General features: G+C 43.9%; 9 protein-coding genes, 1 long non-coding RNA gene and 1 other non-coding gene across 18 annotated transcripts in view; 3 read left to right on the plus strand and 8 right to left on the minus strand.

The window, feature by feature from the left end:
- On the plus strand, nt 16885-23789 carry LOC8055599 (homeobox-leucine zipper protein ROC3). Its single transcript, XM_002464835.2, has 10 exons — nt 16885-17668; nt 17791-18089; nt 18200-18506; nt 18613-19167; nt 19730-19837; nt 19944-20162; nt 20252-20426; nt 20951-21219; nt 21304-21399; nt 22597-23789. Exons 1-10 carry the CDS (start codon nt 17498-17500, stop codon nt 23044-23046), a joined length of 2649 nt encoding a protein of 882 aa, XP_002464880.2. The 5' UTR covers nt 16885-17497; the 3' UTR covers nt 23047-23789.
- LOC110429760 lies at nt 46415-48667 on the minus strand. Its single transcript, XM_021446271.1, has 3 exons — nt 48362-48667; nt 47523-47642; nt 46415-46985 (listed from the first exon to the last, which is right to left on the minus strand). Exons 1-3 carry the CDS (start codon nt 48591-48593, stop codon nt 46723-46725), a joined length of 615 nt encoding a protein of 204 aa, XP_021301946.1. The 5' UTR covers nt 48594-48667; the 3' UTR covers nt 46415-46722.
- LOC110431920 lies at nt 56163-60022 on the minus strand. The gene is made up of 6 exons (XR_002449396.1): nt 59635-60022; nt 59470-59565; nt 57765-58191; nt 57581-57676; nt 57314-57490; nt 56163-56360 (listed from the first exon to the last, which is right to left on the minus strand). It is a non-coding gene; the product is annotated as an uncharacterized LOC110431920 (long non-coding RNA).
- Nucleotides 63973-66592, minus strand: LOC8055600. The gene is made up of 3 exons (XM_002467399.2): nt 66101-66592; nt 64381-66016; nt 63973-64264 (listed from the first exon to the last, which is right to left on the minus strand). Exons 1-2 carry the CDS (start codon nt 66590-66592, stop codon nt 64862-64864), a joined length of 1647 nt encoding a protein of 548 aa, XP_002467444.1. The 3' UTR covers nt 63973-64264; nt 64381-64861.
- LOC8055601 lies at nt 77685-84970 on the minus strand. Its single transcript, XM_002467400.2, has 4 exons — nt 84711-84970; nt 84088-84566; nt 78578-78792; nt 77685-78436 (listed from the first exon to the last, which is right to left on the minus strand). Exons 1-4 carry the CDS (start codon nt 84908-84910, stop codon nt 77876-77878), a joined length of 1455 nt encoding a protein of 484 aa, XP_002467445.2. The 5' UTR covers nt 84911-84970; the 3' UTR covers nt 77685-77875.
- LOC8055602 (formin-like protein 16) lies at nt 86867-106735 on the minus strand. The gene is given in 3 exon segments (XM_021447907.1): nt 86867-87416; nt 87419-88469; nt 102507-106735. Coding segments are annotated over 3 exon segments (1863 nt in total). The 5' UTR covers nt 102914-106735; the 3' UTR covers nt 86867-87011.
- LOC8055141 lies at nt 110586-113537 on the minus strand. 8 transcript variants are annotated; one of them, XM_021458115.1, is made up of 5 exons: nt 112773-113537; nt 112496-112648; nt 111909-111993; nt 111742-111790; nt 110586-111591 (listed from the first exon to the last, which is right to left on the minus strand). In XM_021458115.1, the coding sequence occupies exons 1-3, from the start codon at nt 113142-113144 to the stop codon at nt 111973-111975; spliced, it is 546 nt and encodes a 181-aa protein (XP_021313790.1). In that variant the 5' UTR covers nt 113145-113537; the 3' UTR covers nt 110586-111591; nt 111742-111790; nt 111909-111972. The 8 variants fall into 8 exon arrangements, with proteins under 8 accessions (XP_021313790.1, XP_021313786.1, XP_021313788.1 ...); XM_021458111.1 differs by having other exon boundaries at nt 111708-111790; XM_021458113.1 differs by having other exon boundaries at nt 111703-111790.
- Nucleotides 117547-118695, plus strand: LOC8055604. The gene has a single exon (XM_002464837.2). It carries the CDS (start codon nt 117585-117587, stop codon nt 118335-118337), a length of 753 nt encoding a protein of 250 aa, XP_002464882.1. The 5' UTR covers nt 117547-117584; the 3' UTR covers nt 118338-118695.
- LOC8055142 (dnaJ homolog subfamily C GRV2) lies at nt 122317-139117 on the plus strand. Its single transcript, XM_021451017.1, has 22 exons — nt 122317-123084; nt 123835-124065; nt 124163-124250; nt 124667-124875; nt 125059-125160; nt 125235-125297; nt 126301-128508; nt 128782-129144; nt 129333-129473; nt 130332-130724; nt 130829-131320; nt 131574-131797; nt 131924-132268; nt 132403-132697; nt 133412-133849; nt 133938-134283; nt 134579-134922; nt 135010-135477; nt 136212-136336; nt 136435-136558; nt 138285-138353; nt 138492-139117. The coding sequence occupies exons 1-22, from the start codon at nt 122656-122658 to the stop codon at nt 138717-138719; spliced, it is 7725 nt and encodes a 2574-aa protein (XP_021306692.1). The 5' UTR covers nt 122317-122655; the 3' UTR covers nt 138720-139117.
- Nucleotides 139491-139561, minus strand: TRNAG-GCC. Its single transcript has one exon. It is a non-coding gene; the product is annotated as a tRNA-Gly (tRNA).
- Nucleotides 140946-143560, minus strand: part of LOC8055143 (transcription factor MYC2) — a 2896-nt gene continuing 281 nt past the window's right edge. Inside the window, exon 1 of the mRNA XM_002467403.2 lies at nt 140946-143560. This exon is cut by the window's right edge and continues 281 nt beyond it. Coding sequence (XP_002467448.1) covers nt 141486-143560 — 2075 coding nt within the window. The 3' untranslated portion in view covers nt 140946-141485.

Consider the following 143560-nt stretch of genomic DNA (forward strand, 5'->3'; position numbering starts at 1 on the left):
TACCTCACTTATGGGTAGGTTCTTGTGGTGTCCTAGAGAGGACGAGGTTCGTGCAACACCTCTTAGCCACTGAACCACCAAGTGTTGGTCGACACAATAGGGACGTAGTGTGTCGACAAGCACATGAACCTTGGCAAAAAAATTTGTGTCTCCATTGTGATTGTTTCATTGGATTTCTCCTGATTGGAATTCATATTATTGTAATTAGTTCATCCCCTCTACGCAACGATATAAAGATCAAATACTCTCATTTACTTTCCCGCAAACTAGAGTAGCTTACTTACTTATATAGAAACTTTATGTAGCTTTCTAGTGTAAGTAGAGACATAGCTTTTGTGTGCTTAGTGATAATATCAACTAAAATTGTTGGATAGGTGGCTTGCAAACACTCCATTTGATTTAGAGAAAAAAGCTTTGCTTTGTTATTTACTAACCTCTTGCACTAGTGTGTTTGTAGATTTTTTTAATAGGCTATTCACCCCCCTCTAGCCATATGGGAACCTTTCAGGTGTGCTGCCACATTGTCAATCTCTCTATGAAAGATGGATTGCAAGAAGTGGACCTCTATGTGAAGCGTGTTAGAGCTACTGTTAGATATATAAAGAATGGAACTTCAAGATTGGTCAAGTTTAAAGAAATCGCTAACAAAGAGAAGGCGGGTAGCAATGCATTTTTGAAATTTGATGTTCCAATAAGATGGAATTCCACGTATTTGATATTGAAGGTTGCACTTGTGTATGAGAAGGTGTTCATGAAGTTAGGTGAAGACAACACTAATTATGTTATTGATCTATCAGAGGCAAGAGATAGTGTTAGGCATCCCGATGAAGATGATTGGAACAATGCCAAAAAGTTGGATGCATTTCTACATCATTTCTATGATCTTACTATCTGTATCTCCTCTAGTCTCCATGTCAATTCCAACACTTTCTTTCATGAGATTGGAGAAGTTACTTTGTTGATTCAAGCTTGGTTGAGAAGTGAGGATGAGTTGCAAGTGTTAATGGGTAACAAAATGAAAGACAAATTTGATAAATATTGCGGAATTTGGCACACCAACAAGGAGAAAGACAAAGGGTAGCAATAGGAGCAAGAGAGGGAGAAGGGTAGGAGCAGGGGTAGGGGAAGGAGAAGGAGAACATCAATTTATTGATCTTTGTGGCTGCATGCCTTGATCCAAGGTACAAATTATCTATGTACACAAAGATGGTTGTTGAAGAAATATTTGGTGAAGAAAGAGGACAATTAGTTTGGTTAGCTATTAACACTTGTATGAGAGAGTTGTTTGTAGAATACAAGAATATGTATGGTGCAAGTGAAGAAACAACTGAAGTAACCAATAGCAATCAATGTATAGGAGGTATAGGAGGCATGCTTGCTGAAAAAATCACAAAGAAGATGAGGTTGAGCAATTGTTCTACTAGCAGTGCCAAATCCAAGTGGAGAAATACCTTTGTTGAAGAAATTGAAGCCCCAGAAAAGAATATTGACATTCTTTGTTGGTGGAAAGTCAATGCAAGTAGGTTTCCAATTTTGGCTCACATGGCCTGTGATGTGCTTGCTATACCCATCACAACAGTAGCATCAAAGTCTATTTTTAGCACAAGTGGATGCATCTTAGATGACTTATGTACCTCTCTTACTCCATTCATGCTAGAGGCTTTGGTCTATACACAAGATTGGCCGAGAAGGTCCACTCATATCGATATCAAAGAGAGTGCAGAGGAATTAGCCATAATGGAAAAAGGTACAATATTTGTGTCTTTAGTCTTTCCTATTTATAATGTCTTATATACAATTATTCATAGCTTGTTGCTTGCTTGAATTCCATTGATTCTAGAGTTGATAGAAGAATATGGTGGCAAAGGAAAAAACAAAGGGCAAGAATCTGCTTCTAAGACACAAGGAATACCTACAACTAGCAGCATGTCTCCCTCTAAAGCTTAGAAGGTATGTCAAATACTCAAGTACGACAACCCTTTACTGAATTTATGAATTATTCTTCCTAGTTCCAAGTCACAATCAACATCAAGAATATGTCTATGTATGTTTCCAAAAATCAGGGGCTAAACCATGTCAATTTTTTTGCAGTAAACTAGAAGCCAAAATGTTGAATACTTAAAGCAGGGGTGTTGAATGCAGGTTGTATAGCCATGAGTTGTGGACATGTGAAATCATTGGTGGCAGTCTCTGAACTATGATTTTTGGTGGAAGTGGAAATGTGGATTTGTAGTATTTATTTACTATATCTATATGACAGTCTAAGTCTATTATGACTTATGAACTTGCGTTGTGACTTATGATTGTGAAGCTATGAATCAGTCATTAGTGATTGTGTCTGTCAGTGTTCAGTGATCAGTTGTGATTGTGGAACTTGTGTTAAACTGCTAGTTGGTAATTTAAGTTGATACTTTGGTACTTATAATTCTCTATGAAATGCTGGAAAGAAAACTATGTGTAAGGGTTAAGAATGCTGCTATAGTGCTTTATAGTTTGCTTTGTTTTCTAAATATCAGGTAGATAGGGAATACCCAAACCCAAATTGTTAGGTACCCAAAATCGCGGATACTAAATTTTTTAGGCTGATATCGGGTAATGATTTCTATTACACGAATTTCTAATTGCCTGAATTACCCAACCCGAATATTTTGGGTAACCCAAACACCCAGAGTGAGGAGCATCTAGTGTTTGGACCTTTTGCTGCCTCTGTCCCACTCCATATCTATCTGCATCTATTACTGCTTGTGGGCTATCAGCATACCTAGACAGTAACAATGTCACTGCATGTGAGGATGATTTTGATTTACTTCTCTAGTGGTGTGACCACAAGCTAATCTTTCTAGTTCTTTCTGTGTTTCTATTTCTACTGTTTCTTCATAATCTTGTTTTAGCTTGATAGGCAGGATTATCAAGGAGCAGCACTAAAGACTGCTACCTGAATATGTGGAGATGCTTGCTTACATCAAGGATTGGGAGCTGGGTGATAGCAGACTTCAATATTTTGTTGACAACGAAGACCTGACCGAGGCCTTTAAGAATCTATATCTTGATGTTCCTAAAGATGGGGGGTCTAGGCCTCCCTCTGCTAGCACATTTGCAAGTGCTCTGTGGCTTCTGGTCCTACTAGTACTTGAGATTTGAGACTTGAGAGTGAGCTAAGAGCCTGAGAATGAGACCTATGAGGTTTGAGAGTTGATACTTGAGACTGATATGTATCTGTGATGTGTTGTGAACCTTTGAATAATATTTTTAACTATAAGAGCTATGTTGTACTCTTTTTAACTTTCTAGGGTTTCTTACAAGGGTGAGTTTTACTTAGAAAGATTTTAATGAGGCAACATTGCACACAACTCAATTATCCTTTAAAGTCTTCTCATTTTGCATTAGTTTTTGTTTGATTTGTTGGTTTTTACTTAGGATTTGAAATTTGATGAGATTGTCATAGTGTTTCCTTATCTAGGAATAAGGATGTGAAATTTGATGTGTGTTCACTTAGCTATGTTTTCTCATGTGTGTTGAGGGTAGTGGGTTGTCGGTTGGCACGACACGTCATTTTCGGCATGCTTGTCGAGCTAGCATAGCATGAATTTTGGCTTGCAAGGCCATGCTTGGGCTGAATGCTAGGCACGAGGCATGCATCGGAATAACTTGGTAGGCATGACATGCATACCGGGCCAATGGCTGCGGGCCATGCCTGGCCCGTGCCCTACCATGCCAAATTGGGTTGGCCCGATGGCCAACAACATTCAATGCCCATAGCCCACCTCATTGATCTTTGGTCTTTCTATATGTACACATATTTTGGCCCCTTGTTGGCATTTCTTAGCGTCATTACTATGGATAGACTTTTAAACCTATCCCTAGCAACGACGCCATAAATGCTTGTTAACACCTCTACACCACTTAAGCTAAGTTGTCATCCCCAGCATGATGTAGAGATGCCGGTATTAGATGTATATGCTTTTCTAGATAATAATAAATAAAGGATATGCAAGCGCCTAGATAATACCGATGTAGCATTTGAACTGGGAATAATCTAGGTATCATTATTTATATTTTTACCACTAGGAAGGGACTGCATTGGATAATGAGCAATGAGCACTACATGTGGTCATGGAGAACTTAATCATGTCTTTATTTATCTCTCATGCAGGGTAATTGTCACATAAGATAAATAATATAAATATGAATAATAAGTGACAAAAGATAAATAAGAGCACATAGCCACATATAAATATGATAATCATCTCAATAGAGTACTCTAAGTCTATAACACTAGCATGGACTAGGACGATCTGTAAGAATAAATCCTAAGTATTCTAACTATATTGTCAAAGCATACAATGATTAGTACAATTACACCTAGTATCATCATAAGAAAAGGTTATATCTACGCATAGTGATATTACCAAAAAAGATTATGAACATAGCAATCACTTTCCTATAATAGTGGTGCTCTACAACCCTTATACTCGGGAGGAGGACTATAAAAGACTCAACAGGACTGTCACTCCCGCGATCTACCTCATGATCCGGACTATAAGGGGTAATCGTAGATAAATATAGTCTAGGCACCTCACCTACACAATATCTACCACTCACCCATTGGTCTAGTGAGTAAGCGCTATACGATCCTATGCATAAACATAATTCTAAACTTACGACTAAGCATATAATCAAAGTAGACTAATAACAATATAATTGAGAACATAAGCAAATAGAATAAAGTCAATTCTGATATAATCAAATAGATCAAAGTCATATTCATAATAGCAAGAACTAATATAAATACTACAATGAAGAATAAGAAGTTACCAAGAACGATGATAGATCCAGACTCCAAGCTAGGCTTGACTCCTTATAGATCTATTCCTATATAGCTATGCTAAAGAACTATGGAGCTCTAATTCAGATGGTGGCTCTAGGCTTCTCTGAATTCTCTTGATAATTTCTCTCTATCAATCTATCTTAATCCCTCCTCTAGGGGGTCATGCTTATATTTATAGCCCTCTAGGAAGCACCACAGCCTTTGGATCAAATCGACCTTGATAGATGGCCAAGATTACTCCTCAGAGGCGGTGGAGGCAGGATCCGCGAGGTTGAAGCTGATTGGCTACAGGGGCCGGGTGGCCGCCCCTCACCTTTGGGTAGGTGCCCCTTGGTCTCTGCCAAGTAGGCCCCACTTTGTAGGGTTGCCTTCTCATGTCTTCTAGAGTATTCTTGAGTTACCGATGAGGTCTTCTCTCTATGTAATTCTGACATGTGGACCTCCTTTTGTTCTTATTCTGATAACCCCCTATAGAAATAAATAATCACCAAAACTCGTAGAATTCTATTAGTGGAAACTAAGGCTAGACAAAAAAACTCGTAACTCGTTAGCTCGCTCGACTCACTCGTTAATAGCTCGGCTCGAGCTCGACTCGTTTTATAATGAGCCAGCTCGTTTTATAATGAGTCAGCTCGTGAGCTGCTCGCGAGCCATAACGAGCCAGTCAATTATCATGCTAGCAACTTAAATTGTCTCGGCTACATGCCTAAATATTTCTCAGTAGCTCGACCTAGCCCATTCGTAAATCCCTATCTTTATCCGTCAATGGATGATGCTTAAACTGTATGAGTATGACTATCATATAGCCACGGTCGTGATCGTAGTAGGCTAGCCGGATAAAACTCTAGTTTGTTTATTCAATTGTTAAAGCTATAAGTACTTTGTTTAGTTTATTTTAAGTATGTATGCGATGTATTTGTTGCTCAATTGCTTTTATAAATTTATAGTCTCTCTGTACTATGTTTTTATGATTTGGCTCGCGAGCCAAGAGAGCTGCTCGAGCTCACTAATGAGTCGAGCCGAGCCAGCCTGCTAGCTCATTTGTATAACGAGCTATAACGAGCCGAGACATAACAAGCCGAGCTATAACGAGACGAGCCACTAACGAGCCGAGCTGGCTTGATATCCAGCCCTAGTGTAAACCCCTATAGCTAGATGATATTCTGCTTTTAGTCCTTTCTCATGTGATGTTGATGGTTAAAAAGAGGACTTATCTGCCATCAACAAACTCCCCCAACCTTACGTTTTGCTTGTCCCTAAGCAAAGATAGACTCAGTGATGGATCAAGAGTTGCTACAATGCTTTCATGCCTCACAAGTACACATGCGTTCAAACAAGGACTCCCCTCTGGATTAGAGTGAACTATTCTGTCTCAAGACTCACCCATATTACCTTTCACCATGGGGCTTGTAGCCTTCTCTTAGGTCTTGAGCAGTTGAAAGATAGAATGGTTAAGTCGAGCACTATGTTTCTCGCCCTTTGATCAACTATTATTCTGGAGTTTTTGCAAGATTTTCAAATAAAACTCAGAGTTTCCTTGTATGACCCTTTCAAGTCTCTCATTTGTGTTATTTTTGGATTCTCTCCAAGGGAAGTGTAAAGTTTGTCTTCTCTCTTCACTCAGAATATATGGTATTTGTATAACTAAGGCATAATTGCCTTCTCTCTCTCTCACCCTACTTCTAATTGGCTTATGTGGAGCTTATATTTAGGAGAGACAATTCAAACCTACTTGCATGTATTGCATAGTTAAACTGTGGATCCAGAGAAACTAGTAATACAATCAAGTCATATCTGCATGTGAGTGCAGTGGATGATAAGAATGATGATGAGGGGTGATGACTGATGGTGAAAATCTAATTCTATAATTGCTCCTTTGGGGGTAACATACCTCCCTAATCTGAAAACAAGGACTTCGCTGCCTTTCTTTTCTTTTGGGACTTTTTGTTCTCTTTCTTTTCTTTTATTCTCTTTTTTAGATTAGCCAACCCTTTTAATGCACTAATAGCAGTAGGGAGTATCAACTGAAATAACTAGAGCTTTATTGGATAAGTAGAAAAAGACATAATAGCAATGAATATTTTTGGGTTTCTTCTTCCAGTGTAGGAGTAGAACATTTTCTGAGTGGATGAGGAATATGTATATGTGGATGGATGAATGCGTACTCCCAAGGTAGGAGTAACATAGAGTGTAGTGTGTATATATGGGTGGTACTTTCAGGAACAGAAGTATCACATGGAGAATATATAGTGGATGTAAGTGGTTGCATACTTCTGAGGACAGAAGTAGCTAAGATCAATGGATGGAGAGCATATAATATTGACTTTAACGGTATGACTAGTTCCTTAGGGTCAACACAGCTTAACTACCCTTAATGCTTATAGGATGAAATATAAGTGGGAGGCTTTCCTAATCTAGTAAGCATGAGTATTTGGCTGTAGTAGGAATTTTGAACTCTCATCATAAAGAAACTCATCATGTTACAATTTAAGATTTTCAAATTAAATTCTCTAGAACTCTAGTATCTCTAGGAACAAGATTGATAGCAGCTCAAAACCTTCCCATATCATATTCGTCAACTACCTAGATTTAGATCAAGCATTCGCTACCCACAAGTTTCAAGCTTAGAGCAAAGTACAAGGTTGAAAACTAGGTACTTGCAAGGAATTATGGTAGGGCAACTATTCATCATTTCCATATAAGAGTTTGTTCTAGAGGTTTATTTTAGCAACGGATTCATTAAGAGCTCTCAAGCTAACAAAACTAATTATGAAAGATAAATAAAGAAATTTTTATTGGGTTTATAAGGTTATTCATCTTTTTAGTTTTGTATTATCATAATGCACTAGGAATAAATAGATAAATGAGGAATACTTTAGCTCAGTATACGTAGGGTGCTCTCCCCCAAGCTGGATGTTGACATAAGCTGCTGAGATTGCTGACGAGTAGTGAAGGCGTATTGTTCCTCCTGAAGTGTCATGGGTACTTGCTGTTAGAAACAATGCTTGACTGATGTGGACAACACTCTAGCAGGGGATAGGACGTCCTTCTGCCTGTTAGCTCTTCTTGATCCTTTAAAGCCTGTGAAGCTCAAATAGACAACAAATCTTGTGGAACTAATTAAGCGTTAGTGATAAACCTCTAAGCTTTAGGAGTTTACAACTTCCTTATACCCATTTATGTTTTGGTAGGATCAATATATTTTTATACATTTATATTTATGGTACCCAAGCAGGAAAATAAATATGCTAAAATTTATTTTTATGCCACCATAGAAGATGAGTGTGTGAGGTGTTGTATCACACATTAAATACATGGGGCTTAGAATTTTTCTAGATGCAATGCAAGACATATTTTTCTTTTCTTTTTTCTAATGTAGAAATAATAAAGTAAAGATACAACTAGTAATGCATTTAAGAAAAGTAAAAATGCTAAAGGAAAATGTAGATAAATACCAAGTTACCTCTTGGCGTGGTATTCGGTGATTTTAAGTCCTCCGAACATGACCTTCTTTTTTGCTCAATGATTGAGGGGCGTATCGGACGACGCCACAGATGCTATGTCCTGTGCAGGATTTAATTCTGAATTTATCTTTGGTTTTCATACCTGCCCTATAGGTGATGGTGACTTGGAGGAAAGAGTGTCTAGAATCACTTTCTCTTTTTATGTTGGTACCTCCTCTTTGACGGCATTCTCCTCGTTGGGGTATTGATCTTTGAATCTTGAAACCTCTCCTTCATAGTCAGCCCATCTATCTACAATGATCTTCTTCTTCTGGTGATAGGTACGCTGCCTTCTCCTTGACCTATTCTTCTTAGGTTCTTTATCTATTATATAATTATTGTTGAAATGTTGGCATACCTTTTCCAAGGGGAATTTGAAATAGATCTCCCTTTTTCCAATGTAAATGATGGCCTTGGTGTTGAGGAATGGTCTTCCTAAGTTGATGGGTGGATCACACTCATCTTCACCCATGTCGATGACTAGGAAGTCAGTGGGGACGTAGTGGTCATCAATTTGGACAGGGACGTCTTTGGCTATCCCTTCCACAAAGCGAAAGGACGGGTTCACCATGTGCAGCTGTGCATAGGTGGGGTCCATAGGCATTGTACCATATAAAAATTCAAAGGTTACCTTGGCCATTATGTTGACGCCTGATCTGGTGTCACAAATAATGTTGTAGAAGTAACATGCTAATGGAGCATAGAATAGTCGGGACACCTAGGTCGTCCTTCTTGATCAGATGCGAGAACTTGAGCAGGTGGTCATACTCCCTGTGGACTGCAGTGACCATCCTTGCTGTCTCCATCTTGTGGGCCTTCTTTTTGCCCTTCTTCTTGGTCCTAGCCTTGTTGTAGGTGTTGTTCTTGTTCCTACCGCTGACAGTTTTCTTCTATGCAGGGAATGACAATGCCCTATCCTTGAAAGAAAAGACTTCTCTCTTGTCCTTAATATTGAAAATGATCTTGGAGTGCTAGAGTAGAGTAGATAATGGCTCTAGCAGTGTTCAAGAATGGTCATCCTAGGATAATAGGCGACCTTTCATTAGTACTAGTGTTCACTGCCATGAAGTCTACAGGTATATAGGAATTGCCTACACGCACATAGATCTCTTCCAGGATTCCCATGGGGTAGCAGAGTGACTGGTCTACAAGCTACAAACATATGGTTGTGTATGATAAAGGACAATTGAATAATTTTTCATATATTACCTTATGCATGATGTTGATACTTGCACCAAAGTCACAGAGTGCCTTGTTGAAGTTTGCACTTCTAATGGAGATTGGAACAACCGGTCTCCCTGGATCACCATTCTTGATTGACAGAGTTGAGTCAATCCATGCTCCTCTCACAGGGTTACTCCAGTAGCTTCCTGCATTAAATATGTCTACAATATTTGTTGTTTCTAATTCTCTGGGTTGTCCCGGATTCTTACCTTGATCGTTGGCGGAAGCAAAGTGAGCAAGCTGTGGTAACTAAGAATCTAGCATCTTGTTAAAGCTAAGCTAATTCTTGATAGCATTAGAAAAAACTTTCCATTCTAATGTTAACTGATTCTAAAGTTTTATCATTAGATGCTAATCTCTTAGACATGCTATCCGTTATCTTGCCCTGATTAAGCACTAACTCTCTTAAAGATGGTTTATTAGTATTGTTGTAGGAATTATTACCTTAGTAATTACCTGAGTAGTTAGTCCGTTGTTGCTGGTTCTAGCCTTGGTTCTGCTGAGGATGGTAGTAGTAGTTATTGTTGTTGATGTAGTTCACGTCCTCCGTTAGCTCTAGGCAATTGGTACCTATATGCCCAGTTTCTCCACACTCTTTATATGTCATGCTAGAATTATGAATGTGCATGACTTCCTTCTTTTCAATAGCTCTCTCATTGAGCCTTTTCATCAGTAGGTCCATCTTGGCAGCTAGCATGTCTACCTCCTTGAGCTAGTGCATCCCTCCACCTCACTTACGGGTTTGAGTTCTCTCTTCAGTCCATCCTTGATTGGAGGCCATCTTTTCTACAAGAGCAGTGGTTTGAGTAATGGTAAGTGATAAGAATGTACCTCCAACAGCAGCATCCATGGTTTCACGAGTGTTGTTATTGAACCCATGACAAAATGTCTGCATAAGTAGCCAATTCTCCATCCCATGACGAGGACATTCGAGTATGTAGTCTTGAAAGTGCTCCCAAGATTTTAGGACTATCTCATCATGTTGTTGCTGAAAACTTGATATCTTCCCACAAAGAGCATTTGTCTTGCCTATGGGAAAGAAATTCGCTAGAAAATTGATGGAGCATAGTGCCCATGTAGTATTCTTCTTGTTGGCATAGAACCACTACTTCGCTCTCTCCAAGAGTGAGAATGGGAAGAGGCGAAGTAGTATAGCATCTCTAGGGACATTCTTGATAGTGAAAGTGCTACAGAGCTTTAAAAAGTGTTGGAGATGAGCACTAGTATCTTCATAGGCCTTCCCACAAAACTGGCTTGCTTGCACCATGTTGATCAGCGCAGGCTTGAGCTCAAATGACCCATTAATGTCTGTAGATGGTCCAGTATGGATATTGGCCGTAGTGGGAGCTAAGAACTCATGAAGTGACTTGTCGGCCATGACGTCAAGCTCTGGTGTCAAACTTTGAATAATAGGTTAATCTTTTGACTTAGGAGGATTGGTAAGCTGAGATGATGATGATGTTGATTGGTTCCTCCTCAACTTGGCCTTTGTCTTCCTAATTAATGTTTCTAGATTATCAACGAAATTATCTGGGAGATCAAACCTACTCATACATTACCCTGTTGAAAGCCCTAGTTTGATTTTGGATAATGATGAAACCCTAGTACTAACCTCTATACTAAGTGTGTGTAGACTTAATGAGGTTGGTACGTGCCAAGTGATGGAGCAAGTGATGATCATGGTGATGATGCTGATGACCACAAGATGATCAAGTGCTCAACTTAGAAAAAAAAGAAAGAGAAAAACAAAACCCTATGGAGATCAAGGCAAAGGTATTGCTTAGGGTTTTAGTTTTGGTGATCAAGACACCATAGAGGGTGTGATCACATTTAGGATAGATAGCCGTACTATAAAGAGGGGAATTCTTTGGCTAAGCGATTATTGAGTGCCACTAGGTGTTATTATTCATGTGCATACATTTAGAACCTAGTGAGCTAACTTAACTCCTTCAAGAAAAATGATTGTAAAAATGCTAACACATTTGCACTTGTTGATACACACATGGTGGTGTTGGCACACTTTAAGAAGGAGGTGGAGTTTGAAGGGTAGAGAGAGGTCCTGCGAGGCGAGATTCGACGCTTTTAAGAAAATGAAATGCATATTTTCTATTGTGCTGGTGGAAAATTTGGAGAAGTTGTCGGAGTGTTTCCCACTGAAAAAACACTCACCGGACACTCTGACCACAGGCACCGGACGCTGAGCCTGCATGTCTGGTGTGTTGTCAGTGTCTGGCAAATTTAGCTGTGTGCACCGGACACCAAGCACCGGACGTGGGCTAGATCCTGTTTTTGCGTCCAGTGTGGCTTTGCATCAGCAGTATATTTGCAATGCTCTCTGAGTAAGGGTCCGGTGCTGACCTGGCGCGTTCGATGGTTGCGTCCGGTGATCCCGCTTGTTTTGACAAACCTCTCTGCGTACGTGACCGGTGTGCACCAGACCCTTGACCGCATCCACTGGTTTGAATTTTACCGTTAGAGATCAACGCGTGAGGTTTTATTAGCTGACACGTGGCTAGATCTGGAGCACCGGACGCAGGGATTGAGCGTCTGATGGTCTCCTACAGCGTGTCCGGTGGTCCTGATTTCTGCCCAATGAAAGAGCCAACAGCTCTATTTGTTTGAGGGGCTTATAAATAGTTGTTGGCAAGCTTGGAGCTCACCCTCTTGGCATTCTAGCATACTTGACATCCTTGTGAGCCTAAGCAAACACCTCCCACTCATCTCTTTCATACATTAACCATCTTTGTAAGATTGGGAGTGATTCCAAGTGCATATACTTGAGTGATTGCATCTAGTGGCACTTAGGGATCGATTTGGCTACAGTTTTCTTGTTACTCTTGGTGATTGCCGCCACCTAGACAGCTTGGAGCAGCCGAGGAGTATTAGTATGAGTTGGTGATTGTTCGTGGCCATCTCCGATGATTGTGAGGGGTTTTGTGCCTACCCTGGCAGAGAGCCAAAGGCAACTTTAGTGGATTGCTCGTGTCATTGAGCTAAGGTTCTTGCGGTGTCCTAGTGAGGATGAGGTTCGTGCTCTTAGCCGCCGAACCACCAAGTGTTGGTCGACACAATAGGGACATAGCGTGCCGGCAAGCACATGAACCTTGGGAGAAAATTGTGTCTCCATTGTGATTGTTCATTAGATTTCTCTCGATGATTGGACTTCATATTATTGTGATTGGCTCATCCCCTCTACGCGGTGGTATAAAGATCAAACTCTTTCTCTTACATTGCCACAAACTAGAGTAGTTTACTTACTTGTATAGAAACTTTAGGTAGCTCTTTAGTGTAAGTACAGACATAGCTCTTGTGTGCCTAGTGTGCATATCAACTAGAATTGTTGGATAGATGGCTTGCAAAAAATCCATTAGAGCTAGAGCAAAAAGCTTCACTTTGTTATTTACTAATCTCTTGCTCTAGTGAGTTTGTAGAATTTTTAAATAGGCTATTCACCCTCCTCTAGCTATATTAGGACCTTTCACTTGCATGTGATATATAACATAGACAAAAGACAAGGGTAAGTCTGTATGAGTGAGAAGGGTGGATGGTGCTCAATCCATGAGTCGATGCAGTGATGCTCATTATCCTTTAATGCTTTCAATCTTCTCCAATAACGGCACCAAAAATGCTTGTTGGCATTTCTCAGTGTCATTACTATGAATAGACTTTTAAATTCAGATGGTGGGTTCAGAAATCAAGTGAACCTTAGGAAAATTAGAAAAGAGAGTATGGGATCGGAAACATGTAGAAATAATAATTATGAAAAATCTTTTTTATAGATAATTAAGAGACAAATATTGTATAGCTTGTCTCTTATAGCCAGACTTAGAGCATCTCCAGAAGTTTGGTAAAACAACTCTCTATCTTGATATTTTAGCAAAAAGAGAAACAAGTCTTCTCTAATAGTTTGGTAAAAGTGCTACTTAAAAGTAAAAATTTGTCAAATATTCTCCTCAACACATAAATTTCCAAAGTCAAGAGAACTCCTTATCTCTCCTCTTTAGACCTTTTTTCACGACACTTCTCATGCGAAAGAGTTTTATTGCCGCAAAATATATTATTGGCGTGATCTATTTCCTTGCCAGCCATTGGTTTGGCCGCCGCTGATACAGACCTACGTCCGTTTGGCCTTTGTCTTACAGAGCAGAGCAACAATGCCTCTACATGGTGCCACTAAACAATACCCCGCCAAGCAAGGATGCCTCACGTGAGGTATAGCCGCCGCCATAAATGACATGATCGGCTCTAGTAAAAAACAAATAGATGTGGACCCTACAACAAAATTTAAAATTTTGCAAAGCTATTATTGATTATTTTTGGAGAGAAATAAAATTTAAAGTTGCTATTTCTTTTATTAACTTGCTATGTTCATCATTTTAGCAAGTAAATTATACTAAATTGCTGGAGATACTCTTATAGCTAAACAATTGACTCTATCATTGGGCTGGCTCTAAGTGTTGGAGTTAGTCAGATCCGTTATATTAAAATAAGATACAAATCAAATTCATATATATACAAATAATATATAAAATACCATACAATAACGCTATGTATAAAATAAATTTATTTTTAAAAAATTTCTAACGCAACGCACGCAGTCTACTTCTAGTTTACGCATATACTCCTACCTTATTGCGACCACCCAATCTCTTGGGTCACCTTTTTAGGCCAATAAAGTTTTTGGATTCCACCTTTGGTGTTTAATGAGAAAAACAATAAATGATGGAACAATCTATAGGACGTCCAAGCATTTAGCTCCCTCTTAACTGGTACCAAACTTTGAGCTATCGAAATCCGACGATTTATGAGATCGTGTTCTTTTACTGCTATCTTTTTTCCCCACTCCATCTACAGTACACGATGTTGTGAATTTCCCCATCACCTCTCTACTCCGTTCCATCCTCTTCCAATAGAGAGAATAAAAGAAAAAAAATCAGGTAATGGGAAAAGGAAACACACTTGGATATCATATACCAAATTAATCTGCAAATAATTTGTATAGAAGTCGTAACATGCAAAATCATCAAATTTTCGTTCCATGCATCTTTGGCTATTGCACACAAAAAATGTTACCTTCCATGCTGAATATGCCTCCATGCTTTGGTGATAAGTGAACTCTATCTACTTGCTACTTCATTCCGTCAACCGGAATGTAACAATGTCTATCTTGGTTTGTCCTACTAAGTCGTCGTTGAAGTGTTTAAAGTTTTGATCATTAGTATCTAAACAATTTTATAATTGACAACATAAGATGGACATTGCTAATAAAGTTATTTAGAAAAGTACTTCTATAATGTACTCCTACATCGTCTGGATTAAAAATGTGTAGATATTGCTAGTCAAACCTATACTGTCTGACCTAGATGGGCTTACACTACTGTTACGTCTAGGCACTATCCTATTATTAGCTATACTAAATCCATCCTATAAGACGTTTAACTTTTTTGACAATAAGTTTGGCCACTCATCTTATTTAAAAATTTATGCAAAATATTATTTCTTCTGTTGTGACTTGGTTTATTAATAAAAATTCTTGAAGAATGACTTAAATTTAACTATGTTTGCATAATTTTTAATAAAACGAGTAGTCAAATTTAGATGGTGTTTGGCTGAAGGTGTTAAAGTTTAACAGGCACCGTAGCTCTTTTGTTTTATTTGATAATTAGTGTCTTATCTTGGACTAATTAGGTTTAAAAATTTATCTCGTAAATTATTCTCTAGATATGTTTTTAGTTTTAAAATAGTTTATATTTAGTACATTATGCATGTGTCTAAAACATTTGATGTGATTGTTAAAGAAACACCAGAACCAAACAAGCTTTTAAGGTAAAAAAAGTCAAACATCTTATAATTTGAAGGAATGGAGGGAGTACTTTTTTTTGAAAAGAAAAGGAAAAACGAATAAAGAGCTAGGCATGCAAGTGCTGGTCGATATCAGCGGTGATCTCGGTTGGTGGTGCTTAGTGAAGCAGAGAATAGAAGAGAAGATTTGGTGTGATCTCGTGCATTGGTTGCTTAGGCCTTGTTTAGTTCATCCCGAAATCCAAAAAGTTTTCAAGATTTCCCGTCACATCGAATCTTGTGACACATGTATGAAGCATTAAATATATATGAAAACAAAAACTAATTACACAGTTTGTCTGTAAATCACGAAACGAATCTTTTGATCCTAGTTAGTTTATAATTGGACAATATTTGTCAAATAAAAACGAAAGTACTACAATAGCGAAATCCGAAATTTTTTCGGAACTAAACAAGGCCTTAGCAGCAGACGTCTAGCATGCAGATGCAGCATCAGCACTAGTACGGGCTGATCCTCCCCTGGTGCAATTACTGTGCCAAATCTGCGTGGCACACGTACTCCCCCGCCTTTCGTTCCTGTGATGGCGCGCGAGCGCGCGCGACACACATGCACGCACGCATGGATGCGATGCATCATGCTCGTACTCCTGCTCGGGTCCGGGGCGGGGCGGGGCACGGACAGGCCTAGCGCACGCAACGCCATGCACCACAGCTAGCGCAGACCACGCGCACATGCATGTCCGCCGCCGTGCTGTAACGCGTTTTCGCCACGCGGCGGGCCCGATCTCGCGCGCCGGTCAGATCGGACGGCCAGGCAGGCCCATCCTAGGGTGGCGCCACCGCCACGCCCGCATGCCGGAGCGAGACAGGCCGCGGAGTGGAGCTTTGACTTTTGTTGACGCCTTCCTCAGACCCTGGGGGCTGGGGCCCACGCGGGCTGTCTTTGCTCGGCTGGTCAAGCACGGCAACGCAAGCGAAACGGAGCCGGTCGCCGGGGCGCGTCGATCGGTCGCGCGCCCGGCCGGGTTTCACTGGCGCCCGGCCTCCGGCCTGCCCGCCCGTTACTGTGCCGCGGAGTTATGGCGCGCAACGCATGCATTTATTACCGCCTGTCGTTCACCTTCAACCCCCCCCCCCCCCCCGCGCGCTGTAATCCCGCCCCCTAATTACCGCATTTATTTGTACCACCCGCCCACGATACGTTCTGAGCTTGCTTTTCTTTTCCGGCTCTGCGCTCCTGCTCTCGCTCCCTCTACGGGTGGTGGGTGAGTGACACGCGGGCCCCGCGCGGGTCTCGCACCCAGGGCGTCCGTCGTCCACGCGGAGGAGGGGAGAGCGCTGTCGCTGCCACGTGGGGCTCCGGCCACGGTCCAGCGCGCGTGGGTCCGTGAAGTCAGCCGGGTGCGTCGCAGCCGTCGCCTAGCCCAGGTCGAGTCACGCACGCGGAAGGAAAAGGAAGTCAAAGCGGAGGCGTCACATCACACACAGTAGACAACAAGTAACAGCGCCGCCCGGCTGGCCGTGTCCGTCGCTGCGCCTGCTGCTGTGCTGCTGCTGCGAGGAAGACGAGAGCACAGGGCAAACGAAGGAGAAGGCGGCCGACCTCTTCTTCGTCTTCAACCTTGCGCCGTGTTCAGAGGGAGCCGAGAGTTTAACAAGCAAGCAAAGCAAAGCAAATCACGCTCGCTCAGGGGGGATCAGGGGAAGGACGAATCGAGGGAGAGTGGGGAGGGAAGCAGGGGGTACGCCGAGGCACAGAACAACCGACAGGGTATTTACTGCGGCCATTTACTCCCCCCGCCCTTGTCTCGCCCCCCATCCCTCGCCCTTTCACTTCCATCGCTCCGTCCGCCCCCCATTCCCTCCTCCTCCTCCGCCTCTCCGATCCCTCTCCTTCTCTTCCTTCCTCCAGAGCTTTCCCTTTCCTGCACCTCTCGCTAAATCCTCTTCCTCTCCTCCTGTACTCGCCCTGCCATGCTTCGCCGTGGATTTTAACTGCTTGCTTCTGTTTGGAGGAACACAGGCATCAGGCCAGCCAGGGACGACGAGAGTAAGAGGAGGAAGGGGTTCTGCATTTCTTTCTTCCCCTCTCGGTTGATCTTCCGGTCGGTCGAGGAAGGAAGGAAGGAAGGAAGGAAGGATGTTTGGGGATTGCCAGGTCCTGTCCTCGATGGCCGCCATGGCCGGGGCCTCCTCGTCGGCGGACGCGCTCTTCATCCCCAACCCAGGCGCGCTCGCCGGATTCATGTCCTCCTCCGCCGCCGCCATGCCATTCCACCATTTCTCCACCACTGCCGCCTCCCTGATACCTGTAAGTAGTAGAGTACTCCGTCGCCTTACTGCATGCTGACTGTCGTGTGGGTTTTCTACTGTTCTTGCATGCTTTGAGTCTGAAAGGCGTGGTCCGTCGTGTGCCTGTGTGTGTATATGCAGAAGGAGGAGGGCGGCATCATGGGTGCGCTCCAGGTGGCCAAGGACGAGGACATGGATCAGTTGGAGATGGACATGGAGCTCAGCGGCGGCTCTGGGAGCGCCCACCTGGACGGCCTGCTCAGCTTCGCGGACGTGGACGACGACCGGACGGAGCAGAAGCCGCAGCACAGCGGCCTCGAACTCCAGACGACGGTGGACGCCGCCGGGCAGCAGCAGCAGCAGCAGCAGCTGGCCACCGCCAACGGCAAGAAGAAGCGGTACCACCGCCACACGGCACACCAGATCCAGCAGATGGAAGCGTAAGACATATATATGCTTGCCTTTTCATCTATAATAATCTCCTTCTTCTCCGATAATCTCTGATGGATGCATGCATGGCCATGGCATTGCACGGACGACATGAGCGCAGGCTGTTCAAGGAGTGCCCACACCCGGACGACAAGCAGCGCCTCAAGCTGAGCCAGGAGCTGGGGCTCAAACCCCGCCAGGTCAAGTTCTGGTTCCAGAACCGGCGCACCCAGATGAAGGCGCAGCAGGACCGCGCCGACAACGTCCTCCTCCGCGCCGAGAACGAGAGCCTCAAGAGCGACAACTACCGCCTGCAGGCCGCCATCCGCAACGTCGTCTGCCCCAACTGCGGCCACGCCGCCGTCCTCGGAGAGATGTCCTACGAGGAGCAGCAGCTCCGCATCGAGAACGCCAGGCTCAAGGACGAGGTTGGTGCCGCTCCCGCTCCCGCTCCCTACCTACTTAAAACTCGTTCGACGCTTAAAAACCCTAAGCATTGCATGGAACACTAACACTGTTCATTCATCCATCCAGCTCGACCGCTTGGCGTGCATTGCGACCCGCTACGGCGGCGGACGACAGCCGAGCATGTCGTCCGCGCTGGGCTGCTTATCGGCGCCGCCTCCGGTACTCATGCCGCCGCTCGACCTCGACATGAATGTATACGCTCGCCATTTCACCGACCAGTCTTCAGTCATGGGCTGCGGCGACCTCATCCAGTCCGTCCTCGCGCCACAGCAGCAGATCCCCGTCGGCGGCGCCGAGCACCACGCGACGTCGTCGTTCATGGGCGCCGCCATCGGGCCTGTCCAGGAGCAGGACAGGCAGCTGGTGCTCGACCTCGCCGCCACGGCGGCAGACACCCTCGCCAAGATGTGCCGCGCGGGCGAGCCGCTCTGGCTGCGGCGCCGCGGCGCGAGCTCCGAGGTCATGGTGGCTGATGAGCACGCCCGGATGTTCAGCTGGCCCGTCGACGGCGGGCAGCAGGGCAGTGCCTCTACGGGTGCCGCGGCCAGGACCGAGGGATCAAGGGACAGCGCCGTGGTTATCATGAACAGTATTACGCTGGTGGATGCCTTCCTGGATGCTGTGAGTTTTCAATCATACATTTTAATGCCCAAGCACCCAGTGCCTTCCCAACACAACCAAATGTAGTGAGCTGGGGAGCTCTCTGTGTAGGCTTTGGTAAGATTGTGGTTAATACTTATTAGGTTTCGGTGTTGGGCTTCAAGATTATGGGACAAGGAGGAAGAGGCTGGCCCCAAGATGGCGGCAGTTGGTCGGTCCGTGGGGGTACGGTGGCGAAGCAACAGTTGTATCGCCAACTGGAGTAGCATAGGAAGGTCTATGGGCGGCGTGAGGCAATGGTAGGCGATTGAGACGATGGGTTTGCATATTGGGGAGGTGGCGGCGGCAACTCCAGTAGTCCGGTGGCAGGAGTTCGACGTAGGATTTGGGGGATGAGGCCGTGAGGGGTGGGGAGTATGCCATTATTTTGTGCGTTGTGTTTGTGTGGAGAAGAAGGCCAAAGGAATAATTAACATGGCAATTTAGATTTGGCAAATATGATGTGTGGGTTCATCAAACTTTTTTTTTCTGCATTTGTCTCGAATAAACTATTTACGATGCTACATAATTCCTGATTTCGCAGAACAAGTGGATGGAGCTGTTCCCTTCGATCGTGTCCAAGGCAAGAACCATTCAGGTCATAAACCATGGAGCTCGTTCTGGTCATATGGGCAGTGGATCTCTCCTCTTGGTAACAGCTAGCTCTCTTGTTTATTGGACTATCATTCCATACCCTTTCAATTTGAAAATTACATCAAACTGAGATGATATTGATCTGATTGCGAACGAATGAACAGATGCAAGCGGAGGTGCAGTTCCCGTCTCCTCTGGTGCCGGCGCGGGAGGTGGTTTTCTTCAGGTACTGCATGCACAACGGCGATGAGGGGACCTGGTCCGTCGTCGACTTCCCGGCCGACGGGTTCCAGCTAGAAGGTCTGCAGACCTCATCTGTTGTCAAGTGCTGTAGGCGACCCTCCGGTTGCATCATTCAGGACATGCCCAACGGCTACTCAAGTGTAAGCTTTTCAATGGCTGTTTTGTGCGTGAGCCTATGGTGTTCGTGATGCCTACTCAGCACTGGGGTTGACACGTTATCTGCATGCAGGTGGTGTGGGTGGAGCACATGGAGATGGTTGGAGAGGAGAAGCCACTGCACCAGGTGTTCAAGGATTATGTTGCCAGCGGCTATGCCTTTGGGGCCACACGCTGGGTGTCCCTGCTCCAGCGCCAATGTGAGCGCCTTGCCAGTGAGCTCGCCCGCAACATCGCCGACCTTGGAGGTATACTCTATTATCTGTCACAGCAAACATATGCAGCTAGATTTTTGGTTCTAATGCAACAAACATGTTTTCTGCTGGATAGCAGTATACTTGTAGTATAATTTGTCCAAAATTAGATCATGCCATCTGTTTGTATGATTTTGATGTGGCCATTGCTGTCTGCACCATCCTGCCTGCAAACTGACACTCTGATGGGCTCATTTCAATAAGATTTCAGTTTTTTCTAATCATTTTTTCATGAACATGCCTGAGCATTTCATTAAGAGGAAGAAAGCAAGCGCGATCATCCACTGGCACAGGTTCAAACAAGAGGCTTAGATATTAGAATGACTTATTATCATACGCTTTTTATCATTTTGGAAGGAACTATATATTGCAGAATATGCATATACGCCATTTACTAGAACATTTGATCTGCTATGATAACTACTGCATTTACCTTCTATTTTCTAATCAACAACATTCATCCATCTTTACAAAGTCTAACCATCATGTTCTTTTCACTTTTTCATTGTAACTATCAGTGATCCGCACTCCAGAGGCGAGAACAAATATGATGAAGCTGTCACAACGGATGATAACTACTTTCTCTGCCAACATCAGTGCTTCTGGAAGCCAATCTTGGACGGCACTCTCAGAAACTACAGAGGACACAATTAGGGTCACTACTCGTAAGAACACGGATCCAGGCCAGCCCAGTGGTGTCATTCTAACTGCTGTCTCTACTAGTTGGCTTCCTTTCAGCCATCAGCAGGTCTTTGAGCTTCTTGCAGATGAACAACAGCGTTGCCAGGTACTGCCTGTATTTAATATTTCAAACATGCTGGGTTATTGTTTGAATTATTGTAGTGTCTTGATGGATGTTTTACTTTTGCAGCTTGAGATTTTGTCAAATGGGGGCTCACTTCACGAAGTGGCACACATTGCAAATGGATCACATCCAAGGAATTGCATTTCTCTTCTTCGAATTAATGTGAGTATATTGTCAATTTCTGCTTCTGACTGCTGGAGCTTGTTACTCATAGTTCTCACATTTGTTTCCATAAACAAAAGTGCTTCTGATATTAACTAAGATATCCATTTTATGGTGCCTATCATTATCAGTTCTTAGTACTTATTCCAGACTATTTCCTCTGTCCCTAAATGTTTGTCGCAATGATTTGCGTGCCAACAACTTTGTTTCGATTTATAGAAAATGCGTGCAATATTTTAATCTCCAAATAAATTTATTAAAAAAAATAGATTCAAATATCTATCCAATTGTGTATCATAAGTATTATTATTTTTTAATATATATTTAGTCAAAGTTGTTTATCGGGAAGTGAAAAAACGACAGGCATTTAAGGATAGAGGAAATAGTAGTTAGGCCTATGTCTGAAGGATAAGAATTGTACATTGGTAACTTTTAAGATGTGATGATGTCAATATTGCCATTGGAAGATTTGTACAAACAATTATGTCTGAAAGGAAAAGTTTTCAAAGGGAAAAAAGAAATTGTAATTGCTCCTTGGTACGGACTTATGGCAGTAACTGTACTCTGGTGTAGAACTGTTGATCTTTTTAATAGTTCCAAAAGCACATACTATTTACATCCAATGCCAAGGACAAGAAATTAACACCGGCTACTTGTCTGTACAGTACTCAAGATGCCACAATAAATGAGTTTGATCTAGCTACTCTGAGTCTTAGCACATGCATCATTGCAATTTTGCTACCACAGTTTCAGTTCCATTTGTTGTCTATAGTAATAACTTTTAGTTTCATCTGGAATGAAAGGAAATATTGTGTTTAATCACATACTGTTGCATGCAGCACAGCTATATGTCTAAAAAGATTCCCTTAATCAGCCCATGCAAATTATATGCTTATTTGAAAAAAAAAATTTGTGAGCATTATTTGAGACATTTATAATCTGTACTGATCTCAATGTTTCATTTGACACTAAGTACATACTGAAGAAGTACATGCTTGTGAAACTTACAGTCATGCATATAACGTAGATGTTTATTGTGGTTGGTTTGTGTTCATCTTTCTTGTGAGTAAGAAGTCATTATTTTCTTGTAAAAAACTTTTATTTATATATGATCCCCGAAAATAGAGTTTAATTTAGCTTTATGTATTGATATGAAGTTTCAAGAACTGAAATTTTTCCATGTGATGAAAACAACAGGCTGCAAGCAACTCCTCCCAGAATGTGGAACTCATGCTGCAGGAGACCAGCACCCACCCTGATGGCGGGAGCCTTGTGGTGTTTGCGACTGTGGATGTGGATGCCATCCAAGTGACAATGAGTGGCGAGGACCCTTCCTACATCCCACTTCTCCCCCTGGGCTTTGCCATCTTCCCGGCCACCAACCCTTCGCCAGCAGCAACCAGCACAAGCTCCGGCAATGGTGAAAGCAGCCCAGGTAACACAGATGAGCCCACCAGTGGCTGCCTCCTCACCGTCGGCATGCAGGTGCTAGCAAGCGCGGTGCCCTCAGCTAAGCTGAATCTCTCCAGCATCACTGCAATCAACAGCCATGTCTGCAACGCCATCCACCAGATTACAACCGCACTCAAAGGCCAAGGAGCTGGGGTGAGCGGGGTTGAACCGGTGGCTGCTGCTGGCTCCGACTAGGAAGAGTGGGAACAGAGGAGAGCAGATCCATGCCGACCAAAATGCCTTCCAAGTCCGGTTATTTTTGCTAACAAACATATCGCAGGTGCAAGCGAGGATTTGACAAGAGCCCGAAACTAACACATGAAAAAAAAATTCAAAACCCTTCTCTTTCCCGCCATATGCCTCTTAAAATGACAAAAATACCCCCGACCGAACAAACAGTGTGGGGGCATTTTGATCATTTTGGGAAGGTAGCGTCATCTACAACTACTAGAAAAGGGTCTTGTCAAGCTCTCACTTGTGCCGGCTGAATCTATCACACAGATGGCAACAGGTGCAGTTTGGTCATGCAGTTGTTTGCTCCTCTCGGTCTGTTCCCTTGCTCAGAATCCAGAACTGTGAAAGGTTAGCTTCGATTGGTATGCTTCTTTTGATTTTTGTAATAATAATAAGACGGAAGATTACCTAATAGTTTGCGCGTAATGGTTCGCGGTCGGTCGTAGAGCTGTATAACTCTGTATTAGAGGTTCAAGACTTGATTGTGTAGGAAAGAAGAGAAAAGTGCGAGAGGAGGAGTCAAGAGCGAACCAAACCAGTTGTGACCCTTGGATCTGATCCCAGGCCATCAGGGAAGAAGGGTCTTGGTTCGGGAATTGACTTGTTCCCTCTCTGCATTGCAATGTTCCATCTGTAACCTGCTTATTTGTGCTACTCAAACTGTTTGATTACATTGGTAGGTTATCATGCATGTTTGCAGCTCTTGCCCTGGTTGTTGAATGGGAGTGAATGTGTGTGGTGCCCTTTTGTTTCTTGTGTCGACCTAACCTGTGGAGGGCACTGTGTGCAGTGCAGGGACTTGAATACCATGCCTTTCTGCTGCTCTCCACTGCATTGCATTGCATTGGATCCTGTGGTTTGCTTGAGATTGATGTCCTGGCACAACACTGCTACTGTAGAATGGAGGGCCAGGCCAGCCAGATTTTGAGCTGCACAAGGCAATGCAAGCATCAGCTTCAGCTGCTGCTGCTGCTGGTTATTTATACCTGTGTACTATGCATGGAGATGCGGTGTCTGAGGATCAATCTGATGGGTAGTTGGGGTGATGCCCCCTCATAAATAGCTACCAGGGGACTGGGAGGGGACCGGCCAGCTCCTCTTCTTCCCAGTTCCCACAGCTGCATTGCATTTCTCTGTCGGATGCTTCAGTCTGCGGTTTATGTGGTGAAACTTGACAGTAGCAGCATGTTTTGTTTAGGCAGGTCTTAGTTCATCCTAAAAACTAATAACTTTTGAAGATTTGTTGTCACATCGAATCTTACGGCACATGTATGGAGCAAAACTAGTTGCACAATTATGAGACAAATCTTTTAAGTTTAGTTACTCCATGATTAACAATGTTTGTTAAATAAAAACGAAAGTGGTACAGTGTAAAAATTCAAAAAAAAAGATTTAAACAAGGTCTTAGTTTCTAAAAAAATTTAAGATTCTTCGTCACATCGAATTTTTAGACGTATGCATGAAGCATTCAATATAGATGAGAATAAAAAACTAATTGCACATTTTAACTGTAATTTGTGAGATAAATCTTTTGAACCTAGTCCATGATTAGACAATAATTATTAAATATAAATGAAAGTGTTACAATAGCTAAAAACTAAAATTTTTGTGACCTTAGTTGGAGAGGCCTTTCGAATTCTGACAATAATGACTTGGGGGTAACTGGGTAAGGGAGCATGCTGCATTTTGCTACCTTCTGTTGAGGCAAGCCACACTTTGCTTCGGATAATTGTTCCAAGTGTTTATCTATTTGATGAGTGCAATAAACACCCTAAACTTGTGGGTCTACATAATGTACACTTTGTACAATGATGATGTACAAAGTGCATCAAATGCCCTAAATTAGTGGTTGCATACAAAGCACAACGTATATACATTAATTCATGTAATCCAACCCCCCCCCCCCAAAAAAAAGATCCACTTAAAACTTATGGTCGATCACACTGCCATGTTGTGTTCATATGTGTTTTCATCATGAACGGATCGTCGCTACAGCCTTCACTGAGAATGGCTGCTTGCAAGAAGGCAAGTATGTTGTGATCTGCATCACCAACAAATTCTTTAAAGTTGATGAAACTTAATTCGTGAATCCAAAACCTAGCTCAAATAAACATTTGCAAGAACTTCCTTGTGAAGCCCAGTTCAATCGTTACCTAGCTGCCTTTAGTCTTGAACCCAGGTGCATCCTAGGAAAACATCCTTTATCACAAGTCTTGGCCAGTTGGTGTTTCTAATTTTATCCCTATGACCACATCTTTGAATCGACCCACCCCTGACCTAAATATGAACATGTATTTGTCGACCAACCCTTGACCTAAATGTTTACCCTAGTGCTTATGACTCAATCTTCTCGGACCAATTATAAGCCCCAACTGAGGAATCCTTACCATCTATACATTACTAAACACCCTCAACTCCAACCCATCAAGAGCAAGAGCTTCACCTGCAATAATAGTCACCTAAACTTAAGCACAACAAAACCTAAGGTAGACATAGGATGAAGGAATTAGGATAAAAGATGTACCCAAGGACTCAATGATATACATGGAAGATGAAGTGCCATGGGATTGATCTCTCTAAGGTTTCTAGACAACAAATCATACCCTATGTGTTTTCATGGATTGTCCATGATCTCTCCATGGACTATATATCAGTTAGTGGTCAAACCAAGTTTACTCATCAACATGGCAAAGTTCATGAGGACATGGTGGACTATTCACCATGTCTTGATGGACCATCCATGAGGACACCAGGGACTCTGTACATGCAAATATTATGCTACCCATCTCATACACCTGTTGCAACGTTGGAAGAATTCCTCAAACCACCAACTCTGACACCTACTTTGGCACCATCAACTATACCTTCCCCAACATATCGGCGTGGGCTTCACCATTGACTTTGTCAATCAACAACACTACTTTCGCTAACATTTTGGCAAGGGGATTCACCATCAACTTCGACATCATCAACTACGTCTTCAATAACATTTCTGCAAGGAGCTTCACCAATGACTTCTGCGTCATAAAAAAATGCCTTCATCAACATTTTGGCAATAGGCTTCGCAATTGACTCAGCTTCATCAACAATGGGTTTGCCAACATCTTAGCAAGGGGCTTCAACTTTGACTTTGACATCATTTGCTTTGTGTAACGTCCTGCCTCCACGAGGCCGGGCCCGCTTACATCTGGCAGCTTTTCTAGGACATAGTCAGCCCCCACAGACCAACACTAGTCTTTTCTGCACACTTTGTCCTCACTCGTGCGCACCCGAGAACTACTTCCCGGTCTGTCACCCATCCCTAAATTGCTCTAGGCCAAGCACGCTTAACTTTAGAGTTCTTTCGAGATAGGCTCCCGGAAAAGAAGTTGCAACTTGTTGGTATGAGTCTCCTATTAATCCTATTAAGCATTGGGCCGGGTGTTACATCCTCACCCCCTTAAGAGATCGACGTCCTCGTCGATCAACCCCAAGCCAGGAACGTCCTCTCTTGGCCACGTCCGTGGATCCAGTGCCAGCGCATGTGTCATGCTGTGTGACCACTCTGGGTCCACACCAGCCATGCACACCATGCCTACGCAACTGCGACACACGCGCCCGTGAAACCGCGAGAGTCGGCTCTGATACCATTCTGTAACGTCCTGCCTCCACGAGACCGGGCCCGCTTACATCTGGCAGCTTTTCTAGGACATAGTCAGCCCCCACAGACCAACACTAGTCTTTTCTGCACACTTTGTCCTCACTCGTGCGCACCCGAGAACTACTTCCCGGTCGGTCACCCATCCCTAAATTGCTCTAGGCCAAGCACGTTTAACATTAGAGTTCTTTCGAGATAGGCTCCCGGAAAAGAAGTTGCAACTTGTTGGTATGAGTCTCCTATTAATTCTATTAAGCATTGGGCCGGGTGTTACATCCTGAAGCGCCCCTGGTAAACCAGGAACTCAAATGTGATACAATACTAGTCCCAGGAGGCTAGTAACACATTTATTACATCAGATAAGTTTCAGCGCAGTAGTCTTGGAAAGCGTGGACAAGGAAGGCACGCTATAATAATAAGACACCAAAATACAACACAGGTCCAAAGGATCCACAAACAAACGATATCGCCATCGAACATCTGACGAGTCCCAATGCCACAGGTTTAGTTGGGTGCAGACACGACCTTACTCGAACGCCACTTCGGGATCGAAGTCCGGTCTTCCTCTGTTTAATAAAGCAAGGGTGAGTACAAAGTACTCAGCAAATCCAACCTTACCCTACGGAAGGGGATAACAGTATATATGCATATGGATAAATCAAGGATGAGGCTTAGTTTTATTTGCATAAAGCTATCTTTTTGCACATGCAAGGTTTCATTTCACAAATACTGTTGTAAAAGACCTCTTTTTCCACATATGATAGTATTTCTGAAAATGGGGGTTTGATCACAATTTTAAGTGTTGTTGAACCCTTGTTCCCACAACATAATGGCAGTCAACCATTTATTTCCAAAATCACACTCTCTCACATGTTTTCACTCATCTCAACCAATCTAGTTGTTGAAACCAAACCATAACCCGTCCGAGACCGCGGACACGGCTATCCAGATAGATTTACACTCTGCAGAGGTTGTACACTTTTTCCACAAGTAGGATACCATAACTTACACCGTCGTGCAAGCACAGATCCATCAAAGTCATTACCCTCCATAGCTAAGTAATGGCGCTCACCACGGGAACACTAAGGCCACATCTCATGATACCACAATAATTCACAAAGCTCTTTTCATACATTTCCACAATTTCACATACATCACTTAGTGTCCCGTTGCACACCTGCCTCCAGGTGATTGCCATACTAACTAGAGGGATTTAGACTAAGCCTTTCCCATGCAAGGCGAGTGGTTGTACGATAAATGAGTTAGGCAAGATGAATCATCAACTCAGTCCTTAATCGAGACAAGGCGGATATCTTCACGCTTAACCCCGCGAGGTATAAGCCACGACACCAGGGCATCCCCAAAAGAGATCCCATCCGCCCCATCTCTATAGTAATCACATTTATAACTTGTTCATTAACCCTTTCACAATACCCACAATTTATTTTCACCACTCACACCTTTTACTTTTAAAATCATTATATTTGAGAAAATATAGCGATGAGTATCCGGGATGAGTAACAAGTCCTAAGCATACTAAATAATAATATTTCTGTCATAGCATATTATTTGTTCCTAGGTTCGAACAAGACAATTACCGGGTAATATCAATTCAAGGATGGCTATTCAACAGGTTTTAACTAAGCAGCAAAAATACTTCGTACATATATCGTACATGCAATATTTAAAACGTCTTCTACGGGTAGTGTTTAAAAATAGGATCAATATGCATCAAAGGGGATCGGTTGGACTTGCCTCCGTCGGCGTCCTCGGCAAACTCCTGCTGACAGTCCGGGTCCTCGGCGTCAAACTCGCGGTACTCGTCTCCAACGTTCTCGTTTTCCGGCTCGTTCACTCCGTCAGCTAAAATACGCGACGAACGACACAGACAACAGGCATAGATAAATAATCACAAAAATTCAAATGAGCTCTAAAAATCATGAAATTAATATGGAAGGTAGATCATGATTTTAGATGAATTTAGGAGAAAGAATTATTGAAATCAGAGTTAGCATGTGGTATTTGTAAAATGGCCGGACTTTAATCATGCGAAAAAGGCTAACGATGATTAAGGAATGGATGCTTCACGTGGGCATTTGTTTGGCTGGTAGTGCATGTTGCATGCATGCATGTACTATTTGGAGTTAATGCTTGGCCCACACATGCATGGTTAGAGAGAAATTAGCAGGGGTCATTAGAACTCTTCTGTATGTCATGGTTCTATTCGTGAAGTTCTTGGCAGTGAACCGGTACAGACAAATACATGGAAAAAAATACAGAAAAATACTACAGAAAGACAGAGAAGAGCAAGGAGATGCTCATGAGCTGCTCACCTCGTCTTGCGACGACAGTCGAGCTCGGCTTATGCGTATGGCCGTATACGGTATACGCGAAGTGAGAGCGAGTGAGTGAACGTGTTTCTCGGGTGGTGAGAGTGAGCACCCGAGGCTGGCTTTTTATAGCCAGAGGAGTGAGGTTATGTCTCTGGTGCTCAGCTTCGTGCCATTAGAATTGCTACTGTAGTGCATGGCTACACAGGACGACAGGACGGTGGACGGTGCCTAATTTTCATGCAAAGGACGATGTCCCATTTGCATGCACGTTGCATGCAAATGGACGGTGCCTAATCACCGTGTCCTTGTATGCAGGTGCATGCAAATGGTCGGTGGCATGTCTTGCATGCATGCATGAGATATATATTCGTGTAGGTGCACTGCTATGTTTTCTCGCATGTAAGCTTGCTGGTACTTGCTATCTTTTTTACAGCAAAAGAGGCGCGGGAAAAGGCAAGAGGTGGGGCCCGCATGCCGCGGTGCGCGCGCGAGCGAGTGCGCTCGGAGAGGGGGCCGGGCGTGAGTGCGCTGCGGCGCTGATGGTGGTGGGGTCGGCGCACGCGCCGTTGCCGGGTATCGGGCAGAGCGAGCGAGCAAGAGGGATAAGTAGCGGACATATGATGCTCATGCCATGCGGTGCAGGTTATATTTAAAGATGGATAATTAGAATGGATGGAAAAAAAATTAGATGGAGATGCTATAGAGCTCAAATGATTTATAGTTTTTGAAATATATTTTGAAAATAATTTTTTTAATGCGAGTGATTTTTGAATGTGAATTTTTGGGATGTTACAAACCTACCCCACTTAAAAGGAATCTCGTCCTCGAGATTCGGCTGGGTCCTAAATAGATGGGGAAACTCTTTTCTCAGGGCATCTTCTCTTTCCCATGTTGCTTCTGCTTCAGTGTGTCTACTCCACTGAACACGACAAATTCGGACTGGTGTCGTTCGAGTTTGCTTGGTGACTGTATCTAGGATTTTTATTGGCACTTCTTGATATTTTAGGTCATCTTGTAAATCAACTGTATCTGGCGATATTTGTTCCTCTGGTACTCTGAGACATTTCTTTAATTGGGAGACATGAAACACATTGTGTATATCTGACATTTCTTCAGGTAGCCGAACACGATAGGCTACAGCTCCAATCCTCTGTAATACTTGATATGGTCCAATATACCGAGGTGCTAGCTTGCCTCTAACTTGGAACCTTCGAGTTCCTCGAATAGGAGAGACTTTGACATACACAAAATCTCCAACTGCAAAACTTAACTCTCGTCTTCTTTTATCAGAATAGCTCTTTTGACGTGATTGTGCCTCTTTCAATTTTTCTCTGATTTCAGCTACACGATCTTCTGCTTCTTTTATAAGGGCTGGTCCAAGCAAGGTTCGTTCTCCAACTTCTGACCACATCAATGGGGTTCTACATTTTCTTCCATACAGGGCCTCAAAAGGTGACATGCCCAAACTAGCTTGGTAACTGTTATTATAGGAGAACTCTGCATAAGTTAGGCTTTTCTCCCAATCTTTACCATATGTGAGCACACATGCTCTTAGCATATCTTCCATAATCTGATTTATTCTTTCAGTCTGACCATCTGTTTGAGGATGATAAGCTGAGCTAAAATCTAGCTTGGTTCCCATAGCTTCATGCAAACTTTTCCAGAACTTAGAGGTAAATTGGGTACCTCGGTCAGATACAATCCTATTTGGCACACCATGCAATTTGACTATGTTATCCACATATAGCTGGGCTAACTTGTCCCCACTATATTTGGTGCGCACAGGTATGAAGTGAGCAACCTTGGTAAGGCGGTCCACTATTACCCATATTGAATCATTTCCTTTCAGAGTTTTGGGTAACCCATTCACAAAATCCATGCCTATCTCATCCCATTTCCAAACAGGAATAGGCAATGGCTGGAGCAAGCCTGCTGGTTTCTGATGCTCCGCTTTAACCCTTTGGCAAACATCACATTGTGCAACAAACCGTGCCACATTAGCTTTCATGCCATTCCACCAATATCTTTCTTTTAGGTCCATGTACATCTTGGTGGCACCAGGGTGGATAGAATAAGCTGAGTTATGGGCTTCATCAAGGATTAATTCTTGAATCTTTCCCTCCTTCGGTACACAAATCCTGTTTTTATACCACAATACTCCTTCGTTATCCACTCTAAAGTATGGAGCTTTATTTTCTCCAGTTTGCTCACGAATCTTCATCAGATCCTTATCCTTATGTTGTGTCTGCTTGATTTCTTCCACAAGAGTTGGCTGCACCATCAGACTGCCATTTTGAGGTTGGCGTACTATATGCATGTTCAACTGTGCTATCTCTTCTTGTAGGTGAGTGTTCTTAGGCACCAACTGCTGACCATATGACCTTCTGCTTAGGGCATCTGCTACCACATTGGCCTTTCCTGGGTGGTAATGAATCTCAAGGTTGTAGTCCTTGATTAATTCCAACCATCTTCTTTGCCTTAGGTTCAAGTCTGACTGTGTGAAGATGTACTTCAAACTCTTGTGATCAGTGTAGATTTCACACTTGTTTCCAATGAGGTAGTGCCTCCAAATCTTGAGAGCATGTACTATCGCTGCTAACTCCAAATCATGGGTAGGGTAATCTTGCTCATGAGGTCTAAGCTGACGGGATGCATAAGCAACCACTTTTCCTCCTTGCATGAGAACACATCCTAAACCTTGTCTTGAGGCATCACAGTATATGATGAAATCTTGGTGAATGTCTGGTAAAGTTAACACTGGTGCTGTTGTCAGTCTCTTCTTCAACTCTTGGAAACTCTTCTCACATGATTCTGTCCAAGTGAATTTCTTATCCTTTCTAAGAAGCTCTGTCATGGGTCTGGCTATCTTGGAAAATCCTTCTATAAACCTTCGATAATATCCAGCTAATCCAAGAAAACTTCTAACCTCACTCACATTGGTGGGTTGCTGCCAATGGGAGACAGCTTCTACTTTCTCAGGGTCAACTGCAACTTCTTCAGCTGTCAAGATGTGGCCTAGAAATGCAACCTTCTCAAGCCAAAATTCACACTTGCTGAATTTAGCATACAACTTGTGTCTTCTTAGCTTTTCCAACACTACTCTCAAGTGTTGCCCATGTTCTTCAGCACTCTTAGAGTAGATAAGTATGTCATCGATGAAGACTACAACAAACTTATCTAACTCTTCCATGAATACCTTATTCATGAGGTTCATGAAATAGGCAGGGGCATTGGTTAACCCAAAAGACATCACTGTAAACTCATATTGTCCATATCTGGTTACAAAGGCTGTCTTGGGGACATCACTATTCTTGATCTTGAGTTGGTGATAACCTGATCTCAAATCAATCTTTGAGAAATACTTGGCTCCTTTAAGCTGATCAAAAAGGTCATCTATCCTTGGCAGGGGATACTTATTCTTGATGGTGACTTCATTTAGAGACCTATAATCCACACACATCCTCATACTTCCATCTTTCTTCTTCACAAACAGGACTGGGGCTCCCCATGGTGAAGAACTAGGTCTAATATAACCTTTCTGCTGCAATTCTCTTAGCTGCTCTTTTAGTTCAGCTAACTCTGCCGGAGCCATTCTGTAAGGTCTCTTGGCTATGGGGGCAGTCCCGGGGAAAAGATCAATGATGAACTCTATATCCCTGTCTGGTGGCATTCCAGGTAGTTCCTCAGGGAATACATCAGGGTATTCTTGCACTATTGGTACTTCCTCTATGGTCCTTGCATCCAAGTTGAAGACCATTGGATTAACTTTAGACCCTCGGGTTTGGCATTTCACTTTAATCCCTTCATGGTTAACTAATGATACTTCCTTGGTTGCACAACTAACAATTCCATTGTGTCTGGTTAACCAATCCATTCCAAGGATAACATCTATTCCTTTGGACTTGAGCACTACTAAGTCTGCTAAGAAAACTACCCCACTTAGAATGATCCTTACATTTGAACAACCTAGATGACATTTGATGTCAGACCCAGGCGTTCAAGTTATTAGGGGTAACTTTAGTAGTACTGTGGGTATTTGATGCTTCTCAACAAAACTTGATGATATGAATGAATGTGATGCTCCAGAATCAAATAATACTGTTGCAAGTACTGAATCGACTAAGAACTCACCAAGTACCACTCCTGAAGCAGTCTGAGCATCCTGAGCATGAATATGGTTGACACAGGCTCTACCATAGGATTGTTGAGGTTGCTTCATCATCTGGCTATTATTGTTGGTGTTGCTATTGTTGCGAGAGAAACCACGGTTGACTCCAGACACTGCAGGTCTTGGTCCATTAACAGTGTGAGACTGAGTGGATACTGCTGGTGGGTTGTTCTTGTAGGGACAGTTGGCAATGTAGTGTCCAGTCTCATGGCAATTGAAGCAAGTCCTAACATTGTTTGTGACTTGACCAGTACTGTTCTGTTGAGTCTTGCCATAAGTTTGATTCTGATAGGTTGTCTTAGGCTGATATGATGACTGCATTTGGTTATTGGAGATACTAGCAGGAGAGCGAAACTGCATTGGGGCTTGAGTCCGCTGGCTCGGTTGGCTAAAGGTTTTCAGCCTCTGGGATCTAGCACCATCTTGAACCTTGCGCTCCAGAAACTTGCGCTTGTTTTCCTTCCTTTCTTCAGTCTTGGCCACATCAGTCAGAATGGTCCTGTTCATCAAGGTGTTGAAGTCTGGATAGATCTGTGGGGTCATGAGGGTTCTGAGCTCACAGGTCAATCCTTCTATGAACTTTGTCTGCTTCTTGGCATCAGTGTTGACCAATTCTGGGGCATAGCGAGACAACTCAGTGAATTGGAAGATGTATTCACTTAGAGTTTTATTTCCTTGCTTCAAGTTGTGAAATTCATCAGCCTTCAGCTTCATGATCCCATCGGGAATGTGGTACCAGTGGAATTCGTCCACAAATTCTTCCCATGTGATCGTGTTGGCATTGTCCACAGCTCCACTATAGGCTTCCCACCAAGAAAGGGCAATTCCTGTCAGCTGATGAGATGCTAGCAGAACTCTATCCCTTCCATCGCAGTGGATTGTGTCCAACTTCCTTTCAATCACCTTAAGCCAATCATCTGCTTCCATGGGGTTGTCAGATCCAGTAAAGGTGGGTGGCTTAAGCCTCATGAACTCAGTCATCTTGTCTTGGACTCCGGCTCCACGGTTGTTCCTAGGGCGGTTCATGCCTTGAGCCAAGGTCTCCAGAAGGCGAGTCTGAGTTGCCATGACTTGTGCTAAGTCAATTACTGGGGGAGGGGGCAAGTCATCTTCTTCATTATGGTTCCTAGTCTGACTCACTTCATCTTCATGAATACCGTCAACATTTGCATTGGCTTGACTTCCATTTGGATTTTGGCTTTGTCTACTAGCTGCACGACCACTTGGTTGAGAGCGGGTAGCTGGTTTGGGAGGCATCTGTTGGTTAAGATGAGAAAGCATTAGATAAGGGTTAGATCTATTGAGTGATGTTGTTTTTTTTTGTTAAGGCGTTATATTTTAAAAAGGTGCAAGTTTTAAGACTTGCTATCCCGTAAGGGAACAACATAGAGCACTCAATTATTTAGCACAACCAACAAGCACAAATATATATTTTGAATAAGAGAGTGGTTTACAACATAGTAATGGAGGAAATAAACGTACTACAATACGGTTCATCTACTTTGGGGTTGAACAAAAGTGAAGTAAACTTCACTTCCCCAAGACAAAAAGGAGGAACTAGGTGCTACTATTCTTCAACTTCTTCGGACATAACGGCTTCATTCCCTTGGTGTGGAGGAGGATCATGCTTCCGGCATTTGTGGTTCTTCTTTTGGACTAAGAGGTGGGTCACTGTCTTCTTTTGGTGCTGGCTGGGTGAGGAGGGGAAGTCCTTCCTTAGTGGACTCCAACTCTAAAGCTTCATGAGAGGCTTCTGTGGGTGGGGGAGCTGATGGCCCTTCTATGTCCATTTTTCTTTTGGTTTTTAGGGACATGATTGGGATACCTTTTAGGACTATGGGCTCTTGGTCTTCCTCTGCTAACATCCTTCTTTTGATCCTGGTGATAAGGTAGGCATCCTTCAACTCCTGAGCATGGCGGTCTTCAGCTGCCTTCAAGACTTCAGCAATGGCTGTTTCACGACTCTCGGCTGCAGCTGCTTGGGCCTGAGCTTCCGCGAGCTGCACATGGAGCTTTCTAACTATGATCTCGGCTTCCTCCGCACGATGGATGCACTTTCTTAACTCTGAGGCCTGCTCATCATATTGCTTATCTAGAGCAAGTAGGTATGTGGTCATGAATACCACAGTTGGGTCATCTTCAAGTGAGTAACATCCTTGCAAGAGCTCCATGCGGGTCCTCCAAACTGGTCGGTCTTTTTCGTCGGGTGGAAAGAACCTCATGGGTGTACGGGTGATGGGCTTCTCGTAGATCTGGCATAGGTACCTCAAGGCTTTGCGGGCGACGGCTTAATATGTATCTGCAAACCGAAATCCGGTCGCAGTCATACTCCAAGCTTCGGCTATGTTAGGGAAGTCCTCACTTTTCCCAATATAGACGGTAACTTCACACCGCTCGGTCTCATGTTCTTCATATTCTCTGCCTTCATATTCTGGGCGATCCTTGATTCCAAGTTTCTGTATGGTAGCATACAAGAGCTTGGGAAAGCCTTCTACACTTAGACAGTAACTGCTGGTCCAAACTCCTTCGGCCATCTGAGAGACATAGATGAGAGTAAATATTTTTTTAAATAGAGGGAAGAGGGTAAGAACTTTTGTAAAATACGTTTATTTAGTAAAATATTGGTCCAGAAAAGCCTAAGGTCACGTCCTACAGCCAACTACGGCTCTGATACCACCTGAAGCGCCCCTGGTAAACCAGGAACTCAAATGTGATACAATACTAGTCCTAGGAGGCTAGTAACACATTTATTACATCAGATAAGTTTCAGCACAGTAGTCTTGGAAAGCGTGGACAAGGAAGGCACGCTATAATAATAAGACACCAAAATACAACACAGGTCCAAAGGACCCAGAAACAAACGATATCGCCATCGAACATCTGACGAGTCCCAATGCCACAGGCTTAGTTGGGTGCAGACACGACCTTACTCGAACGCCACTTCGGGATCGAAGTCCGGATCTTCCTCTGTTTAATAAAGCAAGGGTGAGTACAAAGTACTCAGCAAATCCAACCTTACCCTACGGAAGGGGATAACAGTATATATGCATATGGATAAATCAAGGATGAGGCTTAGTTTTATTTGCATAAAGCTATCTTTTTACACATGCAAGGTTTCATTTCACAAATACTGTTGTAAAAGACCTCTTTTTCCACATATGATAGTATTTCTGAAAATGGGGGTTTGATCACAATTTTAAGTGTTGTTGAACCCTTGTTCCCACAACATAATGGCAGTCAACCATTTATTTCCAAAATCACACTCTCTTACATGTTTTCACTCATCTCAACCAATCTAGTTGTTGAAACCAAACCATAACCCGTCCGAGACCGCGGACACGGCTATCCAGATAGATTTACACTCTGCAGAGGTTGTACACTTTTTCCACAAGTAGGATACCATAACTTACACCGTCGTGCAAGCACAGATCCATCAAAGTCATTACCCTCCATAGCTAAGTAATGGCGCTCACCACGGGAACACTAAGGCCACATCTCATGATACCACAATAATTCACAAAGCTCTTTTCATACATTTCCACAATTTCACATACATCACTTAGTGTCCCGTTGCACACCTGCCTCCAGGTGATTGCCATACTAACTAGAGGGATTTAGACTAAGCCTTTCCCATGCAAGGCGAGTGGTTGTACGATAAATGAGTTAGGCAAGATGAATCATCAACTCAGTCCTTAATCGAGACAAGGCGGATATCTTCACGCTTAACCCCGCGAGGTATAAGCCACAACACCAGGGCATCCCCAAAAGAGATCCCATCCGCCCCATCTCTATAGTAATCACATTTATAACTTGTTCATTAACCCTTTCACAATACCCACAATTTATTTTCGCCACTCACACCTTTTACTTTTAAAATCATTATATTTGAGAAAATATAGCGATGAGTATCCGGGATGAGTAACAAGTCCTAAGCATACTAAATAATAATATTTCTGTCATAGCATATTATTTGTTCCTAGGTTCGAACAAGACAATTACCGGGTAATATCAATTCAAGGATGGCTATTCAACAGGTTTTAACTAAGCAGCAAAAATACTTCGTACATATATCGTACATGCAATATTTAAAACAGCTTCTACGGGTAGTGTTTAAAAATAAGATCAACATGCATCAAAGGGGATCGGTTGGACTTGCCTCCGTCGGCGTCCTCGGCAAACTCCTGCTGGCAGTCCGGGTCCTCGGTGTCAAACTCGCGGTACTCGTCTCCAACGTTCTCGTTTTTCGGCTCGTTCACTCCGTCAGCTAAAATACGCGACGAACGACACAGACAACAGGCATAGATAAATAATCACATAAATTCAAATGAGCTCTAAAAATCATGAAATTAATATGGAAGGTAGATCATGATTTTAGATGAATTTAGGAAAAAGAATTATTGAAATCAGAGTTAGCATGTGGTATTTGTAAAATGGTCGGACTTTAATCATGCGAAAAAGGCTAACGATGATTAAGGAATGGATGCTTCACGTGGGCATTTGTTTGGCTGGTAGTGCATGTTGCATGCATGCATGTACTATTTGGAGTTAATGCTTGGCCCACACATGCATGGTTAGAGAGAAATTAGCAGGGGTCATTAGAACTCTTCTGTATGTCATGGTTCTATTCGTGGAGTTCTTGGCAGTGAACCGGTACAGACAAATACATGGAAAAAAAATACAGAAAAATACTACAGAAAGACAGAGAAGAGCAAGGAGATGCTCATGAGCTGCTCACCTCGTCTTGCGACAACAGTCGAGCTCGGCTTATGCGTATGGCCGTATACGGTATACGCGAAGTGAGAGCGAGTGAGCGAGTGAGTGAACGTGTTTCTCTGGTGGTGAGAGTGAGCACCCGAGGCTGGCTTTTTATAGCCAGAGGAGTGAGGTTATGTCTCTGGTGCTCAGCTTCGTGCCATTAGAATTGCTACTGTAGTGCATGGCTACACAGGACGACAGGACGGTGGACGGTGCCTAATTTTCATGCAAAGGACGATGTCCCATTTGCATGCACGTTGCATGCAAATGGACGGTGCCTAATCACCGTGTCCTTGCATGCAGGTGCATGCAAATGGTCGGTGGCATGTCCTGCATGCATGCATGAGATATATATTCGTGTAGGTGCACTGCTATGTTTTCTCGCATATAAGCTTGCTGGTACTTGCTATCTTTTTGTACAGCAAAAGAGGCGCGGGAAAAGGCAAGAGGTGGGGTCCGCATGCCGCGGTGCGCGCGCGAGCGAGTGCGCTCGGCGAGGGGGCCGGGCGTGAGTGCGCTGCGGCGCTGATGGTGGTGGGGTCGGCACACGCGCCGTTGCCGAGTATCGGGCAGAGCGAGCGAGCAAGAGGGATAAGTAGCGGACATATGATGCTCATGCCATGCGGTGCAGGTTATATTTAAAGATGGATAATTAGAATGGATGGAAAAAGAATTAGATGGAGATGTTATAGAGCTCAAATGATTTATAGTTTTTGAAATATATTTTGAAAATAATTTTTTTAATGCGAGTGATTTTTGAATGTGAATTTTTGGGATGTTACACTTTGCCTTCTTCAATATTTTGGCAAAGGGTTTTTCCATCTGTTTCGGTGTAGTTGACACTGTCTTCTCCACCAATTTAGATTGGGGTCACTATTGGCATCTTCAACTTCACCTTTGCCAACATTTTACAGCGGAGGGATCACCATTGACATCTTTGACTTCACCTTCACTGCCAGTTTAGAGCAGCAGGGTCTCTATCAACATCTTTGTTGTCAACTTTGTTGTCAATTGGAGCAAGAGATATCCATCTCCAACATTTGTGATATCAACATGCCTATGTCATTTACTTCAAGCACGAGAAAGAATTTCTCACAAGCACTAGTCAAGAGGGGATAACAGGGAGCGTATTGGACAAGCAATCTACCCAAAGATGAAAACCTTGCCTAACACCTATAAGTGAAATCTTGAAGACATGTCATAATCTAACCATCTACAACTACCTCACCTAAATCAACTACTATGTCTACTTTGACTACATTAGTGTCTTCAGCGAAGGCTCAATAATGAAAAGAAGGTATCATGGGATCAAGGCTATACAAAAGAGCAAGCTAGAAAAGATAGGGTCATAGAGGTTCGAGTGAAGGTTGCCATCGATGATTAGCCAAAGAATTGCCAAAGATAAAATCATCCCTATACTATCTCTATATAGATAAGAGTCGTATGCCAAGTTTGATTTAAAGTTGGGCCACACTTAGTTGGATTTAATTATTGGGTCTTGTGCTTTGGAGCATGCTTCGGAGCATACTCAAATAGCTGATGAATTACTATTAGGGTGTATCATATCTTAGAAACCCCACTGTTGTGTTTAGGGCCCAATTATGTAGCTTAGGGGCTCGTGAGGTAATGTTTAGTGCTCATTTGTAGCCTCTAGAGACTCTTTTCTAAATGCAAGCCCCACTAGGGGGGATAATGAAAACATCCCCTCCCACCTCCCTTATAAAAGGGGAGAGTGGGAAGGTGGAGGGGGACTCTAGGTCTCTTACTCATTTGGCTCTGTCCCTTTCTCTCCACTTCCACCTCTCTCATGTTCAGTCATAGATCCCACCTCTCTCATGTTCAGTCATAGACCAACAGGTTGGATGATAGGAGATTGATGAAGAACCATATCCTTGAGCTGGCCTTATGTTGTTAGCCCAATTATTTTGATGTATGAATATTAACCCAAGTTTAGTTGGTTTTTTGTTGGTCCTACTAGGTTTGAGGTTAGTCGTTTCCTTGCTCAGGTCCACACATGAGCCTTCGATTTACTCTTAGTTGTAAAGACATGGGCTCTAGAGTTAGTTGATGTGACTCCAAACACATAAGCCCAGAAGATCTTCTCATATAACCTTTTTTACTAGACCCTCTAAACTATTTGACTCAAAGTACATCTAACGCTGTTAGATGATGATATTAGGCATCAATCCTTAAACTATTTGACTCAAAGTACATCTAACACACTCGTCTTTTATTTACTAGAGACTTAATCTGAAAATTAACTTTAGTGTATGAATCGATATAATATAATTCAGAAGACTTAATCTGGAAAACACCTTTAGCTAGAAGACTAGTAGCTTGCTAATGAAGAGTAATACTGGGTTTGAAAACTTAATTAGCCACGATGCTTCTATATCAATATTATTCAGAAGTCCAAATGAGATAGGACTTTGTTTCCTTACACAGACCACCTGTCTTACTGTATTATTCAGCCTACTCAATGCTCTTGAGGTTCTAAATTCCCAAATAGGGTTGAAACAAATGTAGTACAATAACAATGCAATTAGATATGTCTCATGTTGAACTCCAGCCACCAAGCACACCTCATGGGCTTACAACTTGTTCATATCATGCTGATTGTTGGCTACACCATGCTGATTGTTGGCTAGACCGGAGCTGGTACAAGATCTAGGATGAATTAACTACTCGTGCTAATTTTATAACAAAAAATCTAAAACTTATCTCAGTGCAGACTTTTTATCTAGAGTTTATTTATACATCATGTACTACCTATTCTCTATATTTATTTTTTCAGGAGTTTGGCCCAGTCAACAAGCTACGCTCGGGGACTCGTCGACTATTTCCTACGCTGTGTTCGGGGACTGCTGCGACCACCGAGCACGTTTACGTTCTCATCCACGCTCGGGGACTTGTCGACTAGTCTTTACGCTATGCTCGAAGACTGTGTCGACCACCGAGCACGTTTATGTTTCCATCCATGCTTGGGGACTGGTCGACCAGTCTCTATGCCGTGCTCGGGGACTGTGCTGACCACCGAGCACGATTACATTCCCAACCATGCTCGGGGACTCATCAATCACTTCCTGTGCTGTGCTCGGGACTTGCTTCGATTACTCTTCGACCACAGCTTGGGGACTGCTTTTCTCAGTTACATATGAATTAGACTGGATAATTTTAATTTTTTAGATCTTGCTACAAGGCTCATACTTCGCCTTCCAGCAAGCTCGGGGACTACATCGGTATGATGTATCTGGCGATCTCAGTATCAGAATTTCTATGTGGTTTTTTCTCTTTAGATCCTGGCACCACGTGCCTACGTCACCTACTACCAGGCTCGGAGACTAAGTGGGCACACTTCACCTTACGGTGAATATGCTTGCTTTTTGAAAGTCTATACTTTTCAGATAAGTAAAGTGGATACACTTCATCAGGAAAGAAATATTTTTTGATTAAGAGCACCATGCATTCTTCGAATAATCTGCTTCTTCGATGTCAATGTTGATCAACTATCTTTTGAGTTGGTTAAAATACCGTTGCAACTGTTCGGGCGACTTTCCTGCTTATCGAAGATGTCAAGCCTCACTTGTCGAAGAAGCTCAAGACGACGTGTTATATCATAAAACACGGTGCTCGGGGACTAGCTGTGGGGGTATAAACCCCTATACCCTCATGGGTTGACATGGGCCACACCATTAGAGGTGGCTCGGCTCAGAGGATGAAGATGTGCGACGCACGATGCTAGTCGGCGTGCACCGCAAGGCTACAAGATATTGTACCAAATAGGATACTTTGCTTGTAACTCTGTCCCTTTAGGATATATAAGAAGGGGCAGAGGTCCCCTAGAGGATACACAACAACAACTCAACACAATTCAACACACAGCAATACAATCAGATGCAGGACGTAGGTATTACGCCCACACGGCGGCCGAACCTGGATAAAATCCTTGTCCGTGTCTTGCGTCACCATCGAGTTCGTAGCTTGCGCACCTGTCTGCCGATAATCTACTACCGTGGGTATACCCCAAGGTAGACTGCCGACTAGCTTTCATCGACAATGACTAGCATAGAAGAGAAAAATGGTTAGAAGGTAATGATCAACTAACCAACCAAACAACAATTAGATCAAAATCTTGAAAAGAATGAATGGAGAACTATAGAAATTCGGAGATATCTTTGGTTGGTCTGAAAGTCCTCTATCATGGCTCGCTACTGTCGCCACCGCTTGCTGCTTACTCGCTGGTGTAGGGTCAAGATGGCACACTAGAGAGGGACGAATAGTTCTTTCTAAAATTAATCGTGCCAACTAACCTAAACAAATATGGAATTAAAACTATTGGTCTAGCCAAGACCACACTCGTCTAAGTTCTCGAGCACCTTAAAAAATCCTAATTAGGCAAAATGGTTTCGAGCTAGTTAGTGCTTAGCTAACTAATTCTATCTTGCAAGGTCACACAAACCTATGCAACTAGTACTTCAAGCAAAATAGAGAGCACCTACCAAACTAGTAATGTAAAGTGCACAAAGCCTAATCTCACTAGCAATACTCAATAACAAGGTTACATAAGCCAAATTATAGAGCTCGAATTACTTAGCTAAACAAACTAAGCAATGTAACTAACAAGGTCATAAAATTAAATTAGTTACACAAGGGAGCTACTTCTATGCTACACAAACAAGAAGGCAACTAGCAAGCTACACAAGCTAACTAATTACAAGAGCAACTACATAAGCACAAGTATATGAAAGTAAATATAAGCTTGTGTTGGGGATTTGCAAACCAATGAGATAAACAAGGTTAACATGATAATTTTTATCTCGAGGTTCATTTGGTTGCCACCAGCCCACCATGCTAGTCCCCGTTGAGACAAGCTCCAAGGTTGTCATCAGTCCTCTTGCTAGTGGTGACCCGTAAGCCGCACTCTCTCATGTGGATTGCTTCCCACAAGCTCTAGTACTTGACCTAGCTAGACCACTTGTCGTCCTTTGCGTCTCGCTCTACTAGAGTTGCTCTTTGTGACTCCTATAGGGTGAGCACAATACCTCTCACAAACTTCTCTAGGGCACCACACAAGCTTTCTTGCATGCTTCAACTGAGATCACGCCACCAAGCCATCTGGGACGTGGCAACCTCCAAGAGTAACAAGCACTACTGTCTTGCAACTTGATCACCTAGTGCCACTCGATATAACCTTATGATTCAATCACACTAGAATCACTCACTCACTCACAGTGGATTCACACTTCTCGCAAGCACAAGTAAGTTAGTGGCTTCTCAAACTAAGCACACACACAAGGGCAACACATTCCCAAGGTGCTCAACCTTAGCCAAGCCCGAGGTCCACCTCTATTTATAGCCCCCAAGTCAAATTTTCGACAGACTTAGACAACATACTTTAGAATTTTATATCTTCTAAACCATTTGGCCTAAAATCTTGAACCTGAACTTCATGGAAAGATCTCTGAGTGCTCTACATCTTCTTAGTTAGACTCAGAAAATAATTCTGCATCTAAGATAGCCAAAACTATTGAACTACAGAAACTGGCAAATCCGAGAACACCAGAAAAACATGGACAAAGTCTAACATTGAAACTTCACCCCTAATCAATTCCTACCATGATTTACCATACTAAATCCACCTTAATTCAAGTTATATGACAAAGGATCAAACCTCACCTAGGGTTTCCTCTTGAAGAACGTCGAGAAGAGGTTGGGAAATCCATCGATCTAATGCCTCTCATTGATCTTGTTGTCTGCCTTGATCCATTTCTCTATCCACCCTAGGGTTTCTTGCACCTTTGGAGGGGGAGCCTAGATGGAACAAGGTGCTGCCATGATTGAGGAGGAGATCACGTTTTTTTGACAAGGAACAAGCAGACTTATATTAAAAGCAGCAAGAAGCTGCAATGATGTGTACATTGTACATGTCTACAGTTAGTAGAGCCTGAAGGATATAACAGAGGGAGCCACATGCCAATCTATTATAAGTATGAACTAGCTCTGTAAGAGTGGAGGCATGCACTTGTTTGGCAAGAGCATCGGCCGTAGAGTTGAAGGTTCTGGTAATCTTGAATAGAGGGGCCTCCATGGATCCTGCAATATTGGCATACATCTGGGTGTATGGTTTCATCCTCCAATGAGGGGGATGATTTTGATTGGCACTGTGAAAAAACTGTACCAATTGTTGTGAATCTGAAAGAAATGTGCATGAGGAGATTCGCATTGCTTAGACTATCTAGCTCCTAATGCTAGTGTTGCAGCTTCGCGCATAAGAACCGAGTGGCAGTTCTGCATCCTAGCTTTGATGTAGATGGATTGAGCTAGTTGTACCTGAAAATTGAGAATGAAAATCCCTAGGCTAGCATTAGAGGTGGTTGTGGAATAGGAATTTGGCGCCATGGAATCATCCGCATAGCATCTTGATCCCTACAGAGCTATTGGATTGGAGCAGAGATGTGGGCTGCCTCTCACATTAGGACTTGGTTCCTGCATGATAGGAGAATTCATATCTGAAGACTGCACATAGGACTTGGTTCCTGCATGATAGGAGAATTCATATCTGAAGACTGCACAAAGGTAGTTGATGCTTGGGGAGGGTGAAGTTGTGTATGCTCCAGGTAACTTGCAATAGCCTTGTGGATCTGGTTAGGAGTCCATTCTTTCCTGCTAAAATGGTAATCATTTCTGGATTTCTAGATGTACCACAGTGTAATGAGAATTTTACACAGAAGTAGTTTAGGTGTGACATCTGTGATAATCATTTGGAGGATATGTTGAATTCCATCGTTTGAGATCTTTGCATCCAAGGACTCCGATCAACTATATGAATTATTTCACTAAAAGTCAAATTCTGGTCAAACTTTAAAATGCCCATCCAAGCTATGTATAAAAAAATATTTTTTTACCATTCTGTAAATTGCTACCATACCTTTTATCATTCTATGCTTCTGGACATATAAACTGTATTTTGGAGCGTTATATGTATATATATATATATATATATATATATATATATATATATATATAAACTAATTATATATATAAACTAATTATATAGTTTGCATATATTTTGCTAGATGAATCTTTTAAGTCTAATTAATTATGATTAGATACTAATTGTTATAGTTATAAATATACTATAGTATTTAAAAAGTTTTCTTTTCGCAAATAAAAAAATGCCATTACCACTACTCTGCTTCCCACCTCTTTGGTTCTTCGCGTGGCTGCACGCGTGCAACCTGCAGGCTACCCAGCAAGCACGAGCACAGATGCAGCGGCAGAATTCTAGGCGAGGGAGACAAGACAACACAAGTAGTGTAGTATTGTTTAGTTAGCGATTTTTTTAAAATTTTAACTACTATAATATTTTTGTTTTATTTAGTAATTATTGTTCAATCATGTCTAATTAGACTTAAAGAATTCATCTCACAAATTATATGTAAACTATACAATTAGTTTTTATTTTTTGTCTACATTTAATGCTCTATGTATGTGTCCAAAGATTCGACGAAATAGGTGTAAAGTTTTTGGATGGGTGAAAAGTTCTTGGGACGTGAACATAAAAGTTTTTGAAGATACATTTATAACTATAGCAGTTAGTATCCAATTATAAACTAATTAGGCTTAAAAGTTTCATCTCGCAAAATACATTCAAACTTTATAGTTGGTTATTTCTTAATCTATATTTGATGTGATGGAGCGAAAAATTTTTGGATGAGAACTAAACAGGGCCTAAATGGCTAGCTTTTGTTTTAAGAATTATTACACAAGTACAAACACATATGCTCAACACGCAGGAGCAGATAACAACATGGGGTATACAGTTGTCCCCCCAAAATTTCTTAAAAAACATCTAGTATATATACTCTTTAATAATATGTACATGTATAATATATTATTATATACAATTACTAGTCTGCTCAGCCCATACAACAACCTCACCATTCTACATTCACAACTATTTTATCATCGTTTAGTGATCTAATTATGTTATTTCTATATTAATGAACTATATTATTTTCGTCTGTACCCATATGAACAAAATTCTAGATCCGCTACTGTCAACACACACGTACACTCACATTTATAAACATAGGCCTTGTTTAGTTCCTGAAAAATTTTGCAAAATTTTTCAGATTCTCCATCACATCAAATCTTTAGACGTATGCATGGAGTATTAAATATAGATGAAAATTAAAACTAATTGTACAGTTTATTCGGAATTGACGAGACGAATCTTTTGAGCCTAGTTAGTCCATAATTGGACAATATTTGTCAAATACAAACGAAAGTACTACTATTCCTATTTTGCAAAATTTTTTGGAACTAAACAAGGCCATATCTAGAAAAAATACAAACACCCATGTCAAATCGAGGGCTTGAACGGTTGTAAGTTCCAACCTAACCAACTGCCACATAGTAAATGGCTAACTAACTGAACCGAGATTCGATTCAATTCAATTCACAAGACGTGAACTTGTCCCAACTTCTCAACTGAACCCAGTTTTGAACTGGAAACAATTCAGCCTTATTATACCTCTACTGCGCTGTACTACTTACTATACTATGTACATGCATACTACACATGACCATGCTCTCTCTCCTAGTTCTGAGCCAAAAATGTCAAGAGGGTCCAGCGTCCAGCCCCGGGGATTAACGAGCTCCAACTCAAAGCCATCCTACATCTCAAGTCATATCCAGCCCAAGGACCAGCACAAGCCCAGTGACCCTGCCTTGCTCCACCATCACCCATCCATGATCCGGTTAGCTTCTGCGAAGACACGACGACGCCGTGCCGATCTGGGTCCTACAGCCTTCTTGTTGACAGGCATGGGTGTCCGGAGCAGTTGGGCTTGTTCGTTCTCCTTCTCCTCGTGCTCCTTGGCCTTGGTGCGTCCATCCATCTCAGACCTCTTCAGCGGACGCGTGCTCCTCCGCTCCTTCGTCTTCCGACCAGTCCCAAGCTTCGCCTCGTTGTCACTGCTCCTCACTCCCACATTGGTTGCACCTGCACGAACCAAAAGTTTGGTGAATTGCCACATATTGTACTGCAATAACGTTACTCGGATTAGGAATCACTCCTACTCCTAGATTACACTATAAAAGCGGCAAACTTCTGACAACACCCCGAATGAGCCTGCACATGTTCAAACCAGGCAGGATCCCTGCCCGATTTATCAGAGGAACACAAGTTCAGAAAAAAAAAACTTTCGCGCGGCACAGGTACTGAAAGCCATCCAAGCACGAGTTTTGTGACAGGATGAGTCGATGATAAACGAAAACAGTAATCTGAAGACCTCCCATGACTCCTGCACCTCTGCGGACATTTTCAGTTAGAAGCCAGACACTATGTTTCTTTTTGTCAGAAACTCTGCTTAGCATTAGTGAGATAAATCTGTGGGTTGTGCAAGTATATACATTGTAAATCTGTAAATCTACTAACAATGAGTCGGCCACATCATGATGTGGGTTGTGCAAGTATATACATTGTAAATCTGTAACTATGAAACCACAGAGAGATAAATATGAGCTTGAGCATGCTTACCGTCGTGGCACATCAAACTGCTCTCCAGCTGCAGTGTGCTGTGGCTGAGGAAGCTCTTGCTTGCCTTCAGGTCTGCCTCAAGCGTTGCCTCCTGGTCACTGTCCCTCATCCCCAGATTGTCTGCATGAATAAAAAGTTCAGCTTCTTGTCAGACATTTTTTTTGGACTGCAGCTTAAACGATGAATCATAAGTGGATTCCTGGTTTCAGCAAGCTTTATGAGAATGACAAATAGCCGACAAGACCCTGAAACTAGCACATAACTACTACGAGTAGTCGAGTACATGCTATTGCTGTTGCAGCATGGGAAATCACAATTTCAGTTTCTTTTCAGACAATGTGCTTCTAGACGAATTTCGTCAGAAAATGTGTCGGATTTGCAATACATTAACATGTCAATACTAAAGTTAAGTAGTAGTGATGAAGCAATCAAACCATACTGTCAATTCTGGAAGCTTATACACTCTTTGGTTCTGAAACTATCCTATCTGTCGCTTTGTTCTCATAATCTTCAGTCCTGAAAAGCTACATATTCCAAACATTTTTATTATTATTACTACGCCAATTCAATTTCTTGCAGACACGAATAGAAATGCCAGAAATTCAGTTTGTGTTTTAAACAACTACTCCCTTTGTTCCAAATTATAAGTCACTTTGACTTTTAAATTCCCCATTTGATTCATTGACCTCTTCAGTTTTTAATCAGACATGGTGTTTCTTGACAAACTGTCAGAAACTGTGTTTAAATGCCATTAGGAGATTAAGTACTAACGACGAAGTGATCACATGTGATATTTGTTGACATGTGAACTAAGATCTGGAGTGCTTGAGCATGCTTACCGGTGAGATGGTCGCAAGGCCAGTCCGCAGCGTGTTGCTCCTGCGTGTGCCGGGACATCGCATAGCTCTCTAGCTGCAGTGTACTCTGGTTCAGGAAGCTCTCGCTTGCCTTCAGGTCTGCCTCAAGCGTCGCCTCCTGGTCACTGTCCCTCATCTCAAGATTGGCTGCAATTAAATCATGAGCCCAGTTTCTTGTCAGTTGTTGTACTGCATCAAGAAAGGAGTTAGCCATGAATGATCCTACTTCCCAGTTTCCCAGGAAACTTTACAGAAATGACAAAAAGAACTAACAACGCCCTGAAACTGACAACATTCCGGCAGTCCTGAACAACTACATTTTCATCAGGCTAATTTGTGCAGGCTAAACAGACACGCGATGAATTCTTCCCAGAATCACTGAACCGAGTAATCTGCTAGCTACTACTGAAATGTCATTTCTGTTTGCTTAGTTCGAAAACACAAACAGCAGGTTCAGTTAACCTAGTGAAAATTTCCGTCCAGATTCATTGACCTCTAAGGTTCTCAGCCATTCCGTCCAGATTCATTGGCCTCTATGGTTCAGCCAGGAGGGGTTGAACTTGAACAATGATGCTTACCGTCGAGACGATCGTGAGGCCAGACGAAGTAGTCCCAGTCCCACCTCTCGAAGTCATACTGGGGCCGCCGGAGCTTCACCAGCGGCTCTCGCACGGCGGCGGCGAACCCGAACCCCGGGCCCCTGCAGAGTGCACAGTACATCGGCTCAAACACGAGGAATTCAGACAAGCAAAAGATAGCAAGAATTCAGTGGGAGGAACGAGGGCGAGACGAAGACGAATTCAGTGGACATGCAAAGCCAAGAAAGAAGAATGCCAACCATCGGAACAAGCATCCATCCATGGACAGCAAAGGAAAGAACCATCCATGGATTGGAGCAGCAGGGTGAGAGGGAGAGGGAGAAGCATCAGAGGAATCAAGAACGATGGGTCCAGCTGCCGTTGATGCTTTCTCGTTCTCCTACTGCCTACCTGGGAATGGGGGACCCCCGGTCCGTCTCGATCTCCGCTCTCATCCAGAATCCACCGTTGCGGTGCTGTCGCCGCGGTGTCCACCCGTCGTCCATGGCCGCCACCGTCTCCATGGCCGTCGCCGTCGTGCGTCGTGCCCCTCCCCCTCTCTGTCTCGCCCACCGACTCGCTCGCGCTGTGGCGTTCGTTCTGTTGCGCGCGCTGGTGTCGTGTGTGGGTCTGGGAAACGGATCGATCGAAGCGGGGGATTGATTGTTTTTATAGGCAAGGAGGAAGCGGGAAGAAGCAGAGCAGAGCAGCCGAGCAGGGGATGTGGATGTGGGGAGGGAAAAGTTCGTTAGGAAGGAGTAACCGTTGCGATGAGACCTGGCTGGTGTCTTTCTGAGGATTTCCTCCGTGTGGCCTAGCCTGTGTCTCTCCTCTCGTCGTTGGCCCAGCACCAGCCACCAGCAGTTTGGATTGCTGCCCGGCCAATGTCGTAACTTTTGAAGATCTATGCAACGTTGCAGCAATTTTGCTAGGCATCAAGACATCCAAACCATCAATTCGCATCGCTATGATCATCCGGGGTATCTGTGGGCGCCACTGTGCCACTGCACTTCTTTCCAATGTTTTCTGGCCCTGGCTTCGACGACATTGCCTAGGTTATAAGGGTGGGTAATTTAGATTCCTCCAAATGAGAGGGTTCTCACCAACTTGGTGTAAATGGATTTCAAAAATCATGTTTAGAAGAAGTGTTGTAGTAAAAGTGAATGATGATATAGGATATTATTTCCAAATGACGAAGGGAGTTCGACAAGGGGATCTATTATCTCCTATCTTATTTAATATGGTTGACATGCTGGGTATCCTTGTTTCAAGAGTAAGAGGCAGAACAAATTAGAGGGGTTTCTACCGCACTTGCTAGATGATGGTCTTTCCATCCTTCAATATGCAGATGACACTGTCAGTTTTATGGATAATGACCTTGAGAAGGCAAAAAATATGAAGCTTTTACTTTGTGCTTTTGAGCAGTTGTTGGGGCTCAAGATCAACTTCCATAAAAGTGAATTGTTTTGCTATAGAGTAGCAAAAGTGAAACAATTTGAGTATGCACAGATTTTTGGATGTGATTTGGGCACATATCCATTCATGTATCTAGATATTCCTATGCATCACAGAAAGCTCATGAATAAGGATTAGAAGCATGTTGAAGAGAACATTTTCAAAAGAAGCTAAATTGTTGGAGCAAGTCGTTATCAGTAGGTGAGAGACTTGTTTTGTTATACTCTGTTCTAAGCAGTCTCCCCATGTTTATGTTATCTTTCTTTGAATTACCAAAAGAGGTGCTAAAGAAATTAGACTATTTCATATCATGGTTTTCTAGCAGAGTGACGAGCGTAAGAAGAAATACAGACTAACTAAATGGAAGGTAATTTATATGCCAAGAGACCAAGGGAGGTTGGGTGTCTTAAATTTAGATGTTCAAAATAAATGTATTTTAAGTAAATGGCTTTTTAAGTTGTCGAATGGAGATGAGGTTTGACAATAACTACTTAGGAATAAATATCTAAAAAATAATAAGACCCTAACTTAGGTTCAACATATGCTTAGGGACTCTTAAATTTGGGCTGGCCTCATGAAAGTCAAGAAAGAATTCCTCTCGCTAGGCAAATTCAAACTAGGTGGTGGCTCTCAAGTATGATTTTGGAAGGATGTATGGATAACGCTGCATCCGCTAAAGTCGATCTTTCCTGCACTTTATAATATTGTTAGCAGGAAGTGGGCATCGGTGATAATGGTGTTATCTGTGATACCGTTGAATGTGGTGTTTCGGAGATCTTTGATAGGTGTTAATTTACAATCATGGTACGAGGTGGTTGCTATGGTGGCAGATATCCAATTAACAAACTAGAGGGATTGTTTTGTTTGGGGGCTACATCATAGTGGATCTTTTTCAGTAAAATCCTTGTACTGAGCCTTGTTAGGATCTAAAGCGATATCGTATAACAATATAATTTGAAAATTAAAACCTCCTATTAAGATCAAAGTATTCTTGTGGTATTTGTATAAAGGAGTAATTCTAACAAAAGATAATCTAGCAAGAAGACATTGGCAAGGAGATAGTAAGTGTTGTTTTTGTTCATCTAAGGAGACTATACAACATTTTCTCTTTGATTATCATGTTGCTAGATTTGTGTGGCGGGTTATTCATATTTCTTTTAACTTAAATCCTCTAACTAGTGTACATAATTTGTTTACAGACTAGTTACTTGGGATGAATAGGAAATTGAAATATAAGATTCTTGTGGGTGCGGCTACTTTTTGTTGGGTCATATGGTTAACTCAGAATGACTTAGTCTTTGACACGATCCTAGCACCATCTTATTTTTAGGTTATCTTTAGGGGGGGCTACTGAATCATATTTTGGTCCCTTCTGCAAAAGGAGGATCACCAAATAATGATGATGGATGCATAAAAGTTGTGATAGTTGCAATGGAGGTGTTTGCAAGAAACAATTAGAGATTCGTTAATTGAATTACAATTTAGATGTTCCTTCAAGAGACTTTTTCTTCTTCCTTTTTGGTTCTAAACTTTGTGTTTGAGATTGTTGGACCTGCTATTGTGTCGACAAAGAATCCACAAGATATATTCCCAGCATATATATACATGGTTGTCCCTTTTGATGAGATACGAAATAAGATAAATGAAAAGGAAGATGCAGTTGAGATATCAATATATTCTCTTTTCTAAGAAAAAAGATTGGTTGTTACTTTAGGTTATCTTTGACTTGATTAGAAACATATTAAAATTTAGTCTAAATTATATGTGTGGGTAATTTAGATTGGTTGTTACTTTGGATTATCTAGGATTATAAATATATACATGCTCACGTTCGTAGTTTAGGAGTAAATTCAAGTAGATATTTTAGTGTTATTAATGATGATAGATGTAGGTAATTGTTGACGGTCCTTAATGCTCACATTTAACCGTCAACTAATCATGGAAAAGGACCTATATGCAACCAACATCCAAAATTAGGGTTTCATCTGACAGAATTCCACGAGTTTTGGTGTTTGTCTATTTCTGTAGGGGGTTATCAGGAAACATGGAGGAAAGGCCCACACGTCAGGTTTACATAGAGATATTAACATGTGCGCCAATTTTCTATCATCTAGAAGACTCTAGAAGCCACGGGAACGAACGGGAGGCCGAGCGGGCCCGGGGGCAGGGCGCCCGCCCTCCCCCCTTGGGCGTCCGCCCTGGCTCAGCAGCCAATCAGGCTGAGTCTCGTGGATTATGCTCTACCGCCTTTGAGGATCAAGGAAAACCATGCGATTAAGGTCGGTTTGATCCGATGGCCCACATTCATTTGGAGGGGCTATATAAGCAGGCCCCCTGGACCCTGGAGGAGATATCTCTTCTACAGAATCAAAGCTAGGGTTTCAATTGTTCATCCAAGTAGAGAGGATCCCTCTAGTTCATCTAGTTCTAGTTCTAGTTCATCTAGTTCTAGTTCTAGTTGTAATCTAGAAAATAGGGAGAGAGAAGAGGAGAGCGGAGGAGGAGCCGGATCTGTCGGATCTTCCTCAACATTGTACTTTTGCAGCAACTGGTTCGTTCTTCATCGTTCTCCAAGTTCTTCAATTCATAATTCCTGAATTCTTTAATTACTTTTATTTACATTCAAGTTATTTATTGGATTCCCGCTTGCATCAAGTGCTCTAGTCTTTGTAACGCTAGAGTAGTAATTAATGGACTAGACGTGGTGTTTAGTCTTGCAATTACCTGGAATTGCACCCAATCCTGCGGATTGTTGTGGTAGCCCTAGGGTAGTGACAGCCCTAACGGTCGACGTATTCCACCTCGTTCGGATCGGTGTTTGTAGGACCGTAGTCAGAGCTTCCTAGCCCCCTTCTCATCTCTTTCTGTGGTTAGTGTTCTGATGTCCCGAAATAAATAATCTTTGAAGTAATTCTTGATTCTTAGATCAACTAGAGAACTCTCAGGAAACTTCCTCTCTTCCCACCAAAAATAATTATATAGTTATCCTTGAGCGATCTTGAATCTTAATTAGTACACTCACGTTCCCTGTGGAAAATCGATACTCTGGAATACTCCCGGGTGAAAGCTACATCGGTATCCGTGCACTTGCGGTTTTTTCTGTTTGCGTTTAAAATACCCAACAAGCTTTCTGGCGCCGTTACTAGGGAACGGCAGCTGTGCTAGTTTCGAACCAAGTCGTCTGTGTATCCTTTTTCTTTTCTTTTTTTACCACACTCACCTTACCATTTTCACCATACCACATGGATTTCACTCCAAACATTAATAAGCATGGAATTTATTTCATAGCCACTTCGTTTACTCCATGCTCATATGCATCATCTTCCCAATCTATTGGTCTCTCCAACATCACCACATTCGAGATCTCCAACCCCATCTTCCTTTCTATTTATAAAAACTTTAAAAGGGCGGTTGTCGATGCATATGTCTATAATAATTATTGCAGATCTCGTTGAGTTGATACAGGTCGGTGTTGGAGGGGAAACCACTTCGCCGACATAAATTGATGGTTTCCCAAAGACAAGCTTAGTGTCCTAAAATAAGCACTGATCAGATTGTAACATGAGCGTTTAATTATTTGCAGCATTACCTTGTGTATTGAGCATATAAGGATAATTGTAAAAAATTCCTTCGGGTATTCTTGTCACTAACCTTTCCAGGATTGGAGCAAGAAGATCGGATGAATGACAAGCACAAGGTATGTCCAACCAATCATCATACAACATTGAATTAAATTCATCCAAACTTGAATTTTGCAAAATTCAAACTTGGGGGAGTACTTTACATAAAAATATCATTTGCCATGTTGCTATGTTGGTTGTCCCTACCTTTGAGACATGCACAATTTGTTAAATACTAATCACACTACTTCATCTCCGCTTGAGTAGATCTCTATAAATGCTCTCATGCTACCTTTATTTGCTTTAGTATATGTCTAGGTTTGGAGTAGTTTTATTTATCTCTTAATTAAGCATGGTGCTTAGTTTAGGAATGATGATCTTACTTCCAAGGGATTTTAAATTAAGCATGGTGCTTAGGTTAAAATGCCCTCCTAAATCAAATTAGACATGGTGTCTAGGTTGATTTTTGAGCCGATAGTATGCTATAGTAGATATTGGATATTTTGTTGGACTAACCCCTGCAGGAAAACTTTCAATATCGACCTGGGAAGTCCTGAGATAAACTCACATTGGAGACAAAGAGAGAGATACATGAAGTTTAACAATTTACACAAGGAAGATATAGCTCACAAGAGATGATCTATGGAGGGTGCCACAAACACGATGCACAACCGCTAAGAAAGGAAAGCTTTCACAAGGTGATACTGTACCATCACTCTTCAAGTAAGGTAACATCTTAAGGTACTTGACTATCACTTTTATAAGCTTCTCCTTGGTTCTGTCGTTCACATGAATAAAAGAGACAAACATGTATGATTTACAACTCTAGATTAACCAACCCAATCGATTCAATATGTTTAGTCCTTCTACCTTTGTGATCCCACACTCCTAATCATATGAGCTAAAATGTTGCACATGCAATCTTTGGAAGATATATAAAAAACATAAATATAGATAGATTCTTTCCATTAGGTTGAGCAATCTGATCTGACAAATGTTTTAAATGCTACACTCATGAACTTATCATCCATCAACTTTATCTTGCTCCCTATGCTTAAGGATAGAGAAGAATAAATATACTTTTGGTTCTGTTTGTGTTTTCCACCAACAGGACCCATGCATTTGATCTCTGCCTTGTCTCTATGAGCAGGACATATTTTGAGAAACATGGAGGATTTTTCAACTTCCAGACTCTACCAAGTGAAGGACCTGGATCTACGAGCACAAACACACTGAACAAGATACTGCCAACGCCGCACTTCGAACTGCTGGGCAAACAAAGAACATGGGTGACACCGTATCAAGAGGTGCAGACGTCAAGGTCCAAACCTGAATCAATTGACGCACCTAACACTACTAACTTCTATGTTTTTCACAACGCCGCAAAAGCATTGCAAGACGCTCTATTTGGTTGCGATAAGTAGTTTTGCCACCAAATCACAGGCGTTGCAAAGGGTTGGAATAAGTTGCATTGCAATAACTTATTGCAACCGTTTTTAGTTCGGCGTTGCCAGTGATGTTGTTTCTTGCAACCGTAGATGTTCATTGCCAAGCGTGGCAATAAGATGTTGTCGCAACGCTCAGTATCATTGCAATAGAAGAACGTGCAATGCTAGGCTTCGTTGTAAGAGGTTGCTCGATAGTGTTGCGATGAACTTTATTGACATGATAATTTTTGGTTGCCAAATGTTTTTTTTGCCACGTAATTTCTTCCGTTGCTACAATGTTGGTGTTGTTGCCACCATCGCATTTGATGTTGCAACATTACCTTTAGCCACGGATTTAATACGTTGCAAGAGAAGATATGTTATTGACATGGTTGTTGGACCGTGGCAATAGTATCTTTTGCCAAGACCTTTTCACCGTTGCTAGAAACTATTCGCTATTGCCATGACCATTGTGCCGTGGCAACAAAATTATTTGCCACACAGTTTTTTCGTTGCTATAGATCTAATGTTACTGCAACGCCAAAAATACATAGCAATATATTATTTGTTGCCACGTAAATAATCATGTTGCCATAGAGGTAGTAGGCGCAATTTTTATTGCAACGGTCATATAATTTAAATTGTGTTCAATAAATCATCGTTGCAAAAATAGGAAACCATGACAAAAGAGATTGCACGCACATATAATAATTTATACTCGGTCATCATCCAATAGTATGACAAATGATTCAAAGAGTAGCTAAAATCTTAAATGAAATTCTCTTATTATTCCAAAAATATTAAAAACATGCAAGTAGACTAGACTTTCTAACATCGATGTCATCGTCTCACCAATGTTGTTGCTTGATTATGAGCCTCCCTCTAAAATCTTGTCTACCTACTGCAAAAAGAGTAAGATTAAGATGTTAGGAAACTTCTATGTTTAGTACTTCATGCCCAAAATAAAAATTGAACTTCGGAAATTATATATGCATGTGAGACAAGAAAAACTATAGAATCAGCTCAAGTACAGCTCTAAACAAACAATACAATCATAAATATATCTGTAGACAATGAAAATTATATTATTTAACAATATAAAAATTCTAGGTCTCCTAGGAGCTTATTTGATCTATTTTATCATGAAAATGCACGAGTCCTTCTACATGATGACAACATATACCGTTTTGAATGTGTAAGCTCTATTTTGTATCTGTATTTCTTGTCTTGCATAGATATGTCTGCACATTTTTACTCAGCATGCAATGTTGCTTTGAGGAATCATCTTATCACACATGAGGGAGGGAAAGACAAGATCTCTCTGCACATTGCATGTTTGGATCTTGCAACTACCAAATAACACACTTTCTGTTGTAATTTGCAGCATTCTGATCCTACACGATTATCTATTCAGCTCATGGAGTAAGAAACTTGGAGCTTCCATTTATGATTTAAAACACCTACTACTTCAAGAACTTGTGGTCCTTGGCAAATAAGGCTAGGCATGTATATACAACCAGCACATGGGCACATGGCAACAAGTCAAAATATCCAGTCAGCATGGATGCCGCAGGTAAATGTTATCTCAGAGAAAGTACTTGAGAGTGTTGTTAGTATATCCATAACCATTCAACCATAAACAACAAGATAAAGAGAAAACAAATGTATTAGAGGTTCAGGGAAGCACATACAGGACACTACCAGATTTTGAAAGTTCCCTAGCATCAATTTACAGCAAAACAACAAGATAAATGCAAGTACATGGCCAACGGGCAGAACTAAGCAATTGTGATCGACATAATAGAGTCATGATGAATTGAGCAAAGTAAAATCTGAATATGGTAAATCTCTTACACTCCTCCTTTTGCTTGATCTTGATTTATTCAACAGCTGTTGTAGAGTGATATGCACCTTCGATTGTGGCACATTTTCATTGTTATCGTTGAAAAGCTTTTTGCCAACAATACTAGAATTATTACTACAATGAGCAGCTGCATCTCTTTGTACTGTGACAACACTTCCAGGCTGAGTCTACAAACAATAATTTTTTTGATCTTTTTTAGGTACAGGTCATGGTATATACCTCAAGACACTTGGAACTTGGTGCAATAGTGTCATTACCTGCTGTAAGACATTATCTTGTTCATGTTGAGGAGTCTCATCGCCGTCTTGTATGGTTGGTGCAACTTGTGTATTCTCATTGTTTTGTGGTGTACTCTAAACAACAAATATCAAGGTAAAAGATTAGTTATCATAAGCATAAGTTTAGGAAAAGGGTGAAGGATTAAAAAATCAGAAATATTACCACATTCAGAGTTGCTTCTTTGTGTTGTGCCATGATTTTAAGAAAGTCTTGTCTCATGTCTTCTAATTAGTTTTTGTTTAGCTTCTTCTAGCTCCTCTTGCATCTTCCTCCTTATTTCTTCTCTCTCCCTCTCCCTCTCTAGAGCGTCTTGCGCAATCTATTCTTTGAGTTGCTCAACCTGTGCTTCAAAAGCAATATTCTTCTCTCTAGCTGCAGCTTCAACACGTGCATGAACTTCAAGGTTCTCTTTCATAAGTTCTTTACGAGTTCGATACTTAGACAAATATCCATGCCCATATAATTTGGATGATTTGACTTCTGTGACTTCTTTGTAGCATGATTGGAAAATCATATTCTCCTCTACACATGATAGTGGTTGTGTATCAGGTCGTAAGCCAATCTCACCAATTTTGAAGGCTGCATTTTCCTAAATAAAATAACAAATTGTGTTAAGATTTGCTTGGCACAACCATAGTACATACTTTTCAGAGTATGACTGAATCTGGACATCAGAAGCCTCAGCAAGCACAGCCAAGGTTCAAATTGGTTTCTAGATATTAAGATGAAAGTTGAAACCCAACCCTGATTCTATATTTCTTTACCTGAACATTACTGCAGTTCCTGTCATTTCAGTACATTGGAAATTAGCTAGCCATGATGGAACTACTTGTTACAGCCTTAAATTATACAATACTGATGATTTAATTTTCCACTTTGGAGTATAAATTGAAGTAACATTAGATGATGCTCAGATTGGATTGGTAAGTATATTCTATAGAAGTGTCTTAAATTTAAATTTTGTATCAATAAGAGAGGAAAATATCTTACTTGTAGAAACAGAAATGAGTAATCACTCTGACAGAAGACATTCAGCATGCAACATATTCACAAATCGAATTGATAAAAGATTTACTCACATATACTGTTGCTCATATAGAATTTGACCAATTCACATGTTTTGTGTGAGTGCTCCTCCAAAGGTCAGTGGGAATGAATAGATTAAAAAATATGGCACTTCTCGCTAATGCCATAGGTCAGTGGGATTTCTTGAGTGTAATGTGTTTTTGAGGAACCCAGCTAGGCATCATCCAGCCTTAGGGTTGCAAATGCTAAGAGTTGTGTTTGTGGACTGGACGAAAAAGGTTGATTAGGTGATAACTGAAATGGAGGTAGTGCAACTGCTAGGCATAAATCTATCAACATAAATGAGTAATCTGGTACTGTACTCATCTCAATAAATAAATGTGAATCGGAAGTTTCTTGCAGCTTTATATGCCAAAATTGGTCGGTAATTTGATTGGAACCCATACAGGTCTGTAGAACACATCTAAAAGTCAAAGCAACATACAATGTAATATATAAAAACAATAACTACTGTTATTTCCATCTTCTATATAAAAACAATAATCATAATAACAGAAGAATTTAGATTAGTCTAGGAACTGAATATTGCACTAATTATTGGTCACTCATATTGCAGCAGGAATTTCAAGGGACATGTTACAAATGACCCACTGATGCTCATCCAACATAATCGATCATTCCATTAAAAAGGAAACAACAAATTGCCTGCCCTAATTCCTATAAAATCTTTATCACAATTGGATCGCAGATGTATAGATCATGTCTAGGCAACAAAGCGTCTGGACTAATGATAATGATGATGTCCAAAGTGATTGGAATCTGCGAAGGTGAGATGACGTACTGATAATGATGATGTCTGGGCGGCTCCTTGAGCTCCTCTGTGTTGCGTTAAAGTGATTGGAATCTACGAGTAGTATTTGGTCTTGAGTTGATGTACCTTTGCACATGCAGCAATTGGATTCAGATTGGGAGGCAATTGGCGAGGGATAGTGCCTTGTTCACATACCTGCAACTTGGCTTCAAGGCTGGCGATGATGGTGGCTGAGACGAGGCTGCAGATGCCGCCACCGTTGCTGCTCGGCCTCCCCTCCGATGGCGAAGCACCAAGCTCGGCGGATAATGCTGCAGCCAGGACGAGGTAGACTGGAAAGTGAGCCGCCGCCGGTGGCCTAGCAACCTCCGGTCAATTTAGGAAGAAATGGATCTGTTGGACGGAGGGATTTTGGTTTTTTTCTACTTTTTTTTCGCGATTGGGGCAGACCCGTTTTTCATTAAGAGAAAAGCAAAAGAGGTACAAACCCGACGACGAAAACGGGTGAAGGCGAGCGGCCTTAACCCCAACAAGAGAGACCTAAACTACTGGGTTCAAAACCAGAGATTACAAAATAGCAAAATGTTGCGACCTAAGCGCCAAGAGTACCAACAACGGAGCGAACCCCGCCTCAGCCCATACCGCGCCTTCACGGAAGATCGCATCCACAACAGCGCTGGCCACGGACAGCGGACGCCCGAACACCCTGGCATTGCGCTCCTTCCATAGCGTCCAAGAAATCAGCAGGAACAAGCTGTCGAAGACCGGCTGGGAACCAGTGTCGATGCGTTTCCGTTGCTGTATCCACCAGTTGCCCAGATCGCAGTCACCTGTCGGCGTAAGGTCGCCCAACTGCAGCCGTTGAAGAACACCGAACCAAACCTGCCGGGCAAAGGCGCAGCCCAGAAACAGGTGGCTTGCTGTCTCCGTGTGCTGATCGCAGAGTGCGGATGCATCGTCGTCTTGAAGCCCATGTCTTTTACGGCGCTCCGCGGTCCACAACCTCCGGTGCAAAGCGAGCCAGAAAAACAATTTTACTTTCGGCGGCGCCTTGGTCCGCCAAAGTTCCTTGGCTCCGAGTAGTTTGGTGGAACCGACGAAGAACGCACGATAGGCCGAGGAGACCGAGAATGATCCATCGGCTGTCCACTTCCAAACATAGCGGTCCGGTTGAAGAGGATGGAGCTGTACTGACCGCAGCAGCTCCCAGACCTTCAGGTAGTCTCTCACAACCTGCACGGTGAGAGCCCCAGTGACATCACGCGCCCACTGATTGTCAGCCAAGACGTCCCTTAGAACGCGCTTCCTGCCTGCGCGCGAAGTTGCTGCATAGAGGGACGGCGCGAACTTACAAAGCTGCCCGATCGGCGCCCAATTGTCAGTCCAAAGCATCACCGCCGCCCCATCACCCACCACTACTGAGAGACTCGCGGCGCACATTGCAGCAACACTTTGCTCTGCACGCGAAGGCAACGACACCCAGCAGCGCTGAGGGTCTGATCGTGAAAGTCATTCCCATCTCAGCCTGAGTGCAAAGCCGAACACACGTAGGTCTAGCAATCCCAGGCCACCGAGCTCTGTCGGCCGACAAACCAGAGGCCAGGCGACGCGACATTTCCCCCCACTGTAGGATTCCTCACCGGTCCAAATGAACGCCCTCCTCCTCTTGTCGATCTGCGCGATGGCCCAAGACGATAGGCAACAGGCAATGCTGAGGTGAACAGGTATTGCTGATAGAGTTGCTTTGGTGAGGGTAACCCTCCCGGCACTCGTCAAGAGACCCGCCTTCCAAGTCGGGATTCTCGCCGCAACGGCGTCGATTAGGGGGAGTTCATCAGCACGACTGAGACGTTTGAGCGACAGAGGGATACCAAGGTATCTGCATGGAAAGTTGACAACCGAGCACGGAAAGGCTGCCTGGACCACGGCCAAAGTCTCTTCATCACATGAAATTGGAGTAGCGATGCACTTCGCCGGGTTGCTGGTGAGGCCCAAGGCACCAGCAAACAGTTCTAGGATCTCCAGCAGACAGCGCAGGTCTTCGACTGTGGGAGCAATGAGAATGACCAGATCATCTGCATAAAGCAAGGCACGGAGACCACGGACACGGCCTGGGAGTGGCGACAGAGCTGCTCGACGATCAGCCTCTCTGATGAGGGAGTTCAGCACTTCCATGACGAGCACGAAGAGCATGGGCGAGAGAGGGTCGCCCTGGCGCAGTCCTCGAGCATGAGCGATGCGACGCCCAGGTCTTCCGTTCATCAGCACGCGCGTGCGTTGCTACGGGTTTCAAAATCCAAACGACTATTTTCTAGCTAACATATGAAAGAAATATCTTGTGTGTAACATGGTCTCAATTGAGTACAAACATAGGTAATCTAAACACTTTGTGTGGTCAAACATCTTGCAACCATATCTTGTAATTCTCTTTGTTAGTATAAGCACCTCTTAGACGCCAATGATTAAAAATCTTTCATCAACACCTAAATTGTTTACTTTTTAGATCTACCTGCAAACTAATACATTATATGAGGCAAACTGAGATGCACTACCATATACATGGACCATGGTCAAGTAAGTTAGTTTGTAAGCTGAACTGGGCCAAGAACAATACATTAAAAATCATCAACTTATTCAATATAAAATGGTTTGGTACATACAATAGGAACCCATGCAAAGAGGAAACCTTATCTTGATTTATAGAAATTTATACTTGGAACATGCTCGTTTGCCTATCTTTTTATTTCCGTCAGCTATTGCATACATGCAAATTTGAGAGGGCATCACTCAGAATTTCTATAAATGGGCCACTAAGCACAGGAAAGGGCACCTAAAATCAAACCATCTTACAAGGAAGAAATACTTCACGAGACACTAAGCATAGAAAAGGGCCCCAAAAAAGTCCAAAATTATTTTCTAGTTCAAAGCTCATGGTCCCAACCTAGAACATACTTTCAGTCAAGTGTAACATTTCGCCACCCATTTTAATCTAGCAAATTTAAAAACACATGCTTCCTGTCAAGTGTAACATTCCACCCACCATGTACTCGACTGCAGGCGGCTCAAGTACTAAGATGAATATCACAAGAATCTTCTGAATAGACATTGTGCAAACAAGTAGTAAGAATTTCTACTCCTGCTGCTACCTTAATTACCATTCTGAACAATCTACTTTTATGCATGTGATATTCATAATCCATAAATAAAATTGTGTGATCTCAAATAAGCAACAAACATTTAGAGATCAGTTACTTGAAGGGGTGAACCTGAGGCAGCAAGGCACTGATGGGTGAGCACATCAATTACCAAATCACAACCTATATTTTCCAAAGAAATGGTGAATGATGATGTCATCATCAAAGGAAAAGAATGCAAAAATGTGTAAGTATGAAAGACAACAGTAGGAAGTTCCTCGTTGTGCATGGTCATTCATACTAACAAACTATTTCCATGCTTACAGTTGCTCCACTGCACACTACAAACAGAAATTTTAGTAGAACAAATTGGAAGTGACGTGTGAGCATCCTTTAAAATAGATACTTTTGGAAGCTACCATGCCGATAGCCTATTACTCTCTAATGGGAGAACTTCGGCATTCAGGAGCTGGTAATCAATGAAACTCTTGTAGTAATTCTTAAGCAAGGAAAATATCTAGTGTTACAATATTCAGAGCAACAAATAAAGTATCCTATTTTTAGTTGTATTAAGCCACAATAATAATTTCTCCCTGTGATTATGACATGCAAGCAAACAGTTAGCAGCAAAAAAAATTCAACTATAGCTCTTGTTTAAAATGGAGCATCATACATACTCTCCCCTATTTGGAGCTTGAGGCTCTGGATTATGACTTTACCTACATGAATGAGTAGCAGAAGTTCCGGTTCCCTTGAATACATTGATCGTTCACACAACTGGTTTCGAATCTTTATTAGGCCAGTACATCTTCATGGCAAACATTGTTGCTTGTCCTTAATATATAAATGGAGGTTGAGGTCAAAGTTAAATTTTCATATGAACAACATGATGGGTTATAATCATGTATAAGTTTTTCAAAGCTTTAGCAAAAGATGTGCCAAACAACATGATTTTGCAGCAACTTATCAATAACCAGATTATGTGAATGAACTGAATTCAACATACACTTTGCACCTGCACACGGGTGTGATGTAGCTTACCGGCAGCTGATCGGTGACGTCCCAGCCTAACCAATGTATGACATGAGAGGAGAGGGAAACTGGCTTTCTGGGTGCTCCATGAATGAGAGATCTACTGGGAGATCATACAAGAGAGAGTGGTCCAAAGTTATAGCGTGAATGGACCTGCAACTCACATGAGAGAAGACGCACGGTTGTTTCTGCCCAAAATAAAAATTCTATACTCGTTCCTAGCTAGAATGAAACTGGTTTAAAGAACAACCAGATAGTGCAACAATCTTCCTATAATAAATCAATTATTTGTCCATTAGAAATCAGGACTGAAATGCAACAACCAATAAATTTAGAGATTTATTTATTTCCATTTTTCTATTTCACCTTGTGAATCAACCAATAGAACAATTCTAACCATGAACAAGATAACATTAGCAATGTCAAGCTACTTTAGCCTGCTAAAAATTGGCCAAACAAATAGACATATGTTTTTATGCATGTCAAGCTAATAAGTCCAGTGTTGTGGAATTACTCATTCCAATTGGTGTCCATAATTGCAACGTATCATTCCTAATAAATTAGCAAATGTCAGTTACCTGCACAGAGATGCTACTCGCCTAGTCCGCATCTCCCTTCTGCTTTGCCATCCGATAGCTGCTGCTTCGCATCTCCCTCCACTGTAGATTCAAGACTTCGAGAGCTCAGAAAGGTGCATGAGCAAGGGTAGGGAGCAAATCAAGGGTTGGGCATGGGCGACAGCGGCGTAGATTGGGGATGTATGAGACGATGGCACCTGTGGTTATAGATCCCGTCCACGGTGGCTGTAGATCGGGGTCGCCCAACTTGCCGGTGCCAGTTCTAGCAGCAACAGCGGCACCGAACTCGGGGACGATGAAGATGGGGGTACGGTCCTCCTAGTCGTGGCGATGGTGATGTTGGTGTGGGCTTCCGCGTGGCGCGCCTGTCGATGAAGAGGAGCAGCCGGACGTTGTGGAGGAACCGACTGTGACGACGCCCTCAGCCGCGATTGAGCACGCCGAAAATAGCATCGACTGCGGTCAGCGATGAAGTAGAGGCCGGGACGGCGTCGTGGCGGACCCTGGTCGTGCTGCCGGCGGCGAGCGGGCGGAGTCGCGGTCGCGGGCGCAGGGGTCGGCACAGCGGGCGACAGCTTGGTCGATCCCCAACAGCAGCGCGCGCAGAGAACGGGCTAACCCGAGCACCTGGCCTGCGTCCGACGGCGAACTGGCGGCGGCGAGTGAGCGGCGGTTTGCCTATTCGCGCGGGGTCTGCGATGGAAGGGAGCTGTGGCGGGGGATCTGGCGATGCAAGGGAACGTGCGTGGAGGAGCTGCGTGAAACCGTGGAAGGGAGCTGCGGCGGTTGTCGAAACAATGGCGGCCCACCATCGTGCGGCTCCTCTGGCTCCGGGATCGCCAGAATCTTCTCGTCGGGGATGAGGTCCGGGTGGGCGCACCAAGTCGCGACGAAGAGCTCACGCTCGTCATCGGGGTCGGCAACAGCGTCGGGGTCGGCGATCTCCACCTTGACGCCCGCGGAGCCGAGGAGTGCCTGCGCAACTTCCTCAGAGCGCGCATGCGATGGTATGCCTTTCATGCCGACAAGGGCATGGTAGCGAAACGCCCCCGCAGATGCCGAGATCAGACGAGACCACCGCCTCCATCGCAGGGAGAAAGCGGCGGCCGGCGGCGCCGGGGAGCTGAGGACCCGTTCGAGGTCAGCCCTGGAGGAGAAGCGAACGATGAAGTCGTCAGGCCGTGTCCTCCGCACGGAGACGGCGTCCTCCGGGATGTCAAAATGTGCTTGCAGATATTCCAATAGCATGGCCGGAGAGACTGCAGGCCGCGTCCCGAGCACCATTGCGAGCAGCGCACAGGAGAGGGCGTCCTCTGCAGCTTGAATGGCCGGCGAACGCGGCACGACGACTAGCTCAAGGAGCGGGCTCCGAGCTCTGGAACGTGGAGAGACCGGAGGCGGGTTGTCCAGGCGCAGAGGGGGACGCGGGCGTCCGGATTGACGACCGGCAGCTCCCGACGGCCCGGCGACGTCTGCAGGGCCCCTGTCACCGGCAGCGGCAGCATGGCTACCCCCTGCGAAGCTCCGCGAGGCGACAGAATGCTTCCTAGCCGAAGCCCCGGCAGCTGCCTCCACGGCTATCGTACCGGCAGTGACAGGCCCCGGCGACGACGCTCGACAGATCGGCGGCACGGAAGTCGAGCGGCCAGTGGACACGGACCACGCAGAGACGGTGTCCGCCGACGAGGGACGCGCGGAGGCACGCCTGGACCCAGAGCGCCGCCTGCGCGGCCGGCCGCGCCGGAAAGGTCGGAGACCCGGCGAACGACTACGTTTCCCAACGCAGCGCTCAGGCCTAGGCGGCAGCGGGCAGTCCCGCGCCTGGTGCCCAGCCTAGAGGCAGTTGAAGCAGCGCGCCGGACCTGCACAGTTAGCCCAGACGTGGTTTTCCGAAAGGCAGTTGAAGCACTTACCCACCACCAGAAGTGCCGGCACCGGACGGGGCGGGGTCGGGGCACGACGCCAGCGGCGGCGACTCTGCACTGCCCGAAAACCCTCAGCATCCGGGATGACAGACATGCGCGGCGGGTGCACGACGATGGAGGCCAGACGAGGTGCCGGAGTCAACCCTGGCGCCCGGAGGTGGCGGCCCGGCTGGGCACCTTTGCGCGGAGGACGACGACGCCGCCGACACTGTGCCCTCGGGCGCGAGGGACCCCCGTCCGCACGAAGGGCGGGGGAGTCCTCAGGAGCGGACAGGGAGGCCTCCGAGTCGGTGAGGCAGACTTTCCCCCCGGAGCAGCCGGGAGAACCAACGAAAGGCGCGTCGTCGGGGTCGAGGGAGCTCGCCCGAAGCACAAGGGAGGCGTGAGCAGCAGCGGCCAGCGGCGGCAGCGGAGAAGCCACGGCAGCGGCGAAGGAGTCCGAACCTTCGGCCTCGGCGGCCCAGGAGGAGCGGTGGCGTGCCATGGGGAAGCGGGCGGCGGTGCCTGGGTGGCAGCAGACGCGAGGGTGTCAGTGGGCGGCGGTGCCGAGGTGGCAGCCGACGCGGAGCCAGCAGACGGCGCACTGGCGCGAGGTGGGCGGCGGGGCCGGGGTGGCCACCGGCGCGCGGGGTGGCGGCGGCGCTCAGCTCACCGCTAGCATACATGATGTATAAGTGATGGCACCATGCTGTTTTTGCATGACAAATGCAAGTTTCCCCTAGACAAAACCATGGTTTGACAATTCGATTTGAACGTGAATATTACGTGATAGGCAATTGCTAGCGTCTCTGACTTTTGACTTTCTGTGGTAGATGGATATTTAGGAGGGAAAGTTTGGTGGGAAATACTTTCCATCATAGTTTTAGGGGGAAGGTTCCTATCTTTAGTATAGGTTGTGACTCGACCGGTCATTTTAGGGTAAATGAATCAGTTGGAGACTTGGAGGGAACGAGGGAGGACTTGTTTTTTCTACTAGATGATTGGATATGATCGGTAACCGTATCGTTTTAGACTTTCTGCAATAGATAGATTCTGAGAGGGAAAATTTGGTGGGAAAAATGATTTCAGTCAGTTATAGGAGGGAAGGTTCCTATTTTAGTTGCTTGTGACATGGCTCTTGATTCCGGTGGTTAATTAGTGCGCACACAGGTGAGACACGTACATATCAATTTTCTACTTTTTTTCTGGAGAACATCCAGATAAAATTAGTGTGGACAATAGACGTATGTACCCCTCATTTAATTTCTTAATTTATTAAAATTTGATCCTATTCCACATGATTAAAGGGTACAATCTATGTTTTCTTATATAATATATGGTAAGGACTCAATTACTTTCATCGCCCATATTTTTATTTATGTAAACAATATATTCTTGTTCCCCGAATGCACTATATTTGGGACAACTCTCAAATGCAAGAATGTACTTTATTTCAAGACGAAGGGAGTATACAAATAAATCTAAGACTGTCTATGTGACCGTATTTAGCATTCTTTTAATTTTAGAGTACGGATCACATTCCAGCAAAATTTTGAGGCGAGATGAACTAGATGGCCAACATAATAAGGTAACATAATTTGTACTTTCTCCTTCTAAATTATAAAATATTTCAGCTTTGTAGGGGATAAACGCCGAATAATAAAAATTAAGCAATAAAAAATGAATTTTTCCAAATGGCCTTGGATGGAAAAATAACCAAATTAAAAGCTGTATATGTCCAAAAGTTATGAAACTTTGTTATTAATAACTTTTTTTATTTTTAATAATTTAATGCCTCAAAATAAAATTTAAAATTAAAATTTTCAATTATTGAGGAACTCTGATTTCTCTTTTTAATCTCTGTCTAAAACTTGAAACTAGTCTTTCTCGCTCAAACTAACTTCAAATTTGATTTTTTCCTAAAAATCTCTAAAATCATGCTCTATCAATTTATTATATTCTTACAGCTATTACTCTATCCATCTTTTGACTATATTTTATCAATCTGAATTTTGAATTTCAAAAAATGGCAACTTCAAACATCATTTTGGAACACTAAATGATTTTTGCGAGAAAGTTATAAACAAAAAAGTTGTAGAACTCATCAAGATGTATAACTTTTATTTTGGTCATTTTCTTTATCCAACATAGTGGTAGTAACATTATTCACAATATTCACATATCCCTTTTATAGACTATAAAAGGGATATGTAAATTTTGTGAATAATGTTACTCCACTATGTAGGATGAAGAAATAATCAATAGAAAAGTTATAGATCTCAAAAAGTTATGAAACTTTAAAATTAACAACTTTTTGATTTGAAATAATCTTGGCAAAGAAAACTACGTTTGAATTTCTAAAATTTTAAAATTTAAAACTTTGAAACGACCTCGGATGGACAAACAACAAAAACAAAATTCATAGATCTCGAAAAGTTATAAAACTTTATAGTTGATAACTTTTTTATTTAAAATCATTTTACCATGGAAAATGATGTTTGAATTTCTTAAATTTAAATTTTAAATTTTATAAACGACCTGTGAGAAAAACTATCAAAATTAGAGTTATAGATCTCGAAAAAAAATATAAATTTTTGTAGCTAACAATATTTTTATTTAAAATCATCTAGGGCCTCAAATAATCAATTTATACTTGGTCAACTTTTTTTTGATTGGACGGTAAACTTCTTTTTCATTTGGTAATGTCCGAGAGTTGCTCACTTCCAGTCAGATACGAAATTGTGCATGGTTTTACCATTTCATCCAGCAGAAAGGGGGCTATTTTGGTCAGAAAAGAGAAGCCCATTGGTACACGTTAATAAATAAAGGGTATTCTGCATGGTTTGATATAAAGTACGTAACGGCCTAATGGTAAAGTGGTTGATGCCAACAGTAGCATGTTCGAAACGTACAAAGCACTGTTTTTTTTCTAGTGCAATGAATGGTTTGCAAAATATTTTTTTATAACGGTTTGCAAAATATTTTACCTAAAAATCAAAATGTGCATAAATAACATAGACAGTCTGCAGTAATCATCAACAGCAGTTACATGGCCTAGTGATTAACATTATCCATTGAAGATTACACATAGAAGACAAAACAAGACACATAAAAGAAGAACCAAGAAGCAAGAATTGGCATTTAAAAAAATGTCATCAATTTATAATTTTTAAAATGTCGTTAATTTATAATTTTTAAAATGTTGTCAATTGTTCGAGCATTTTATAATACTTTTCTTTTTGAGACATTTTTCTGGGATGTCCAAAGTTCACTCAATTGTGATTCAACTACAAATTTATGCGCTTTTGAAACATAACGTCCCTTCTGGCTGAGTCCTTCAGCTTCGCTTTCCTTAACTCCCTTGGTAGGCCAAGGTTCGATTCAATTGTGGGCTATGTGTGTAACATTGCATTTTTGCCATTTTATTTTATCCAGTAGGGCATCGCCATTGCTGGATTGATAAAATATATTTTATCCAGCAGGGCATGGTCATTGGTCGATTATATATTAAATAAAACATATCATGCACAATCTGACATGAATGAGATAAAATATATTTTATCCAGCAAGGCATGATTGGTCGATTAATAAATATATCATGCACAATCAAATGAAGATAATGCGGGGTGGTTACCAGATAGCTCGCCGATGTTTGAGTCTTAGGTTCAATTCAAATCTTGCAAGGGTACAACCTTTTTCCTGATTTTTCATTTTCATTTTCATTTTTTCTAGTGCCATGAATGCTTTGCAAATATTCTACCAAAAATAAAGATGCACATAAATAATTTGATAAAGTTTGAATATTCTTTTAGATATGAGATTTAGAAGACGTTTTAAAATTTTATTATGCAATGAAAGAAGATATACATATATAGACATACACTGCCGATCATCATTATGTGCCGCCATTAAATCAATAGTACAAATTCAGTAGATCGAATTTCCTGCAACATTTTAATTTAGAGGGATCATGACACTAGAATATTTGTGTTATGATAATAATTATGTTAATTTACGAGATTATAGTAACTTCTTACTAAGTGGTTCACTATAACGTTACGGTAAATATCTCCATGTGTTATAGTAATTCAACTATCGTAAATATGTATACATATTATCATAAATTAATATATAAAATTATCGTAAATGGAAGTGGCTACAGAATAGCTTATTTTGTAGCTACTGAATATACTCTCACTATATATATATTAGATACATAAAGCATACATATATAGACATACTGCTTGATGATCGATGCTCTGCTTGACGACTATGGTTGCTGATCATAATGCTAGTACGTGCTTTGATGGAGGACGTCTGCCAAACTAGGGCACCAGCTTGGCCACCATTGGTATGTAGGGCGCCTAGTACCAGCAGGACAGGGGGCCATGGCCACTGCAGCGCTGTAGGGGTTCACGACATGGGGAACGAGGAAGACAAGGGCACGCACCTAATGCAATGGCTGGCCGCACGCAGCACACGATTGAGATCGAGCACGGCGTGCACAAGGGCGATGGCACTGTACGTGAGTGCAGGTATCGGAGGGGCAACGGTGTCCACGAGGGGCGACGCCTTGCACGGCGTGGCTCAAAGATCGTGCGTGTAGATAGGGCTGGGTAGGATGTTGACTTGATTAATTAATTAATTAGATCTGCTTATAATATACATATAAATTTAGTTAATATAGCACCATCTGTGGACAAACAACATAATTTCAAAGAGGTTTTAGAGCAAGTTAGTGTTGTCGTTAAGGTCTTGGGTTCAAATCCTACTCATAGGTGTTTTTTTTTCTTTAATATTGTATGATCAAATCATAAATAAAGCAATGCCAATAAAACTGCCCGCAACACAATTTAAATCGTGGCAATAGTATAAAATTCTTGCAACTAAAAAATAAAAGTGTTGCAACATCATTTTAGTATTACAATGCTCATACAAATATCCGCAACGCCAAGCTCACCGTGGCAATATAGGCCTATATTCTTGCAACCACTAATTAAAATTGTTGCAATATCAATCTACTATTGCAACGCCAATTTAACTCACTGCAACACCAGTCACTTTGTGGCAATAGGGATAACGTCTTGCAACCATTCGGTATTTCGTTGCTATAGCAATTCCCTATCGCAACGATCTTAACACTTTTTGCAACGAGACAATTTTGGTGGCAATATTGCTATCTATCGCAACCAAAACTTAAAATGGTTGCGAGACCATCCCTTTTGCAACCAAAACCTTGCCGTTGCGGACATGGTTGCAATAGGGATAAAAGTTAGTAGTGTGTCACATAAAATGTAGATAAAATATGAATGGTGACAAAGATAACTAATCTGATCAGCATAACTAGCCACATATGATAATGATAAGCACCTCAACAGATATTCTAGCAAGTCATTAGCATGGAACTAGGATGAACTACAAGAATATTTTCTAAGTTATTCTTAACTATAAAGTCTAGCATATCATAGTTAGTGCAATTATACTTGGCAATCATTGCGAGACAGGACTACGCCCATGCATAGTGATATTATCAAGGAAGATGAGAAACATAGCAATCACTCCCCTGTAATAATGTTGCTCTGCCTGCTCTATACACGGGAGGGGGACTATATAAGAATCAATGGAGCTGTCACCACCGCGAACTACCCCGCGATCCGGCATATAGGGCACAATCGCAGATAAATACAGTATAGGTACCACACCTACACAATACTTATCATTTACCCATGGACCTGATGGATAAACGCTATACGATCCTAAACATGTATATAATTCCAATCTAACTAAGCCAAGTATATAACCATGATAAACTAAGAACGATATAATTACAAATATAAATAAGTAGAGCAAAGTCATAATCAATATATTGAAATAGAACAAAGTCATATTCATAATATTAAAGAACAATAATGAACAAATGAAGAACAGTAGAGGAATTACCAAGAATCCTCTTAACAGATCTAGAAACCAATCGAAGATTGACTCCTTAGTTCTAATCCTATGTAGCTATGCTAAACTAGAGATCTAGTTGATGTGGTGGCTATAGGGCTTGATCAGAGACTCTCCTCCTTGGATGAATGAATGAATGAATGAATTAGGGTTTGAGAATGAGAATGCCTCCTCCAGGGACCAGGGGGCCTGCTTATATAGCCCCTCCAAATGAACGTGGGCCGTCGAAACAAACCGACCTTAATCGCATGGTTTTCCTTAATCCTTTAGGTCGGTGGAGCATAATCCACGAGGCGGGCACTGATTGGCCGCCAAGGTAGGGCGGGCGCCCTACCCCGGGCTCGCTCGGTCTCCCGTTCGTTCCCATGGCTTCTAGAGTCTTCTAGATGATAGAAAATTGCCGCACACGTTAATATCTCTATGTAAACCCGACGTGTGGGCCTTTCTTCCATATTTCCTGATAACCCCCTGCAGAAATAGACAAACACTAAAACTCATGGAATTCTGTCAGATAAAACCCTAAGTTTGGGTGTTGGTTGCTTTTGGATCCTTTTCTTTATTTATTTGATGATTAAATTTGGTATTAAGGACCGTCAACAGGGGCTAGAAGCTTAATTCGGGTTGGACCCGAATTAGACAAGGCTTAGGGTTTCTAATTGGGCCTCCGACTCGGGGTTGATTGGAGGATGCCTATATAAGAGAGGGAGGGGGTGCGGCCAGGGTTAATCCCACGCCATTAGGCAGCTGCCGCCACTCACCCATGCTCGCGCCTATTACTCCTCGCGGACCTAGTAGTCTGGAGGCGCAACGCTTCTTCCCTGCACATATGGGATACCTTGGAGGTGCTGCATCTAGAGCACAAGGACGAAGCGTGGGAGAGGGATTGGCGTGGTGGATGACCACACAACTACATAGCACTGCTACTACACGCACGACTACATCGAGTCGCTTCCACTGCACCTGCACGTCTAGTGGTAATCCCGTTATCTATAACTTGCAGTTGATCCTGTTTTATGAGGTCGAAATTTTTGTTTCCTAGCTAGCGTAGCGTCCTCATAATCCATCATAAATCTCTCATACTTACGCACTTGGGGTTGTTTGGCTAAAGTGAATGTGTTAATTAACAAGAAGCGGAAACTTGGGCCTAAAATTATTGACTATGTTCCTTGGTTATGCTATTCAGAGCATTGGATATAGGTTCTTAATTATAAGTTCTGAAATAACTGACATGCATGTTGGTACAATAATAAAGTCTAGAGACGTAACATTTTTTGAGAATGAATTCCTATGAAAACTACACCTAGCGAAACTAATCATGAATCTATAATTTTCCATTAGCATGAGAATTTTATTCCGATAGATGTATTGAGCCCCATGTGCAAAATCTAGAGGAGGATAACACTATAGTCACTCAAAAGAGCAAGAGATAGAGGGCTGCAAAATCTTTTGATGATGACTATATAGCATACCTTATGGAGGATGCACCAATGATCATTAAAGAGGCATATTCCTCTCCAGATGTTGACCAGTGGAAGGAAGCAGTACAGAGTGAGATAGATTCTATCATGTCTAACGGAACTTGGGAAGTTATGGGTGCAAGCCTAGGGTACACATGGGCATTGAAGAAAAAGTTTAGGCCTGATGGCACTATTGACAGGTACAAGGCAAGGCTTGTAGCTAAGGGTTATACTTAAAAAGAGGGTGACGACTTCTTTGATACTTATTCATCGGTCGCTCGATTGACTACAATTCAGATGTTGATTTCCTTGCTAGCCTCTTATGGTCTTATCATTCATTAAATGAATGTTAAGACAACTTTCTTAAATGGAGAGTTAGAGAAGGAGATCTATATGGGTCAGCCGGATTTACTGCAAATAGACAAGAGAGCAAGGTTTGTAAGCTATTAAACTCATTGTATGGCCTAAAAAAAGCCCCTAAGCAGTGGCATGAGAAGTTCGACAATACTTTAATATTTGTCGGCTTTGTTGTGAACGAAGCTAACAAATGTGTGTATTATTGGTATGGTCGGGGTGAATGTGTCATTTTGTTCCTATTTGTTGATGACATTTTGATCTTTGATCTAGCCTCAAAGTGATTGAGGAGGTGAAGAAATTCTTATCAAACATATTTGAAATGAAGGATTTGGGAGGAGTCGATGTCATTATAAACATTAAGCATTTAATAGAAAGTGATGGTGGGGTAACTTTGTTACAATCACATTATGTGGAAAAGGTATTGAGTCGCTTTGGCTTTAGTGGAAATGATCCTGCTCCCACAACTTATGACCCTAGTGTGCTATTGAGGAAAAATCAAAGAATAGCAAGGGATCAACTGAGATACTCCTAGATCATTGGTTCGCTCATGTACCTTGCTAGTGCAACAAAGCTTGACATCTCATATGTTGTGTGCAAGCTAAGCCGGTTTGTGTCAAACCCGGGAGATAATCATTACTGTGCTCTTGACAGAGTGATGCGCTATCTAAAAGGAACCATGAGCTATGGTATTCATTATTCTAGACACCCAAAAGTGTTACAAGGCTATTGTGATGCCAACTGGATCTCTAATGATGATGAGCTTTATGCCACAAGTGGATATGTGTTCTTGCTTGGAGGCGGCACTGTTTTCTAGAAGTTTTGCAAGCATACTATCTTAACAAACTCTACAATGGAAGCAAAACTCATTGTATTAGACACTATTCGGACTGAGGCCGAGTGGCTTCGTGACCTTCTGATGGATTTACCTATAGTTGAAAAAGCGATACCGGCTATTTCTATGAACTGCGATAACCAAACTGTGATTACTAAGGTTAACTGTTCTAGGGATAACATGAAATCCACAAGGCATGTTAAGAGAAGACTCAAATTTGTTAGAAAATTGAGAAACCCCAGAGTAATTGTATTGGACTTGTTCATACATCCAATAATCTGGCAGATCAATTTACAAAAGGTTTATCATGTAATGTGATAGAAAGTGCATTGATAGTCAGATTGCTGATCACAGTATATGAGATTTAGATAATCTCTAAATAATCATGAAAGACACAAAAGTATTACTTATAAGCTCCAATAGAGGGGATGATTTCTGCAGCCTAGTGCCAGCAAAGGACTCTTGTTGATCTCACTTCATACAAAACTGTCAATTCAAGGCATAGTCCGTTGTTCAGTGGTGACTGGGTGAAACTTTTGTTCTAGATGGATGTTCAACTTAACAGTCTCTATCCAAACACTGGTATATCAAAGAAGTGTGGTTCTAAAATAATATTATTACTAACCATAGAATTTGGTGGGGATTGGATCATTTATTATGGGCGTGGGCCATTATAAATTTAATAAAGCAATAAACTCTATGGTATGTAATATATTGGTAGTAAAAGATCTTGATATCATATACGGAATTTCGACTAGATATTGACTCAACTTATATGGTTAGAAATTAGCCATCTATATTGAGAAGCTGAGAAAAAGATAAGAGTGTGCCATGCGCGCGCACGCCACCATCGCTAGTGGTTGGGCCGGGCCAGGCCTTGGGCATGGGCATAGCGACGCCGGCCAGCAGGCAAGCATGTGGCGGCGGCGGTGGCTGAGCATGGCATGGATTGGTTTTGCCACTTAGTTCCTGTGATTGTGGGAGTTACTAAACTCTTGCATTATGTAGGATATGAGTTGTTATTCAATCCTATCAATTCCCATCCTTTCGCCTCCTCGTCCCATGATCTCTCTAGCTTTCGTCCTCCTCTGGCTATGGGAATAAAAGGCTTCTCCCATTACTACCTTCTTTCCTAACTCGAAACACAACACCATAACCCTCCTTCAGCGTGCATGGAGTTGTGGGAGAGCAGGTGCCTCCGGAACCATTTTCACCTGATAGTCCTGCTCAGGATGTGCGGGCAATTAGGTTTTTGCGGAGCGATCAAGCGACTGCTCATCATCTTTTTCCTGGCGGCATCACCTAACTGTAGGAGAAGATGCTACCGCAAGCGCTTCCGCTTCAAACGCTCGTGTTATGTCATTTCATCGTACCTAAAGTGTGTTATTTCGTACCTAAAGGTCAAGTGTGTTATTTCGTTCTAAGAGCTAATAAGATGTTCTTGTATTTCACTCTCGTTTCTATTCTTCATTGTTTCTTTTGTATAAGGCTTTGGATTTTCCTCTCTGTTCTAGAAACATCTTAGTAAATAAGTAGAAAGTAGAGGGTCTCAACCAGGTGGGTAGAAGTCTGAAGCATCTCTACCCGTTGATCTAGTGTAAGCATATGAGACGACTCAGTCGATGCATATCTGACAGAGCAGTCAAAGAACCCTATCTAACTAGATCTGAGACAAGTTGGAACAAGGGTCTGTGCCCACTGCCTGGCACAGGCCAACAGTCGAGCACTGCCAATCTTACCTGTTAGCGGGCAAAATGCTTGTGGATACTTTTTCTGGGTATAATCTAAACTCTTATCTTATTTCTGACATGCTTCTTTTGTTTTTCTTTCTGTTATGCATAATATGTTATGGTTATATACTCTTCAACATGTTAGTACTTCATATATCTGTAACCATGTATATGATGTCCCAAATCATGCTTTGTTTATATTCAGGATGACATGTATTCTTCCTGGTATGCTTTATATATCACGGTTATATATTTTTGATGCTTTTGATCATGTTGATGTCACTACATGCTATATGTTCTTCCTGGTATGATCCGTATGTCATGGCTTAATGTCTTTGATCATGTTTATATATGTTATTCAAATAAACATATGTGATGTCATGTTAAACTTATTTATTTTCTTTGTCATCATCATGATGTTGTTATTTCTTCAGATTGAAATAAATTGAAAATTGCCTAAATATCTAACATAAAATACGTAGGGAGTAGAGTACTGTATATAAGAAATTCAGCTGTTGTACTCTTCGCATGGGAGGCACTGGCTTGCTCGATGGAGGAAATGGGTAGACCAGGTCTAAGCAGAAGCGAAAAAAGAAAAAGAAAAAGAAAAAGAAAAAGGAGGCGAAGAACTGAAATGGAACCAAACAATTGATAGAACCACAATTTCTTAGTATATACTCCCTCCGTCCACGAAAGAGTCAATTTCTAGAGTTGTCCTAAGTCAAATTTTTTAAACTTTGACCAAATTTCTAGAAAAAAATGCTAAGATTTATAGTATCAAATTAGTATTATTAGATTCATCATAGAATATATTTTCATATAATGTGCATTTTATATTATAGATGTTGTTACTCTTTTCTATAAAGTTAGTCAAACTTTAAAAAGTTTGACCGGCACGGATCCTAGGAATTGATTTTTTCGTGGACGGAGGGAGTATCCAAAGGCTCATCATCATAGGCCCGAGGGTTATCCTTCTTGATGGGGCCCCTCCCATGCTGCAATCTCTTCCTAGTTCACGAACGCGTATGTAATCTGAATTTTTGGGTCTGGTGTTAGTGTGTGTATAAGGGCATCTGCCCCGTGTCTTCTTTTTTTATTTTTATTTTGATTCATCTGCCCGTGTCTTCTACTTAATATAATAATGAAGCTTAACTCTCCTGCTTTTTTCAAGGAAAAAAGTCACAATCATCATAAACTGAAATCTGGGTCTGCTGCTGCTGCAACAATGCACAATGTGGTATGGACTGTGGTGCGGGCAAAGACAACGGAACCTATTCGAAATGAGTGTAACATCTGAATAGAAAAGCAACTCTGACAAAAAGAAATGTAGGTAACCATCTAATCTCCGGTACGTTGAGACAAACAAAGGACAGATCAGTTGAAAAAACAAGATCAGACTGATTCATCACAGCAGTCTCTGTTAACCCCCCACCCCACACAAGCGCGCACACACGCAAAAAAACCTACACATTGAGAGTAGCAGCCGGCCAAATCACCTTCACAAAGATTGAGGCGCACTCGGTCTTTATTTGCCGACTGGCATATCCATCGTCCATCACTTTGAAGGAACAGCAATGTTCTTCAGAAAAACAAGACCCTGACCCTACCTTCAACTTCAAATCCAAACACCCGTATTCTGTAACAGCAATCACATGCCTCCTCAAGACATGTGACTCACCAATCACACCATCAAAGAGCCGAATCTCCTCATATAACCCACCGGTATAACAGCTGACACACAAGTCGAAACTACTCTTCACTTCGGACACGATAACTTCCACTGTCGCATCCACCGCGCAGCGAACATACACATCAGTCATGTCAACCGCACTATTATTTCCATGTATGCGACATGTGAATGGCTCAAAGTAGGAGAGCAGTGGGTCCTTGAGTGATGCACCATCAATCAGTTGTTGATCATCTTCTTCTCTATCTCCGGTCTTAATCCTCATGTCATATTCAATTAGAACGGTTTCAGACAAATCAATCCCTCTCTTAGGGCCAGTCATTGGAATGAAGGAACCCTACAAAATTGTCATTGTTTAGTAGTTCTTCACTTCAAAGTAACAAATGTCAAAACAATACATCTACCATAGTAGTCCTTCCTTACTTATACAGTGAAACGAATTAAGTAATCTGAAATAATTGTAGGTACAGTATCGCACCTGGTCCACGGTGATGGGATCATCCCTGCTAATATTGACAATATAGTTAAGTAATGAATCCACATGATCACGAGCCGCAATGTATCCATATAATTCCACAGGGCCATCATCCACGGGAAGTTTAACCAACTTTAATGAGAAAACTTGCCACATGTAACATGGTCTATACAATGCTTCAGGGTTCTCAAATCCATTGTTGGGTTTTTCGAATGAAACTTAAAAAAGGATACATGATAAGTTGGAATGGGGAACTAAAAATGGATAGGTATAATGAAAAGTAAGGAAGAATAAAGTCCATTTTACTCACTGGAGTTATTGAGCTGTTTGGATAATCAGTTAAAATATTTGGAGGGTGTATTTATTTTCTGTTTGACTTAACTTCCCCCAACACAATTTATTTTATATGGCTGACACACTGCATCATATCCTACATCCCATAATATTTACATAAATTTTCAAGACCATTTCTCACCTACCTGATGACTACATGGCTAGCATCCATGTAGGAACGTCGAAGGTTGATTCATGGCAAATATGGGGAGGATTGCATGGTGTCAGCGACATAGTACAGGATAGCTTCTTCAGGAATTTGTCCTATCTGTTGTAACGGCTTCTGTACCGGCTCTTTCTCTCCCACGAGGCCTAGTTTGTAGGATCAGCTGTTAGTGGGATGAGCTCCGGTTGATCTATATTAAACCTCTACTGAATGTAATGGAAGTGTGTGGTGTTTCTCCAGTTCATCACAGCTGCATGGTATCAGCCTTCTTTTGATCCTCTTGTCCTTCCGCTTTCTTGGCCATGGCGTGTCCCACTGGTTTGGTCTCCTCCGACAGCACCAGGGTACCTTTGCCACACATGCCAAACCCATCCCTCCCCCGGCCTCATCAACATTCTTAGCAACATTCCGGTCATCCTCAACACAGATGAAGGGAACTACCTCCAATGTAGATCCTTTTTCGACCTCACCTTCAGAAGTTCGGCCTCGTCAACAACATCGATGGCATCATTGATGCGGCCGCCATGATCGACAACCCTAAGTGGCTGCAGGTGGATTTGTGCATCGCCTCATGGCTCTACTCTACGGTGTCCAAGGACATTTGGAGTGATGTCTACAAGCCGTGCGGCTCTGCCTACACCTGGACTGCCATCACCGGTCAGTTCCACAACAACAGTCTTCAGCGCATGTCTATGACCAACAGGAGTTTCACAGCTTGTTCCAGGGCGACATGTCTGCTGGCAAATATTGCGGCTGTCTCAAGCGCTTTGCCAACACCCTCTACGACTGCGACGCCGCCGTCTCCGACCCGGCGCTCGTCATCAACACTCTTCGTGGGCTGAACAATAAATTCAGTCAGGCCATCACCGTGCTCTGAACCATGACGCCATCGCCAGCGTTCCACTACACCAAGTCATACCTGCTACAGGAAGAGCAATGCATCAAGCACTGCCTGCAGATGGAGGCCCAGACAGCTCTCCTTGCGGCCCATGACACCTCCACCGCCAAGTCTACACTGGCCCCTACACCGCCACCTGACAAACCCTACGGCCTCTGGCTCTAGTGGTGGTGACCACCAAGAAGCGCAAGGCGGCGGACAACCGTCAGCGCTAGTCCGTGCCTGGCGGCACCTCCATCCCTACTCCACTTCTGCAGTGGGCCTCCCCCTACAACCCGTGGCAAGGGATGGTTCGGGTGTGGCCACTCAACGCCCGGCACTCAAGTGTCCTCACACCCTAGCCCGGTGTTCATCCCCATTCGACCCTAATGGCGCTAGCCGCACCACCGCCAAAACATGACGTGGGTTCCATGCCATCTAGTCTCTACTCCGCGCTCAACGGCATGTCACTAAATAACTCCGCTGACAGCGCCAACGACTAGTTTCGAGATATAGGCGCATCTTCACACATGGCTTCCCACCCTAGTATACTCACCAGGCCGCAACAAGCAGTCTCCATGGTTGCCCTAAGTCGCATAGAGCGCCGCAGCCAGGTTGCAGTGCTCCCACACGATGGGGTTTGCATCATGCGGGGGAGGCCGAGGCACAGAGCGAGCGTGCCAGCGACAGACATGGCTAGGCCGAAACCGACTCCTGTCGCGGTCTACCGCACTCTCCAGCTTGTGTGGGGCAGCAACGAGGTGTGGCACGGAGTTCACACCCTCCAAGTGGAACAGTTTGATACATGAGATCACCATCTACTCTTGGGCCCCCACATCCAAGGCTTGGTGTTAGCCGTTGATGTCAAGAGTGGTCAGTCTCCCAAAGAAACTTTCTGCAACATGTTCAACACTTAGCAGCCAAGTTCCCGTAACGTAGGAAACGTGGTACGGGAACATTGTACGTAGTATGATATTCTCGGAAACTATGGAACGCAAGGGGTATACAGCTTCGACTCATTCCTTTAACTAGCAGAATGCATACCAACTGTGAACGCAACGTCTTGGGAGTGTGGTGGTTTGTCCATGCAGGTTAGAGTTGTGTTGTATTTTCTGAGTTCAACTCCCCAGCACGTCATTTTTTTCCCATTATTTGTTGTTTTTTTGTTTTATATGGGCCATGGTCCATCACTTACTGAACCCTAAGCTCACATCAAGCTTAGGCACCCTTCGCCGCATCCAAGTGACCAAGCCTCCTCGGAAGGTAGCCGCCGCCGCATCTTAGAAGCTAGCCAGCACCGCTGCTGCACAGCTGACCAGAGCACAAGCACGACACTAGCTGACAAGAGCACGGCCGCAATGCCACAGCCTCCGGGCGGCCTCGAATCAATGCGGCAGCGTACGGCGGCGTACGGCCTCAACCTCCGGGCAGCTAGCGTCCGAGGCTCCGAGCAGCCAGCGAGAGCAGTCCATGACCGTGAGGGAGGTCATGTGCTTCTTCCCCACACCCGCCTCGGTCTTAGGTTGCATGAAGTGTGTCTTCTTCCCCGTCGTACTTTGTGGATGTCCTCTACTCGCCATGGATGAGCGGACTCGATGTTCATGTGTTCGCGAGTCATGTTTCATATTTCATCAGGACAGCGTCTCACCATGTCCCCATTCCACGAATCGAGACGAAGTTCTCGGAACGGGAACATGGGGCATGTTTCCTGTACCCCGGCTGCTAAGGTTCAACAACATGGGATTCCTGTCCTGATGCGGAGACATTTTTGTATTACCGTTGTGGCCGAACGATGCTTGCGGGAAGTCGATGTGGTGGTCCTCACACCAAGCCACGATGCCTTTGGCCTCTACATCCAACTGCAAAGAGGGTTGTTGTCACCTTGTTCTGTGCCATGTTGGCGACTGCCCACGTACTCTCTGTCGTGGTAATGAGAGCGACAAGACTTGAAGCGTTCCTGCTCAAGGTCCCACGACGCACGAGAAAGGCTTACAAAGAGAATTGAGTTTCATTTGTCTTCTTTACATCCTCGGACGACCCCAACAGTTGCGGTCTTTGTCGTCGTCTCTCCTACTATTACAGCGCCCATCAAGATAGGGTCATGCCGGTCACGCAAAGACGCTCACCATCGATGACGCCCGGCCACTAGATGAGCTTTTGGGTAGGCGAGCGTTCTTTCCTCTCCTAGAAGTGTTCCAACAGGTCGAGGTGAATTATCACCAAGGAATGTGAGGCCAATGTGAGCAATGGTCGGCACCCTTCTGAGATGGAGCAGCAACACCATCATAGACATCCATGCCATGGTCAGTGATAATGAGCCATGTTACCTTCGGGATATTGGAGGGGTTCTTGGTCCAAGCCCACAGGTTGACAGTGCAGGTGTCTTCCTTGCACAACAAAGAAGGCTTGACGTAGTGGTCACAAGTGTCGGTTGCCAACATGATTCCAATTTCTTTTCTCCACGCGTGTAGACGCAAACCTTCCAGGTAGAGGCGGGCATGGAACTTTATGTCAACATGGCCCAACTCCACATGCCTGACGCGGATGTCAAGGTTGCCCAAGTTGAAGTTTATGTGGTCGATGATGGCGTCAGGCATGGAACTTCATGTCAACATGGTCCAAGCCCACATGCATGACGCCAGACGTCAAGGTTACCCAAGTTGAAGTTTCTGCAGTCGACGATGGCGTCGTGATCGTGGCGATGCTTAAAGATGATGATGAAATCTTCGGGGCAGTGCATGGTGACGGAGAGGTTTTTCTGTAGGACGGAGAACCCTGTGCAGATCACCTCCACCATGACGTCCACCCAGACTTTGGTTCTATCCCACCCAACCAGCACCAGAACAGCCGACAAGGTGAGATGGGCAAGCTCACGATCCATGTCCCAGAAGGCGACTGTGACAAAGCTCTTGTCGAGAGCGGGGGGGAAGTTGGCGCTGTCCAGCTGTAGCGGTGGCGGTGGTTGTGGTTCTGAAGCTTTGGGCAGCGGAGCACTTTCTAGTTGTTGACGCCGCATTTGGCGCACTTGAGGGGGTCACTGCAAGAGGCCAAATGGTCGTGACCCGGGCAGCTAAGGCATTTACCTCACATTCTTACCATGAATTCATTGCAACGCAACTCACGAGATTCGGAGGTGGGTGGTTTGCTTGGATGCTCTCAACCTCTGGGATCCTCTTTCCACCACCAGAGCTTCATCTGCATAGGTTGCTATTCCTCTGAACCCTTTCCATTAGCAACACAAGTATGCTCAGATTTTGGAGGGGCGTCAATCGAATCTAGGAGCAGGAGCGAACACACTTCACAATTGGCAGCAAGGAGGCTGGGGTCGGGCACGGCAAGAACAACGACGATGGACAAAAGCCGCAGCCACAGAGGTGACGCCGCGGGTGGGGTAGAGTGGTGCTTGTTGGGCTATGGTGGATGTGGGGTTGGAGTACCTAGATCTATCATGTGGAGGCTTGGGGTGGCAGCTGGTGGACGCTAGATGGAAACATTGCGGGCAGCGGCGCTATCGCTATGGGGGGCACGGGAGACCCAGCCAGTTTTCCAAACCAATGTTCAGTATTTTTGATTCAGAGCAGCTTACAAAACCAAAACCAGAGGTTCTGAATATTTGCTGATCCTGAATCTCGAAGTCATCCTTGTATTAGATCTTTTTATTTTTGCACGTACAACTCTAAGACTCATATCCTCAAACACCACCTGTACTCATGCACATATCTCTAAACTAGATTATACCTTATGTACTGACCTGATTAGACCTTGTGTGATAGCCGATCTCGGTACAAAACATTTTTTCAATGGGAAACAAAGAGGCTAGGAACATGTTTCCTTTCCCAGAGGTATGTGAACATGGCTCCAAGGAAAGGAATGCCCTCGTGAATGGAGGCATTGTCGCTGCAAGATGGGTCACACGAAAGTAGCAGTCGAGGGCACAATACGAGGAGCTGTGGATAACAAGGGTGGTGGGAACGCTAACCGGCTTGTAGTGCTAGCATCAACATGTCAAGGTGGGGTAGGTGAGGATTAGCGTCAACATGCCCTCGTGAATGGAGGCATATATAGTTGATCCTATAGCTTAGCAAATGTCGTAAATAAAATAGATAGAAAATAGAAAAAGAGATGTTGATCACTTACCTTCGCTACGGTCAGCGATACGAAAATGCTTTTGCCAATAACGACAGCCTGTGTATATGGAACCATCGCGGTGGCTGCTGGACGCAAGTAGCCTCAGATTGGCAACACAGTCGCACGGGTAACAAGTAGAGATGTCTTGTGTGCACCTTTCTTGATCATCACTAACCTCACCAGCACTTACATCCTCTGTTGCCTCCGTCAAATCCTCCTCACCATCACTTACATCCTCTGTTGCCTCCGTCAAATCCTCCTCACCATCAGCTAGTGCCTCACATAGATCTTGTTCGCCATCAGTGGCATCCATAATTGTCCTGCTAGCATCACGATCACCATGAATGGCATCCTCAATTTGCCGTCCATCTTGTTCACCATTCGCAAAACAACCATCGCCATAACAAGCACTGAACTCCTTGATTGGACTCCTAGTACCTTCATTATTCATGCCTCCGGTGGCGAGAAGGCGCTTACCTGGGGAAATCCTGCCATACATATCATTGGAGGCATGCATAGGGTTGGTCATTTGCCGGACAAGACTTGAAAATTAAAGTTGGTCGCTATCCTGGTGCAAAATTTTAGAAACAGACCGAAGGCGCAAGCTTTTGGGTTGGAACAGGAAGACATACCGTGGTAGACGACGAACAGGCGGATAGGGTGCCGCCGCCATGACTCGAGCGCCTCGTCGCACCAGCGCTGCTGGGCACCCGCGAGGCGGAGGGGAGCCCCTGTAGGGGAGGAGACGTCGCGAGGGATGGGAGAGGCGGCGCACTGGGGCAAGAGAAGTGGCGCGTCCGAGGAGACGAAAGATCGAGCGTGGGATTTCCATCTGGAGGATGCGAACCGGAACCAGAATCGTCACGTCGGGGTCCTTTTGTGTCAGCGCATCCAACCCTTCTGCAGTGATCCAAACGATGGCCAGCTCCCACGATCTTCCCCTCCCTACGCGATGGGCCTCGGCCCAACAAGAGCACGTCCTAAGTCTGTTTTTCCTCGCTAAACTCTAAACCGGTTAATCCACCTCTCTCTCCTCTCTAGACTTTTAAAATTCTTTATTTTTCTTACTTAACTAGGTAGCGTGTCCGTGCGTTGCTACGGGATAGCTAACATTTTTTATTTAAAATATATAGATCGCACAATAAAATAATAATATTATAATAAAACTTAAATACCAAATAAAGTTACATATAACTTAAAGAAACAAAGTTCATGAAATCAAACACGGTCACGGAGAGCACGACGTTATAGGCTCACAAATTCTACTTTATAGACTTTTTCCGTGATACGACCAAGATAATGTTTAATATCGGTAGGAAGAAATCTCTGATATCCATTTCTTTCGTGCGCTAGTAAATCCACAAATAAGTTCCGCCGCATCTCTGTGCCATCCTATCACACATTTGAGTATATATATGTACAGACAAACTGCGCAATATATTTAATACTCTATGCATGTGCCACAAGATTCGATGTGACGGAAAATCTAAAAAATTTTGAAAACTTTTTGAGAACTAAACAAGGCCGAGCCACACAAAATATGAAAGAAACAGTGTTGCATCTCTTCTTTGGATGTCAATTCAGTAGGCCTGTTGGCATGTGGTTGGTCTCACCTAGATCATGCCTCTACCTTTTCTCATCATGATTGATGCAAGCTGGAAAAAAAATATTTACAGTTACCTTTCTTCATTTATGGGGATTTTTTTATAATAGTAGCATGGAAAATTTGGAAGCAACAGAATGGACCCATTTTTTAAAAAAAGAGACCCAACATATCTTCTCATAGGGGTTCAAATGAGTGATGATTAGGTGCACCTCTAAACCTCTTTAGTTCAAATATTTATACTACTTCTCCAAAAAAATTAAAAAGTAGTACAAATATTTGAACTAAAGAGATTTGGAGGTGCATCTAAAGGTTACCCCTTTGCACCCCTATCTTCTGACATGGCTGGGATATCTTTCCTAATTGTCTCTCTATGTCCAGGTCTTCTCTCCTTTTTGTTAACTTTTTATCCTTCGTATTTGTACAATGCCTTCACATTTTCTTTATATAGCTACCGACAGTAGGGGCTTTCCTCTCAAACAAAGATATCATTTCTAAGAGCATCTCCAACAGTTATGCAATTGGACTATGTATTCTAGAAATTTGCCAAAAACCTTAAAAATTGCTCTCCAATAGTTATGCATTTGACTTATGCATTTTGGCAAACTTAGCATTTGATGGACCAAACTTGGCATTTTTGCATAAGCACAATGGCTTGGCAAATTTGATATCCCGAGTTTCCTGGACTTCTTGTCGTGTGCGACCTCCCCACGCGCTGCGGTAGTTTCCCGCAATGACTCCTCTTCCCCGCGCGAACTCTTCTTTCCCGCGCGACATGAACTCTGCGACCTGCGACTTCGTGGACTACTGGCGCAAGACAGATCTCTGGCGAACTGCGACTTCGTAGACTGGCGGACCGGGAGGCCGCGATTCACAGAAACGGCGGTGACTTGCGACTTCGTGGACTGGCAGCGACGGGCGACGGAAATTCCCGCGCAGAGGAAAAATCTCGCGTGAAGCGCGCCAATAAAAAAAATCCCGGACCAAAATAGTTGGGTCTACTATTTTGGAAAATGCCAAGTCAAAAATGCCAAACACTTGGAGATAGAGTTATTTTTCCTTTGGCAAAACGTTTAGGGACTTGGCAAATTCCAATTGCATAACTGTTGGAGATGCTCTAAGCAATTGAGATCTTCACATCAATTTTTTTTTTTACAAATTTCTGAATTCTATATTTCTATTCGGTGCTCTCAATATGGATCTTGATTGAAGAAATGGACCAAAGAACCAATGTAAAAAATTGCTTTATGTACTGTCTGCAGCTATCCTATACCTCTAAAACAACCAATTCAAAACAATGTAAACAATCATTTACAGCCACCCGTTCAATCTATTCCTCGTCACTACTTGAATCAGAATCTGCACTATCCTTCATGAAGTCCGCTGGTAGGTTTGGAAATCTTGGCATGACCCTCTTCCTTTTACTATCTGCCTCTTCGGGTGGTTTCTGAGTTGGTGCTGCTTGACCATGGGTCGCTTCCTTTGTCACTGACGCTGTCACCGCTGTTGTGGCCGCAGCCGCAGCCGCCACCTTGGGGGCAGCAGCTGCTGCGTTTGGCTGCGATGACGATGGTGCTGGTTTCTTCTGTTGCGCTTTCCTCTTGATGTCAACACATGCCTGATCAACCATACCCAAGAAGTCCCTCACTACGATGAACAGCTGGAGGGGATGTGCGTTCCGTTCCTTGGCGGCACCAGCATGGTAGTACTCTGTTGTCTTCTGGACCAGCTCAAGAGTACTCTTTCCTGCTCCCTTCTTAGTGCCTTCAGCTCCTGTTCTGCAGCCTTCACAAATCCTCGCAACCCCCTCGCAAATCCATCGTCAATGCAGGTCTCCAAGAGCTTCTTGATCTCATTAAGTCGGCTGTCTAGAATGGCACACTCGCTGACAACTGCATCGTAGTCGACCAGTGCGGCTCTCTTCACGTTGGCAAACTCTGTGCTGAGACCACCAACAATTGGTAGCCCCAAGTTCATGTATTCGTTCATTCTTTCCTCCCGTGATGGCCCCTGGCTTGCAAAGCCTGCTGCTGAACTGCCTCCCTCGTGGCCAGACCTTGCGAGACTGCCTGAGCGGCGGATGCTGTGGTTACGATTGATGGCAAGCCGCTTTCCCTCGGAGCGAACAACCTCCTCAACGACGAAGTGCAGCAATGTGGTGCTCCCATCAGTGCTCTTCATGTCAGAGAGCTTGCGGAGCGCTGTAAGGTTGAAGGCCTGAGCGTTGCCACGTGCTGTTCCGGCATTCATCCTGTTTCCTGCCTTGAGCACGGCCTCGAGCAGCTTGAAGAACAGGCCCTTTGTCCTCAGCTCCTGGCTTGCCAATTCCAACGTCCGAAGCGAGTGCTTGAGCTGGGCAACCTCAGCACCATAGTTAACCTTGAAAAGCAGTGCATTGACGCGCGCAATTGGATTGGGCACATCAAGGAGGAGGCGGAGGAGGAAGGCCTCCGTTGGGGCAAGCCTGTCGGGGTTCCCAGAGAACTTCAAGTTGGTGGACTCTTCCTCTTTAGAGATGTTGAGCCGCGAAAGCTTCTCCAAGACCTCAGTGCTGAGTTCTGTGTGCCCATCCCGGAGGACGTCGATTATTTCATCCCGCCCCACCGTGAGGGACTTGAGGATGATGGAAATATTGTGCGACTTGCGCGGCTCGAGCAGGAAGATTTGCTCTGGCGTGTTTGAGCGCCCAAGGGCCGACGATCCAGCGGATTCCTTGGTGTCTGCAGATTTCGGCTTGCGGTTTGCTGCTGCAGTGCCGAATAAAGCCTCGATGATGCCTTCGTCCAAGCTGGAAAGACACCACAATTGACACAGTAAGGAACTTGATATTCGATCCATCACAATTCACAAATAAGTGGAAAAAAAACATGTGTTTTCTAAGCACTATGTAATACGACTTGTAAATTCATGTGAAATTGCTTGTATCATCGCGGTAACTAATAGATGACACAAGCTCAGATTCTTCAATCATGCAAAGAGATGCCGTGCCGTGACAACTGACAAGTGACTCTGACTGGAATTGCTTTTATTATACCCTTGAATCCATGATTTCTTTCTAACAGGACATAAAGTATCTCCATCCCTATCATGGTTTGTACAACAAAACAGTAACAGTAATATCGTTGCCCATTTTGTGAGTTCCAGTCTGTAGAACAAAATAGTAAGAGTAATTGTTGTCCTGTTGACACCGTTTTTGGGCACGTGTCCAGGATGGCAGGATAAGGTGGCAGTATGCTGTTTACAAGATGAATTGCCGATGAAGATAGTTGCCGATGAGGGAGAAGTTGAATGTGACTAAGTCCACAGGTAGTAATATGGTGCCGATGGCTGGGTAAAAAGGGCTGCCGATGACTATGGCAAGGAGATTGCCGATGACGCGAAGGAGGAGTCCGGAAGCTGCCAGTTGTCATCTGAAGGAGTTTCGGTTTGTCACGAGGGATAGTTTTATTATTTCCTTAGTTATTTGCATCGTTTTGTATACGGATTCCGTGTAATTTGGAATTCGAATTCTAATCGTGTCTGGTCGTAGCTCTTTGAGCAGGGTATAAATATAAACCCTAGGGCCTTGTAATCAGATATCTATCAATCAATCAAACACACGTTTTTACTCATATTCCAGCATCTACTTTTTCGACGACTTCGTCATACTTTTTTCTTTTTTCTTTTTATTACGAGTTCTTAGGAATTCGTCGACTTAAGCTCGGCGTGTTCTCGAGTTCCGCGTGAGTACCTCTTAGCCGTGACATCCGGGCGCATCGCTGTTGTCAGGACTAAAGTATTCGAGTTATCACCTTTGCCGATAGCAAGGTCAAATCGGCTGGCACGCCTTAACGTTTGAATCGGGTATTAGCCCTTTGTGTTTGCAGATCAGTTTTGCATCAACACATCTTTTGGCACGCCCAGTGGGACCAATTCAAGATCAAGATCAACATGTCGATCTCTGACCTCGATCAAGACAACGTCATCCCCGTGACGGAGGCCAACCTCAAGGATGAGCAAAAGCAAGCTATTGCCCAAGCCATGGAAGAGTTCAAGCAGCAATGCCTGAAGTCTTTCAGCATAAACAGGAGCGGCGAAGTGGTCCAGAAAGATGCACTGCCAGCACCACGGCAGGTTACCTTCGATGCCAATCCTGGCAGGCTTCAAGATATGGTTGACAATGCCATCAATCGAGCGTTGATTAACCAAGCTGGTGTACTGTCCAATACGGTTTTCAACGCCGTGGCAAGAACTTTCAAGGAAGGACAAATCCCGCCAGATTATGTGGGGCCCTCTCATCATCAGCCAACGGCACCAGAGGTCACGGCTCCATCGGCTGCCTTGACGAATGCAAGTGCACAGTCTGCTGTCCCTCCAAGTACATTGGGGACTACTGGTGCACTATCTATGCCGATGGCAACCAACCCACAAATTTCAGTTGGGCAGCATAAACTGACAACAGATATGTTGGCATCGGCAATGTCAGGGTTAACTCTTCCTCCCAACTGGTGGGGTTATGGTATGCCTCCAGAGTTGACGCCGGGAACATCACAGATAACTGACATGAGGGGCAAAACTCCTATGACATCGGCACCTCCCAATGCGCCGGTGAACCAGAGTCCTCGGTATACCACAACTACTACTGCAAGGCCTCACACTGGAAATCCTCAAGATTCAACGTTCCAGATGCCCAACGCATCGGCAGAGTCAATGCTGATGCAGCAGAGGCCTATGGCCCAGTCGGGGTATGTCAATTCAACGACGGTACCCAATTACCAATCATCGGCAGCACCTATGCCGATGAACGCTAATAATGGATGGCTTGGACAGCAAGCCTTTCCACAATCGCCCCAGCAGGGTTATCAGACTACGGGGTTCCAGCAAGGGCAGGTTTATCCCGGGTTCCAAGGTCAGGGAATTCCCAACCAGCCAATAAATTTTGGACAGCAACTCGGAGGACAGCCAATCGGTGGACAGCAGTTCGGTAGTCCGCAGATTGGAGGACAGGTAACCAATACGATGTTCCATACAGGTCACGTCCCAAACAGACACGTGGAGGTTCGCCACCAAGTGCCAGATCCGCAGCCGCCTCATCGGCAAGATGCCGATGCGTATTGGGCCGGTAAGATTGCTGAAGTAATGAGGGAACAATTTGGGATAAAACCCAAAGTCAACACTTATTCTTATCGGACACCGTATCCTCCAGCGTATGATTTGATCCCGCTTCCACATCGGTACAAAGTACCGGATTTTACGAAGTTTTCCGGACAGGACGACACGTCAACCATGGAGCATGTTAATAGGTTCATTATTCAATGTGGAGAAGCTGGTAACAGGGACGAATTGAGGGTTCGTCTATTTTCATCATCATTGTCTGGATCGGCCTTTACTTGGTTCATATCATTACCTCCCAACTCAGTAATTACTTGGGCCGATCTAGAGAAGCAATTCCACAGATACTTCTTCTCGGGGGTTCATGAGAAGAAGATCACCGACTTGGTTAAGTTGAGGCAACGTAATGATGAGTCGGTTGAGGGATTTGTGCAGAGGATACGAGAGGTCAAGAATAAATGCTATAGCCTGGTTCTGGATGATCGGCAGCTAGCCGATTTGGCTTTCCAGGGTTTGTTGCCACATATCAGGGATAAGTATGCCTCTCAGGAGTTCGAAAGTTTAAGTCATTTGGTGCAGAGGATATCTGATCAAGACATCAAGCCTTTTGAGCCTAAGAGGGCATGGAATAAGAAAGTGTCATTTGTTGACGAAGCAACAAGCTCAGATTCCGACGAGGAACCAGTAATCGGTTTGGCAGAGTGGGTAAAAAACAAGAAGCCGATGTCTTGTCCTTTTGGGCAGAAGGAACCAGAGAAGTTTGCCTTTGACACCGCCAAGGCCGATAGGATATTTGACTTTCTACTTCAGGAAGGTCAAATCAAACTGTCACCTAACCACGTGATCCCGTCGGCAGAAGAGTTGAAGAGGATGAGATATTGCAAGTGGCATAATGCAACTTCACATGACACCAACGAGTGCAAAGTATTCAGACAGCAGCTGCAATCGGCCATAGAGTCAGGGAGAATCAAATTTGACAGTTCCAAGGCCCAGAAGCCGATGAAGATAGACCAACATCCTTTCCCGACAAACATGTTGGACGCTAAGGGGAAGGCTAAGGTCTTAACGTCGGAGACAGCTGAGAAGAGTGCATCGGTAGATCCTCAGCATCAAGTTACTACTGCCGATGCAAGAAGTAAGGGCTTGGTCCAGGAAGGAGCTAGCTCAGGAAGACTTCCTCGATCTGGTATCGTCATAACTCATAGAAGGCCTCGAGAGAGATGGCAACAACGGGAGGATCGGTATCGGCGTCAGCAGGAAGATTATCAACGGGAAGAAGAAAGACGCCGACAGGAGTGGAATCGGCACAGGGATCATTGGAATTGCCCATTCTTCATCCATTGTTGGGAGGAAAATATCAAGCTCCCTACTGTCAGAGACTGCCCTGAATGCAACGGTTATGATCGATACGGTAGGAACGATCGGCGTTATCATGATGATGAACGGCGATTTAATGGGCCAATCAGAGGAAGGGCGTCAGTTCATGATCGGCTGGGGGGCAGGCTTAGCGTTCGCGATCGGCTCGGTAACCGTGTCCAGTATTTTCCCAGGAACCAGGAAGAGCTCGAGGAGATGGCTAATGCGCGGGTTCCCGATGAGTTCATATTTTGCAGAGATGCTAACACACATCGTATGGAGTCAAGGGAGAACCGACGCCCGATGGCAAGGCAAAGGCCACTTCCTCCATGGTGCCCTCAAGGATTAACCAAGACACAGAAAAGGAGATTGCAACGAGAAAGGCAAGAGGAGCTAAACAAGGGAGAGAACTCTGGAAGTCGGCAGCCGTCAGACACTAAGAGGGAAGGTCCATCGGCAGGTGTCAACATGGTCTTCATGTTGCCGATGGAGTTTCTTGCACCAGCCAGTGACGATGACCTGGAATTTTCTGATCAGATAGCTCAGTTGGCTCTGGATCCGATGACGGCTATCTTTGAGAAACCTGCCGATGACGAGAGGCAGCATCTTAAAGCTTTGTTCCTCAAAGGAAGGGTTGATGGGCAGCCAATGACTAAGATCCTAGTTGATGGTGGAGCTGCTATTAACATTATGCCGTATGCAGTATATCGGAAGCTTGGGAAAGGGGATCAAGATTTGACCAAGACCGATATGATGCTCAAAGACTTTGAAGGAAACGTGTCTCCAGTCAAGGGGGCGATATGCGCAGAGTTGACCATCGGCAGCAAAACCTTGCCGACAACTTTTTTCGTGATCAGTGGAAAAGGTGCCTACAATTTATTATTAGGGAGAGATTGGATTCATGCCAATTGTTGTGTCCCATCTACAATGCACCAGTGCTTGGTTCAGTGGGTAGGTGACAAGATTGAGATCGTCCCAGGGGATTCTTCTTATGTTATCGCATCGGCAGAAGCGGATACTTATGAAAAGACTAGGTGCATTTCAGGAGAAGTTTGGGAGAAAGATTTTCTCAAAGTTGCCGATTATGAGATTCCACCGATCCAAGCAGTCGGTTCTGACGACGGTTTTTAATGGATAGATTCGCCGATGATGGAAAATTAGGCCAGGGATTCACATCGGCCGATGATTTGGTAGAAGTAGATATAGGAAGTGGTGATAAGCCTAGGACTACTTTTATTAGTGCTAAATTAGATCCTGAGTGTAAACGGCAGTTAACTAGTTTGTTAAAGGAATATAAAGATTGCTTTGCTTGGGATTATACAGAGATGCCTGGTTTAGACCGATCAATTGTTGAACATCGGTTACCAATCAAGTCTGGATTTCGGCCACATCAGCAACCGGCCCGCCGATGTAATCCTAACATTCTACCTGATATTAAGGCCGAAATCACTAAACTTATTGAAGCTAAGTTTATTCGGCAGTGTCGGTATGCCGAATGGATTTCCAATGTTGTTCCAGTTTACAAGAAGAACGGGAAGCTTCGGGTGTGCATTGATTTCAGGAATCTCAATAAAGCTACGCCGATGGATGGATACCCAATGCCTGTCGCCGATCTACTGGTTGATGCTGCGGCCGGCCATCGGGTTATCAGCTTCATGGATGGTAATGCGGGTTACAATCAAATATTCATGGCAGAGGAGGATATTCCAAAAACCGCATTCAGGTGTCCTGGTCATGTTGGACTATTTGAATGGATAGTCATGACTTTTGGGTTAAAGAATGCTGGTGCTACTTATCAAAGGGCTATGAATTTTATATTTCATGAGTTCATCGGCAAGATCGTAGAAATTTATATTGATGATGTGGTGGTCAAGTCTGGAGAATTCTCAAAGCATCTTGCCGATTTACGGAAAGTGTTGGAGTGCACAAGGAAGCATGGATTGAAGATGAATCCCAACAAGTGTGCATTTGGCGTATCGGCAGGGCAGTTTCTTGGTTTTATGGTACATCAGAGGGGTATTGAAATTAGTCGAAGATCTATTGATGCCATCAATAAAATAGTGGCCCCTACCAATAAAACCGAGCTTCAATCCTTGATCGGCAAGGTGAATTTTATCAGAAGATTTATATCGAATTTATCTGGGAGAATTCGTGCTTTCAGTCCTCTTCTTAAATTGAAAGCCGATCAGGAGTTTGTTTGGGGGAAAGAACAACAGTTGGCTCTGGATGAAATCAAAGAGTATTTAGTAAATCCTCCAGTCTTAGTTCCACCTCAACAAGGGAAACCCTTCAAATTATATTTATCTACCGATGGATCGGTTATCGGTTCAGCTTTGGTTCAAGAATTTGAAGGGAAAGAGAGAGTAATTTATTATTTGAGTAGGAGATTGATCGATGCTGAAACCAGGTATTCGGCCATTGAGAAACTGTGCTTATGCTTATATTTTTCATGTATCAAGCTAAGACATTACCTGTTGTCGGCCGAATGCGCTGTTGTTTGCAAAGATGACGTGGTCCGATACATGTTATCTATGCCGATTATGAGTGGTAGGATCGGTAAATGGATTTTAGCGCTGTCGGAGTTCGATTTGCGTTACGAATCGGCTAAGGCAGTCAAAGGGCAGATCATGGCCGATTTTGTGACTCAGCATTGCGGTCTAGTGGAAACCTTGGAAATTGCACCCTGGACGCTCTTCTTTGATGGATCTACCTGTGACCGGGGGGCAGGAATCGGCATTGTATTGGTTTCTCCTAAGGGGAGGAAGTATGAGTTTTCCTTGCCGATTGTTGCTACATCAACAAATAATCAGGCTGAGTATCAAGCTCTGATCAAGGGATTGGAGTTGTTAAGAGAAGTTCGTGCTGATGCTGTCGAAATATTCGGGGATTCCATGTTGGTTATAAATCAATTGGCCGGAAGCTATGAATGCCGAAGTGAAGTCCTCATAACCTATTTCGAGAGAAGTATGCAACTGTTAAAGGAATTCAAGAACTTCCGATTGGAGCATGTTCCCCGATTACATAATGAAGACGCTAATCGGTTAGCCCAGCATGCCTCAGGATATCAGCCAGTGATTAACGCGACATCGGCAGTCAGCGCCGATGATTGGAGGAAAGAAATTATCAACTATCTAGAAGATCCATCCAAAAAGGTTGAAAGACGGGTTCGATTTCAAGCGACCAAGTATGTGCTCCTTGAAAATGAATTGTATTATCGAACGATCGACGGAATTCTTCTCCGATGCTTGGGTGGTGATGAAGCCAGAAGTTTGATGGGGGAAATTCATGAAGGAGTGTGTGGAGCGCATCAGTCAGCTTTTAAGATGAAGTGGATGATTCGAAGGAATGGATATTTTTGGCCAACCATACTTGAAGATTGTTTTAAATATTTCAAGGGATGTCAAGGTTGTTAAAAGTTCGGTAATATCCAGAGAGCACCCGCATCGGCTATGAATCCTATAATAAAACCTTGGCCGTTCCGGGGGTGGGCCATTGATCTGATCGGCCAGATTTATCCACCATCTAGCAAAGGGCATAAGTTCATTCTAGTTGCCACCGACTATTTCACTAAGTGGGTCGAAGCTATTCCTTTGAAAAAAGTCACATCGGTCAATATGATTGATTTTGTGAAGGAGCATATTATTTACCGATTTGGGATTCCCCAAACGATTACTACCGATCAGGGCACCATGTTCACGTCGGGGGAGTTCGATGAATTCGCAATCGGTATGGGAATTAAAGTGTTGAATTCTTCTCCTTACTATGCTCAAGCCAACGGGCAGGCCGAAGCGTCTAACAAAGGAATTATCAAGCTTATTAAACGGAAGATTGAAGAAAATCCTAGGCGGTGGCATACATTGTTAAATGAAGCACTGTGGTCTTATCGGATGGCTTGTCATGGATCAACCAAGGTATCACCTTATCAATTGGTGTATGGACATGATGCAGTGTTGCCTTGGGAGATTAAGACTGGATCTAGGCGATTATCTGTTCAAGATCAATTGGCTGCCGATGATTATGCCACTTTGATGACCGATGAGTTAGATGATTTAGCAGGGCATCGGTTAAAGGCCTTAATGAGTATAGAAGAAAATAAGAAGAGAATTGCTAGATGGTATGATAAAAAAGGAAAGGCTAAGGAGTTTGCCGATGGGGATTTGGTATGAAAGTTGATTTTGCCAGTCGGGACTAAAAGTTCGAAGTTTGGGAAGTGGTCTCCGAATTTGGAAGGTCCTTATCGGATAAGACACTCAGCTCCTGGTAATGCCTATATTCTAGAAACTCTCGAAGGAGTTGAATTTCCCAGAGCATTAAATGGCAAATATTTAAAGAAGTACTACCCCAGCATATGGGTCGACGCATAAAAGGTTAAGTGCCGATAACACTCCTATCGGCTGGATTAAAGTGTATCTGGAGATGGGCTTAATGTTTCAAAAAATGCCGATAACAGTCCTATCGGCTAGACTAAAACATTAAGAAAGTTGAAATGCAGAAGAGCAAAGGTGTGTTGCCGATGAGAGCTTCAGATGTTCAGCAGCGCTTGGATTGCCGATATGGCGCGTAGCCGGATCTGATTGGTTGTTTCTATCTCTTTGGTATCATCATCGGCAGAACCTTCTATCGGCTTCAGCTTCTTCTTCAACTGCAGCGCTTTGCGACCGTGAGCATTTCGTTCTTGCTCGAGGTGCTTGATGGTCTCCGGCAGTTGTCTCTCTTCTTGCTGGGCCTGAGACAGAGCATCCTCTACTTGCTTGAGTTCGGCCAGCAGGGCTTCTCTTTTTGCCGATAGATCAGAGACTTTCTGCTTCAATGTATCACCTGAGGACTTTACGGTGCCAATGTTCTTATGCTTCTCATCGGCTAAGAGTTTTTCTTTCATCATCTCCTCAGAAAGCTGGATTTGAGCAGCTCTATCGGCAGCTGGCGGCTTTCTAGGTGTGCAGCCTGGAAGAGGGTTTCTTCAGCATCGGCAGGAATTTGGCCCCTAAGGGTCTTGAACAGGGCCTTGGCTGGGTCAGAATCGTTGACCAGTTGAGCTGTGTCTTGATGAAGTATGGCCGATAGCTCTTCCAGCCTAGCTCTGATTTCTGCCGATACAGCCCCAACTGCCCGAGAAGTGCTTGCTTCTTCACCTTCTTCTTCAGAGAAATCGATAGCAAAGGAGAACAGGCTATCGGGAGAATCTTGTTCCTGGAAGGAAAAGCAAAATTAGCCCATGCTTGGAGAATCGGCAAATAATGCTAGTGGTAAACAATGACTTACTTGCTTCAAGGCGGTCTCTTGCCTTGGACTGGGAAGTGCTGACGGAGCTGCGGACTGACCAGCCAAAGATGCCGATGGAACTACAGGTTGATCGGCTAAGGTTGCCGGTGGGACGATATCGACTGAAAGAAGACAAGAAAAGTTATGACACTAAGTAACAATGAGTTCATCGGTAGCGATATTGTTAAAGTATGTTACCTGGAGGAGGGATAGCGATTGTCTGAATCGGGAGAACTGCCGATGGTATAATTGGACCCACTGGGCCAGTTGCTGGTTCGCCTGTGTCAGCTGATATGCCTTCTGTTTGGGATCCTTCCTGCTGGGGTTCTTCTATCTGTGGTGCTTCCTGCATAGGTGGAGGAGATGGTGCTTGCTGTGGCTGGGCTTCTGGAGAAGGAGAGGATTCCACCGGAATTGGAGATACCGGAGGAGGGGGAATGGCTACCTTCTGGCGCTTTGTTCCAGTCTTAGCACCCACGGTACCCTTTCTCTTTGGCTGGCTAGACTGGGGGGCATCGGTACTTTGGCGTTTGGCTTTTGCTGATGCACCAGTTTGCTGCAACGACAAAAAGGAATTTATGAGCACAGATAGCCGATACAAAAATGGTCAATATAAAAAAAAAGGGGAGATTTGACGAATTGCCTTGAAAGCCTGCGCCAGAGTGGAAGCAGCTACCGCAGGAGACGTTTGGGCCCTCTTAGTGGTGACTTTCTTGAGGCGTGCGCCCCGATGCACAACGGAAGCCAGAGTGGGAGCGTTGTGGCCGATTGAGGAGATCGGGCCTGATGGAAACAAGTTGATCGGCTTGCCACTCCTGCTAACCGATGGGGGGGTGTTATCGACCTGCAAAAGGAATACAAAGGTGAGCTACCGGTGGAAATAAGTATTGAAAATAAAACATCAGTTTAAAATACTTACAGTGTCATCGAAGGCTTCGTAGTCGGGGTCGATCATCCCGCGGTATGAGAGGGCCGATCTGCAGAATAAGTGCTCCTTCCATTCTGCCCACCATAGCTTGTATGCCTGAGTGATAAAGGCAGCTGGGACCCATTCTGACAGATCTACATCTGTATCGGCATTTGGTGGTAGCTGGGCTACTCGAGTCCACTCGAGGAGGTTGGCGATGGGTTCTCTGGGCTTTATTACATCGGCATAAGGAAGTGCAATCGGCAGTTGGCCGAAAGCTAGCTGGCGAGCTAATGCCGATGGATTATAAAATTCATAGGTTTGGGGGGAGGTTTTCGTGCTACCGAAGAAATTCACTGGTATAGCTCTGGGAGTTACGATTGCCATCATCACCTCATTGTCCCTATCAAGAGCTTCATCAAATGGATTGAAGGTCAGAGGGAGCATGCTGTCGGGGTCGTCATAAGCCAGCCATGGTCGTTCATCTCTGGCCAGACCCTCATACAGAATCTCGAAGAATCGGCCGATCTGATCCGGATGGTTCCCTGAACCGGGTAAGACTATAACGGCTTCACCAAAGTTCAAGGGGGCACGCGTTGCCGATTCCTCTTCACCTAACGCATGATTCTCGGCTATATCTCTTGGGAAGTGCTGTGAGAACAAGTTGAAATCAAGGCGCTTATGCAGGTGCAGATTGAGCCACATATTAATAAACCACCAGGGGCCTCCCAAGTTGCCGATGGATTGGCCAAGCAGGAGTTTCTGGGCTATCTGATGAAGAAGGTGGTAAACAGCACCGAGCAAATATCGGCCGAGAGGAAATTGGCCGCCGCTAGCCAGTCTTTCTGCTGCCGATAGATAGACAGAAGTCGGTCCTGCCGATCGACCACAGAATACGAACTTGTCCAACCACATGTTCAGAAAGGTGGTTTGCTCCTTTGTGGTAACAGGCCCTCTCCCGCGGTACTTCTGGATGTACCCTGACCAACCGCCGATAGCACGAGTCTCCACTTTGGCACTGGGGGCAGTATCAAAAAAGTTGGTGCTATCGGCAGAAGAGATATCTAACCCAGTGAGCATGGCCACATCGGCAAGGGTAGGAGAAGCAGGGCCGTGGCCAAAAACAAAAGCATTGAGGGTGTCTGACCAAAAGTAGGACGCAGCTATCAGCAGTGACTCGTTCCTGTGCATATCGGCAATGGATAGCCTAATGCATTGGGCTAGCTTCCTTTCACCCCAATGGACTTCATAAGAATTGCTGACCCTCAAGAACCAGTCTTTCCACCCTACGGTAGGGCTAGGCCAAGAGCGAAAAGTGTCTTTCCACAGATCTAAAGAAAAGTTTTCAGCTCTAAAGGGGATCCTATTGGTTTCTGCGTTAATAAGGTTGGTTGGATCTGAATCCCCTAGAGGGCCGAGACATTGAAGGTGTGGTTGATCGGTGGGAATGACAATTTTATTGGACAACTCCTGGTGATTTTGGGGGAATAAAATACAAAGAAAAGGGAAAAGGAGAATATTCAGTAAGACGAATCGCGGATGAACAGGAGTATAAAAAATACAGAAGATGAGATGGAGATCTGACCTCAGGGACGACAAAGCCAATGGCCATCTTGTCGTGAAGAGAACGTTGGAGGGCACCGGAGTTGATGAAGAGAAGTGCTTGTCGGAGGTCTTGAAGGTTGTAAATGGCGCCGCCGCTGGAAAGGTAAAAGTTGGGTAGTAGAATGGTGTGATGGGGAAGGAGTACCCGAGAAGGAACTATTTATAGGACAAAATGGGCAAGGGCAAATCTGACTTATCTCTTTGCCACAACCGAGAAACCCGAGGGGTACTCAAGTAGATATGGTAACTGTTCGCACGGTAATCAAGGGATTGCGCAGGTGATTTGACGGGAAGCGGTCATTATCTGAGGATATTTTACTGTGCGAGATCTCCTGGTCGGTCCATCGGCAGCGTTCTATAACGGTCATATTGCCGATGGGTGAATAAAGGGGAGGTAGCCGTTTGTACAAACGTCCTGGTCAGTACATCGGCAGATCTTTGTAACGGTATTATTGCCGATGTACGGTTGAGAGAGAAATGCCCGTTTAGGAAGTTGGGGATTTCGAGGAATCTGCGGAAGAATAGGACCAGAGTTGTTCAAATTGAGGTTGTCGGTCACCAGATTAGGAGCATTAATTGTGGAAAAAGACATCATTACTGCAGAGAATTTCGGAGCATTAATAGTTTTATACTCCGAAATTGGGGGGCATGTGTTGACACCGTTTTTGGGCACGTGTCCAGGATGGCAGGATAAGGTGGCAGTATGCTGTTTACAAGATGAATTGCCGATGAAGATAGTTGCCGATGAGGGAGAAGTTGAATGTGACTAAGTCCACAGGTAGTAATATGGTGCCGATGGCTGGGTAAAAAGGGCTGCCGATGACTATGGCAAGGAGATTGCCGATGACGCGAAGGAGGAGTCCGGAAGCTGCCAGTTGTCATCTGAAGGAGTTTCGGTTTGTCACGAGGGATAGTTTTATTATTTCCTTAGTTATTTGCATCGTTTTGTATACGGATTCCGTGTAATTTGGAATTCGAATTCTAATCGTGTCTGGTCGTAGCTCTTTGAGCAGGGTATAAATATAAACCCTAGGGCCTTGTAATCAGATATCTATCAATCAATCAAACACACGTTTTTACTCATATTCCAGCATCTACTTTTTCGACGACTTCGTCATACTTTTTTCTTTTTTCTTTTTATTACGAGTTCTTAGGAATTCGTCGACTTAAGCTCGGCGTGTTCTCGAGTTCCGCGTGAGTACCTCTTAGCCGTGACATCCGGGCGCATCGCTGTTGTCAGGACTAAAGTATTCGAGTTATCACCTTTGCCGATAGCAAGGTCAAATCGGCTGGCACGCCTTAACGTTTGAATCGGGTATTAGCCCTTTGTGTTTGCAGATCAGTTTTGCATCAACATGTCCATTTTGTGAGTTCCATAGAATCGTTTTTATCTGAAGCAAATGGAAATATAGAAAACCAATTTCCCGCATTGACCATTGTTTCGACAAGCTTAAATTCGTACCCAAGAGGTAGATCAGAGAAGGTGGGAATCTCTGCTACTCCATGCACTGGTTGATTCTGTCAAATAAGAAATACTCATACTTGTTCAATGAAAAGCATGCTACGCCAACTCGTATACTTGTTCCACGAAATCCCGTATACCCATTCCATTGATCATTTCTTAATCAGTAAGCTCAAGCTAGACAGAGAACGCGCTTTAGATAAGGCCCTGTTTAGTTTCCCACCCAAAATTTTTTCATCCATCCCATCGAATCTTTGGATAAATGCATGAAACATTAAGTGTATATAAAAAAATAAACTAATTACACAGTTTAGTTAAAAATCCCGAGACGAATCTTTTAAGCCTAGTTACTCCATGATTAGCCTTAAGTGCTACAGTAACCCATATGTGCTTAATAGATTTGTCTTGCAGTTTGCTGACGAGCTATGTAATTTGTTTTTTTATTAATTTCTAATAACCCCTCCCGACATCCTTCTGACACATTCGATGTGACATCAAAAAAAATTTCATCTCTAATCTAAACAGGGCCTAAAAGCAAATCTGGCCATCTATCTTTGTCCCAGCCTGTATGTAAAGTACTCTAGATCCTAGAACATACTCCTACGCGCACAAAAAGGCACCACAGCACTTGGATTTGGGCATCCGATCGAAGAAGCTGCGACGTCAGTCCACTAAAAAAGCGACAGCAATGGTTTGTCGATACCATCGAGGAACGTGCTCCTACCAAAAATGCTAGCGAAAAGTTTTCTCCAAAATTTACTGTTTACTACCTCTGTCTTTGCAATTCTGGGGGATTCCTTCTCATGCCAACTCTAGTGGACTGCGTGATTTCTCTCTACTCTATAGAAATACTCCTAGAGCTCAATGCTGCTTATTAAAATTAGTCTAAGGTTTCACAAAACACGCAGTGTCTGATTGATTTGCATGGTGCTCCCGCCTGAACTCTGAACTTCAGGTCCACAATGGTACTTGGTACTCCACTACTCCATCCGCCCCATGTCTCAGTACTGTGTTCCTACTGATCCTAGCATGCTCATGAAGCGCCTAGAATGAAATTCTGACACCTATCTCGATCGTATAGTGGCAGTACTACGGTAAACAGCAATGGAAATGAGAAGCTGTGTTAAATTTAGGGGACTTACTTGAATGAACCGCCGGTGATCTTATCCCACACCATGGAGTGGTCGGTGGACTGCACATTCATCTTGTCCCAATGCAGCGGCTTCAGCTTCGCCTGCTGCTCGCCGGCCCCGGATGGCATGCCCGGCGCTGTCGGCGGCCTAGAGGAGGACGCCGATGCCCCACCCTTTGGAGGTGGCGGAGGCAGCCCTCCTTTCTTTCCTCCTGGTGGCGGCGGCGGCGGAGGGGATGGGCCTTTGGGCGGTGGCGGTGGGGGCGGGCTGCCCTTCGGGGGTGGCGGCGGAGGTGGGCCCTTGGCCGGTGGTGGCGGCGGAGGCGGGCCCTTGGCCGGTGGTGGCAGCGATGTGGCTGCTGGTTTTGGAGGTGGCGGTGGAGGCGCCGCGACAGCGGCAGCGACCATGGGTGGCATCGGTGGCGGGCTTGCTCTCCCAGGCGGCGGCGGCGGCAGACCCGGCGATGCGCTTGGCGAGGCGGCAGGTGTGCAGGCCGCGGAAGCGGGCGGGGCACGGCGCTGACAGCGACTGCCGGGGTCAGCGGCGGAGGACGCGAGGACACAGAGAAGGAGGAGCTGGAGCCGGAGCTGGGCGGGTGCAGCGACTCGTCGAAAAAGGCGGACGCGGAGTCCAGGGAGCCCACTGGGATGAGCGGCTCCTGATCTATCTTGTTCCTCCCGGACCGTCGCGGCGGGGACGGCGGCGACGACGACTGCAGGGGCTCGGGCCACATCTCCGCGCGCCAGTGCTGCTGCTCCTGCTCCTGTTGCTGCTGCCTGGGCGGAGGCGGCTGCGGCGGGCGCCTGCTCCCCGTAGGCTTCCTCCCTCTGCCGCCGCCGCCTTCGCCGTCCTTTTCGAACTCCCTCCAGTATATCCCGCAGCTCGCCGCAGCTCGCGGTGGGCGGAGCGCGCCGCGGGCACCGAGCTCGCGGCGCGGGGCGCGGCCAACGGAGATCGAGCGGGTGATGGCGCAACTGCGGTAGGGATTGAGGCGGCGACGGGGATCGTGGCCGCCATCGTTGGAGGAGTCACGAGGGCCGGGGCTGGCGGCGGCGGGGGACGATGGAGGGGAGCGCAGGTAGCGGCGGCGAGGGAGGATGGAAGGGAGCGCGGATGGCGGTGATGGAGACGCTCGGGGACGGGATGAGGTGGGTTCGGGAGTTTCCTTTTTCACCGATGGCACGCGGTGGAGCGGACCGACGGAACGAAACCGGATGTCGCATCCAGAATTTTAGTTGTACTTGGTTTATGTCCGTGCGTTCCTACGAGACTACTAAACTTTTATACTAAAAATATACAGATCGGATGATAAAACAATAATACTGTGAAAATAAATACTAATGTTAAAATAATATTTAATCCAAAAAACAAAGTTTATGAAATTAACAGTCACAGAGAACATAGCGTCATAGGCTCACAAACTCTACTATATCTACTAACTACTAAGTATCAAACCCTCTATCAATTCATCACGCAACAATTATTTTTTTCTTTTCATGGATCTCATTCTCCAACCAGTATGGTCATCAGTACTCTTATTAAGCAAGCATAGGATCTGACAGCATTCACTGCTGAAATTAACACCAGGCAGATGGACTGAATAAAGTGTCAAGTGTGCAGAAACATACATGTATTATGTCTGCTATATATATTGGAACAGCATGATTCGGTGTCATGAAAAGCTGGTTCGTCAAAACAGCAAAACAATTCTTAAAATCTCGAGCAAAGATTTGTTCCAACAAGTGATTTTGTCAAAAAAAGTATTTCTACCGAATCAAACAAACAAGATCGACGGATGGAGGAATTATTAAATCATCCCAATATCAACAAATACTCCATCCAACCATATAGAAAACATGCATTCATAAATGAGTGTTGACATAACTACATCTATATATAGGTATACAGAACAAGAACCAGTAAGCATAATAATCCTCATCATATGGTACGTAGTCTTTTCTGGATTGAGATTTTTCAACATCAAATGTCCCTTAATTGATAACTATTGTGTGAGCTACTATTGGATCATGGATTCAGAAATTACAATAGGATTCGGAAATCAGTCAGAACCCTCTCATATGGCTAAAAATGCCTATAGTCAAGAGAAAACTAATAATTACCTAATTGATTACAAAATCAAGCAAGAAAAGGGGGTTAAACTGAAAACTGTTGTTTAGCTGCTAAAGGGTAAACATCACCGAATGTTGTGACTTGTGCGTTTGATAGTCCACTCCATCCAGGCACCTCTGAAGATACCCATGACATTACAAAAAATGAAAACTTATGCTCCCACGGCACCAGAAGAGAATACTAAGAAACTTCAAACCTGGACAACAAGCATGCATATTGGGTCAGCGAGTAAGTTCCTCGTATGACTGCTATGGGTAACGGTGAATCATGACCTAACAGAGTTTACCATTATTTTTTAAAATTGTACCAATATGCAGCTAACTCACAGCCCACTCAATCATTAGCAAAGCCGACAAGTGAAGGAAATGCATGCCAGACATGACAGAGCACTGGTGGCAAAACACATAAAAGTCAGGCAGACAAGAGTAATATGAGATTTTGTTACACAAATTGCAGAAACCTCATGTTAGCTAACATAAGATTCATGTTACATCAAATTGCGAACAACCAAAGCTGGAGAAGGTAAACCATGGGAAATGTTACACCCTGCAACCCACTTGACATCGGTATTCTAAAGAGGCCAGCTCTTATCTACAGTTGGATACCAAGATGTAACATAATTATTATGCCTGTAGAATTTTGTGCTTAATTTCCAAAATTCAGAGAACCCAAATAAACAACTAACACAACTATGGATACCTTCTTCTGAAACATTGTTGTGCTATTACTGCAATCTTAATCTTACTAAAGGCATGGCCAGTCGCTTAAAAAACAATAATGATATTTCAGATTTAGCTACTGAAACATTGTTGTGCTATTACTTCTAAGAGTAGAATAAAACTTCAGCACCGATTGGTGAGGTATCTGTCAGATTAGTGCACATGTCTACAAATCATCATCTGTAACCCCTAAAACAAAAACTCCCACATCAGTACGTTTTGAGCAAACTCCCACAGACATAATTTCAAGTGTTCATAAATAATAAAGCAATCAAGCTACATATAGACCTACTGAATACAGGCTTTGAGCCATGACGTTGCCTATATCAATATGCATCTTGCCTAGCTCTCCACCTTGGAGGAACTAAATGAGCTAGCAAAATTTGATGCTCGAAAACAATCATCAGCAACCCTGAACGATGACTAAGGGAAAACAACATATCGAGAATTTAGCAGATATTACCTTTGCTGCAGCTGTTGACAAGGCAAAGATAACTACTAAGCACCAACTGTTTCAGCAAACACTAAGATGCAGCAAAATTCATAATAGCCATTTCAGGTTGTAAGTGAGAAGTGAGAACTAAAGACCAGATGTCTGGCCACAGCATCAGGATCTTTGAAAATACAGGTCGAATAATCTGCAGTTTGATTAGTATTTCAGTTTATGCTGATGGATGGAAATCAATTCAGAAATCACTGGCCAACAAAAAAATGATTGATCAACTAACTATAGTATATTGTCGTGCTAACGCTATGCTATGCTATGTTCAGATACTTTAAAAACCGAAAAATATTTACCAAGCATGGTTGCTTCAGACATCTATTACTGGAGACAACTGAACTTCAACAATAAATAATTACATGGAAAGCTAGACATATATTGCATAGACTATTGATCAAAAAAACTGATATGGTGTCTCTGATGTCACGAGTTTCACAATCAGACATCTATTGCAGCCAATTTTAGAGCATCTAGAAACCTAGATAATTTCATAGTATCTTTGCGCTCAAAAAAAATATGATGTCGTTATTCCAATCTCTCAATCAGAGGCAGTATCTCCCATTTTACTTGACTTTGTGAGCAACAACCTTCCTGTAATTTTGTTCTTGCATTGGCTGTGCACATACACGCATACGCATGGTGACCTTTTAAAGGGATCCAAATTAGATTAGACCAATTAGCTTTAAGATATGGTTTGGGTTTAAGGTCTTGCACAACAGTAAGGGAAGCGAAGGGATGGGCACACCTGGTGGAAAGGGACGCACGGGCTCCATGCTGGCTTCGCCGCCGCGGGGCTTCGTCGCCGGTGAAGGGCCCGATGAAGACCGGGCGACGCGGATGTAGATGATTCGGATCGGAGGAGGGACGCGCACGCGCCCTGCCGTCTTCCGCTGCCGCCCGCCCAGCTTCCACGACCACGAGCAGCCTGCGAAACGTAGGGCGAGGCTCCGCGTTGGCGCAGGGGCGGCGGGCTCGGCGTTGTGGCGGCGTTGGCGGGCCCAGTCGTCGTCGCAGCCGCTGTCGTTGGAGAGGTCGTGGGAGGGGAGGCGCTGCAGGGACGGGGGCGGCAGCGGTGGGGGAGGACGGAGGGGAGTGGTGGGGGAGGACGGAGGGGCGGCGACGATGCGGTGCTGGAGACCGAGATGGGGCGGAGTCCGTCGATTGCGTTTGCTGAAGTGCAGACCGTCGTTGTGGCATTTAGGAAAGAGGGGGTCACGTGGGGACCGTAAAGAATGGTATTTTGAGGGATGCTAGAAAAAAAAGTACCGGGAGCGGGGTGAAGCGAAGGGAGTGGGGGACGATTGTTGTGTAGATTTCTTAGTTGTAGAGACTAGGGCCTTGTTTAGTTCTAAAATATTTTGCAAAATCGACACTGTAGCTTTTTCGTTTGTATTTGACAAATATTGTTTAATCATGGACTAACGACTCAAAAGATTCGTCTCGTCAATTTCGACCAAACTGTGTAATTAGTTCTTATTTTTGTCTATATTTAATACTTCATGCATGTGTCTAAAGATTCGATGTGATGGGGAATCTGAAAAATTTTGCAAAATTTTTTGGAAACTAAACAAGGCCTAGGTAGCGTGCCCGTACGTTGCTACGGAAAACTAAATTATTATACTATAAAACACATGGATCGCACGTATCATAATAATACTGTAAAATTAAATACCAGCATTAAAGTGACATTTAATCCAAAACAAAAGGTTCATAAAATTAACAGTCATGGAGAACGCGGCGTTATAATATACTATAAAAATATATAGATCGCACGATAATATAATAATACTGTAAAATTAAATACCAACGTTAAAGTGACATTTAATCTAAAATAAAAAGTTCATAAAATTAACGGTCATGGAGAACGCGGGGTTATAGGCTCACAAACTCTACTGTATAGACCATGCATTGCAACGAGATGCCAAAATAATTTATGAGATAATATGTCTTGTATATCAACATCAAATTACCCATCATGAGTACAATGCGGCTCAAATTTAATCAAAACTAAGATACTGATATTTTGGCTAGGTAATCATGAGCACAAGTTTGTTTGACAATCCTTCCTGTGAGGCTGTGATCATGGTCATTCACAATGTTGCCGTTAGGAAAACTGCAAGGTAAAAAAAGACTCGCTCGTTGAGAACATGGATCACAGAGGCTCACCGCGCCGCCGCGACCTTTGTCCCATCCTCATAGGGCTGGCCATGTCACCGCACCACAGGCTCCTTTGTCCTGCCCTCATCGGGTTGCTTGCACGCCACGCCGTCAACTCCATCAGGTATGGTCCCTCATCAGATTGCCTGCAGCACCTCGCCATCACCTCCTTGGTCTTGCCCTGTGCCCTTGTTGAGCTGCAAGCGGAGCCACGCAGCCGCCTTTGTCGTCCTAACAAGTGAAGCAAACAAAAGTTTCCTTTGGGCTGATAGTGACATGGTACCTAACAAGTGAAAAGCAATTACCAAAAAAGGGTACTACCACTTCTCTATGAGACTGTAATTGTAATGCACAGATAGAAGCTAATTAACAAGTTAATCAAATAATCTATGTATCTGAACTTTGAACCAATATTTTTCTATAAATAATGTATCCATAAGGCAATCTAAAATTACTCCACATATACTAATTGTGTTCATCTACACTCCTCTGAGTACAGCAAAATCTCCAAACCTCTGCTACATACTGTAATTGGCTGATTACCTAGAAAACCTAACAAAAGTCACAAATTATTTACATGACAAGTGTAATACCCCAATATTCTCACATGAATCAAGCACTAAGAAACCTGAAAGGGCGTCCATAAAAAGGAGACATTTTTTCTCTATGGTCCGTGCAATGTTGTCGGACCAACTAACAGAAACATCTCCTAAAATATGCCTTTGCAGGTTCTGGTGCAGAACTAATATCCCATCTTCACTATTCTTTGCAAAGCTCCATATCCAAGGATCTAGCCAAGCACAAAGAGTTGTGTAAATACTGATACCTCATAGAGCGATGCATTGAAATAATGGTAAGTAGTTTCTTGAGTAAGCCGTAAGGCTGGAAGCAAAAGACAGAGGAATCACCATAGAAAATAGTTGGAGACTTGTTAAACTACATAGTACCTGATTTTGAACAAGAACATTGTTCTGACTTTTTTTATAATAACACAGACTGGTGTTGGGTATTCTTAACATCATTACTAAAAGTAGACTAAATTCTCTAAATCTAGTAACGGTGCCAAAAATGCCAAACCTATCCCTCACACCACTTAAGCCAAGTTGTCATCCCCAGCATGATATAAGAGACGCGGTATTGAAATATGCAATTGCTCTTCTAAATAAATAATGAATTGGATCTGCAAACGCACAGATTAATACCGATGCAGCATTTTAACCGGGAAGTATTCCAGGTATCGTTATTTATATTTTTACCACTGGGAAGGGATTAGAAATCATCACTAATGATTACAGAATAGAATATGAGATTGAGCATCTATCATTGCATGTATAATTGAGAACATTATATCTAACTCTTCATACAGGGATAAGTGTCACATAAAAGATATATGAAATAATAATAGTGACAAGGATAACTAATCTGATCTAGCCACATAATAAATATGATAAGCACCTCAATTAGATACTCTAGAAAGTCATTAGCATAGTATTAGAACGAACTACAAGAATATTCCCTAAGTTATTCTTAACTATATAGTCTAGCATTATCATAATTAGTGCAAGCATACTTAGCAATCATTACGAGACAAGACTACGCCCATGCATAGTGATATTAGCAAGGAATATGAGAAACATAGCAATCACTCCCCTGTAATAATGTTGCTCTGCCAGCCCAATACACGAGAGGGGGACTATATAAGAATCAATGAAGCTGTCACTATCACGAACCACCCCACGATCTGGCATATTGGGTACAATCGCAGATAAATACGGTATAAGCACCACGCCTACACAATATCTATCATTTACCCATGGATCCGATGGATAAACGCTATACGATCCTAAGCATGTATATAGATCGAATCTAACTAAGCTAAGTACATAACTATGATAAACTAAGAACAATATAATCTTGAATATAAGCAAGTAGAGCAAAGTCATAAGCAATATATTGAAGTAGAACAAAGTCATATTCATAATATTGAAGAACAAAGATAATTAGAAAGCAATTAGAAGCACAATTAGAGAATTACCAAGAATCCTCTTGACAGATCCGGAAACCAATCGAAGATTGACTCCTTCTAGTTCTAATCCTATGTAGCTATGCTAATCTAGATATCTAATTGATGTGGTGGCTCTAATCTTGATCAGAGGCTTCTTCTCCCTTGATGGAACAATGAATTAGGGTTGAGAGGCTCTCTAGGGGCCAGGGGGTCTGGTTTTATAGTCCCTTCAAGTGAATATGGGCCCTTGGATCAAACCGACATAGATTGTATGGTTTAGATTCATCCTTTAGGTCGGTGGAGATCTCCCGCAAAGCAGAGTCCTGATTGGACTCAGGGAGGGGGCGGGCGCCCAGTAGGACAGGGCGGGCGCCCTGTCTCTGGCCCCGTTTCGCCTCCGCTTCGGTCTCATGGCTTCTGGAGTCTTCTAAATGTAAGATAATTGCGCAGCACGTTAATATCTTTACGTAATCCCGACATGTGGGCCTTTCTTCCATATTTCCTGATAACCCCCTGCAGAAATAGACAAACACCAAAACTCGTGGAATTCTGTTAGATAAAACCCTAAGTCTAGATCTTGATTTCATTTGGATCCTTTTCTTTATTTATTTGATAATTAAATTTGATACTTAAGGACCGTCAACAACTGGCTTTGGGCAGAACCCATGCTGAAGTAGTTTTTATTTCTTTATCTGCATTGGTAAGTTCCCAAAGTAGTTTTTATTTCTTTATCTGCATTGCAAGTTCCCAAGTCAACGATTTCAAGTCATCTGCCCAGTTTCCGACCTGCCAAAGCAGCAACCAAAAAGCGACAGTGAAGATGCCACGCACAGCAACCAACGAGTTAACAATCGACTGATGTACATTGGTGGCATCAACCATTTTATTTAACATGAGGCTAAATACAGTGTAGGCTAGGGAATATGTGAAAACTACTATGTTACTTAGTCTGCTAAAGGGGATCATAAAAACCACAAAAAATAATCACCTACATCCATAAGTTGGTAACTGCCGCCTTGCTTATGGATTCATGAATCATACAACCACATAGTCTAAATTTGAATCATAGTTAAATCAACCTGAGTTTGGAAATAATATTAAGACAATAAGATAGTTTGGTGCACACAAAATAATTAGCTAATTAGACTGAAAGTCTCATAGTACTAAGAAAGGTAGATCTTTTCTAACAATCAAATAATGTTTGACTACGAAAGGGTTAACAATAATAATTAAAGTTAATATCAACTAAAATATCTTGAATATGCTTAGCTTAAATATAGCTTGAATGAAAGCTTTCTGAAATCAGCAGCAAAAATGGTAGATTGCCTTCTGGATAAAGCTCTAATAAAAGGCGCGGGGGAGAAGGGAGCGTGATTAGCGCCGGGGCAACCGCGTGCGAAATTGCCCTGAGTTCACAGGGACGGCAGACGGATGAAGTTAAAAAGTCGCACCAAAATTTGTCCACTCTTTAGTCTTTTTAGTTGTAGGAGATAACTACAAAGACAAATGGAATTTAACCAGATAAGAGGTTGAACCAGGCAACATCGAGGAACACTGCACCTTGTACCACAGATCCAATCCCTGCAATGGAATTTAACCAGAAATCTGCTTAGCTTTCCTATTTTAGTGAAGGATTAGCAACATAAATTCGTTTCTACCGTGAGAATTGAGATCCAAACAAGTGCAGGTAACCTCACTTTTTCTCCCAGGAATAGCTTATAGCTCTCATACCTATCTTCTGAAATTTGTGGTTCCCCTTAATATGACTATATGAGTCAATCTGTTTGCAAAGGTAATAGACTGAATAGGCTAAGTACAGAATCTGAACTGAAACTACTTACATTTTGTACTAAAAAATAAGTAAGACTGATAAAGTGTAATATGTTTAGTCTACTTACTTAGCTGAGTTATGAAATGAGCATGCAATTCCTGCAGGATCCATAATGACATATATATTGTCACCTATGAAAAAAAACTCCACCTCTGAAAATAAAGAAAATATAAGTAGGGGTTAGAGTATATGTGATAGGATTCAGTATTGGCAAAAATGCATGACATTTGTAAATAGCTTTAGTATTTCCTTCAGTCTTCCCATAGTAAGATTAGTGTAAAATGCATCCCATGTGCACAACCCAAACCAGATTAGCAGTATGGAATCTGCAAGTTGAAAGTTCAGAACACGAAATAGAAAGCAACACAAATTCATATACCATTTCTCCAAGTAACATCTCACAACCTTTTTTTTCTAAGAGAAAATATCTGCAAGTGCCTCTCAAGTTTCAACAGCTCTGCAGCAAGTTGATCTGCAAGTTTAAACAACTATCTGCATTTTCTATCATTTAAATGGCAAGAACATGATTGGTTACTCATGAAGAAAAAGTTGAGAGCACATAGCTGTCACTCCAGTTTAGACCCCAAACCAAAGGAAACAATGGAATCCACCTCAAATTCACTAAAAAATCGTCGAGAAACCAAAACTTATTACCTTAAGGGCATTTTTGCGAACACTGGTGGGCATCATCCATGTCAACCTGAGGCTATCGATGACTTCGTAATAGCAGTGCTCGAGGAAAAATCTCTTCAATTCCAAGCAGCGATCTAAACAGACAAGCAACTTGCAACCCATCCACGGAAGAAGCTGTGTGATATTGTGATATAAGTATCGGTCGATCTAATCCAACCCTAGATTAGAACCTAAATGGATAATTAGAAACCTAAATGGATACCCCCATGAAGCCTGGACTTGGATGGCCTAGACTAACCTGGATGCTGAAATCACCACCGAGGGAGACCTTGTGGGATCCCTCGCCCGCGGCGAAGAAGTCCCATGTGGCAGCGTTGGCGGCACCGCGGCTTCGGGAGGCCTCGAGCATCACCGGGAGCTCCCTGGTCCAGGTCGACGGTGAGCCTGGTGAGATGTCGAACACAGAGAAGAAGGGGCCCTGTAGGTCGGTGTTGACGCGGTGCAAGGCGAAGAGCTTCCCCTCCTGCACCTCGCTGTTCAGCAGCCCTTCCATTCTGGCAGCGGCGTGGTGACCTCGGTAGAGGCGAGGCGCGGGCGGCGCTGGGTGGGCAGTTGCGGCCGCGGCCACCGGCGGTGCTCGGCTGCACCGTGCCGTAAGGGGAGTCGGCATCTCGATCCTCGCCGTCGTAGTTGGCGGTGTCGTGGGAGGGAAGGAGAGGCACTGCAGGGACAGGGCGGCGTCGGTGGGGGAGGCGGAGTACGGAGCAGCGCCTGGATGGCGACGAATCCGACGCACGGGATGACCGCGAGAGAGGAGGAGGCGATCGGGGCGCTCGCGCGGACGTCCTCGCTGACGGATTGGGGCGCTCTCGGGGACGGATTGGGGCGCGTGGATCCGCGGCACTCGCGCGGATGCGATAGGAAAGGGGGAGGGGATCGGGGAGGGAATCACGGTGCCCTACGCAGACGCGTGGCTCGGGGCGTGGGTGCGCGGACGCAAGCCGCAGACCGACGGAACGATGGAGAATGTCGCACCAGGGGAAGTCTTAGTTTTGGTCTTTTTAGTTGTAGGAGACTAGCAAGTCCAATTTAGCCTACCGCTGGGCCCAATTGAGCCCGCTGATGTCATGTCTGCACCTACCGCCACCGCGGCCGTTGGGGGATCTAGGTGATGCCGGTCATCCTCCTCGCTATATCTGGGTGCGGCCCCGTGCAACCTCTGTGGGTCTTGGAAGCGAGGGAGTCACCGCTGCCGCCGCGCTCTACCACCACCTTCTGGATCTGGCACCATGGGAGAGGAAGGGGTGGGGCATGCCTAGATCTGGCCAACTTCCGCCTCTTTCTCCTCGCTACCGCTGCCATTAGGCCTCCACCACCTAAATCCAGCACCATGGGAGATGAAGGGGTTGGAGCATGCTTGGATCCAGTCGACCTTCGCTGCCTCCCCACCGCTGCTATCATCGGACCTCCACCGTCTGGATACGGCACCATAAGAGAGGAAGAGGGTGGAGCACACCTAGATCCGGCCTCCACCATGGTACGTGCCCTCCACTACCTCCACCCGGCTGCTCGATCCCCACCACACACACTACCGTCGGGAAGGAGAGGGAGCCGACGGAGAGGGAAGAGAGGGAGTCGCCAGTGAGAGGGAGGAGAGGGACTTGTCAGTGAGAGGAAATGGAGCCTGTGTCGGGATGGAGAGGGGCGGTGGTGTTAGGCTCAAGGATGAGAGAGAAGGTAGGATTGGGAGGGGCACGAGTGGGAGTGGAGACAGATTAACCTAAGTCTTGTATATATATAAGCCTGATAGAAGGATAGATATGGGCTTTTGCCTGGGCTTTGAGCTGGGCTTGTATTATTGGAGGCAGACCTATTGTGTGCCCACCTCTTAAAATAGATTTATAGAGGTGGACACCTTGAGACGACCGCCTCCATAAATAGCCCATTTTTAGAGGCAGTTATCTTAAGGCGTCTGTCTCCACAAATCAATTTTAGGAGACGATTGTATTTTCACCGTCTCTGTTAATCAAATTTTACAAGACGGGCAAATGTGACCATCTCTGTTAATAGCCCATTATTTTTAGAGGTAGTTAGATTTTATGTCTGTCTCCATTAATGCTTTACTCCTCGGTGCAAAACTAGCATCAATGTTAAACTTGCCTCTCACAGACAATCAAATGCTGGCTAATACAGCTAGCGCTAGCTCTATATATACTCCACAACCCGACAACCTAGGCCATTGGTCTCACAGGCCAATCCTTGCAGTACTAAAGAATGTCAGAAGAGGATCTCAAGATTAGAAGAAATATTAACGGAGTTGTAGACAGGTTAGCAAAGCGAGCAAGACAGGCAAACATTAGAGGAATCTGTCTTTATTCTTGCCGTGCTTTAGCACATTCTCAAACTTTGTATCATCCAAATTGTTCTACGAAACTTTAAATGAAGAGAGCAACTCCAAGAGCTTGGCTAAAATTAATAGCCAAATTCTATTGTTTAGCCATTTTGTAAAACAGAAAACTTCTTAAAAAAGAAGAAGTTCACAATAATCTTACTATTTTACAAAATCAGATATATGACCACCGAAAATTAAGGAATAGCCATTACAAAATTAGATAGCTAGTGTGACTAGTTGGCTATATATGACCATCGAAAATCAAAGGTCAGTCAACTTTCTATTTGTAGTACATCTGTTGGACTTATTTTTGTTATGCAAATTCTAAAATAGCCTCCACAACAAGAATAGGCAAACTATTGGAGTTACTCTTAATGAATGAATGAATATTGTACTCTTTTTTTTTAAAAAAAAACAACTACCTTAAAGCACCGCATGGAGCAGAGCTTGATGCTCCGCGGGCTCTACCTCTGGCACCGCGTGGGCTAGAGGAATGAGCGATCTGATGAGGAATGTATGGGGGGAGTGCCGGACGAGTCCTGGCTTCAGCAGCGGGGTCAGAGATCCTGGACCTCTGACGCCCACGCCGAGCTCCCCCTGCATGATGTCCCGAGGGCCTTCCACGTACTAGCTGTGGCGGGATTGGCTCGGGACGAGGCTCAGCATTGTCACGAGGCGGGAGGAGGACCATGTCATAGCCGGAGCCGAGAGACATGAACTCCAAACTCCCGAACATCATGATGGTGCCGAGGCAAAGTAGGCAAAAACCGTCCGCCATCCGGGCTTTCCCAGGGAAAGGAGAGTAACACGCAGAAGGCCCCTACCTAGCGTGCCAACTGTCGGTGTCTGGACTGTCCAGGCACTAACGAATGATGAGTCTGTGTGCCCCCCTTAAACCGAATGGTGATGCAAGAGAACACAGAGGATTTATACTGGTTCGGGCCTGGAATGCCATACGTCCAATGGGAGAGTCGGTGTCTGTATTGCCTTGCACCCGAGGGTGTTTGTAGTAGGGGTATACAAGCTGATTGCGAGAGAGGGCTAAGTCCCAGGTCTCGGCTTTAGGAGGTGAGTGGAGGGAGGCTCAGTGTCCCGAGTCCCTTTCTCTATGTGTGTGGAGTGGTGTGTGTTGCTCGTGAGCTATACTTGTGCCTTGTGTTCAGTGATCCTAAAGGGTGCCCTGCCTCCCCTTTTATAGCCGCAAGGGGTGGCAGGGCTTTTACATGTGTAAGCCTGTAAATTATCTCTAGTATGCAGTGGAGTGACAGTGCCGACCCTGTGGAGACCGGTCACCTCGTCCTTGGGGCATGGTTGACGGCGTGGTCATTCCTGTGGAGTGTCGTCGAGCCCTGTTTGGATCGTGGAGGTCGGGTCTGAGGCGCTGCAGCTTGTCCTGCAATAGTAAAACAGTGATTGCCAAAGTATGGTTATAGTGGCAGGGGTTAATCTCCCCCATTCCTCTTTTTACTGTCGGGCAATGCCTCACAGTGACAGAGAGGCGCCACAGTGATGGGAGTTGTTGGAATAGTGGTCGGCACGCCCTGCTGCAGTGTTGGAGGTATGGCGCACGTCGCGTCAGGGGTACGGCCACCGTGTCGGAAGCCTAGTGCCGAGACCGAGGCTTAGGCGAAGCGAAGATTGTGCCCGAGGCCAAGGGCTCGGGCGAGACGAAGTCCGCACCCGAGGCCAAGGGGTCGGGCGGGACGGAGTGTGCACCCGAGGCCAAGGGGTCGGGTGTTGCTTTTATTCTTTTTTGCCATTTTTATCCCCTTAATTTGGGTATGCCGTTTTATGATATCCAACAAATAGGCAAACTGTTGGAGTTGCTCTTAATGAATGAATGAATATTGTACTCTTTTTAAAAAAACAACTACCTTCATCCTAAAATGAATAAAAATCTGGAGTTAAATAAATTTAAATATAGCTAAATTTATATTTTTTTCAATAATTTATAATTTCAAAATAGTATAGTATTTATATTTTTATAAAGGGTGTATTTTTCTACTCCTAAGAGTAATTACTTACATCTTCAATAAACCACATTGTGACATATATGCATACTTATTTATCAGTTTGAGTATGTTTATATACTTATTTTAAGATAATTTAAATTCTACCACGTGTTTTTTTAAAAGAAACACATATTTTTATAAATACCATTTTTTGCACAAGATTATAAATACCATTTTAGTAGTATATATCACATCTAAATATACTTCATCAGACCATAGATATCTTAAATATGGAGATATACATATGGGAGTAAGTGGGAGTAGGAAATTTTTCCCCTTTTATAAGTAATTTTACTATAAATATATTTCATGATTAATTTAATTCAGTAATGACTATTATATATTATAACTATTAGTATTTTTAGAGCATAATATTAATATATTTTAATTAAATTTGGGATTAGAACTGTTGGACTCATCAAGAAAGTAGATTTCTGTTCTTCTTGTAGAGGGATCAGGATTCAGGAGTGGTAACTGCCACCCACTCCACTGGATCGATCGAAGGGAGCTGCTCGCTCGCTGCGCGGCCTTCCTTCCCGCCACCATCTTCTCGCGCGCCTCCAGCCGCTAACCTTCCCAGCGAAATATCCCCATGCACTGCTCCTCCTCCACCCCACGGCGGCCTTCGCCTATTTATACACGGCGCTCCCCGGTCCCTCTCTCCCGTCCAGGCAGCCATTGTCAACCACCCACTGGCCAACTGCCCATGAGCCCTACATCATCGCCGCGGCAGCCCGGTGCGGGCGCCGCCGCCGGCGCGGCGCGGCACGCCGCGTTCAAGGTCCACAGGGACTCCCACAGTATACACAAGGCCACCTCGCCGTCGCCGCTCTCCTCGGGCTCAGGATCGACCAACTCGTCCGTGTCGTCGTCGTCCAATGCCATAATCACCAGCAGCAGCCACCACCACCGGCCGGCCCCGGCGCCGCAGCCGCAGCCGCCAATAAGGCAGCAGCAACCGGTAATCATCTACACGCACTCGCCCAAGGTGATCCGCACCAACCCGCGCGACTTCATGTCCATCGTGCAGAAGCTCACCGGCCTCGACAGTCGCCACGGCCGTGGCGCGCCCCGCTCGGGGTCAGTCGTCGCCGCGGCCCCGCAGGACGAGTCGTCTTCGTCCTCGTCCGAGAGCTGCGCCAACAACACCCACGCCGTGGGGCCGCCTCCCTACGTGGACTCGCAGCTGATGCCGCCGCCGCCCGCGGCCCCGCCGCTGGACGCGCACTTCATGGCGCCCGACATCCCGCTGCTGTTCGCGCCCGACGCCGCAGCATCAGACCTGCAGCAGCTCTGCGCGCCGAGGGGGCTCTACGGCCAGTTCCCGCCGGTGGTCGACACCGCCGCGGCGATCGGCCCAGTGATGTCGACGAACATGAACAGCGCCGCCAGCAACGGTGGGGCCGTGTTCTCCCCGTCGATGGTGGAGACAGTGAGAACGTTTTCGCGCTATAATTAGGCAGTATTTTTTTAAAAAAAAATCTTGTCCGTGCATGAATCAGGCGATGATGCAGCGATGCAGGAGCCGTTGCTATGCCATGTGCAATAACCGGAGGTTCATTTTCGCTGGATCTTTTTCTTGTCATGGCTGATAACGTGAATGTGTAGTAGTAGACGAAACAAAAAGAGTCCCTGAGTAGGAAATGATGAAGTTAGTTATCGCTTGATTTTTTTTAAACTAGTTATAGCGCTTGATTCTATTCCATGAAATCCGTATAAGTCTTTTTTTTTGTTATTTTAGTTCCATCTCACATGGAGAATGTCCCTTCACTCATATGTATCCTAGAGTGTGAGATGGGCGTGATAAAGGTTTTCTTTTGCTCTACATAAATAGATAGTTTGGAGTTTTTTTTAACGGAGTACTGAGCCATACTTACCCTTATAACCATAGTAGTATAGTTCCGGTACTAACGCTACATGATGTTTTGTAATGCAATTGAAATAAGCGAAAGGCAGTATATGTATATATCTTGGTATGGAGATATATTTAAGGTTCATAGAGAGAGAGAGAGCGCATGCTATTTTATTTAAGTCCTCCCCCCCCCCCCCCCCCCTAGAAGAAAAACCATTGAAATCCTTTAAAAAATCATGAAAGTTAGCAAGCCATTGATCTGACCAATTTCATGAACAATCACTGGTTAGTGGTTACTCCAATCCTTTGTAGTATTTTTCCAAAAGTAAAACAATGCTCAACATAGAAGAAACCAGTAAGGAAGTTGACATTCCACTCTATACGAATCTGTTTTCTTTTCTCTGGAAGATAAAAACTAGATCCATAAATCTAAAGATTGACGACGTTACCACCAGCATATCATTGTCAACGGCCACTTCACAACACAAATCTAAAGATTGATGAAGTTACCACTAGCCTATCATTGTCAACGATCACTCCACAACCATGTTAGCTACTACTAAAACAATAGCACTGTTAAATTCTGATTAAATTTAGAAAAAATTGAGAACCCACGTCAAATCGAGAACTTAAACATAAGTGAATAGGTTTCACCACAAGAAAGCTTCCAAGTTATGTTAAGCTCAGTTAGACTAATTCAGTCATAAAAAGTTTCTCATGATCAGATAACCCCCAAGGTTTTACGATCTTCAGGGCGAACTTTGCCAAACAAAAATATCCATCGGGGATGCCCTGTGAGGAATGGAATTGGCACCTAAAAAGGACTTATGTGGATGTACATATTGTTTCACCACCACGTACTGCATATTGATTATTGTTTCTTTGTTTCATTCACAACAAGAGTCCATTTAAAATCTTGTTCTTTCCAAAAGAGAAGAGATTCGTGAGAAGAAAGAGCCCTGATCATACTAAAAGATCAGGCAAAACAAATATTTGAAGTGTCATGCAACTCAACCAATTTCAAAGAATCAGAGAACTAACAAAAGAAAAATGGGATCTCATAGGTTGAACACAAATTGTGAGAAATTGCAGTAGCCGAATCTTTATGAGACAGTACTCGCAAGTTGCAATGCCCTACAAAAAGAACAAGGAAAATATATGAAAACCCACATCTGGAGAGAAGGAAGGAGAGGCCAAACTTTAAAGCAGACTAATGCAGTAGCTTTGTTGTATGCCTTGTTAGGCCAACTAGACTCAGATGAAAAAGTGGTACCTTGCAGGTGGTAGTGGTACACTACAATAATAACCTCATGAAAAGAAGATATGATTGCTAGGGAAAAAGTGGATAAGGGAGAGAATTATAGGGATAACAAAAGTGGTATAGAATGGATAGTAGCTTAAAGTTTTCTATTCCTATTTGGACTAGTAATTTTGAATGAAACCACCACGTTGTCCATGCCCTTACACTATCAAAATGATGGAATTCTCGTAGTGTTTTTAGGTAGTAATAAAATACTACCACTAGTCATGACATATGACAATCCCACTTGGAGGTATTTGGTTGGGAAAGTTTATACTAAATTTTCAATACTAAAACACTAGAAGAACCCCACATCACTAGGAGAATTAAAAAGTTATAATTGTGTTATTAGCAGTCTCAGTCTAACTACGTGGAAAAATTATGCTTGGTAGATAAATTTAGGGATAAAAGACTTGCATCCCTAGATACATACATTCTTAGGAGGGCAGTGGGATCAAATCATCATAAAGACAGGAGCCTGGAAGCCTAAACTATTGATGGGGTCTTTTATGACGCGAATAGGGGGTCCTTGGCCACCCCTAGCCTATATATTCAGTAGCTATCACCTAAGTTAGGGTTTAAGTTTTGTTTTAGATCATTCTGTCTTTGAACCATCGTCATTCATTGGTTTGTGAAACCCTACATTCGATGCTTAATCATTCATCCTCAATTGTCATTTTACTTAAGTTGCATTCTTCTAAGTTCTTTAAATTTTTGTGTTCTTTGATTTGTGGGTAGAGATTAGGCTTCTTGGCGAGGTAAACCAGTTTATGAGACGGTTCATAACTAGAGGAGAAGTGATATTAAGGTTGCAGAGTTTGGGTCTTGTGATCTGAAACCGGATTGATGTATTGATCTCCACCCGAATCGATATTTATATCTACCTGACAAAAGATAGGGACCCTCGTTCACATAAGTTAGTACTCATCTGTACCTACTTTTATGCTCATGACCCCTCTATTGAGTGAGTGAAACCCTGAGTTTTTGGGGGACCAGAGCTAAACTAAATCTTGAGGTACTCATGATTGCAACTTGAAGTGACTAATGAGAACTCAAATTCAAAAATAGGTTATTGCAAACAAATCAACATGTTGTTCGAACATCTAAGTTATAGCTGCCACAACACCCAAAAATATACACATCTACATTCGATGAGAACATATCAAAATCCGCTTATTGTGCAATGCAACATTCCAAAAAAAGGTCATGATGACAAAATCAACTTGGTGTTGGAACATCTAGTTAAAGCTATTACAACACGAACGAATCCTAAAAATCAAATATTGAAACAACATAAATCATACGCCACAAACATCACAAAGATACTCATATAACATGTATGGTACATGAGGATCGAGGAGCTTCAGATAACGTTGCTTTGTGGTGGTTTGCCCATATATGGCCATTGCCATGGTGGTCTTAGTGGTATCCACTGCAACCTAGACATGAGCACAAGAGCCACTTCCCACTGGCCCTCCTCCCAACAACCATGACGACATGCTATGCAACATGGCCTCCATGGTGAGACGCAAGAGGTGTGCCAGCCGAGAAACAACTACAACAGTAGATTGCGAGCGACAGTGGATGTAAATCTTGAGGGAGGAAGGTTTGTGGCATCAAACACATTGGATCGAAGCAACGGGAAGATAAGTAGTTAGGTGAAAAATATTAGACCACTTAGTTGGTGGAAAAATAAACAATATTGTATACCAGAGTGTTTGATGAAAAAAGCATCGCCTGTGTGCTACCTTATTACCCAAAATCATACAATTCTAACTCTGACTAACAATATTTAAAAGTCCATGTAGTTTCAAAAAAAAATCACAATATAAATCTAAAACATATATTATGAAAGTATTTGTTATAATGAATCTAGAATATAAATAGCATGTTGTTAATCTCTATACATTTTTAAAATTAATGATAAAATAAAAAATAACTTAGAATAAAACTAATACGACAAAAAAATAAAATAAAAAAGAGGAAGTATACGTTAAAGCTAAATCTTGTTCAAGCTTAAAAATATGGAGAAATTATTTCCTTGGCGTAGTGTTCGAATATTTACGGCGGTTTTAGTGAGGCCGTAAAAAAGACAATATCACTGTGTTCGTTATACTCGTTCTTATCTGTCTGATTAACATAAAAAATCAAACACGAAGAAAAAAAACGAAGAAAACAAGGCAAGCTCACTCGTGCTGAAGCCAAACACGGAAGCCGGGTCGTCTGTAGTCCTGAACGATCTCTCTCTACGAGTTATGACTTGATTGATTTATTATTAAAGCCACGAAGACAGAAGATAATAAAAGTGAGATCGGAAGCAAGCAACAGCTTGGAAAACGGACAGAAAATAAAACATCTTGGAAAAGGAGCCAACCAACCGATCGATCGATCGATCAATCAATCAAAGAAAACTCGCGCAACACAAAATCTCTGCAACGATTATCCGGCCGTTGCGCCGGCGAGGACCGTCCTCCGGCGACCGGCGAGGCAGCAGCAGCAGCAGCAACAAGGGGATCTTGTCTCGCTTCGAGATCGGCCGCCGCGCTGGGGGCGATTCACTCGCGCCACTCTTCCCCTTCCCTACCCTGGTGGCGGAACCCTAATGCCGGCCCGAGTCTAGCAGCCATGGACTTTGCCAGCCGCCACGCCGCAGCGGAGGCGGCCACGTCGGCCGCCGCCGCCTCCGCGGGGGTCGCCGAGGAGCCCGAGTACCTCGCCCGCTACCTCGTCGTCAAGCACTCGTGGAGGGGCAGGTACCGCCGGGTCCTTTGCATCGCCTCTTCCGGCGTCGTCACGCTCGACCCCACCACGCTCAACCTCACCAACTCCTACGACGCCGGCTCCGAGTTCGACCACGCTGAGGCTCTCACCGCCACCGACGAGTTCACGCTCGCGGTCCGCACCGATGCCCGAGGCAAGTTCAAGCCCATGCGCTTCTCGTCCCCGCTCCGCCCGGGGATCCTCACCGAACTCCACCGCCTCCGCCCGGTTCAGGCCTCCTTCGACTTCCCCGTGCTCCACCTCCGCCGACGCACCCACGAGTGGGCCCCCTTCGTAAGCACATCACCTTCCTGAATTCCTGCTTCTATCAACTTCACATCCCGCTACTAACTACTATGTTGTGCTGCTGTGAACCAAAAAACTAGCAATGCGAGGCTGTTTTTTTTTTAAAAATAAATAAATTAAAATAAACCAAGGCCTAGTTTCTGCAATTTGCTGTACAACTCTATTCTGATCAGTTGATGCTTCCATGCCCAAATTTAGTTGATGCTTCCATGCCCAATCTCATCTAGTACAATCCTAGCTCATGATTTAATTTGTTGCATCCTTAAGAATTAAGATAATTCACCAGATCTCATAGCACCAGCCTACCAGTTCAAGCAGAACTATTGAAGATAATTCACATATTTGCACAGTCATTCTTGCTCAACTGTTTGTGATTTTTGAACTATATGAAAAATAGAATGACAAATTCTACTATTCAACCTGTGTCACAAAATGTGCTAAAACTAGATGACGTGCTAAGAAATACTCCTTCCAGTCAGATCCATATGATGTTTCAGACAGTAAGTTTGGCTTGCATTTAGCTTTAGTTTGTTGTTTGAAATGTCATATATAAGTGACTGGATGTGGTAGATGATTGTAGTGCACCACTTATATGGTCGTTATTTAGATACTTAGCTGATTGCGGAGACCATCTTTGATAATTTACTACTCACAAAATGCTGTATTGAAAAAAAAATACTGTTGTATAATATCACATGATGTCTAATACTTTGGTTACTGTATCTGAACATTCTGTAGAAACTTAAGGTCACTCCTGTGGGTGTTGAGCTCCTTGAGGCTTCTGGTGATATGCGCTGGTGCTTGGACTTCAGAGATATGAATTCTCCGGCAATTGTGCTCTTGGGGGATAGCTATGGGAGGAAGACTACTGAAGGTGGAGGGTTTGTGCTATGCCCTCTTTATGGTAGGAAGTCAAAAGCTTTTATGGCTGCTTCAGGAACTACAAACACTGCAATTATATCGCATCTGGTACACCCTTTTGTCCTCGTCCTTTTTGGTCGTTCCACTCCAGTGATACAGATTTTTTGTAGTTCTATTTAACTTCCCATTGTTGGTTATCTTTCAGACGAAAACTGCCAAATTAAAGATTGGATTATCACTATCTGTGGATAATTCACAATCAATGAAAGCGGACGACTTCATAGCAAAAAGAGGTAGGCAGATCTCTAGTGATGGTGAACTTTAGTTGTACTGTATTTTATTGGGAAATCTATTTAGATGTTAAGGATGAAGATGCATGCTCAATACTTTTATATATCTATTTGATGTTCGCATCGCGTTATCATGCCTCTAGTGTTGCTTTTCCATCCATATCTTTTGTAACTTGGCAGCTTGCAAAACACAAATGAACTGTGAGAATTAGGTAAAATACCACCTTCAAGCTCCAGATTGATCAACAAAATCCATGTTTGTCTCATGCTGTGGTTACACATTTATTGATGCTGCCGATCCTACATTTATCTCATATAATAAATGATTAGAAAACTCTCAGTTGTAGTTTATTTGTTACCTGTGAGCCTACGACTATGGTTTTCTCTGATTTTTAATTGCATGTGGACTTCTTTCCCAGCTATGGAGGCAGTTGGAGCTGCTGAAACACGACATGGAGAGTGGTCAGTAACAAGATTACGTTCTGCTGCGCGTGGCACTGCTAGTATTGAGAGCTTAAGTTTGGGTGTTGGACCAAGGGGTGGGCTTGGAGAACATGGTGATTCTGTCTCTCGTCTGCTTGTTCTTACAAGCACTTCACTTGTTGAAAGACGTCCAGAGAACTATGAGGTAGACATTTTGTCCTCAATTTTATATGAATTGTTAAACTCTTCTCCCCTCGAGCCATATCCAAGAAATGGTATTGATTTTGACTTTTGAGTACCAACTCCCCCCTCCCAACCCCCAACAAACACACACACAAAAGAGAGTATATGATAGGTTCTTACTTGTTTGCACTGAATTTCTTTCCAGGCTGTCATTGTACGACCGCTCTCAGCAGTAAGTGCTCTTGTTCGATTTGCAGAAGAGCCGCAGATGTTTGCATTTGAATTCAATGATGGCTGCCCAATTCATGTAAGTACACAGCATACAGGTCTCTATGCCAGGAAATGCCATCTAATTGTTCTATGTGTTTTTTTTTCCCTCAGGTATATGCAAGCACTTCCCGTGATAATCTACTTGCAACAGTTCTTGATGTTTTACAAAACCAGGTATATTTGTTTTTTTTACACGCAAATTTAAGGTGATTAACAAGCATGACTGTCTAGGTACCCAAACATAAGAATCACACGTTTAGAAGCCAAAACTTGTATTTGTTCATCAACAACTGTTCAGATTACACATGATTAGCGATTAATGGTCATGATGGCACTTGAATGCCATTTAAACCAAAGGTTGGTTGTGGGCAGCTAGATAAGATCCACAAAAAATCTTGTAAAAACTGTCCAGCTCCATGAAACTTCCTTAAAATACAAACCCATTTCCCTAGCAGTTTCAAGCAGCATGTCTATGTTGGAATTTGACTAGGATTCAGCCAAGGTGGTATGCCATCTTTAGTTGCCTATATAACATAGAACTGGAACCTTTTATGACCCACTTATATAAGTTCACGGATTGAAACATGCAATTCCTAAGTTTATGAACCCAACCCAAGTGATACTGTTGCACATGTTTCAGGACCTAAGGTGCATTTTATTCTTCTGGCAGCATTCAATCTGTATTTTCGATTCATTTATCTTGAATTACACTTAAGAGTCATGAAGATTACAGATTCAAATGTATGTGCACCACTTATGGCAACTTTTCATTTGCAAATACGAATATGCTTGCTAAGATCCATATGTATGATGACCAAAAACACTTGGGGAAGCACCATTCCACTCCCATTTTGATTTGTGCTGTGTAGTGTCGCTGTTCCACATAATCACATCTTCTATAATACATCTGTATAATAACTTCAACTCATACTTCAGAGGTGAAATCTTGATATACTGTGTAATAACAACATAGTGCAAGCTGTTATGCATCTCCATTTCTCCTACTTGGATTGATCTTCCTCATGTCATTGAGTTTTTTTGAGTCAAGCATAGAGTAGGTGTGACACAGATGAGTGCACAGTACTAATCTATGCTCATGGGGTCATGATACATGTATTTTCTGTCATGCTCATCTTGGCATTTGCGCCTCATGTTTCCTTCTCTTTGTTGTTTTCAGAGACAGTGTGCACTTCCAGTGCTACCAAGGTTAACAATGCCTGGTCATCGGATAGATCCGCCTTGTGGGGTAGCACATCTTCAGATGCCCCATCATGGTTCTGTTGATATGGAGTCTGCTACCATGCACATAAAACATTTGGCTGCAGTTGCTAAAGAGGCTGTAGCGTCATCGGACACTGTTCCTGGAGCAAAAATCAGATTGTGGCGTAGAATAAGGGAGTTTAATGCATGTGTACCATACACTGGAGTGCCTGTCAATATTGAAGTACCCGAAGTGGTCTTAATGGCCTTAATCAGTCTTCTTCCGATCGTACCACAAAGCCTTCCTGCTGATGCTCCTCCTCTTCCGCCTCCATCTCCAAAAGCAGCAGCAACAATAATGGGTTTTGTTGCATGCTTACGCAGACTTCTTACATCAAGAAGTGTGGCATCACATGTGATGGCGTTTCCTGTTGCTGTTGGGAGAATAATGGGTTTGCTTAGGAATGGTTCGGAAGGAGTAGCAGCTGAAGCTGCTGGACTTGTGGCTATGCTAATTGGTGGTGGTCCTGGTGATTCATCCATCTTATTAATGGATACAAGGGGAGAATCCCATGCCACCTACATGCACGCAAAGTCTGTACTGTTCTCGCAACCAATGTATGTCCCGATCCTTGTTAACAGGTTGAGGCCAATATCGGTGTCACCATTGTTATCTCTGTCTGTTGTGGAAGTCCTTGAAGCTATGCTTTGCGAACCCCATGGTGAAACAACCCAACATGCTACATTTGTTGAGCTACTGCGGCAAGTTGCTGGTTTGCGCCGTCGTTTGTTTGCATTATTTGCACATCCAGCTGAAAGTGTGCGAGAGACTATTTCTGTTATAATGCGTACAATTGCTGAGGAAGATGCAATAGCGGCGGAGTCCATGCGTGATGCTGCTTTGAAGGATGGTGCTCTTTTGAGGCATTTGCTAAATGCTTTCTTCTTTCCAGCTGGAGAACGACGTGATGTTAGTCGGCAACTTGTTGCTCTTTGGGCTGATTCCTACCAACCTGCACTTGATTTGCTATCAAGAATACTTCCTCCTGGACTTGTTGCTTATCTCCATACACGTTCAGATGAAGATTCACAGAGCCAGTATGATGAAGCACCGTTGAGCAGAAGGCAGAGACGAATACTTCAGCAGAGGAGGGTTCGTGGTAGTAAAAGTATGGCAGTACAAGAACAAGGGATACCCCCCAATGGTGTTGAGGATGGGGAACCCTTCAGGCACACCAGTGTAGGCACTTACGGAGGAGCAGATGTTCATCAGAGGCATGTTGGCCCGTACTCTTACACCCACTCTCCTTTGCCAGGTATAAACATTGATCCTTCTCACACAGTTTCAGTTCCACATGGTTCTGTACCTGAGGTGCTTTCTGAAAATAATCATCAAATTGGGGCACCACAGCTGGATTCACATGTTTATTCAGTGGACTCCAATGCCAATGGCAATCTTGTCAGCTCATCACATTCAGATTTTTCAGTCCCTGCACAGATTGTGGTGGAAAACACTCCTGTGGGATCTGGCAGGCTCTTGTGCAATTGGTATGGATTTTGGAGAGCTTTCAGTCTAGATCACAACAGAGCAGATTTGATATGGAATGAACGCACCAGACAGGAATTGAGGGAAGCATTGCAAACTGAAGTTCATAACCTGGATGTCGAGAAAGAAAGAACAGATGACATTGTCCCTGGAAGTTCAGTCACTGAGGATGCTGGTGGTAGTGACAACTTACCTCGAATTTCATGGAATTATGCTGAATTTTCAGTGAGCTACCCAAGCTTGTCCAAAGAAGTCTGTGTGGGGCAATACTATTTGCGGCTGCTGCTTGAAAGTGGAAGCAACTATCGAGCACAGGATTTTCCACTACGTGATCCTGTTGCCTTTTTTAGAGCTCTGTACCATTGGTTTTTGTGTGACGCAGATATTGGTCTTACTGTTGATGGTGCAGTACCTGATGAGTTGGGGTCATCTGATGATTGGTGTGACATGGGGAGATTAGATGGCTTTGGTGGTGGTGGAGGTTCTTCTGTAAGAGAACTTTGTTCAAGGGCAATGGCTATAGTTTATGAGCAACATTACAAAGTTATTGGGCCTTTTGATGGCACTGCACATATTACTGTCCTCTTAGACCGAACAGATGATAGGGTGTTGAGGCATCGTTTGCTACTACTTTTAAAGGTTTGTTGCTCTGTAGTCTAATTTTCTCTATTCTGTAGTAAGATGACATAATATATGCTAATATGTAAATATCAACAAGCTTCATTATGTGGTCATTTTCTGGGCAGTGGGCACTGAACAGTACAATTGATGAGTATCTAGACATTTGCTTTGGACATGGACATTAATATTGGACAATATTTTCAAGAACCAATTTACTATTATGGATCTGCTGATGTGGCATGCACTCAAATGCTGATAAATCTTGTCCCTCTTTTTCCCTTGTTTTTATAGGCCTTGATGAATGACCTTTCAAATGTTGAAGCATGTGTTTTGGTTGGAGGCTGTGTTTTGGCTGTTGATTTGCTTACTGTTGCACATGAAACATCTGAGCGGACAGCTATTCCTTTGCAATCTAACCTCATCGCGGCAACTGCATTTATGGAACCTTCAAAAGAGTGGATGTACATTGATAAAGATGGCACACAAGTTGGACCACTTGAAAAGGATGCAATAAGAAGGCTGTGGTCAAAGAAGTCAATTGATTGGACAACAAAATGTTGGGCTTCTGGTATGTCTGACTGGAAAAGGTTACGGGATATACGGGAACTGCGATGGGCACTTTCTGTAAGAGTGCCTGTTTTGACTCCTACTCAGGTATTAAATCTGCAGCTTGGTTGGACACATGCTTTGCACCTGTCCTGCTATTTTTCCCCTTTTAGTGTTAGCTATCAGCAAGCACAATTCTTTCCTCACAAATAAAAATTTGCACTTACTTTGGCATAAAATTGTATTACTAATTTGCACTTTCTTTGACTGGCATAAAAATGTATTTCCTTCTACAGATTGGGGACGCTGCATTATCTATATTACACAGTATGGCATCTGCACGGTCTGATCTTGATGATGCAGGTGAAATAGTAACTCCAACTCCTAGGGTGAAACGTATATTGTCAAGTCCAAGATGCCTTCCTCATGTGGCCCAGGTTATCTCTAGCTTCAAGTGTTTGCTTTCTTTTTCCACCATATAAATACAACATAAAAAGTGACAGTATCTTAGTTTACAACTATCAGATTAATATGTGTATAGGTTAATAGAATGCAACCTTAAAGCTCTGCTGAAGTGAGTAGCATTTCCTCGAAATATCACTAAATTGTTGTAAGACATAATCTGCTGCCCCCTTTCTCTCTTCTTCCTGTCCAGGACAAAGACATTGTAGATGGATCAGCTCATGTCATGGCTGTCCAAGTCCTTGGTCCTGTAGAGTATATGGCAATAGGCCATACCTTGTACTAGTAGAAGTACACCGGCAATAGTGGCTGGTACTAGAGTAGAAATGGCTGTTATAAGTCATGTACCTTAGGTGTAAGGAGTAGGTAGAAATGTACCTCAGCTGGTACATGTAGAGATGTATAAATACTAGGGATTGCAATGCAATGAGCAACCAACCTTGCCACATATTCAGAGCTTCAGTTTCAGTTCAAGTCTGAAACTGTGTGTGTGTGTGTGCTGTGCGTGTGCTGAAGAAGCTCAAGGCTCTTCTTCTACCTTGGAGCAGGGAAGAGGGAGAGGGGAGGAGAGCAGGTGCTGCTCACCTCGGTGCAGAGTCTTTGTGCCAACAATTGTAACTCTATATATTAACCTGTTAGTATAGTCATCTGCATTATAATGCACACCGTTGTCAGTTGTGTTATAAGATATATAAGCTATTGTTCATGCCATTAAAGTTCATGCTTTAATTTGTGATTCAATGATTTTATTGAACTTTTCAGATGTATTTTTCTCTTTTTTTCGAACGATTTCATTGACCAAATGCTGACAACAAACAATTGGTGTTGTACAGGTTATGCTTACTGGGGAACCAAGCATTGTTGAAGCAGCTGCCTCATTGCTTAAGGCTATTGTTACAAGAAACCCTAAAGCTATGATTCGCTTATATAGTACTGGTGCCTTTTACTTTGCATTGGCATATCCTGGTTCAAATCTCCTATCAATTGCACAGTTGTTTTCGGCGACACATACTCATCAAGCTTTTCATGGTGGTGAAGAGGCAGCACTATCTTCATCTTTGCCTTTGGCAAAGCGTAGTGTACTGGGTGGATTGCTCCCAGAATCTTTGCTGTATGTCTTGGAGCGCAGTGGCCCTTCTGCTTTTGCGGGTGCCATGGTGTCTGATTCTGACACACCAGAAATTATATGGACCCACAAGATGCGAGCAGAAAACCTTATTCGTCAGGTCTTTTACCTATATCCTTTATTTTTATTTGTAAAAACATTTGCTCTCTGGTTTTGAGATTTTAATCTCATTTTAAATTATTTTTTTCAACTTATTTTTGGCAGGTTCTGCAGCATCTCGGTGACTTTCCTCAGAAATTGGCACAGCATTGCCATTCGTTGTATGATTATGCTCCTATGCCACCTGTGACTTACCCGAATCTGAAAGATGAGATGTGGTGCCATCGTTACTACCTCCGTAACCTATGTGATGAGATTAGGTTTCCTAACTGGCCCATTGTAGAACACGTGGAGTTTTTGCAGTCATTGTTGGTAATGTGGCGTGAAGAGTTAACTCGTCGTCCAATGGATTTATCTGAAGAAGAAGCCTGTAAGATACTGGAGATTTCTCTTGATGATCTTGTGCTTGGTGAGAATGGTAGCAGCAAGCAGTCATCTGACTTAAGTTCGGCTAATTCCGGAAACAAAATTGAAAACATTGATGAGGAGAAGCTTAAGCGCCAATACCGAAAGCTAGCAATAAAATATCATCCAGACAAGAACCCTGAAGGAAGGGAGAAGTTTGTTGCTGTGCAAAAGGCTTATGAGCGATTGCAGGTGCTCCTTGTTTGTATGACCAGTTGCCCATTTATGCATGATATCTTTTTATGCTTTCTCCTTTTGTTGCTTAAACTGTTTTACTTAATTCACCCTTGTATTTCATTGAAGTGACTGGAATTTTATTATTCTGTGCGCCTATTGAACTTCTTTTCCTACAAATTGTTAGTAGAATATGTGCAAACTAGCGAACCCATTAAGGTATGTTTTCACATTGTTGGATATTTACAGTGTCTATCATCTCTATATGCAGGCTAGTATGCAGGGATTGCAGGGACCACAAGTCTGGAGGCTGCTACTCTTGCTGAAGGCACAATGCATCTTGTACAAGAGATATGGAGATGTCTTGGAACCATTCAAATATGCTGGTTATCCTATGTTGCTAAATGCAGTTACTGTAGATAAGGATGACAGCAATTTTCTTTCATCTGATAGGGCCCCTCTTCTGATAGCTGCTTCAGAGCTAATTTGGCTTACGTAAGCTAACACGGACTTACTTTATTGTGTTTATATATATTTTTTTTAAAAAAACTGCTCATTTTGATTCTTTTTAGATGTTCGCCTTCTTTGTTATCTGATGTTCCTGTTGTTATATTCTGTTAGATGTGCATCATCTTCATTAAATGGAGAAGAACTTATAAGGGATGGTGGCATCCCCTTGTTGGCAACACTTCTTTCTCGCTGTATGTGCATTGTTCAGCCCACAACACCGGCAAATGAACCAGCTGCAAGAATAGTCACCAACATAATGCGTACCTTCTCTGTTCTCAGTCAGTTTGAGTCAGGAAGAGTTGAGATTCTTAAGTTTGGTGGCCTTGTTGAGGACATTGTGCATTGTACAGAACTTGAATTTGTTCCTTCAGCCGTGGATGCTGCGCTGCTGACAGCTGCAAATGTTTCGGTGTCATCGGATTTGCAAAATGCTCTGCTCAGGGCTGGATTTTTATGGTAGTTGCCTTGCCTGCTATCCTTGCTGCTTCTAAGATTAATGTTGAATGAAAAGAGATGCTAACCGAAATATGATAGTACATTAGGAGAAAAAAATCTTATCTCTGATTTATCTAATTGAAATATACTTGCAGGTATGTGCTACCCCTGCTGCTTCAATACGATTCAACAGCAGAAGAGAATGAGATGTGTGAGGCACCTGGTGTTGGGGCAAGGGTGCAGATTGCTAAAAATCTGCATGCTGTTCATGCAACTCAAGCTTTGTCTAAGCTTTGTGGTTTCAGTAGTGATGATATCCTGTACCCAGATAACAAACCTGCATACAATGCGCTAAAGGCTCTTCTTACTCCAAAGCTTGCTGACATGCTGAGAAACCACCCACCTAAAGAGTTATTATTGAATCTAAATTCAAATTTGGAATCACCAGAGGTAATGGGTTCTATTTTAATTGTATTATTATATGCCTAGGATATTTTGATAATTTCACAATAAATAAAATATATCATTAATGTATTCATGCTGTAAATTAATCGTTTCCATGGTCTGCAGTATGTTAAGCAACATGCTAATACACATGCACATGCGGCCGAGGAGTGTGGTCATGCACATTCAGTCTGTTTAGGGTATATATGCACACATGCTCTTCTTGTTCCAAAGTCCAAAGTTGATTTATGAATAACTACTTGCTAACAACATGCATGCACAATTGCACCTGCGCCTTGTAGTGTGTGGTCTATGCACACGTCAGTATAGGGGATTATAGTCAGTGGATTTATAATTAATTAATTCCAACTTCAAGCATCAAGCAGTATGTCCAACAGGTTAGTTTGCATGCAAATGCACAGATACTCTCAGAGTTCTAGTGTATATGCTAATATACATCGATGCTTACTTATAGCGGCAAATAAGGTATTCCTTGTGGTATAACTTATGCAAGTATTTGATACAATCTACTTCTATTTGGCTGAACGTGTGTATATGATCCACTTCTTCAATATGTGGTGTTAGTGTTATTGCCTCATGTGCAATTAAAAGCTGTTTTCTGTGTAATCCTAATGAGAAATATTTCACAAAATCCACTACATCTATATTATATTTGTGCAGATGATTTTGAGCTAAAAAAGGAACTTTCTTTTATTGCAGATCATATGGAATTCATCCACCAGAGGGGAGCTTCTCAAATTTGTAGACCAGCAGCGTGCTAGTCAAGGCCCTGATGGCTCATATGATTTGACAGAATCACAGTCTTTCACCTATGAAGCTTTATCCAAAGAATTGAACGTTGGTAATGTATACTTGAGAGTTTACAACAATCAACCAGATTTTGAAATAAGTGATCAGGAGAACTTTTGCATAGCGCTGCTTAAGTTTATAGCAGAGTTAGTACAACAGTGGAATTCCATTAATTTGGAGGAGACGATTCATCAACATGGTTCAGTTATCGAAGCGTCTATTTCTAAAAATGATGAAGCCAGTGATTCGAGTAATGAAGGAAAAATGGATAATTCATCAGGAAAACAAATTACAGATGGAGATTCTGAAGTTACTATAAACCTCCAAAGTGGGCTAACATCACTTCAGGTGCTTTTATTGAAAAAGTACTTTCTTTAACCTTTTCTGTGTAGGCAGATTTACTGAATTGCATGTCATCATTTTGTTTTGATTGCAGAATCTTCTTACAAGCAATCCAGGCTTAGCTGCTGTTTTTGCTTCCAAGGAGCGTCTGATTCCTCTTTTTGAATGCCTTGCACTGCATGTTCCTCCTGAAAGCAGCATCCCACAAATCTGTTTAAGTGTTCTTTCTCTGTTGACTAAGCATGCCCCTTGTTTGGAGGCTATGGTTGCAGAAAGGATGAGCCTCATTTTGCTATTTCAGATACTCCACTGCAATCCTCCTTGCAGGGACGGAGCTCTTGCTGTACTGTATTCTTTAGCCAGCACACCAGAGCTTGGTTGGGCTGCTGCCAAGCATGGCGGTGTTGTTTACATTCTTGAACTTATGTTGCCACTTCAAGGTTTGATCTTTACTTTTTTTTTTATTATAGTTGGGGCTGATATTTTGTTTATCTTTTTTTTTGGCATAATGTGCATGATACTGCAGTCCACATGTTCTACTTGTATCAATTATTTTTAAAAAAATTGGTTGAAATTACTTTTGCTTATCAACCTCCAGTGAAGTTATATTTTTAAACTTTGCTTCGCTTAACTGCTCTGCACCTGGTTTAATTTGTACACGTATTAACCTGTTACAGTGACTTCAGTAGCTCCAATTATTTAAGTTATATTAATCACTTAATTTATATTATGTAGAGGAAATCCCTATGCAGCAAAGAGCTGCAGCTGCATCCTTATTGGGCAAACTTGTTGGGCAACCAATGCATGGCCCCAGGGTGGCAATCACCCTTGCCAGGTTCCTGCCTGATGGTTTGGTTTCTGCCATTAAAGATGGACCTGGTGAAGCTGTTGTTTCTTCTCTTGAACAAACAACCGAAACTCCAGAACTAGTATGGACACCCGCAATGGCAGCTTCTCTTTCTGCACAGCTGGCAACAATGGCGTCAGACCTCTATCAAGAGCAGATGAAAGGACGTGTTGTTGATTGGGATGTACCTGAACAAGCATCCGGCCAACATGTAATGAAGGATGAACCACAGGTAGTTTCTATTCCAGAATTTTTTTTTTCTTGCGTAAAATAATTCTGTAACTTTGATTAAGATGTCAGTATGCTGCCCAAATTTCAGGTTGGTGGAATTTATGTAAGACTTTTTCTTAAGGACCCCAAGTTTCCACTGAGAAACCCTAAAAGATTCCTTGAAGGGCTCCTAGATCAGTATGTCTCCTCTGTTGCTGCTACACATTATGAAGCAACTGCTACAGATCCAGAGCTTCCTTTGCTACTGTCCGCGGCATTGGTTTCCTTACTACGAGTTCATCCAGCACTTGCTGACCATGTTGGCTACCTCGGCTATGTTCCAAAGCTTGTTGCAGCTATGGCTTATGAGGGAAGAAGGGAAACTATGGCATCTGGGCAGGCTACCAGTGGATTGCAGGCAGAACCTAGTGAACATGACAACTCAGCTCACTCTGAGGCCACTGTGCAGACTCCACAAGAACGTGTTCGCCTTAGTTGTTTGCGTGTTCTGCATCAGCTTGCGTCTAGCACAACCTGTGCAGAAGCTATGGCAGCAACAAGTGCAGGAACTCCTCAGGTATTTGATTGTTTGACTTCTTATTTAAGTTATTATTATTATTATTATTATTATTATTATTATTATTATTATTATTATTATTATTATTATTATTATTATTATTATTATTATTATTATTGTTGTAAGTTGTAACTCTCGCTGGGTAAGGCATGGTAAATCGCTTGCATAGCTTCTTTTTATTTTGTTGATACAACAGTGTGACTGCTTTGTGATCACCTCCTAAAATGTTTCTCATAATAAAGCATTTTAATACTAAAACAGTACCTTTGAATAGTAATTATTCTATCTAGACAGTGTGCTGCTTTGTGGTCGCCTCCTAAAATGTTTCTCATAATAAAGCTTTTTAATACTAAAACATTACCTTTGAAAAGTAATTATAATTATTCTGTGTAGACATGTAGTTCAGATTAGATTATATGCATATAGTAATTATTCGATTTGTGGCATCTTTTATTAGTCTGACTGCAGTGTTGATCTCTTTAATTCCATGATCACTATTTACCACTTCCAAATTTTGGCATGTTTTGCCTACCTAGGCCGAAGCCCCAAGGCGCCACCCTGCTGCCTAGTGCTTTTAGAATACTACCTTTTTTAAGTGTGCTTTCCTTGACATCCTGAAGACCACAATTTCTCACTTTTAAAAAAAAATCCAGTATGACCAATTTCATACCACATTCTGTCACGTGGTATGTAAGGGACCATCATAATCTTTTCTTGCTTGAACTGCCATGCAGGTCGTACCACTGCTAATGAAAGCAATTGGATGGCAAGGTGGAAGTATACTGGCATTGGAGACATTAAAGCGTGTAGTCGGTGCTGGTAATCGGGCTCGTGATGCTCTTGTTGCACAGGGGCTTAAGTAAGCTGCTCTGAATGCCTATATAGCTAGTTTTTCATAGAATCAAGTCTTTCAACAACTAATCTTGGTTGTGTATATTTAATAATGAAACAAAACAGGGTTGGTCTTGTTGAAGTGCTCCTTGGTATTCTTGATTGGCGTGCTGGTGGAAGACAGGGACTCTGTAATCAAATGAAGTGGAATGAATCAGAGGCTTCAATTGGGCGTGTCTTGGCTGTGGAGGTAACTTTTGGTTTCTTTCTTTCTTTGGGATGCCATTAAGTTTTTTCAGTTCAATTCCATTATACCCTAAATTTATCTTATTTTTAAGGGGTGACCTTCACACGAGATTTGATCAGTGTTATTAAGTCGTCCGACTACTTGCGATTAGTCAGCCTTATCTGTCCCCCGGCACTGATTATGCCCACTGATTCAACTAGAGTGGCTAGAAACCAAGTCATCTGATTAGTCATCAACTAATTATGACTAATTGGATGACTTGGGCTCCTTGCTGTTACCTCTTGCTCTTCTTGCTCTGAGCTCCTCCACTCCACTGGATCTACTCCACTGGATCTGTTTCTAGCTCTATTTTGGCCTCTCTTTGCTCGCCTTAAAACTTGGATATGGAGTTCTGGACACTTCAGAAATCAAATCTCACCAGTAAATGATCAACTGATGAACATGCTGTCTTAAAACTTGGTTCATATAGCCTTTATACTACATACTATATAGTGTATTGGTCCTGGTACATAGAGGACGACTGTATGGATGATTAGGCTCGCATAGGCTGGACTAATTGAGCATATCACTGTATCAGTGCCATGGCGACTAGGGTTGATTAGACGAGTTGAAAACATTGGATTTGATGCAATATAAAATAGGATTGGATCTCCCTAGAAGGGGAAAAACAATTGAACCAATTGTAAATGTTCTGTCCGCAGATGATATAACCTACTGTGGACTGATGGGTGTATAAAGTAGAAGTCCCACATCCTTTTTGCTTGTTTTAGGTGCCTATGTTAACTTGTAAAAATTGTACATCTAGCATTCTTGGAATGTTTTATATACTTAATAATTCATGAAGTATTCGGACAACGTAATTGGATGGATAGATTTCCTTTAAGCAGGCACTTCATTTAATATTACGAAACTAAAATAGAAGTAACCAGAGTATATAAGGCTGCATTTGGTACAGCTCCGTGAGCAGCAAGCAACAAAACGCTCCTCCATCAAACTGCTCCATGGGTGATGCTCTGAAAAACCCACTGAGAGGAGTGCCAGGAGGGAGGAGCTTCATCTGGCTCATCGAGGCTCTGATTTGCCCTAGGGGTGCATCGGCGCAGGCAAGTCTGGCACACGGAGAGGCCGAGGCCTGAGTGACGCTGGTGCAGGACGAGGAGACGGCGGCGCAGACGAGACCCAGGCAGGCGAGGCTGGGCACGGAGGTGTGAGGAGGGGCTGAAGCCGTCCTAGCGGCATCGAGCGAGAAGAGGCAACACATCCATCGAGGGTGCTGCGTGTTGGTGTGCCTGCAAGCGTGTGGGGGTCCGTGGGGATAACCGGATAAGGTGGTGCATGAGGTGGGGATATAAGGTGGAAAGAGCAATAGATAAAAAAGGGATAAAGGAGAAAAAAATGATGGGAAAACGAAAAATAGAAAATAGAAGGGTATTATAGACATTCCACAGTTTTCAACAACAATGAGAAGCTGTTTGCCAAATGTTTTCCTAACCAGAGAAGCCAACACAAGCTGCTTCATAAATACTGCTGAAGCTGTTTTGGCTAGAACTGAGCTCTACCAAATGGGCTCTAACTGTTTGTGCTGTTTTTCTGTTGTTGTCGATGCACTTAATTCTTGTTATGCATACTTGGATGCATTAGTCTCCAGGGCTTGTTTCCTTGTTGACGTCTTATTTGTTATTCTGTTCATTCCTTAGTTACCTTTTTTCTTTTTGTTTGATTTGCACAGGTGCTTCATGCTTTTGCAACCGAAGGTGCACACTGTGCTAGAGTTCGTGAAGTCCTGAATTCATCTGATGTAAGTAACTCCCCACTGCAGTACAAGTTACAGAACCCTATGAAATTGGGAAACTACATGATGCTGGAAAATGACAAATGATTCACTAAACAGAATGACAAACAAATGCTGGACTGAAAAAAAAATCCTTTTATGTAGGTATGGAGTGCTTACAAGGACCAGAAGCACGACCTTTTCCTTCCATCCAATGCACAATCTTCTGCTGCTGGAGTTGCTGGGCTCATTGAGAGCTCATCATCAAGACTCACTTACGCCCTCACCGCACCGCCACCTCAACCTTCATTGGTCCGGCTGCCATCTTCTTCTCCATCTCCACCATCAGCTCCTGCAAACCCTAGTGGACGGCATTCTTATCAGCATTCGTAGTAGAAAATGAAACACGTTAATCTCAGCTCCTTGTAGTATGACCATGAAGGCACCATGGTAACGATTTGTAGAGTGAGGCTACCTTGAGTGGGCTTGTTACTGCCACCAATTACAGCTCGTGCCTCCATTCCCCACCAATGTGCAGCTGCTCAGTTGCTGCATTTCAGTACATAGCATTTGTACAGTTTCCATTACATAGGGTTCGGGGTCGGTTTTGCGTTTTTTTTCTTGTACACATGTAAAGCATATGATCTTTTTTGTAACATAGATGTCCATAGAATACTCGAGCTGAAACTTGTAACGATTCATTGCTGGGTGGATGCACTCCCTTGTTCGGATCACACGACTTTCTTGGGATGAGAGAAATGGATGTTTTGTTTTGTTTTGTTTGGGCAGCATTCTGTGGCGTCAGTTAACCTTTTACAGTCATATTGCCGTGTACTCTCTCTGTCTACAAATAAATGCACATCAGTCAAATTTTTTTAACTTTGCCTAAAAATATATCAAATAAGATCAATATTTTGTATCTGCAATATGTTATATATGAAAGTATATTTCATGCTCAATATAAGTATTAGTCAAAATTAAAAAGATTTGACTCTTCGTGGATGGAGGAGTATGACCGAGTGTGTAGGACTCATATATCCTGACTTTTTTTGGGGGGGGGGGGGGGGGGGGCCTAGGGTTTGCAATTTTACTTGTGATAATAATGTTGTTTGCTTGACACATTGATTGCATGAAAGAAAGCAAAACACACATTAAAAATTAACATGCACCAGCCGGGAATCGAACCCGGGTCTGTACCGTGGCAGGGTACTATTCTACCACTAGACCACTGGTGCTTCGCATTTCTGTTTGCTCAGATAAATTTTATGACGCTGTCAATGCATGTAAGGCCTTGTTTACTTCCAAAAAAATTTGCAAAATAGAAATATTAGCACTTTCGTTTGTATTTGACAAATATTGTCCAATTATGGACTAACTAGACTCAAAAGATTCGTCTCGTCAATTCCGACCAAACTGTGTAATTAGTTTTTATTTTCATCTATATTTAATACTCCATGCATACGTCTAAAGATTCGATGTGACGGGAAATCTGAAAAATTTTGCAAAATTTTTTGGGAACTAAACAAGGCCTAAGTTTTATCATTTAAAATAGCTTGGAATCCAAATTGAGTCACATGCGCTAGACTTACTCATATTTTTGTATTCTTTCTTGGATTATTTTTTTATAAACGAAACAGATAGAGCAAAAGGCATGTCGGACACCAAAAACCCTCCACATCTCTTATTCTCAATTCAGTGCCCATATTTGATTATTTTCTATCCATCATTATTTATTATCTTGCTTACCGTATTACAAATAAGATAAATGATTAGAGATGAAGCACATGCCGATGCTTGTAAGCAAAAATGCAACCATCGCTTATCGTTGCAGGCTTGCAGTGCGCGGCAAATGGATGAGATTGAGACGGACCGGGAGGCATGCATACAGCAAAGCTCTTTTTGCAGCCAGTGATGGCTGGCCCGGGCTGGTGTTAGTTAAAGTCACATGCGCGATAAGCAAAGCCGCACGCCACTCTTGTCCAGGTCCACGAAACATGTCCAGCCGACTCAGAGGGACATCCCAAAAGAAAACTATTAGTAGCACTTTAGAAAAAAAAAGATTTATATAGACGCATGTGCTATGTGCCCTTTGCTCATCCATCGCTACAAAAAAGAACTAATAGCCATTACCATTATGCAGTGGTTGGCTGGTCACCGGATAATCGTGTTTATGCAAGTCAAGGCCAGAAGTACCGGATTTCTATATTTTATATATTTTATTAATTCATGCGGGAGCTGCTACTCCATGTGAAATTGCTGCAAACTCAGGAGCAAGCAAGTTGGTCCTCTCCTTTTTCATAGGAGGGAAAAGGTTGCTTCTCCTTCACTTGCCTAACTCGCTTCATGCCTAGTGCTTGCACGTGCTTGATGGTGAAGCTTACCCAACTCACATGCCCCTGCTTCCATGGTGTCTCCATCATGTCATGTGCAAATCCTACTGTCGCTCATGTTAAACTCTCGCACGCCCTCACAGGTGACAGGACACACCCACAACTTTCAGCTCATCAAATACGGAATAGGAGGAACACAACCAATAAAGATAAAGATCCATCGATCGATCAGTCAAGATACAACGACATCGACCCCTCAAGCTTTTGAATGAACAAGAACCAATGGTGGTAAACCAACCAAAGACCATATGTATTGTTGTTATGAGATCAAAAAAACCAGACTCCATTGCAAGCGAAATCCTGCTGTAAAATACATACATCATCAGGATCAGGGCATCATCGTCCACCTCCACCCAGTGCGACGACGTTTGATCCATCCTATATACAGTTTTGGATTCAACTGACCAACCGCTAACATCAGTCGATCCATCATCACAGCTCATAACAACAGGTACTTAGTTAACAACAACGGCGGGTGGACGCTTTGTGGTGGTTGGTTGCTTAATCCTGCTAATTAACACGCTACTAGCAAAAACACAACAAGATGATGAACAGCAGAAGAACTGCAGAAGCTATCATCATCCATCCTTCCTACTAAAGTTTACAACAACAACAACAACAACACCAGCATCAGCGTCGTCTCCCTCCTCCTGAATCTCTCTGGCTATCGTGTTGTAACCATGGTGACGATGATGAAAAGTCCGGTGGTGAATAGCAGTATCAGTATCGTCCCTATCCGGCAGCCACAGGCGAGCTGAACTCTCCTTGATTACCTGCCCATGGCAGACCCAGGCTCTGCGAGGCGGCTGTAGAGCGCGGCGTTGAGCTGGTCCTGCGAGTATATGCGGCTGGCCATCTTGACGGCGACCTGCTGGATCATGAGGTCCTTGACGACGGAGACGCTGGCGTGGTAGACGTCCAGGTCCAGCTCGCGGAGCGCCGTCATCAGCCGCGCCGACGGGTGGTTGCGCTTGTGGCACTGCACGCGGATCATGGCCTCCAGACCTAGGATCTTGGCGTCGATCTCCACCGCGTGGCAGCGCGGCCCGCCGTCGTGTCCGCCGAGCCCAGCGGCGTGCGCGGGTGGCCGCGCGTCGCGCTCCTTCTTGAGCGCCTCGATCTGGGCCTGCAGCGTGTCCTTATCGGACTCCAGCGACGTCAGCTTGCCGCGGAGCTCGTTGATGTAGGAGATGGCGTCGCCGAGCAACGACGCCTTGTCCATCTTGGACACGTTGGGCACCACGGCGCGCAGCGCGTAGAAGCGCTGGTTCAGCTTCTCTCGCCGCTGCCGCTCCGCCTCCACGTGGTTCAGCGGCTCCTCGCGCCCGTTCGCCGGCTTCCGCCCGCGCTTTCGCGGCCGCTTCTCCGCCTCCGGTGGCGGCGCCACGACGCGGCTGCTCTCCACCTCGCGCACGGACGCATCCAGGTCCGAGTGGTCGGACTCGGACTTGGCCGGCGCGCCCGTGCCCGTCGACGGCCGCGTAGTGGGTGCCGACGAGAAGGACAGCATGCCCTCGTTCGCCGTCGCCGCCGGGTGGTGGTTGGTGTTGCTCGCCCGGGAGGTGGCCTCCATTGAACGCTTATTGTTGTTCTTGGCGTCGTTCGCCGCGGCGGCCTGTGTCATGGTCGCCGTGTGCTGCGAGAAGAGGCTCCCGGGAGCGGTGGTGAGGCTGGCGGTGGCGGCGGGAGGAGCCGGCGACGGGTTCCTCCGGGCGTTGCTGTCGGCGCCGAAGCTGAGGATCTCGCCGGACTCGGGCTTGAAGAAGGGCGGGGTCGCCGCCAAGGAAGAAGGGTTGGTGGACGCAAAGTCGGAGAAATTGAGCTCCCGGCGGAAGGGGCCCTGGTGAGCCTGATTCTGGTGCTGGTGCTGCCGCTGCGGTGCAGCGGCCGGCGCCGGCTGGGGTGGCGCCGCGTGCACGGATGGGCTGGGGTTCTCCGTGAGCGTGCTCGTGCTCGCGTTCTCAAAATGGATCTGTGGCGGCGGCGGCGGCGGCGGCGGCTTGGAGACGGAGATCTCAGCCGACGGGTGCGACATGGAATCTTTGATGTCCATGACCGGCGCGTCGGCGAGCCATAGGTCCGTCTCCGCCTGGTCGGGTCCGGCCGCGGGCTGCTGATGCGACGGCGCCTGAGGCTGCACGGGCGGCCACGAGCCACCCCCTGCTCCGCCCCCGAAGAGCGAGCGGATCTTGGCCATGCTCTCGGCGGTCTGGAACACGACGTCGGTGGAGCCGAGCTCGAGCACCCCGGTGCCGACGGGGAAGCAGACCATGGTGCGGAGGCCGAAGTTGTAGGCCTGGCGCGCGCGCTCGCACGGCGCGGAGGAGAGGCCAGAGGCGATCCAGGTGGGCTGCCCCGCGAAGAGCGCCTGCCCGGGGAGCCCGGACCCGTTGAGGAACGACTGCGTCATGGAGACGAGGAAGAACCACTCGGTGTCGGTGACCTCCTCCTCGACGGCCTCGTCGGGCGCCGCGGCGGCGCCGGAGATGAGGGAATTGAGCTCGCGGAGCACGCGCTTGCGGTGCTCCTGCTCGGCCTGGGCGGCGGGCGTGAGCGGCCTCTGCTTGCGCTTGTCGTCGTCGCAGCCCTTGTAGTAGCCGTCCCCCCAGCCGAGCAGCGAGGCGCCGGTGGCGGCGTCCAGGGAGGACTGCCAAAAGATGGCATAGGTCCATGTCTCGCTGGACCCTTCTATCATGGCCTGCAGCCGCTGCTGCAGCGTGTCCTGGTTGAACCCCGGCGCCATCGCCGCCGCCGGCATCTGCGGCGGCGGCGGCGGCGTCGCAGCGGCGGCCGACGAGTTGCCGCCCCCGGCCGTCGCCCCCCAGGGGAAGGTGGGGAGGTCGG

Source organism: Sorghum bicolor, chromosome 1 (assembly GCF_000003195.3).
Source record: "Sorghum bicolor cultivar BTx623 chromosome 1, Sorghum_bicolor_NCBIv3, whole genome shotgun sequence".
In the NCBI taxonomy this organism is placed as follows: domain Eukaryota; kingdom Viridiplantae; phylum Streptophyta; class Magnoliopsida; order Poales; family Poaceae; genus Sorghum; species Sorghum bicolor.

What these genes read in the sequence shown, in the direction of transcription:
- LOC8055142 (XM_021451017.1), top strand. Translation starts at nt 122,656, where the DNA reads ATGGACTTTGCCAGCCGCCACGCCGCAGCGGAGGCGGCCACGTCGGCC. An exon ending in GCCTTCCTCATGTGGCCCAG is followed by an intron (nt 129,474 to 130,331) that starts GTTATCTCTAGC and finishes GGTGTTGTACAG; the next exon opens with GTTATGCTTACTGGGGAACC. An exon ending in CAAGTGCAGGAACTCCTCAG is followed by an intron (nt 135,478 to 136,211) that starts GTATTTGATTGT and finishes ACTGCCATGCAG; the next exon opens with GTCGTACCACTGCTAATGAA.
- LOC8055604 (XM_002464837.2), top strand. Translation starts at nt 117,585, where the DNA reads ATGAGCCCTACATCATCGCCGCGGCAGCCCGGTGCGGGCGCCGCCGCC.
- LOC8055600 (XM_002467399.2), bottom strand. Translation starts at nt 66,592, where the DNA reads ATGGCACGCCACCGCTCCTCCTGGGCCGCCGAGGCCGAAGGTTCGGAC. An exon ending in CGGTGCCGGCACTTCTGGTG is followed by an intron (nt 66,017 to 66,100) that starts GTGGGTAAGTGC and finishes AACTGCCTCTAG; the next exon opens with GCTGGGCACCAGGCGCGGGA.
- LOC8055599 (XM_002464835.2), top strand. Translation starts at nt 17,498, where the DNA reads ATGTTTGGGGATTGCCAGGTCCTGTCCTCGATGGCCGCCATGGCCGGG. An exon ending in CAGATCCAGCAGATGGAAGC is followed by an intron (nt 18,090 to 18,199) that starts GTAAGACATATA and finishes ACATGAGCGCAG; the next exon opens with GCTGTTCAAGGAGTGCCCAC. An exon ending in TGCCCAACGGCTACTCAAGT is followed by an intron (nt 20,163 to 20,251) that starts GTAAGCTTTTCA and finishes ATCTGCATGCAG; the next exon opens with GTGGTGTGGGTGGAGCACAT.
- LOC8055601 (XM_002467400.2), bottom strand. Translation starts at nt 84,910, where the DNA reads ATGGAAATCCCACGCTCGATCTTTCGTCTCCTCGGACGCGCCACTTCT. An exon ending in CCTGTTCGTCGTCTACCACG is followed by an intron (nt 84,567 to 84,710) that starts GTATGTCTTCCT and finishes TATGTATGGCAG; the next exon opens with GATTTCCCCAGGTAAGCGCC. An exon ending in TATCGCTGACCGTAGCGAAG is followed by an intron (nt 78,793 to 84,087) that starts GTAAGTGATCAA and finishes TCCTTTTTTAAG; the next exon opens with TTTCATTCGAAAAACCCAAC.
- LOC8055141 (XM_021458117.1), bottom strand. Translation starts at nt 113,144, where the DNA reads ATGCCGACTCCCCTTACGGCACGGTGCAGCCGAGCACCGCCGGTGGCC. An exon ending in GTGGTGATTTCAGCATCCAG is followed by an intron (nt 112,649 to 112,772) that starts GTTAGTCTAGGC and finishes AATATCACACAG; the next exon opens with CTTCTTCCGTGGATGGGTTG. An exon ending in TTCGCAAAAATGCCCTTAAG is followed by an intron (nt 111,994 to 112,495) that starts GTAATAAGTTTT and finishes CTTTATTTTCAG; the next exon opens with AGGTGGAGTTTTTTTTCATA.
- LOC110429760 (XM_021446271.1), bottom strand. Translation starts at nt 48,593, where the DNA reads ATGGCTAACTCCTTTCTTGATGCAGTACAACAACTGACAAGAAACTGG. An exon ending in GCCTTGCGACCATCTCACCG is followed by an intron (nt 47,643 to 48,361) that starts GTAAGCATGCTC and finishes TTATTCATGCAG; the next exon opens with ACAATCTGGGGATGAGGGAC. An exon ending in CAGTTTGATGTGCCACGACG is followed by an intron (nt 46,986 to 47,522) that starts GTAAGCATGCTC and finishes TGGTTCGTGCAG; the next exon opens with GTGCAACCAATGTGGGAGTG.